Raw genomic sequence first — 141805 nt, 5'->3', positions numbered from 1 at the left:
CCAGTGTTTATCTGTGCCTCATCATCCATATACCCCCTGTGGTGTGTATTCCATGCGGATTCTCCAGACAGGGAAAAGAGCAGCTGAATGATGGAAACGGACAGCCATTCACAGGCTGCCTGTACAGCCACCCCGCAGAACAGTGTCACTCATCAGTGATGGGAGAGGGGTGGGGAGTGATGGGTGTGGAGAGAGGAGTGACGGGAGAGGGGTGACGGGAGAGGGGTGACGGGAGAGGGGTGACGGGAGAGGGGTGACGGGAGAGGGGTGACGGGAGAGGAGTGACGGAGAGAGAAGTGACGGAGAGAGAAGTGGTGGAGAGAGAAGTGGTGGAGAGAGAAGTGGTGGAGAGAGAAGTGGTGGAGAGAGAAGTGGTGGAGAGAGAAGTGGTGGAGAGAGAAGTGGTGGGGAGAGAAGTGGTGGGGAGAGAGGGGTGGGGAGGGAGGAGTGACGGGAGAGAGGAGTGACGGGAGAGGGGTGGGGCCTCCTGCTTTCAAGGATCCACATTTTTCTTCTCTCCTTTATCTCTGCTCTCCCATCAGTTGGAACCTCGGTATGAACCATCTGCATCCTCCCACCTTCTCTTCTCCTTTTCTTCCCTCCATCCATCCATCCTCCCCCTCACATCTTCACCCTGGGAGTGAAGGAGAGCGAGAGAGAGATATTATTCTCAGGTCCCGCCCACTTGCCGCTCTGCGCACACTCCTCCCCCTCCCACTCCTCCCCCTCCCTCCCTCCCTCCATCCCTAGCAGCATCTCTCTGTGTGTTTTCTTCACAGTACTATCGAAAGAACCAGTGTGAGATACACAGAGATGCCGAGGCTGAGCTTTGTCTAACCGTGTGTGTGAGAGTGAACCTCTAACGCCTATTGGTCCCAAATGCTGCAGTGTGTGTTTGTTGCAGTGTGTGTGTCTGTGTCCGCGGCAGTGTGTGTGTGTGAGGCATCACTAGGGGAAGAAGAGATCATCATCGGTGTTTCTGCCTACATTTCGTCCTTTCTCTCTGAGGATTCTACTACAGACTAGACCTGGACTATCTCTCCATACTGTTACAGCTTCTACTGCAGGTGGCAGAAAAACAATGCTATTTTTGGCGCCATTTTCTCTCGTTTTCTATTGGCTGGGGGTACAGCTCGAGTGTATTATTCCCCCCTACGCTATCTGAGAGTGGTGTAGCTCTCTCGCTATCTGAGAGTGGTGTAGCTCTCTCGCTATCTGAGAGTGGTGTACCTCTCTCGCTATCTGAGAGTGGTGTACCTCTCTCGCTATCTGAGAGTGGTGTAGCTCTCTCGCTATTTGAGAGTGGTGTAGCTCTCTCTCGCTATCTGAGAGTGGTGTAGCTCTCTCTCGCTATCTGAGAGTGGTGTAGCTCTCTCTCGCTATCTGAGAGTGGTGTAGCTCTCTCTCGCTATCTGAGAGTGGTGTAGCTCTCTCTCGCTATCTGAGAGTGGTGTAGCTCTCTCTCGCTATCTGAGAGTGGTGTAGCTCTCTCTCGCTATCTGAGAGTGGTGTAGCTCTCTCTCGCTATCTGAGAGTGGTGTAGCTCTCTCTCGCTATCTGAGAGTGGTGTAGCTCTCTCTCGCTATCTGAGAGTGGTGTAGCTCTCTCTCGCTATCTGAGAGTGGTGTAGCTCTCTCTCGCTATCTGAGAGTGGTGTAGCTCTCTCTCGCTATCTGAGAGTGGTGTAGCTCTCTCTCGCTATCTGAGAGTGGTGTAGCTCTCTCTCGCTATCTGAGAGTGGTGTAGCTCTCTCTCGCTATCTGAGAGTGGTGTGGCTCTCTCTCGCTATCTGAGAGTGGTGTGGCTCTCTCTCGCTATCTGAGAGTGGTGTGGCTCTCTCTCTCGCTATCTGAGAGTGGTGTGGCTCTCTCTCTCGCTATCTGAGAGTGGTGTGGCTCTCTCTCTCTCGCCCTCTATCTGAGAGTGGTGTGGCTCTCTCTCTCTCGCCCTCTATCTGAGAGTGGTGTGGCTCTCTCTCTCGCCCTCTATCTGGGAGTGGTGTGGCTCTCTCTCTCGCCCTCTATCTGGGAGTGGTGTGGCGCTCTCTCTCGCCCTCTATCTGGGAGTGGTGTGGCGCTCTCTCTCGCCCTCTATCTGGGAGTGGTGTGGCGCTCTCTCTCGCCCTCTATCTGGGAGTGGTGTGGCGCTCTCTCTCGCCCTCTATCTGGGAGTGGTGTGGCGCTCTCTCTCGCCCTCTATCTGGGAGTGGTGTGGCGCTCTCTCTCGCCCTCTATCTGGGAGTGGTGTGGCGCTCTCTCTCGCCCTCTATCTGGGAGTGGTGTGGCGCTCTCTCTCGCCCTCTATCTGGGAGTGGTGTGGCGCTCTCTCTCGCCCTCTATCTGGGAGTGGTGTGGCGCTCTCTCTCGCCCTCTATCTGGGAGTGGTATGGCTCTCTCTCTCTCTCTCGCCCTCTATCTGGGAGTGGTGTGGCTCTCTCTCTCTCTCTCGCCCTCTATCTGGGAGTGGTGTGGCTCTCTCTCTCTCTCTCGCCCTCTATCTGGGAGTGGTGTGGCTCTCTCTCTCTCTCTCGCCCTCTATCTGGGAGTGGTGTGGCTCTCTCTCTCTCTCTCGCCCTCTATCTGGGAGTGGTGTAGATGCGCTTTTGGACTTGTTTTTGTTGGGAGTCTTTTTCTCTTGTTCCCTCCTTTTCCTCACCTGTACTGGAAGAGTATCTACCTAGAGACTAACCTAGTCTGGAAGAGTATCTACCCGAAAGACTAACCTAGTCTGGAGGAGTATCTACCTAGAGACTAACCTAGTCTGGAAGAGTATCTACCTAGAGACTAACCTAGTCTGGAAGAGTATCTACCCGAAAGACTAACCTAGTCTGGAGGAGTATCTACCTAGAGACAAACCTAGTCTGGAGGAGTATCTACCTAGAGACTAACCTAGTCTGGAAGAGTATCTACCCGAAAGACTAACCTAGTCTGGAGGAGTATCTACCCTAGAGACTAACCTAGTCTGGAAGAGTATCTACCTGGAGACTAACCTAGTACGGAGGAGTATCTACCTGGAGACTAACCTAGTCTGGAGGAGTATCTACCTAGAGACTAACCTAGTCTGGAGGAGTATCTACCTGGAGACTAACCTAGTCTGGAGGAGTATCTACCTGGAGACTAACCTAGTCTGGAGGAGTATCTACCCTAGAGACTAACCTAGTCTGGAGGAGTATCTACCTGGAGACTAACCTAGTCTGGAGGAGTATCTACCTGGAGACTAACCTAGTCTGGAGGAGTATCTACCTGGAGACTAACCTAGTCTGGAGGAGTATCTACCTAGAGACTAACCTAGTCTGGAGGAGTATCTACCTGGAGACTAACCTAGTCTGGAGGAGTATCTACCTGGAGACTAACCTAGTCTGGAGGAGTATCTACCCTAGAGACTAACCTAGTCTGGAGGAGTATCTACCTGGAGACTAACCTAGTCTGGAGGAGTATCTACCTGGAGACTAACCTAGTCTGGAGGAGTATCTACCTGGAGACTAACCTAGTCTGGAGGAGTATCTACCCTAGAGACTAACCTAGTCTGGAGGAGTATCTACCCTAGAGACAAACCTAGTCTGGAGGAGTATCTACCCTAGAGACAAACCTAGTCTGGAGGAGTATCTACCTGGAGACTAACCTAGTCTGGAGGAGTATTTACCCTAGAGACTAACCTAGTCTGGAGGAGTATCTACCCTAGAGACTAACCTAGTCTGGAGGAGTATCTACCCTAGAGACTAACCTAGTCTGGAGGAGTATCTACCCTAGAGACTAACCTAGTCTGGAGGAGAGTCTACCTAGAGACTAACCTAGTCTGGAGGAGAGTCTACCTAGAGACTAACCTAGTCTGGAGGAGTATCTACCTAGAGACTAACCTAGTCTGGAAGAGTATCTACCTAGAGACTAACCTAGTCTGGAAGAGTATCTACCTGGAGACTAACCTAGTCTGGAGGAGTATCTACCTAGAGACTAACCTAGTCTGGAAGAGTTTCTACCTGGAGACTAACCTAGTCTGGAGGAGTATCTACCCTAGAGACTAAAGACTAGAGACAGTGGATTTCTCTTTTTCACTTTCCCTCTCATTGTTCCCTCCTTTTTTCTTTGCGTCTATACTAGAGGAATCTCTCACCAGAGACATGTTATGGTCTCCTAGACTCTCTCTGTCTAACTTCCATGTGAAGTTGACAGCCAAAGGATTGTTCCGGAATCTCCAACTTCTCTCGGGATGCAAGAAGACCACTGTGGTGTTCCATGCAGGTCTGAGACACACACACACACACACACACACACACACACACACACCTCATCACTCCATCCATCGTACCCCTCCTCCGTTGTCTTATCTCCCCCGTTCCCTATTTCTTCCCCCGTTCCCTATTTCTTCCCCCGTGCCGCGGCAGCCATTGTTGCCTTGCAGTCCTTCTTTACCAGGGGGTTTTCTCACTGTTGTGTATAGCTGCCATGTATACAAAAGAGATGCCACTCTCTCTGTGTCTGTGTGTGTGTTTTCTACGCTAGTGGCTCCACCATAGCGTGTTGGTGAATAGCCGGCAAGGCAGAGGGCTCCTTCTAACCGTGAAGCCCAGAGGGGCTTGACTCCCATGGTACCCAGACACACAGCCGCATGGTACCCAGACACACAGCCTCATGGTACCCAGACACACAGCCTCATGGTACCCAGACACACAGCCTCATGGTACCCAGACACACAGCCTCATGGTACCCAGACACACAGCCTCATGGTACCCAGACACACAGCCTCATGGTACCCAGACACACAGCCTCATGGTACCCAGACACACAGCCTCATGGTACCCAGACACACAGCCTCAGGGTACCCAGACACACAGCCTCATGGTACCCAGACACACAGCCTCATGGTACCCAGACACTCAGCCTCATGGTACCCAGACACTCAGCCTCATGGTACCCAGACACTCAGCCTCATGGTACCCAGACACTCAGCCTCATGGTACCCAGACACTCAGCCTCATGGTACCCAGACACTCAGCCTCATGGTACCCAGACACACAGCCTCATGGTACCCAGACACTCAGCCTCATGGTACCCAGACACACAGCCTCATGGTACCCAGACACACAGCCTCATGGTACCCAGACACACAGCCTCATGGTACCCAGACACTCAGCCTCATGGTACCCAGACACTCAGCCTCATGGTACCCAGACACTCAGCCTCGTGGTACCCAGACACTCAGCCTCGTGGTACCCAGACACTCAGCCTCGTGGTACCCAGACACACAGCCTCGTGGTACCCAGACACACAGCCTCGTGGTACCCAGACACACAGCCTCGTGGTACCCAGACACACAGCCTCGTGGTACCCAGACACACAGCCTCGTGGTACCCAGACACACAGCCTCGTGGTACCCAGACACACAGCCTCGTGGTACCCAGACACACAGCCTCGTGGTACCCAGACACACAGCCTCGTGGTACCCAGACACACAGCCTCGTGGTACCCAGACACACAGCCTCGTGGTACCCAGACACACAGCCTCGTGGTACCCAGACACACAGCCTCGTGGTACCCAGACACACAGCCTCGTGGTACCCAGACACACAGCCTCGTGGTACCCAGACACACAGCCTCGTGGTACCCAGACACACAGCCTCGTGGTACCCAGACACACAGCCTCGTGGTACCCAGACACTCAGCCTCGTGGTACCCAGACACTCAGCCTCGTGGTACCCAGACACTCAGCCTCGTGGTACCCAGACACTCAGCCTCGTGGTACCCAGACACTCAGCCTCGTGGTACCCAGACACTCAGCCTCGTGGTACCCAGACACTCAGCCTCGTGGTACCCAGACACTCAGCCTCGTGGTACCCAGACACTCAGCCTCGTGGTACCCAGACACTCAGCCTCGTGGTACCCAGACACTCAGCCTCGTGGTACCCAGACACTCAGCCTCGTGGTACCCAGACACTCAGCCTCGTGGTACCCAGACACTCAGCCTCGTGGTACCCAGACACTCAGCCTCGTGGTACCCAGACACTCAGCCTCGTGGTACCCAGACACTCAGCCTCGTGGTACCCAGACACTCAGCCTCGTGGTACCCAGACACTCAGCCTCGTGGTACCCAGACACTCAGCCTCGTGGTACCCAGACACTCAGCCTCGTGGTACCCAGACACTCAGCCTCGTGGTACCCAGACACTCAGCCTCGTGGTACCCAGACACTCAGCCTCGTGGTACCCAGACACTCAGCCTCGTGGTACCCAGACACTCAGCCTCGTGGTACCCAGACACTCAGCCTCGTGGTACCCAGACACTCAGCCTCGTGGTACCCAGACACTCAGCCTCGTGGTACCCAGACACTCAGCCTCGTGGTACCCAGACACTCAGCCTCGTGGTACCCAGACACTCAGCCTCGTGGTACCCAGACACTCAGCCTCGTGGTACCCAGACACTCAGCCTCGTGGTACCCAGACACTCAGCCTCGTGGTACCCAGACACTCAGCCTCGTGGTACCCAGACACTCAGCCTCATCTGGCTCCTAGTAGCCTGACCATCTTTCTGTTATTAAACCACTATGTTAAGGCTGTCTGGAACAGGCCTTTTCTTTGTGTTCTGTGTCATTGTACCTATTGAAAAGCAGTACTATGGGCTGGCATGCTGGTTTTGTGTCAATCACGAGCTTGACTCCTCCCTCTGTTTCAAATGGTTATACATCTATTTACTGAGTTGTTTTTTTTCTTGCTATTTAGTCTTTGGCATTTTGTCTGTTGAAACCTGTACTTTAGCCTGGCCTGCTGTTGTTGTATTCAAACTAGACTGCACATATCTGGCTGCGTACTATCTCTGTTATTAAATGGTTTTATCTACACCGGCTAGAATAGTAATATTTGCCAAGCAGTGAAACGGAGTGTGTAATAGTAAAACCGTAATATGACGTGTTGTTTTGTATCCAAGCTCAGGCTGCACGTGTCTGCCTGAGGGCGGCCTCCATCTTAGTGGTTTAGAGACCCACTGCTCTGCTGTGAGAGAAATGTAGGTTACAGCAGGCTTTAGTCACTGCCTGCTCTGCGGCAAGGATGCCCATTCGTGCAAGAGCTAACCTCAATGTTTTTTCAACGTTCGCTTGATGAGGGAATTATCTGGTGAAATGAGGACAGAATATTCCAAAGGAGGGAGGGAGAGATGTTCCCTTTCTGAAATCTGTCTGGTGGACTGGAGAGTTTTTAGTGGTATTTTGGGAGCGATAAGATTAAACATTCTCTAAAGGAATGTATATATTCTCTAATGAATTCAGCCAGCCATGCCTTCTGGTTCTCATATTTATGTGGCATATTTTGTGATGAACAGATATCAAATCTATTTTATTTTTATACCAGGCAGCCTGTTTTTAGGTATGTAGGCTAATTTAAAACAGGTCAGTAAAAATGTCTGTACAGGCATACTGCTGGGTGGACCCAATCAGTGAAGCACTATAAGGACCCCAGTTCAGTGTTGCTAGGCACACATGTGCTAATGACACCCCATGTTCTCTCACTCACTCCACACACCGACCACAGGAGGTTGGTGGCACCTTAATTGGGGAGGACGGGCTTGTGGTAATGACTGGTGCCGAATAGGTGGAATGGCATCAAACACGTGGTTTGATACCATTCCATTGGCTCCGTTCCAGACATTATAATGAGACATTCTCCCCTCAGTAGCCTCCTCTGACATCGATATTTCTCCATGTGTTGCCATGGATACAGCAGGGCTGGGAGTTCAGTCACCTCGTTAGGCGAGCGACACGGTCTACGAGGCCCCAGTTATTGCAGTTAATGAACTTTGACTGGACTGCAGGTGGGCCAGGGGTCCTTCTAGATTTTCTAGGAGTCTGTAGCCGTGTCACCTGGGATGTGTTCACTTGCATCTGCATCTCAACTGACACCCTGTTCCCAATCAAATCAAATGTATTTATATAGCCCTTCTTACATCAGCTGATATATCAAAGTGCTGTACAGAAACCCAGCCTAAAACCCCAAACAGCAAGCAATGCAGGTGTAGAAGCACGGTGGCTAGGAAAAACTCCCTAGAAAGGCCCAAACCTAGGAAGAGAACTAGAGAGGAACCAGGCTATGAGGGGTGGCCAGTCCTCTTCTGGCTGTGTGGGGTGGAGATTATAACAGAACCTGGCCAAGATGTTCAAATGTTCATAAATGACCAGCATGGTCAAATAATAATAATCACAGTAGTTGTCGAGGGTGCAACAAGTCAGCACCTCAGGAGTAAATGTCAGTTGGCTTTTCATAGCCGATCATTGAGAGTATCTCTACCGCTCCTGCGGTCTCTAGAGAGCTGAAAACAGCAGGTCTGGGACAGGTAGCACGTCTGGTGAACAGGTTAGGGTTCCATAGCCGCAGGCAGAACAGTTGAAACTGGAGCAGCAGCACGGCCAGGTGGACTGGGGACAGCAAGGAGTCATCATGCCAGGTAGTCCTGAGGCATGGTCCTAGGGCTCAGGTCCTCCAAAAGAGAGAAAGAAAGAAAGAAGAGAGCATACTTAAATTCACACAGGACACCGGATAAGACAGGAGAAATACTCCAGATATAACAGACTGACCCTAGCCTCCCGACACATAAACTACTGCAGCATAAATACTGGAGGCTGAGACAGGAGGGGTCAGGAGACACTGTGGCCCAATCAGATGATACCCCCGGACAGGGCCAAACAGGCAGGATATAACCCCACCCACTTTGCCAAAGCACAGCCCCCACACCACTAGAGGGATATCTTCAACCACCAACTTACCATCCTGAGACAAGGCCGAGTATAGGCCTTGGTCAATATAGGGCCCTGGTCAGAAACAGTACACTATATGGGGTACAGGGTGGTATATGAGAAGTTCTCAGCCTTATTGTGGGCTTGGTTTATTTACAATGTGTCTTACACTTCAGTTCTAATCATACTTATATTCCATAGTCACCTCAAGGTTGTCAAAGAGATAACGTCTAATACTGAGATAACAGCCGTTTAAGATGTTCTGTGAAGCCCATTATAGGCCAGGCTAGCCCATAGACTCTCGCCCTCCTGCCTATGGCCCAGCAGGCTTTTACATGGGTGCATCCAATGCTGCTAACATCACATCTTTTAAATACTGTACATCAAAATCCTCATTTGACAAATCTGCTGCAGATGCAGTTTGCGGATTAATGCCGTCAGATTCACACTTTTCATTTTTCTAGATTTAATGTTTCATCTGAGCACGGCAGGGGGCATCTTTAATCCCACCCAGATTAAGACTACGGGCTACCTTGTGGGTGTGTGTGTGTGTGTGTGTGTGTGTGTGTGTGTGTGTGTGTGTGTGTGTGTGTGCGCACAAGTGATGGGCACTGTTTACTGGCACTGGCTGGCACATCAAACCCTTTTGAAACGTATTCCCAACCGAAATGAAACCATGTTGGTGTTTGAATGTACTGTAGTTTGCCAGAACGTAGAGTGAGAGTTGGACAGAGAGCCAATCCCTCATCAACTGTACAGTATTAATTATACTCTCCTGACTGCTGCTCCAATGGGCTGGCAAATTTAAAATACAACCCACTTCATAGGATGGATTAAGATTGGATTACTGTGTGTGTGTGTGTGTTGGGGGCAGTAGCTTTTCCACCCAGATCAGCCTTTCACAGTGCTGTGGGGTGTGTGTGTGTGTGTGTGTGTAGGGGTGGGGGTCATAATTTTGGCAATAGCTTTTGCACACCCCTCAGCGCTGTGAAAGGCTGATCTGGGTGGAAAAGCTACTGCCCCCAACACACACACACACACACACAGTAATCCATCCTATGAAGTGGGTTGTATTTTTGCCACCCAGCCCATTGGAGCAGCAGTCAGGAGAGTGTAATTAATACTGTGCAGTTGATGAGGGATTGGCTCTCTGTCCAACTCTCACTCTACGTTCTGGCAAACTACAGTACATTCAAACACCAACATGGCTTCAGTTCAGTTGGGAATACGTTTCAAAAGGGTTTGATCTACTCAGATGACAGATCTAACACACACACACACACACACACACACACACACACACACAGCCACACACGCCATCCTCAACTAAAAGACACCCTCTCCGCTCGTCCTCTTCCTCCTCTCATCCAGCCTCTCATCTCTCCTCGATATCCCTTTTAGTAGCACCTCTTAAAGTCTCCTCTAGACACTGATCCAAGATCAGTTTAGTGTTTCTCCCCATGATAGTTACGGTCATGACTTGTGGAGGAAAAGCTGATCCTAGATCTGTGCCCAAGCCCAACTTCCATCCAGAGATGTTTTTTTCTAACTTGTAAAATATGTTCCAAATGGCACCACCTTCCCTATATAGCGCACTGGTTAAAAGTAGTGCACTAAATAGGGAGTAGGGTGCCATTTGGGATGCACATAATATCCCACTGCATGCTAAGTGGCTAACTGACTGACATCTCTCTCACAGACTGGGCCCTGAACCTCTATCAGCCTGCATGGCAGATCCCAGGTACACACTCTGCAAAATGTCCGCTTGACTCTTTTTCCCTCCAGAAAGGAGAACGGAGAAAAAATAAGCAAGATACATTTTGTAAAAGGTGACGATATGTTGCTGAATATGATGAAAATAGCCATATCTGAAGATCCTCCCAGTAAACAGAAATACTACTGGCAAACATGTTATATAATAGTGGTGTATATATTGGTCCAGTGACATCAGCCTCTTAGGCAGATCAGATAAACCTCCATGGCCTTTGTTTTGATTCTCTTCAGAAGTTTCCGCCCTCATTGAAGTAAACCGAGATGATTGTCATAAATTACAGTTTATGCTTCTGAATGAAGACTATTCATGTGGGTGGTGTGTGTGTCTGCCTGCCTGCCTCCTGGGAGGATGTTTTGGTTTCCCCTCCCTGGTGTGTTAAAAGAGATTTGTGATTAGCAGTCACCCACAGGATGCCCCTGTGGGTGTGGTGTTGTCTTTTGGGTGCTGTTGTAGGCTGTGGAACAGGATGAAAGTAGGCACCACTCCCCCTGTTAGCTCCAGCCATGCATGGGGACATCCAGACTGGCAGTGGTGCGACATGCTCCAGGAAGCGTTGAAACTCTGTTTGTGTTACGGAAAGTCTCTAGTGTGTCTGTGTGGGGAAGTCAACCACAATGCCATTAGAAGAGGCAGACACACTGACAGAGCGCAAATTACCCACTAACACACACACACACACACACACACACACACACACACACACACACACACACACACACACACACACACACACACACTCAAGCATGTCCCACCACTGTCTGTCCGGGTGTCCCTATGCACACACACACTGATGCATTGAATTTAGAAACAGAAAATAGCATGACAAGAAAATATATATATAACCCAAAATGGCAGATTAGTGTCAAACTGTTAATAAATGATATGGCTGTTGACTAATAGTATAATGCAATGTAATTGGAGATTGGATTAGTAAATTGTTTGATATGAGTGTGTCTGTTGAGCCCATGCTGGTTATTGTAGAGCTAGACAGATGGAGTTTGAGCTCCATGCTGGTTATTGTAGAGCTAGACAGATGGAGTTTGAGCTCCATGCTGGTTATTGTAGAGCTAGACAGATGGAGTTTGAGCTCCATGCTGGTTATTGTAGAGCTAGACAGATGGTGTTTGAGCTCCATTCTGGTTATTGTAGAGCTAGACAGATGGAGTTTGAGCTCCATGCTGGTTATTGTAGAGCTAGACAGATGGAGTTTGAGCTCCATGCTGGTTATTGTAGAGCTAGACAGATGGAGTTTGAGCTCCATGCTGGTTATTGTAGAGCTAGACAGATGGAGTTTGAGCTCCATGCTGGTTATTGTAGAGCTAGACAGATGGAGTTTGAGCTCCATGCTGGTTATTGTAGAGCTAGACAGATGGAGTTTGAGCTCCACGCTGGTTATTGTAGAGCTAGACAGATGGAGTTTGAGCTCCATGCTGGTTATTGTAGAGCTAGACAGATGGAGTTTGAGCTCCATGCTGGTTATTGTAGAGCTAGACAGATGGAGTTTGAGCACCATGCTGGTTATTGTAGAGCTAGACAGATGGAGTTTGAGCTCCACGCTGGTTATTGTAGAGCTAGACAGATGGAGTTTGAGCTCCATGCTGGTTATTGTAGAGCTAGACAGATGGAGTTTGAGCTCCATGCTGGTTATTGTAGAGCTAGACAGATGGAGTTTGAGCACCATGCTGGTTATTGTAGAGCTAGACAGATGGAGTTTGAGCTCCATGCTGGTTATTGTAGAGCTAGACAGATGGAGTTTGAGCTCCATTCTGGTTATTGTAGAGCTAGACAGATGGTGTATGCATAGGCTGATACAGTAGATCAAAACCTCATACAGTACAGTGTGTGTGTGCATGTTTTTGTTCCAGCCCTGTCTAAACTGAGATCTAAGATTTAAAGACCATGATTAGTTGATTATTAGAATCCGATGTGTTAGTGGTGAGCTGAAAAGCCTGCTGACACTGTGTCCCTCTAGCACCAGGACTGCCCCTCAAGGTGACACATGAAGCCTGTTTCTATGACTGTGAGGGGTTATTGACAGCGTGGTGGCCATAAGGGGGCAGTATTACAGTGTTTAACCCTCTTAGGGAGAAGGTCATAGCTCAGCTGGTGTGGTGATGGGACTCACATAGTGTTATAGCACTCTGCCTCTCATTGAGTTGACTGTGTCAGGTGGACGTCTTTATATGCAAACACTATTAAAGAGAGCTTTACTAACACAATTTATATTTGATTGCTTTCGGGAAAGATGGAGATGGTTGGTATGGCATTATTGATACAATTATTAATGATGATCAACGTGAAGTATCAATATCAGGGTTAACTCTATTGACAGTCTGCTGTAGGGTCAAGAGCTGGGGCCAGTTTGCCCTCTTAATAAAACACGGCATGCAGCTTCAGTCAGGCATGACATCTCCATGGTCCACTTTGCTCTGAAACAGCAAAATATATGAGAGAGGGATGGAGGGAGAGAAGAAGAGACAGCAAAATGAGGGAGGGAGAGAGGGATGAAAGAAAGGGAGGGGGAGAGAGATGGACGGAGAAAGGGAGGGGGAGAGAGATGGACGGAGAAAGGGAGGGGGGGGGATGGACGGAGAAAGAGGGGGGGAGAGAGAGATGGACGGAGAAAGGGAGGGGGAGAGAGAGATGGACGTAGAAAGGGAGGGGGGGAGAGAGAGATGGACGGAGAAAGGGAGGGGAGAGATGGACGGAGAAAGGGAGGGGGGGAGAGATGGACGGAGAAAGGGAGGGAGTGGATGGTTCTGTCTCCTAACTGCACTGTGGCTTGATGCTAATGCACTCGTAATGGATCCTTGGAATCTACCTCGGGGCCCATCATTACAGAGCTATCCCAGCATGCACTGCTGCACTGTTTCTTAGCTCCACTGGGGTTTCAGTCGGTGTCTGCTCAGAGACCTTAAGGCGTATCCTCCTGCATGCTAGTGTGTCTGTGTTGTATTTCTAGGTTTTATGTGTGTGAGTGGGTTGTGGAGAGTGGAATGCGAGAGACCATGCTAAACATCGTGGCCAGCACACTCAACCGACCTTGCTCTCTTTCAGTGGACAAGAACAAGGCGCGGGGGACGCCGTTGGCGAGGACCCTCTCCCAGACGAGCACCACTACTCAGGTAGGAGGACCCAGCCAACCCCAGCCGTCCCAACCAGACCTGGTCCCAGTCTCTGCCGTCCTTCTCCCAGTCCAGGGACCAGTGGTCTCGGCATCCCGCCCGGCCCGGGCTCTAGTGGAGGCTAAGCCGGCCACGGTGGCCCACTACCGTGCCCAGTGTGAGAAGAAGAACCAGAGCCTTCAGCATTTCCGACGGCTCCTGGAGCAGGGCAACCGCAGGATAGAGGCCTTGGCTACCGTGGTGCAGCACCTCTTCACCGAGGTAACACTGGAATATGTCTGGGTTTTACTGCACCTTGGTCTGCTGTTCTGTCACTTTACCCTTACCTACATGTACAAATGACCTCGACTAAACTGTACCCGTGCACATTTATTTGTTACCGGTACCCCCTGTATACAGCCTCGTAATTATAATTATTTGTTTTGTTTATTTAGTAAATATTTTCTTTACTCTATTTTCTTAACTGCGTTGTTGGTTAAGGGCTTGTAAGTAAGCCTCTCACTGTAAGGTCTACACCTGTTGTATTCGGCGTATGTGACATAACATTTTATTTGCTTTGTTTGTTGTAGTTAGGTGCTTGGTGACCTAAAGGAATGTCCTCTGTCTGTTTTTACTATGGTCTCGTTATAGAGGTCAGGGAACCATATCTGTCCTCTGTGTGTGTTTGAGTAGTGCCATGGATATTATTCATGTAGCAATATAGATATAGTGGGTGTTGGTTGGTTGACTTGCAGAGCTTCTGTTTACATGACGGAGGAGGAGGAGGCAGGAAGGACAGTAATCTCACCACACCCACTCACCATTTAGGGTCCCTTGCTGTCATCAAATACATAACGCCTTTCCATCCAGAACTATGTATGACTATTGATGAGTGGGTGTCAACGGTATGCTGTGGTTGGCTGCATGCCTGAAGTATCTGTTGTCTCTGCTTTTTGTTGTCCACTGCTAAAACAAGCAGTTAAGTGTGTGTGTGTGTGTGTGTGTGTGTGTGTGTGACTGCCTCCAGTCAAAAGTAGCCTCTCAATCATAACACTGCTATCCCCTATCAATATCCTACAAAATCCAATCCATATCTTATATAGTGTGGCTTTGTAAGACGAGGATCCTGTTGAACCAAACTGAGTTCCTGGTTCATGTCTTTGAGAGTGTGTTCTATCAGTGTTTTAAGCCAGCGAATGGTCCAGCCAGGCGAGTGGGTGTGGCTTGTGTGGATAATACCGCCTGTCACTCACAGAATCCCAGACTTGGATAGGCTACTGTGTAAATATTTGCAGAGATCTTTACCCTCCTCTGTCTGTTTGAAAACGCTCATTGTGATCAAGTGACATCTCTTGACAACACATGTTAAACTCTGCAGGAGATTTTTTATTATACGCTTTGTGTATTTAGGATTGAGAGGAATCATCCCCAAATTAAAACATTCATTATAGACCAGAATCTACTAACACAGAGAGAGAATGAGGTTTCACTACTCTGTAAATCCTTTCATGACAGGCATTTCCACATCTATCTTTGTCATACTTTTAATTATTCTGGTACGGCAGGAACATGTTTGGAATAGCAGTGATGATCTGCTCCAGGCGCCGAAATCCCTGGGCGTTTATAAAGTATACTGGCTCACCTTGCTTTAACAGTTTTATGAGGGCAAAGTGAACTTTTGGAATTCTTCATATGTATGACAACTGGCTAGGGAATGTGCAGCTCACAACCTCTTTCTCCAGATTCTCCCTCTCTCTCTTTCATTCTCTCTCTCTCCGTCTCTCTTTCATTCTCTCTCCCTATGTCTCTTTCATTCATTCTCTCTCCCTATGTCTCTCTCTCCCTCTTTCATTCTCTCTCTCTCTCTCATTCTCTCTACCATGTCCTAAAGCTGATTTAGTCCTTAGTTTCTCCTCACAAATGGGACTTGCTGTCATGTTGTAAGTGTATCTGATATGTTACCCCACATCTGGTACCAATGAAGAACCGTAACAGCACGGTTATGTGTTTAAAGGAGGGAATAAGGGAGGGAAAGATGGATACATGGAGGGAGGGAGGGTTGGTCTACATCCAGTCTTGTGATGTTGACCACGCCTACCGTCTGCTGACCCTACCTGACCAGAGGTGTTACACACACTGAGCTTCACACTAACACACACCGTCTATCTGTCTGTCTGAGTGGTGTGATAGACTGTATTCTCTCCCATCACTGTCTCTCTGCTGAGTGGTGTGATAGACTGTGTTCTCTCCCATCACTATCACACCATTCAGACAGAGAGATAGTGATGGGAGAGAACCAAGTCTCTCTCTCTGTCCATCACTATCACACCACTCAGACAGAGAGACAGACTGTGTTCTCTCCCATCACTATCTCTATGTCTGAGTGGTGTGATAGTCTGTGTTCTCTCCCATCACTATCTCCTATAAACCTGGTTTCATCTCCTAGACAAAAAAACAACCATGTGGTTTCACTCCTCCACAACATTCACTCCTCCACAACATTCACTCCTCCACAACATTCACTCCTCCACTACATTCACTCCTCCACAACATTCACTCCTCCACAACATTCACTCCTCCACAACATTCACTCCTCCACAACATTCACTCCTCCACAACATTCACTCTTCCACTACATTCACTCCTCCACAACATTCACTCCTCCACAACATTCACTCCTCCACAGGTGTTGTTGTGTAACAGACTGTGAACTGAGCGGACATTTAGATAGTAGAAAATCTTCTCCAATATGCTGTTCTGAATCAGACAACGTTGGTGTCTTTATCAAATTGATTATCCGTTGTCAAGTACTGTATCAAGTCAAGGGATTCCTGCTTCAGCCCGGTTGGTTTCCTTTTCTACTTTCTAACCGAACACCCCTCTGTGGAGAAGACAGACAGACAGCTCTGGAATGCTTTTCTGGCTTTCTATTGATTAGAGAGATGGATTGAAGGGGAGATGGGGGAGGGAGAGAAATGGAGGAGGGACTGGGGGACTAATGCACCAGCTGCAGTTTCAAGCCTCCCTGCAGGCGGGGAGAGAAGGCAGGGACAAGGGTAAAGGGGTGGGGCTGTTGGGTTCCACCACATCACCTGTGAGCATCAATAACCCCGCCCCCTAGCCTCGGGCCCTACCGTAATCCTCCTGATAGAGGGAGAAGAGAGGTTCCTATCTGAGGAACAGCAATGAGCTCTCTGAATGTAGTAGAGGTTGTCAAGCCAACTAAACACAAGAGCAAACTTAAAACTCTCTAACAGAGTAGTAATACTAATGAGTGATTAGTACAATTATATTTAAAATGTCCCCCTAGATTAACCCAGGTCGCATTCATAAGGGCACACAGTAGTGAAACGTTTGGGGGAAAAACCTAAAGCGTTGTTATAGTCCCTACCTGTTTCAGTATGTTTTCTCCCATTTGGTGCCTAATGAACACACCCATGATCCGGTGCCATCAGTTATTTTAGATTAGACTACGTGGATATCTCCTGGTGTACATACAGTGTTGACTTGTAGTGTAATAGTGTGGAGGAGGGATGAATCCTCTTCTTTCTCCTGCTCGGGCTGTAAACGAGTGGAGAATAGCCCTCCTGTCTCATCCCTCCATCCGAGTACATTTCCCTGGTAGGGAACATTTCCTGGGTAGCGTCTGGCTAGCTAGGAGGCTATTTAGAGAGTCTTGGCAGTGAAATATCTCTTCAGTGATAGCATTATAAGCTTTCTATTGACTCTACAGTGCCAGACTCTCTATTAGTGTGAGTCTTATCTAAGGGAGAATGCCAGTGATATCTTGGCCCGCCGAGAGCACTTGAAAGCGCCACGTAGAAGATTCTACAGCGCAAACCAAGCCAGAAATGGAATGGATTAGCCAGCTTTGACGTGAAGGACACGAGTCAAAGATGGCATAAAAAAACAGTTTATTAGGCCTAATAGGACTCCGCTATCTTTTTTAATTTATCTGTTATTTTACCAGGTAAGTTGACTGAGAACACGTTCTTATTTACAGCAACGACCTGGGGAATAGTTACAGGGGAGAGGAGGGGGATGAATGAGCCAATTGTAAACTGGGGATTATTAGGTGACCGCTATACCACACCAGTTTGAGCATCTCCACTGTAACTATGTAGCAGGCTAGCTAATAGGCAATGGCCAATCTCGCTTTGATTCCCTATAGGTCATGTCTTTGAAAAGTAGAACCTAGTGAGTGTTGTTAGTGCTGCTAATGTTTATGAATGAAATAGCCCCACAGACACATGTACTGTACAACCACTGGCTCTTTTAAAGGAACCAGAGAACCAGAGAGGCTTGACCATGCAGCACCCGAGGCCCAGAGCAGAGGGCCTTAGCCCAGCCTGACCTCACTCTCATCTAGCCCCTCCACCTCCCCCAGACCCCCAGCTCCAGGCCCTGTCTCTAGGGGAAATACACGTGTGCTGGAGCTTGGCCAAGGGCGGCTGGGTTGGAGGTGGGGAGGTACTGCTAGGCAGGGCTTGAGTACTCCTTGGAGAGGGAGTTTATTTGATGTAGACAGACCAGCTCCCTGAGCGAGAGAGTGGAGTGGTGGAGGTGGTTGGTGTTGGAGAGGGGGAGGAGAGGAGGAGGTTCCGACCAGGCACATTGTAGTGGAGCTCCTAGCTATAGCACTTGGCCCTTCGGCAGCCCAGGCGGAATAACATGGGCTCCTCTAGCAGCAACGCCTGCCTGAAGTCTCCTCCACATACCACAAAGAAAGGAAAGGTGTGTTTGTTTTCTCTCTCTCTTTCTCGCTCCGTTTGCTTTATTTTTTTTGTTTTTTTTGTTTTGCGCATCTGTTGGCGGGCTGTTTGGCCTCTCTCTCTATCTCTCTCTATCTCTCTATCTCTCTCTATCTCTCTATCTCTCTCTATCTCTCTCTATATATATCTATCTATCACTCTCTCTCTATCTCTCTATCTCTCTATCTCTCTCTATCTCTCTATATATATATCTATCTATCACTCTCTCTCTCTCTCTCTATCACTCTCTATCTCTCTATCTCTCTCTATCTCTCTATATATATATCTATCTATCACTCTCTCTCTCTCTCTCTATCACTCTCTATCTCTCTATCTCTCTCTATCTCTCTCTATATATATCTATCTATCACTCTCTCTCTATCTATCTATCACTCTCTCTCTATCTCTCTCTATCTCTCTCTATATATATCTATCTATCACTCTCTCTCTATCTATCTATCACTCTCTCTCTATCTCTCTCTATATATATCTATCTATCACTCTCTCTCTATCTATCTATCACTCTCTCTCTCTATCTATCTATCACTCTATCTCTCTCTCTATCGGTTCACTTACAGCTGACAGATTGGATTCCTGACTATAAAGTATGTCATCATGCCATGTGTCAAATAGAGACGGTTATGAAGTGATCGTTGTGTCTCTGTTTTAAAGAGTGTGGACATTTATTACAGCACCGTCTCTTTGACCATTCAGAGAATCGTGTGTGTGTGTGTGTGTGTGTGTGTGTGTGTGTGTGTGTGTGTGTGTGTGTGTGTGTGTGTGTGTGTGTGTGTGTGTGTGTGTGTGTGTGTGAGAGCTCTGGGTTGGATTAGTACAGGGTGTAGCCTTCCATCCTTTCAGGATGTTGAGACCATGTTGATATGTAGGAGAGTGTGAGTCCCTAAGAATGAACAGGTTCATGAGAGAATTTGTGTACGTGACGTCTGAGAGGAAGCGTGTGTGTGTTTTAGACTCAAACTATCTACTTATTAATGCGTAGGCCTGTGTCAGATGAGTTTTCATAGCACGTGTTCCCTGTTTCTAAGATGCCCTATGTCACTTCTAAGTCACCCTGAAAGTCGTCTCTCCACAGTATGATAACGGAGTGAAATGGATACAGTGTCAGAAGGAAAACAGTGTCTGTTGAGACGGCTGCTGAAAACGCTAGCCTGGTTCCCAAATCCGTTTGTGCTGTCTCGCCAACTCCTACGGCACCATAGAAGATGGCAAGACGGCACTAATAGATCTGGGACCAGGCTAGGAAAATGCTGCTCTCAGAACTGTACTGACTCAGTCTCTGTAGCCTACCCAGCAGGCTAATGTAGGTTATTGTAGGTTGTTGTTAGAAGTTACAGCATTCCTCGACACGCCTATAGGAATGTGTTGTACTGTTATTAGGTCACCATACTGAAGCCTTTAATTGTTCCAAGTCTAAGAAGCTATTGGTGCCAAGGAATGATGTTGTGGAAAGATGACTGTCAGTCGAGTCATAATGTCTGACGTAAAACGATTGTCTGGTTCCACTTGAAACGAAAGTCTCACATAGTTTAGGAATAGTTTTTCCATTGACTTAATAACTAATCGTATCTCTCTCTCTCTCTGACAGCGTGAAGAGACATTGAAGCTGAAGAAAGGACTGTCCCTGGAGCTCTCTAACCTGCGCGATGAACTCAGTAAGAAAAAACCACCTCAAGCATGTCTTCACTTCACCCCGCTGCTCGTCCACCCCTCTACCTCTTACATACGCACGTTTATCAACGCGTCTGTTGCTCAAGGAAGAGCAAGTGTTTGCACGAAGCAGAAAATCTGTAAATAAGAAAATGATCAAGGAAAACATTTAATCTGCCAATTGTGTCTTGTTATGAGTGAAGCCAACAAGTATTTTTTTTCTCACAACACTCAATGTGAATGAACCTTCCCTCTGTTTCACTCTCATTCCCCTAACCTGTTTGCTTATCATTAAGGCCTTATCAGGTCGTCAACTGCCATCCAAAGCACTGTGTGCTTCTCTGCCTCTGTGTAGACATTGTTATTAGCCCCCACCCCCTAGGCATGCTGTATTTGGGAAGCGTGAATGCAAGCCTCGGCATGTTTTGCAAAACTGTGTGTGCCTGTGTGTACACCTGTTTGCGTGCAAGTACGTGTGAAATGCATTGAACTGATGTTATTGGTAACCCGTGCAGCGGTCATAAAGCCTTAATAATTACAGATACAGGCAGACAGTCTCCTTTGTCCACGGTCTTCCTCCAAGCATGACTTAACGTTTTCCCGCCAAGCATTCACCACCAGTAGTTAGTGGTAGTCTCTCTGCAGCATCATCTTTGTTTCCCCGTATGGAGACATGCTACATCACTGTCGTGACAGGACAATAGTCTTAACATAATGGGTTTGAGTGCTGTGGAGCTGCTTGTCAGGGAAGGGGGCTGTTCTCTTTAGGAGGAAGTGTTCAGACTAATTCTGGAGAAACGTCTGGTGGTTGTAGAGCAGGGATCAGTAACTAGGTTACACCGCGGGATGATTTCTTTCTTGAGGAGATGGTCAGGGGGCCAGAACACAATTACAAATACTTTGTAGACTGCAAATTGGCCGCATGAAGCCCAAACAGATATAATATTTGACTAAAACACAATCATTTCAAACCTTGCTTACATTTGGATACAATCACATACATATATTATGCGTGGGGTAGACTTATGAACAAAATAAAAATCACTTGGAGCTGATTTGCTGGTGTTTTTAGTCACTCTTTAATTTGTTACATGGGGGACCAAATAAACTCATCTGCGCGCCAGTTGGGGAACCCTGTTGTAGTACACTCTGACATGTTGACAACATTTCCATCCATGTTTCCCCAGAATTTAGATGTTTTTAGAATGTTCAAATACTTCCAATTGTAAAAACGTGCATCATTCCTCCCTTCAAGATGATCCCTGATCTGACACGACTGGATAGGTCAATAATATGTGATAGAATCCCTGCTCACAGCTATCCATTTTTCTTAGTGGTGATCATTTCAAACAAGGCGGGAAGGCGTTTGTGAACATGTTGAAACACTCAATGTTATGGATGCGTTTCATACATTACAAGGCATTCCGTTCTGTTCCGCCAATGATGTCAGAGTGGCGTTCCAGAGGAGTGGGCTTGTTCAGTTCTGTTCCTTCGACTTGGCCCAGACCCCAGATGTTGTAATGTGTTACGAAATGGAGAGGAAACGTGCGCCGTTTCACTTTACCCACGTGCCCCATGACCGTCTCAGACGTCCTGCCAGACCTCTTCAAACCTCGCCAACTGTGCAAGATGCCTTAGAGGCATCTGGTTGGAACGCCTGTACAATGTGGTTCTGATGAACAATACCAACGGTAGTGGTTCTGATGAACAATACCAACGGTAGTGGTTCTGATGAACAATACCAACGGTAGTGGTTCTGATGAACAATACCAACGGTAGTGGTTCTGATGAACAATACCAACGGTAGTGGTTCTGATGAACAATACCAACGGTAGTGGTTCTGATGAACAATACCAACGGCCGTCTGCTGTCAGGGATATAGAGAGCTAGAAAGCCCCCTTCTCTTTAAACAGACAGGCACACACACTCGCATGCATGATAGACACACACGCAACACTACAATTCTGTGGTTTTATTCCTTCATACACTTCTCTCTCTCACACACATTTTATACAAACATACTTTTACTACACAGTTCTAGTGAAAACCATTCGGTCTCAACACACACACTCGTGCAAGCCCGGACACACCCTTTAACTGCCGTACCAAGCCCTCTCCCCCTAAATGCAAACACGTGCATAGATGCACTTTTTTTTCCCACCGAACCTCAGCAGAAAATGCATCGACTACCATCTGTTTGATGAGTGAGGGCTTTGGTGTGCTTGTTGAACCTTGACCCCTGTTTTTACACATGACTGTGGAATGTATGAATCTCACTCTCACCACCTCCTTCAAAACTCTGCCTGTTAACGTCAGACTTTGAGAAGTGCTAACAAGTCTCTTTGCTATGTCTACTGTATGTTTGACCAGCAGAACCTGTGTCAATACGTTTCTCTTCAAGCTAGTGAAAGAACATTGTCAGTCTGACTTCCAGGGATTTTATTTGTCTTTCCGACAGTTTTACAGTTAACAGTTCTAGGCTCTTTATAAATGAGTGGATAATGGTCACAGTTCAAATTTGCGGATTGAGTTAAAGGGATATTTCAGGTTTGGCATTGAAGCCCGTTATCTCCTTCCCCGAAGTCTGATGAACTAATGGATACCATTTTGTATGTCTCTGCTGGTTAGCACTGGCTTGCGATACGACCTCCAACTTCCTTCATACTGGACACATACATAGAAATGGTATCCACAAGTTCACGTTCATCTGGGGAAGTAGATTAACGGGATTCATTGCCAAAATCCCAAACTATCCCTTTAAATCTGACCCTAGATCAATTTTATCTTGAGCTGATAATGGCTACAGTAACAGGCTTGAGTAAATCCTGATCCTAGATCTGCCCTTAGATACACATTCTTTCCAGCTCCCGTCCTTGTTCCTTCTTGACCCATGATGTCGTGTTATGAAACAACTTGTGGGGGGGGGCAGCGCTGATGTCATAATACGGGGGCCACATGCCAGTCACACCTGCCCACAATACATACATACACGCACATCCCCTTTCTGTTAGTTACCCCATAATAAAGACAGGACCTGTCTGTTAACGGGCTTACAGCTGCCGGCCTTTATGACAACATCGCCGTGGCAACAGGCCTCAGAGTTAATCCCACAGGGGAGGATATGAGGAAATGTCAACTGTCCAGGCTGCTCTGTGCTGCGCTGTGGGAATCTGCTATTATCATTACATATATGGGTCTATCATTACATATGTATTCAAATATAGTCCTATCATTAGATGTTGGTTATAGTCTACTAGACCCACACTAATTCTACTCTTGGTTGGGCAAAACAATTACGTTCAATGGAGATCTGCTGTTGAAGGGGCTTTTTAGTTCAGAGCCTGGTTGAATGGGTCCTGGAATCTTAGCCTTAGTTTTCAGCGGACATGTAAAGTGTTGTGTGAAAGGGTGCATATGATTCTCATCAAGATAGAGGTTAGGGTTGGATTGCGCAATGTTGGAACAGTCATGCATTTTTCCAGTGCGTCGTCAGATGTTCATATCCAAATGGTGTTTGTGCAAAGCTGTTACAAAAACACCAATTGGCCGTTTGGAGATGTTATTCCAACACGGTCCCCCTCTTATTACAGTGAAGTCATTATTTATCATAGAGCCTCATTCTGGTTAATTGTGTTTTGAAAGTGAATTCTAAAATACAAAGTGACGATGACAGAGTCTCTTTCTCCATCTCTCCCTTTCCTTCTCCCCCCCCCCCCTCCCTCTCCAGTCTCCTCGTCCCAGTGCTGTGAGCGGCTTCAGAAGGAGAAGGAGGAGGTGCGGGTGTCTCTGGAGGAGGCAGTGCGGAGAGTCCAGAGGGATCACCAGGCTGAGCTGAGCGGCCTGGAGGAGAGGCTCAAGGCCTTCTACCAGGCAGAGTGGGACAAGGTGCACCAGGCCTATCAGGAGGAGGCGGACAAATGCCGCGCCCTCATGGAGCAACAGGTCAGTGGCGCGGCGGTGACTGAGCTTGTGTACCTGAACAAGTGTGTTAGCCCGCCGAGCTGAAGTCAGGGGGTTTTACCTCGGGGGGGGGGAAGAGCCAACGCAAGTCTTGCTCACTGATCAAATTGTATTGGTCACATACACATTTTTAGCAGATGTTATTGCAAGTGTAGCGAAATGCTTGTGTTCCTAGCTCCAACAGTGCAGTAGTATCTAGCAATTCAGAACAATACACACATCTAAAAGTAAAAGAATGGAATTAAAAAATATATAAATATTTATATAAATATTACGACGAGCAATGTCAGTGCGGCATTGACTAAAATACAGTAAAATAGAAGACAGTATATACATATGACATGAGTAAAGCAGTATGTAAACATTATTAAAGTGACTAGTGTTCCACTACTAAAGTGGCCAGTGATTCCATGTCTATGTGTATAGGGCGGCAGCCTCTACGGTGCAGGGTTGAGTAGCCGGGTGGTAGCCGTCTAGTGATGGCTATTTAACAGTCTGATGGCCTTGACATAGATGATGATGATGAGTAACCTTGCCTTAAGACATAAAGACTCGTGTTGGCTCTCTGAGTTAAGGCCTAGGCTTTAGCTCAGAGGGCTAACACAAGTCTTACAGCGGGGAGAAGTCCGGGTTTTGAACCCAGTAAGTCACACGTGTGTAACACAGGCAGTCCAAGCAGAACATGAACAAAGGCATAGAGCCAGCGTTGATCAACATCAGCGCACTATAAACACATTATTGAGTTTTTAGCTATTAGCGATTGATACGCCGCCTCTAAGGCTGCTGGGGGCCGAGGGGATAGGGTTGGTGTGATGTCATCGTTATGACTCGCATCCTGTGGTTCATGCCGCGTTCACGTGCCAGTTGGAACTCTGAAATGTTCAACTTGCTAACGTGTTTAACTACAACCTGTTAGCAAGTCGGAGTTTCCTAGTTCCGACTAGCATGTGAACACAGCATTAGTGCACTTCTGAAATACTCCATTGGCTGTTACCCGCACCACACACAGCGCCCAACTCGTAAACGCTTCCCGAGATTTACGACCGTTGCCATGGTTATTACTCCCTGATGTCATCAGCGGTAGAACGGGACGGCGTGGATGAATATGAATTGGCACGTAGTATTACTTCCTGAGTCCTCTATGTCCTACATCTAACTGGTAATTCAATCAGCGATAAATCATCCACATGAGCTTTTTCCAAATCAGATACTTTTTTTGCACAAGTACTCCCATACACAAAACACACACCTCATACACACGCAGACTACTGCACCAACACACACAGCCAATGCTGCTGTCCCATGTATATAGAGACATAAAACACACACCTCATACACACGCAGACTACTGCACATACACACACAGCCAATGCTGCTGTCCCATGTATATAGAGACATAAAACACTTCCCGTTTCTTTTATGCTGCTTTCACACTGTGTATTTAAATACTGGATTCTCCACATAGTTCATTGTATTATTTCTCATTTGAACTGCCCTGTTAGGAGCTGGTGACACAAGCATTTCCCTGCACCCGCTATAACATCTGATAAACTATGTACGCAACCAATAACCTTTTGATTTGATTTGAAATGTGTCATAATAATGGAGGGAATCTTTAGTAGTATGAATTGGAAATATACAGAGGAAACCTTAGACTATTGAGATTCACCCCGTAACTGATGCTAAACATGTAATGGCGTACTTGTATTACTGACTGGTGAGAGCAGCCCATGGGAATTAGAATGATCAATCAAATCCGTTTTCTTCTTCTTCTCTCTGTCAGCTGGAGGAGATGAGGAGCAGACAGGAGACTCTGAGGAGAAACTCTGAGGCCAGCCACGCTCAGCAGATGGACGTGCTCAGACTGACCTACGACACCGCCGCCCAAGGTGAGGACACACGACCACACACCTTCACAGAACTCATTGAAATTCATCCCGCTGTTCTTCTGTCCTACAACCCACCCATCAATCCACCCACCAATCCACCCATCAATCCACCCATCAATCCATCCATCTCAGGCATCCACACACTTGGTTGGTTTTCACATGAGAAATTACTAATCCAAAGTTTTTTAATTTGTGAATAAGTGACTACTTTTCCTCCATCATTGACTCAGTGTGTTGTTTTGCAGAGCTCAGGAAAACCCTGGAACAGGACTTGGAGAACCTGGACAAAACACTAAAGGAAACGGAGGCCACTCTCACTGTGAGATCCATGTTCCCTCTACCTCCCTGATCACAGCCTTACCACACGTTTACCCAATAAAGATACTACTACTATCTTCTGTTTGTCTTATATACACTCAGTATCAGGGAGTAACACTGTTGTAGCGTTGACTTAACAGTCTCTCTCTCTCAACCATTTTCTCTCTCTCACACACCCACAACAGGAGAAAATCCAGGACCTCACGTTGGAGAACGAGGCGCTGAGCGAGAAGCTGCGAGCGGAGGAGGAGAGGAGGAGGATTCTGGCAGAGAAGAACCAGGTGAAAGGAATATGATGGTACCCTATGTTGTGGCATAATTATGCCCAGAGCCCCATGGACACAGGAAGGTGCTGAAGAATGCTATTGTTCTGTTACACTGTGTACCTCAGTCAACAATACTACTGCTGTGAGACAGATGTCCAAGTTTACTGCTTCTTTTTTGTTGTTTTTGGGCCTTATGGTCTTTATACTGGTGGAATACTGCCCCCTGCTGGTTGCTAATGGACATGCAGCTCTGGTCATTGTGTCCGTTTCTGAGATGGCTGTGTTTGGGGATTTATCCACAGTGACTCATGCATATTTGGTTTCATTTGGGAATCAAACCCTCAACTCTGGTACTGCAATCATCCATCTTAAAGTGGGTTATTGAATGACTGTTGTTTGTCTGGAACAACAGTTTGTAGGGGATAGAAGAGGTTAGGAATAGGACTGGTTTGTGAATGAAAATCTCTCTCTCTCTTCCTCCCCCCCCCCTTTCTCTTCCCCCTCTCTATCTCTCCCTCTATCTCCCTCTCTCCCTATAGAAGGACTCCCATGTGTTGTATCTGGGACAGGAGCTGGACAGTCTTAAGGTGGTTCTGGAGATCAAGACCAAGCAGCTTCACCAACAAGACAAGAAGCTCATGCAGATGGACAAGCTGGTGAGTACGCACACGCACGTCGATGACAACGCGCCCACACACTCGCACATGCCCTGAGCTGTGTATGTTCGCTGTTGCTAGCTCTCTCTGTACATCACTGAAAGGGTGCGCCATCTTATGTCATCCCTTATAAGATGTGCACACACACACACATTCCTGTGAAGGCGGAGTGTTTTGGTAACGGTTTGTTTTTCCCGTTCAACCTCATGATAGATTGTCTTCAGTCTTGGGAGTCACCACATAAAGAGTAATTTCGCTGCAAAACAAAACTGCATAAATACACCACGAATATTGATTTATGATTGGAAAGATTGTGTCTGCCTCGCCGGAGGCTTCAGAACACGCAACCTAGTAAAACAAAAACCTTTGTCTCAAAGTGCTGATCAGAATCCTGGGCCTAAACTGTCTAGGAGCGGTGGAGACCTGCACACTGTCTAAAAAGAGGAGATCATCCACAGCTATTGGGACATTATGGTGCCCAGAAGTTTATTGTGCATAAATATAAGCTGAAAACAAAACACAAACGTTTCTGCATCAAGCCATCATCAGTGTTAATGGTGAGCACAGACACCAGGCTTCTATTACAGAGTCATTGCATATGTCACATGATCTAGTGAGCAAATCGCTGTATTGCATTAGAGGAAACCAAGACGATTCTCCTGAGAATTAACGTGGCAGGTTAGGATAATTAATGTGGCAGGTTAGGATAATTAATGTGGCAGGTTAGGATAATTAACGTGGCAGGTTAGGAGAATTAACGTGGCAGGTTAGGAGAATTAACGTGGCAGGTTAGGAGAATTAACGTGGCAGGTTAGGAGAATTAACGTGGCAGGTTAGGAGAATTAACGTGGCAGGTTAGGAGAATTAACGTGGCAGGTTAGGAGAATTAACGTGGCAGGTTAGGAGAATTAGGTTAAGGTTAGGAAAGGGGTTAGCTAAAATGCTAAAATTGTCCCTGACGCGACTCAAACATAGGCCTGCCCTGAGAACAATCTTGGTTTCCATTAATGCGATGCTGCAGAGCAAATCTATACATGCAAACAAGTACATAGTATCATGGCATGATTCAAGTACAGGAGCGGAGAGAAATATCTCATTTGAACTTTTACATTTGTGTTGTCTGTCTGGCACCAGATGGAGAGCAACGTGAAGCTGGAGGAGCGCCTGAACAAAGTCCAGCAGGAGAACGAAGACTACAGGGCCCGCATGGACAAACACACCGCACTCTCCAAGTACGTACTGCAGAGAGGAGTGACTCATCTCTCTCCAGAATCCTCATCTTCACCATCTGTCCTTCCAGCAGGGTTTCTATCATATAGAATGTTGTTCTAAGAATGTGTGTGTTCCTCTGTGTCTGTTTATCTGTGTTGGTGTAATAGATGATGTTCAGTGAACCACCATCACTTTGTGTGTCTTCCCCTCTCTGACCTCTCTCTTCTGTGTGTCTTCCCCTCTCTGACCTCTCTCTCCTCTCTGTGTGTCTTCCCCTCTCTGACCTCTCTCCTCTCTGTGTGTCTTCCCCTCTCTGACCTCTCTCTTCTGTGTATCTTCCCCTCTCTGACCTCTCTCTCCTCTCTGTGTGTCTTCACCTCTCTCTCCTCTCTGTGTGTCTTCACCTCTCTCTCCTCTCTGTGTGTCTTCACCTCTCTCTCCTCTCTGTGTGTCTTCACCTCTCTCTCCTCTCTGTGTGTCTTCCCCTCTCTGACCTCTCTCTCCTCTCTGTGTGTCTTCCCCTCTCTGACCTCTCTCTCCTCTCTGTGTGTCTTCCCCTCTCTGACCTCTCTCTCCTCTCTGTGTGTCTTCCCCTCTCTGACCCCTCTCTCCTCTCTGTGTGTCTTCCCCTCTCTGACCTCTCTCTCCTCTGTGTGTCTTCCCCTCTCTGACCCCTCTCTCCTCTCTGTGTGTCTTCCCCTCTCTGACCCCTCTCTCCTCTCTGTGTGTCTTCCCCTCTCTAACCCCTCTCTCCTCTCTGTGTGTCTTCCCCTCTGACCTCTCTCTCCTCTCTGTGTGTCTTCCCCTCTGACCCCTCTCTCCTCTCTGTGTGTCTTCCCCTCTCTGACCTCTCTCTCCTCTCTGTGTGTCTTCCCCTCTCTGACCTCTCTCTCCTCTCTGTGTGTCTTCCCCTCTCTGACCTCTCTCTCTCCTCTCTGTGTCTTCCCCTCTCTGACCTCTCTCTCCTCTCTGTGTGTCTTCCCCTCTCTGACCTCTCTCTCCTCTCTGTGTGTCTTCCCCTCTCTGACCTCTCTCTCCTCTCTGTGTGTCTTCCCCTCTCTGACCTCTCTCTCCTCTCTGTGTGTCTTCCCCTCTCTGACCTCTCTCTCCTCTCTGTGTGTCTTCCCCTATCTGACCTCTCTCTCCTCTCTGTGTGTCTTCCCCTCTCTGACCTCTCTCTCCTCTCTGTGTGTCTTCCCCTCTCTGACCTCTCTCTCCTCTCTGTGTGTTTTCCCCTCTCTGACCTCTCTCTCCTCTCTGTGTCTTCCCCTCTCTGACCTCTCTCTCCTCTCTGTGTGTCTTCCCCTCTCTGACCTCTCTCTCCTCTCTGTGTGTCTTCCCCTCTCTGACCTCTCTCTCCTCTCTGTGTGTTTCTTCCCCTCTCTGTGTCTCCTGCAGGCAGTTGTCCAGTGAGCAGGCCATGCTGCAGCAGACCCTGCAGAAGGAGTCCAAGGTCAACAAGCGTCTCTCCATGGAGAATGAGGAGCTGCTGTGGAAGCTGCACAATGGAGACCTGGCCAGCCCCCGCCGCCTCTCGCCCTCCTCGCCCTTCCACTCGCCCGGCAACTCGGCCTCCTTCCCCACCGCCGCAGCCCCACTCTCGCCCACCAGATAACCCAAACTGGACACCAAGGGGAGAGAGAGAAAGAGAGAGTGTGTGTGTGGGGGGAGAGAAAGTGTTTGTGTGGATATCCCCTCCAACACACCCTAAAGACAACCCCCCTCTACAGTCCCTTACCTCCTACCCCCCAGATCACCAACCCCAGCCTCTCAAGGAGACAAAGCTATTCCAAATACGGATGGGACTACTTCATATGATGACGCTGCAGTTTTGGCTTCTGCCCACAATGACTTGTACAGATGTTTTCTTTGCTCCCAGAAAGAGAAGACAATGTTGCACAGATGCACTTACTTAAAGCGTAGGACAATTCTGCCTTTTTTTCTGCCTGATTTCTCTCACTTTTTTCCCCTCAGCAGAGAGAAAGAACAGGCAACTTAAACCTCAGGGTTTGTACATAGCTTCTCAGCTCGTTTTGATTCTCCTTTTATTTGTGCATCGTGTTCCCCGCTCCCCTAATAAAGTTTGTGCTAAAAACTTTGGATGTAGTTTTGAAAATGGTATAGGCCAGAGACGGAAGTGGAAGTGAGACATCGCATTCCCTTTTTTCTGGTTCATATAGTCAATTAAAAAAAATATCTGGTAAACGGCCTGAGTAGGGCATCTTCATTTTTCCACCATCTTTGGTATAGAGCGTTTTTGAGGACTTTTAGGGTGACTTATTGAAGAGCAGAGCTTTATCCAACGAGCACTTGCTTTTGACCCCTTGTATAAACAGTCCATATCTGGGCGCGGATATTCAGAGTTAAAGTGAACTTTAATCCCAACCCTTCATCTCTCTACCTTAATAAAACTGTGGAATGTATTTACCCATCTGTGCTTTATCGCTCAATGTTCCCAATCCAAAACTTTGTGTTGAGCCAATGTTATCTCAAACCTCTCCACTTCTCCGAGAATGCCTCAAACTGACCATCATTTTGTTTAATTTTAAAAGGTAAATAAACAAATCAAGGTCAAAGTTATCTTTATTATCCCTCTATAAATACATAATTAAATAGTGGATATGGTTAATAAGGTATTTGGATGATGTAATACATTGGAATAGATTGGTTACACACAAGTCTTTTACCTGTCAAAATGATTGACCGCTATGTCGAAGCAGTGTGTGTGTGTGTGCACACGCTCAATCTTGTTGTTGTGCAGTAGTCCCTAGAGAAGGGAATCCGCCCTGGAGGGCACAGATCACCCATTTAACACCTACCTCAGTGGCCTCAAATCTCCTCTACTTTAACATGGAAATAATACACTCTCTCAGATCTCTTCACTGGTGAGGTTTTGGTGCTCTGTCTGTATCTCGGTAATGTAATACTGGTTTGTTTGCACACTCAGTCATTTCTAGTGTCTTATTTCTGCCTGCAGTATTAACAGGTAGAAACTAGTGAATGTTTTAAGGGTTGGCTTAAAACACAAAATAAATGGGTGTGTTCCAGGTTGTCTTTAGTGCAGTAGATTAGATCTCACAATGTCTGGAGAACTGTTTGTCTGAGGAAGCCCATTTATATGATTAGAGCAGTCTCTTTTGAGATTGGAATGTGCCCAGCGAGAACGACCTGGAGCGTGCCCAGTCTGGGTGCCAGAGAGAACGACCTGGAATGTGCCCATTCTGGGTGCAAGATAACTCTGGGGGGGAAATATAGGCAATATTTCTGTTAAAGTAAATGTTGAACATAGTATCATAACATTTTATTCAAATTGTCACAATCAGAAAATATTTGAGTGGAAAGTACACAATTGTACCATTATTTATAAAAGAAAAACATGTAAAAATCGCCCAACAGTCACATTCACGTTGTTATTTTTAACAGTTAGACATGCTACATTGGCGACTAAGAAAGTATGTTTTAAACCTCCTGCTTTGGGCTGGATGTGTAGTTCATATGCATATTGGCTAGCAGCAGGTGGCCGAGCAAGTTAAAACGTTGGGCTAATAACCAAAAGGTTGCCAGTTGGAATCCCTGAGCCAACAAGATAAAACATCTGTTCTGCCCTTGAGCAAGGCAGTGGACCCCCCCACAACAACAGCTCCCCTGGAACCCAATGTGGTAGCCCCCCACACCTCTCTGATTCAAAGGGGTTGGGTTAAAAGCTGAAATACATTTTTGGTGTGCAATTGATGATGAAAATAAATGTAATCCTTTAATAATCTATGAGCAGAATTACTGTTTTACCTCAATTAGCATCAAAATTGTTATGATTGGATGTTCTCTATGACGTAACGCCACCTTTAGCCTATCCTAATTGAGGAAAAACTCAACAGGATCGATGTCGTCTGGCGTTCTGGTCAGTTGGATCCAGCCGGATGGACGTCGGAGGCCCGGATCATCATGACTACGGATTTGATTGAATACCACCAGCCGTGCCAGGTGTACCAGACCACCCCGTCATCCATCACCGCTTGGTACGACCCGTTGTAGTAGTGACCGTTCAAGTTGCCAGACTCACACCTGGTGGAGAGACGCAGAATGACACCAACATCTGAGATTCATAGTAATAGGTCGCGTTCCATTGCTTGGACGTTGCCAGATCTTACAACTCCTGGATAAGTATTTTACCTGCTAACCATATCATATGTTATCGCAATCTATCAGTCAATAACACTGTCGATGGCACGCAACCATTGATTGATTTGGTTGTGTTTCAGATTATGTTCTGCCCAATAGAAAAGAAGGGAAAATAATGTATTGTGTCATTTTGTTGTTACTTTTAGTGTAAATAAGAATATAATATTTCTCAACAATTCTACATTAATGTGGATGCTACCATGATTACGGATAATCGTGAATAATGAGTGAGAAAGTTGGAGGCATAAATATCATACCCCTAAAAAAAAATGCTACCGTCCTCTGTTATTGGTAATGGTGAGAGGTTAGCATGTTTTGTTGTATCCTCTGTTATTGGTAATGGTGAGAGGTTAGCATGTTTTGTTGTATCCTCTGTTATTGGTAATGGTGAGAGGTTAGCATGTTTTGTTGTATCCTCTGTTATTGGTAATGGTGAGAGGTTAGCATGTTTTGTTGTATCCTCTGTTATTGGTAATGGTGAGAGGTTAGCATGTTTTGTTGTATCCTCTGTTATTGGTAATGGTGAGAGGTTAGCATGTTTTGTTGTATCCTCTGTTATTGGTAATGGTGAGAGGTTAGCATGTTTTGTTGTATCCTCTGTTATTGGTAATGGTGAGAGGTTAGCATGTTTTGTTGTATCCTCTGTTATTGGTAATGGTGAGAGGTTAGCATGTTTTGTTGTATCCTCTGTTATTGGTAATGGTGAGAGGTTAGCATGTTTTGTTGTAGCCTCTGTTATTGGTAATGGTGAGAGGTTAGCATGTTTTGTTGTATCCTCTGTTATTGGTAATGGTGAGAGGTTAGCATGTTTTGTTGTAGCCTCTGTTATTGGTAATGGTGAGAGGTTAGCAGGTTTTGTTGTATCCTCTGTTATTGGTAATGGTGAGAGGTTAGCAGGTTTTGTTGTATCCTCTGTTATTGGTAATGGTGAGAGGTTAGCATATTTTGGGGGCATGATCTTTGTGCATCTGTAACTTGTCATTATTCACGACTCATTCATGATTATCTGTAAACATAACGCGAAAAACATAACCAAATCAAACTGCAAATGTGTAGTCACGACGGGATAGGAATATGGGACCAAATACTAAACTTGACTAAATTGTATACACTATAAGTGAATTTGTCCAAGTACCTATGATACCTTCAAATGGGGTTGCATTCATTTCTAAATGGTAAAAAAAAAAGGTGTTACTTTATACTGTATCATACAAAACATTTTCTCTCAAAATGCTGGAGTATAGAGCCAAATTAAAAGTTTTAGCTTCTCTGTCCAAATAAATATGTAGGCGAGTCGATGTGGAAAATAAATGTTTTTGCCAAAACTCTGTTGAGAGGTTACTGAATCTCCACAGTAATTCAGGAGGCCAATATTCTGTTGTTCAGAGGTTACTGAATCTCCACAGTAATGCAGAAGGCCAATACTCTGTTGAGAGGTTACTGAATCTCCACAGTAATACAGGAGGCCAATACTCTGTGGTTCAGAGGTTACTGAATCTCCACAGTAATACAGGAGTCCAATACTCTGTGGTTCAGAGGTTACTGAATCTCCACAGTAATACAGGAGGCCAATACTCTGTGGTTGAGAGGTTACTGAATCTCCACAGTAATACAGGAGGCCAATACTCTGTTGAGAGGTTACTGAATCTCCACAGTAATGCAGAAGGCCAATACTCTGTTGAGAGGTTACTGAATCTCCACAGTAATACAGGAGGCCAATACTCTGTGGTTGAGAGGTTACTGAATCTCCACAGTAATACAGGAGGCCAATATTCTGTTGTTCAGAGGTTACGGAATCTCCACAGTAATACAGGAGGCCAATATTCTGTTGTTCAGAGGTTACTGAATCTCCACAGTAATGCAGAAGGCCAATACTATGTTGAGAGGTTACTGAATCTCCACAGTAATACAGGAGGCCAATACTCTGTGGTTCAGAGGTTACTGAATCTCCACAGTAATACAGGAGGCCAATACTCTGTGGTTGAGAGGTTACTGAATCTCCACAGTAATACAGGAGGCCAATATTCTGTTGTTCAGAGGTTACTGAATCTCCACAGTAATACAGGAGGCCAATATTCTGTTGTTCAGAGGTTACTGAATCTCCACAGTAATGCAGAAGGCCAATACTCTGTTGAGAGGTTACTGAATCTCCACAGTAATACAGGAGGCCAATACTCTGTGGTTCAGAGGTAACTAAATCTCCACAGTAATGCAGAAGGTCATACTTGCTGAACCACCACCCTGACATGTCATGGCGGATACACTTCTCATCGTCCTTGTTGGGATGGTCGTAGGTACTGAACTTGACTCCCTGTTGACCGGCTCCTAGACTGTTCCACTGCCCACTGGGAGAGGGGTGGGCTTCGGGGAGGGCGTCCCCCGCATTGCCAGTGTACTCACCCAGATGAAGCTTATACTGGTTCTGGAGGGGGAAGAAGAGTATTTTAGGGAGTAGTTTTTTAAAGTATTTTATGGGGAAATAATTCAGTGATTTTGAATATTTAACTATGTAAAATCACTTAACTATCCCCTTTAACCTAACACCTGATCTCAAATTTCAACTAATTGTGGTCTTCAATTTAGACCTCAAACAAATGCCTACATTGGTGTGCACACACTGCAGAAGTCCTGGGCCAGAATTCCCCCACGCCTAGTGTAAAAGGTACCACAACTTTAGGTAATAGGCTGAGGACCAGGAGTGATAGACCAACATGCTTATACTGTAACACAGTCAATGTTCTCCTAAACAGAGCACTGCTGAGGTGTATCTTTCTGAATACTGCTGTCTACAAATATTGATCTTGTTCCAGAATGGGCTAATATGAGTAGGTGAATGAAGAGGATTGCTGGTTTCCCCAGGACCTTTGCTCAAGGACATTCAAATCACATTCTATTTGTCCTGTGCTTCGTAAACAACAAGTGTAGACTAACAGTGAAATACTTACTCACGGGTCCTTCCCAACAATGCAGAGAAATAAAATAAGACGTAATAACACGTAATAATAAATGCACAATGAGTAGCGATACCTTGGTACTGGTACCCCGTGTACATAGCCAAGTCGATGTGCAGGTGTTCGAGGTAATTGAGGTAGATATGTACATATGGGTAGGGGTAAAGTGACTAGGGAACAGGATAGATAATAAACAGTAGCAGCAGTGTATGTGATGAGTCAAAAGAGTTAGTGCAAAGGGGAGAGTCAATGCAGATAATCTAGGTAGCTATTTGGTTAACTATTTAGGAGTCTTATGGCTTGGAGGTAGAAACTGTTTAGGGTCCTGTTGGTTCCAGACTGGATGCATCGGTACCGCTTGCTGTGTGGTAGCAGAGAGAACAGTCCATGACTTGGGTGGCTGGAGTGTTTTATCATTTTTAGGGCCTTCCTCTGACACCGCCTGGTATAGAGGTCCTGGATGGCAGGGAGCTCGGCCAATTATGTACTGGGCCATATGCACTACCCTCTCTAGCACCTTGTGGTCGAATGCAAAGCAGTTGCCATACCGAGCAGTGATGCAGCCGTATAACTTTTTGAGGATCTGAGGGCCCATGACAAATCTTTTCAGCCTCCTGAGGTGGAAGAGGCATTGTCATGCCTTCTTCAGGACTGTGTTGGTGTGTATGGACCATGTTAATTCCTTAGCGATGTGGACACCGAGGAACTAGAAGCTCTCAACCCGCTCCACTAAAGCTCCGTCAATGTGGATGGGGGCGTGCTCGGCCAACCATTTCCTGGAGACCACGATCAGCTCCTGGCACCACACTGCCATGTCACTGACCTCCCTATAGGCCAGAGCTCTCAAACCTTGTCCCTGGAGAGCTACCATCCTATAGGTTTTCACTCCAACCATAATCTAGCACACCTGATTCTAATAATCAGCTGGTTGATGAACTGAATCAGGTGAGTTACAAGTGGGGTTGGAATGAAAACCTACAGGAAGGTAGCTCTCCAGGGACAGGGTTGGAGAGCCCTGCTATAGGCTGTCTCATCGTGGTTGGTGATCGGGCCTACCGCCGTCAGCAAACTTAATGACGGTATTGGAGTTGTGCGCTACCGCGCACCCTGAGGGGCTCCCGTGTTGAGGATCAGTGTGGTGGATGTGATGTTGACAACCCTCACCACCTGAGGGCGGCCCATCAGGAAGTCCAGGATCCAGTTGCAGAGGGAGGTGTTCAGTCCCAGGGTCCTGAGATTAGTAATGACCTTGGAGGGCACTATGGTGTTGAACGCTGAGCTGTAGTCAATAAACAACATTCTCACACAGGAGTTCCTCTTATCCAGGTGGGAGAGGGCAGTGTGGAGTGCAATAGAGATTGTGTCATCTGTTGGGGTGGTATGCAAATTGGAGTGGGTCCAGGGTGTCTGGGATGATGGTGTTGATGTGAGCCATGACCAGCCTTTCAAAGCATTTCATTGCTACAGTTGTGAGTGCTACAGGGCGGTAGACATTTAGACAGGTTACCTTGGCGTCCTTGGGCACAGGAACTATGGTGGTCAACTTGACATGTTAAAGGTATTACAGACATAGTTAGGGAGAGGTTGCAAATGTCAGCTGATCAGCGCATGCTCTGTATACTAGTCCTGGTAATCCCCAGTTTATACAGTATGAACGGTAGATTGGTTTGGTTTTTTGCGAACAAGGACTTATGTCAACAAAGAAAGGGAAGGGGGGGTGTGTTGGGTTAAAAAAGAAGGCAAAATACTACACACGTCCTTGTTCTTAACGTTCTATCAAGATCTGAACTGCCTTTGGTACAGTTTGAACAAGAGTAGACAAAATAGTGACACCCAGTGTTATGGGAAAACCGTGTCTGTTCCATGTGAGGGATGTCTGCAGTAAAGACCGTGGTGTTGTGTTCACGTGTACCTTTTCATCATCCACTTTCATGTTTTTGTACTTGGCGAAGCGCTGGTTTCCGTCAAAGTCCTCCATGTTGATCTTTAGGTTGTAGTCGCCTAGAAAACAGAGTCAAATACGGGTCATAAAGAGCCAAAGTGGCCACCAATTGTCACCCAGGTGGGTGAGACAGTAGTGGTGGTGGATGAGTTGAGTTGCTGTGGCCTCGTACAATGTAAAGCACTCGGGGCCACGATCAGACTTGAGATAAGTAAACTTAACAAGGACTTAAGCCATTAAAAGATTGACTTATGTCAACATTTTTGGACTTGAGTCCATTTTAAGTCAACTTATCTCAAATTGGAAATAGGGCTCTTTGAGATCTACTGTAGTTAAAAGCTCTATGTAATATAAAAGCAATTCATTGTCATTATTAGGTACATTCCATGTGAATTTGGCCACATGCCTTTTAGATGTTTTTTCTAGCCAAGAGTTGTTACCTGACAAGGAAAACTCTGTGTCCTAGTTATAACCTGACTAAGGCCAGGAACAACTCTGGGTCATATTACTATTACAGCCTGTTCCTAGGGGCCGGGAGTTTTTCCTGGTCAGATCAAGTGGTGGGGAAAAGCTCTTGGCCCTAGTTGTAGGTTTTCCTCTTCACCTTGAGAGGTGAGGTAGTGTAGGGGGTCGTTCCCTAGCCAGAACTCTCCGTCTGACTCGCTGTCTCCAAAACCATGCTTATACTCCACCCACGCTCTGTAGAGGGAGGGAGACACACCCACATGCAAGTGACGCTAAACCTGAAACCAACGATAGTGGGAGTGGAAAATATTTTGGTATCTCAGATAGTTTTGGCAATTCTCACAAAAATGTAATTGGGAGGAAAGATGTTTGAGTTATATCATTAAAAGTACCAAAGTGCCCACTCTGGAAATATGATGTACTTGTAGAGTATATTGTTCCAAACAATGTCTTTTTTTTAATAAAAAAATGTAGTTTTGAGATATTCATATTCATATTTATAGTGTTGAATAAATGAATGTGAATGTCAGAGTCTGAACATATTCCATCAGTTAGATCACATTATAAAGAGTATGATGACACCATGATGTTGTCTGTATCTGGTACGGGATCACAGGTCATAAGGTCTTACAGGAGACATGTAAGTCTTACATGAAGCCACTTTAGGCCCTTTTATCACGATTTTCAAAAACATGTTTTGTGATACAAGTGTAAAAAGCATGTTAAACATCATTCCTCCCAATGAAGTTTCTATGTGAGAACAATCTGATACCAGAAATATTTTCTGCTCCCAATACTTGATCTGTGCTGGAGCTTTGAGAAAGCATACCATGACAATTTGTTGCAAACCGAAAGGTATTAGTTAGGATATCTAACGTAAAATACATCAAAACTTAAAATGATTTAATTTGATCAACCTGTCAGTCGATAGTGGTGTTTTCTTTCCACCTACTTGTCGAAGGACTCCGTTCCGTCCTTTCTTCTCTGGAAGACAGTCCAGCCTCCTCCATCACTCATGTCACAGAACACCATGAAAGAGGAGGGAGCCTGGTCCGGTCTGATCATATACAGGCCACTAACTGAGTTCCCATCCTTATATATCTCAGCACAGTCTAAACACACAGAGGACATTGTTACAGTGCATGCACACCAAATGGCACCCAATCCATTCCTTATACAGCACATTGTCTTTGACTATTTATGTCTGTTTTAAAAACTAAATTGAATAGCTAATCAAACATGAATCACACAAAAAAACTAAATTCAGTTCAGTAAAAAGACATTCCATTAATTCTATGTTCTACCCATAGAATTCCACATTAACAACAGGAGCTATGGGGTTCTACCCCCTGCCTGACCTTTGTACTGGCCCCCAGTCTGGAGGTGTGTCTGGGGGATCTGAGGCAGCTTCTGGGCCTGGCTGAGGTGAAGCCCCTGGATGTAGTGGTGCTGGTCGTTGATCACCCTCACCAGGTCCTCCATTTCAGCCTGCAGACGCCCCACCATCTCCCCACACTGCACTGGAGCCTAGTGGACAGGGGGGAGAGGGGGACTCTGTTCACTCTCTCAGGCTATACAACTCATTTAACGGATCAGAATGATCCGTTCTATCAGTTTTCAAGATAAGATAAAGGAACACGTTTGTTCATTTTATGTGTTAGCCTACAAATGCTAATCTCAGTACATTCAACAATAACATAAATAAAGAAACCTGTTATGATATAATCTGATATGAACTATATTTGGATGCAGAGACAGACGATGCATGCACACACAAACATACATGCAGGTGCATGCAGAATACACCAAATGGCACATTAAATGTCATCACAATGTATGTGGGTGTTAAGGAAGTAGAATTATGCACAATATGAACCAAAGCCAATCAAAATCTAAATAAATCTTACCGAGTGGCATTCCGTGAGGAACAAAAAACCCAAAACTGCTATGGTGGACGCTCCTGCCATGGCGTGTGATCTATGTTCAACCACCAGTGTTACTGACGCTCTGTTCACCCTACCCTCTGACAACCCACCATGGAAGACACTGGTTGCATCCCAAATGGCACCTGGTCAATAGTAGTACACTATATAGGAAATAGGGTTCCATTTGGGACGCAGAACACTAGTGTCTACACATCGGAGTCAGCACGAGTGTTCTGCTGTACTTTGAAAAATGGCTAGTGACTTCCCACCCTAGTCTGGCCATTGACCTTCTTATTGAACCTTGTTGTGTCTAGTGGTCTATTGCGTAGGAAGAGGGTTGCCTTTTGTAGTGTCTTCCCTCTATCTATCCTCCCTTCTCATAACCCAACTGGTGATACAATACCACTTTTTACTGGCGTAATCTTAAACATGGCCCTTCCGACTCTTATTTGAATTCAACGACTTGTAACTTTCCCTGCCTAAAGTCAACATTCCCCTTGTTTCATGTTTTAGCTCTAGTTTTGATTTACTTCTATTAATTCAATGGGTTTGATTCAGATCTTACCAATCCAGTTTATGATGGATAAATAAGGCATTTGGGCTATGTTTACACAGCCACCCTAAGAACCCAACTCAGATTTTCTTTCTATATCCAATTTTTGTTACTGCCCAAACTCAGTTTTACAGGTGACCCATATCACCTTTCCACATTCAAACTAATGTAGCCTCTGAAGTACCGCATAGATGCGGTAAAGAGATCAATGGAATTCAACCAAAACAATGGAAACGCCATGGAGCCACCATGCACATTAACTCCTCGTGGGGGGAAAGATTCAGAATCTCCTCATTGCCACCCACCAAATTTAGCCTACTTTTAGGCTATTGTTTATGTGTGTATTTTGCACAATGTTGGGGTAAAAATCTTGAGGTATAATGCTTGTATGGATGTCAACCCCAATACATGTTCATATCATCATCAACAATCAAGTGCATCACACTTAAAAACGGCTTAAACTACCACCACCGATTTCTATATGCCTAGCTATGCTACCAGCTTATACAAACAAAAGTTAGCATTTAGCAGAAAACATTTCTAAACCCCCAAAATAACTTCTCAATATTATGCAGTGAAAACAGCCAACCAAATATATCCAAATATGGTGTTAGTAACCACATTGTGGGCTTGTTAGAACTCATAAATCATGACGGATTTAACAAATGTCCACTTTGTTAGATCAGATTGTTTTTAATGGCCGACAATGATGGCGTCCTTGCACATTCCCCAATTAGAGTATATGTGAATGGACAAAACCATCGATCACGTGACACCATTCATTCCTATTGAGAAGACTTCATAGCGCATTGAAACCAATTGAAGTTGGTTAAAATGGAGTCTCATGGAGACATAACATGAGCAGTTTGAGCTACTCCAGGAAGTGGCATTGCAGGCAAGCTCAGTGCTACGCCCTCTCAATGAGTAACTTTAGTTAAAGGCTGGCCGGGGTTCCGCAGGCTTCCATTGGCAACTCAATTATCCTTAACTTTCTCTGTGTGCGATTTAAAAATAAAAAATAAATCGGTTCAAGGACATACATCCGGTGTATTAGAAGCAATTATTGGTACCATGTTGGTTTTCAAAACATTGTTTTATTTACATGAAGATTGACCACAAAATGGCAGTTTTTCTATTCACTATAATGGGGGATCCAGTTTTCTGCTAGCAATGCCTGCAGTATTGCGGTCAGCCTTGATTTTCCGTGGCTTCAACAAGAGTGGTCAGTTGTTCTTCCCCCACCTTTTGGGTCCCAGTGACCTCTTTACTGCATGTATGCTCATTTCCTGCCATGGTAACGGCAGGTGACCTGTAAAAATAACTAAAAAACATCAGATCTGATCGTCCAGGCAAGTCAGTTGTGGAGGATCTGGTTTGTATCAGGTTTGAGATCCACATATGGATGTGGTATAAATCGAAAGTTAAAAGATCATATTTTCCGTGTGGTTTTGTGCTGTTTAAACATCAGGAAAATGATCAGTTAGTTATCATATATGCAAATAATTGGCAAAAGATCTGAATTGGGCTGCCTGTGTAAACGTAGAAGCAGATTTACTAAATTAGCACCAGAAGATTTTTCAGAGGGAATTTAACATGGAAGATTGGATGAAAAGGTCAAACAAAAGTGATAGTAAGTAAATAAATAAAAAAAAAGTAAAGTGTAATGATGACCGTTTCATGTTTTAGCTTGGTTTTTGAGGATATATTCCCTATTGAAGAAAATGGTACAAACTTTAGTAAATGTGACTATTCAAATCAAGTGGAAGGCTGAGTTTACACAGGCAGCCCAATTCTGATATTTTGCCCAATTAATGGCAAAATAGCTGATGTGATTAGTCAAAAGTCCAATTAGTGGGGGGAATCAGAACAGGGTTTAAACGCAGCCAAAAATTGTGTCCTGCCGTTCCTCCACTAGAGAGCAGTCACTACTCAGCCAGTAGTAATCACACAATTGCAAACACAGTTTGTGGAAGTGTTTGTGGCTATCCTCTGCTAATTGAGTGATGTTACAACAACCCTATGATGTCATACAGATTAAAAAGTACACGTTCCTGATTGTCTGCCCTAAACTGTGACAAAACATTAGGTTGGAACCTCACATTTACAGGTGTTATTTCAGACTACAGTGATCTATCTTCACAAACAATTGAATGTGTTGTCGGTGAATGATGCTACTAACGTTACAGCATTGTTGCGTTAGGTTTGTTTAATTGAAATGTGTCTCTTTATAATGATGATCAGGACCTGTTAGTGGTTGTTTTGTGATAACTACGCTGTGATTAAAATGTTGTAAATAAAAAAAAGACCATTGTTTTTCAGTTAGGGATTTGTTCTTAAAATTAACGATCCAAATGTAATGTAAAGTTTTCACTTTAAACTAGTTTGTACACTAGGAACCCGTCTAGAATATTACCAAGTACAGGTGCTCTCCTGTGTTTTGGCCCAGGTCTGAGTTGTATGCAGGGAAGGGGTTGTTTGCATACAGCAGGACCAACTGTGGTTGTATCTATGAAGGGTGCTTTCCTATAGTTTCTGTCAGTGTTATTTCTCCTTATGGGAATCCTCCTGAATGTCTCTTTGATAAAGGACCAATACAGTAATGATTATATTGTTGAACCAACTGGAAGCCCATCCATCTATATATAGTGTTGTGGCTTTTTAGGGAAGCACAATGTTTAACTGAAACAGTTTTGTTTGTTGGCAGAATAAGGTAGATATATTTTTTAAACAATTATTGTGTGTTTCTTTGCCCTTGTCCAGCATCTAAATGGTCGCTACACCAGGATGCTGAGAGGTGAAAAGGGTCCTCTGGTTTCAATACCTGACCAACCAATAGCTGTAGGGAGGTCTACCCAAGATCAGTGAGAAGATCAGTGCCAGGAGGCTGATATTTGCTGGTCAGTGTGTCAAGACATCCTGAGCTGGCTGCCAGCAGTCTCATACTGTGGGTTCCCTCTCATGGACGAAGACCTCTGGGAAAACCACACAAAACATACGTGGACAACATTTGCCATGGTCTCAGAACAGAGGACCTTCCAGCTGTAATGAACCACAGAGAGCTATAAGTAACTCTATAGAAATAATGTTATGAGAGGGATTGTGTATGCACGATCACTGGTCGTTGGGGCCCTTGTTAAGGCCAACGGCATCATGAACGTTAACTAGCACCTGGAAATGTTAGATATAGGAGCCTGAAACTTGACAGCAAGTGGATCTTCCAGCAAGACAATAACCCCAAGCACTCTTAAAAATCCATGTTAATTGGCCACAAAATCATAATTTTGCAATGGCCATCTCAGTCTCTGGACTTGAAACCCATTGAAAACCTGTGGTTTGAATTGAAGAGGGCAGTTCATAAGCGCAGGCGAAGGATATCAAGGATCTGGAAGGATTCTGTTTGGAGGAACGGTCTAAGATCCCAATGTGTTCTTCAACTCATAAAACAATTTAGAAAAAGGCTCAGTGCTGTTATCCTCGCAAGGTGACGTATTGAAAACCGGGGTGTCAATAATTTGGACCTCTACCCTTTTTGAGAAAGCAAAATATTACTTGTTAAACTAAATCTTTCCCTGCGCAATTGTATTATTATAAAATAATATAATTTCCCCCCTTTTTTTGTATACAATATAGCTCAGTATTTAAATTATTTATTTCATACAGTAATTTTTGCTCATCTTTATCAAGTGTGTCAATCATTTTGGAATTCACTGTTCAGGATGGCAGGTAGCCTAGTGTTTAGAGCTTTGGGCCAGTAACCGAAAGGTTGCTAGATTGAATCCCCGAGCTGACAAGGTAAAAATCTGTCGTTCTGCCCCTGAACAGGGTCGTTAACCCACTGTTCCTAGGCCGTCATTGTAAATAAGAATTGGTTCTTAACTGACTTGCCTAGTTAAATAAAATACATGCATAAGGCTTTTCTTCCTCATATCAAAATATATATTAGTATATGGTGGAATGTGTTTTTAATAAATGTATCTGTCCATTCAGTCTGTTTCATTATGAATTAAAAGGCTAAACTGATCCTAGATCAGCACTCTGAGACACTTTGTGGATACGGACCCCCCAGATGTCGAAGCCAGTTCCACTGTTGTCTTTTTCATTCTTCCCCTTCAATCAGGGGCTGATTTAGACCTGGGACACCAGGTGGGCGCAATTAATTATCAGGTAAAACAGAAAACCAGCAGGCCATAGACCTTATAGGGTAAGATTTGAATACCGCTGGTTCACATGATAGTTACCGGTGAGCTGTAGTAAGGTGTGTTCAGAGGTGTGGCCTGAATGGTCTGATCGCTCCAGAAGTGAGGTGTGTTTACATGCTGATGTGATTCTGCCCCGAGGTATTTGATGTGACCAGGCCTCCAGGCAAGTGTCTGAGGGAGAGCTGGCTGGCGTAGAGATGCCATGTATCCAACTACAGCTACCTCCAATTGATGCTGGGTGACATATAGAAAGCCTGTTGATGCCGGCATTATTGACCAGCATTATTGACCCTGACTAGTAGAGGTCACAGGGAAACCCAATGTGGGTGCCACAGAGCTTTAGGTGCATGTTGCGATTTCCGACTTGCGAAAACCCCTGCCGCACGCGTCGCACATATACGTCTTCTCCACTGTGTACACGCTTTCATGTGCCTCTAGCACTGGGTATCGGCTTAAAGTCTTGCCGCAGTGTAGCGGTTCCTTGCCTGTCTTGGGGGAATCTGTATTGGAGCTATGCTGGCATCGATGCAGTGGCGGTGCTGCTCTCGCTGGGGTGTCTGAGAACTGCGTCGACTGTCTTCTGGTGTCTGTGGCGTAGGAACACGAGGAGTCTTCGAGGCCGAATTAAAAATACAAAAAAACAATTGGGTTCAGACTTAGGAAGACACCTTCACTGTGTTCAGCTCCTGACTGCTGTTTTGTCTGGATCATTCCCTCAGTGTCTGCCTCTGACTTGAGAGCAGTGTTGGTCCCACTGCTCATTGTGCCCATTTCATGAATACCGTCCCAACATGCTCTTGTTTGACTCCTGGGAATTTGGCGCTTGCCTCCTGTAGAAATAAACAGATAGTTTTTCATTCAGGAATATTATTCTGATATTTTCAAGTGGAATATTATGGATAGTCATATAAAGTGATGTAGTGGATAAAAAACAAGTGTTCACAACAACAAAAAGTGATGTAGTGGGCTCACCAGCACAGTGCATTCTAAAAGTGTTGTGGTCATCCTCAGTCAAATTGCAAGTTTGCATGCAGAGGATTCCCTCTCCTGGAGAAAGTGAGACATTGCCATTCTCTGTCAGAAGGATGACAAATGAGTGAGTGAATCTATGTCACAAACTACAACTTCAAACCACCTGACCAATGGTCAGATGTGGTTGTTTGGTTTATAAATGTATCATTAGATTAAGTTAGCATGCAAGTGATAGCCAACTCCACATTCTGTTACTCAGATCTACTAGGCTGGGACACTGGAGTTCATGGTTCTAGGCAAATTTAAATCTGGACCTCGAATCCTGTGCTGACCTAGAAATCCACTGCTGATTTTCATTCTTTCCATCTTATCAAGGACTAATTTAGACTTTGGTGGGTGCATTCAATGGGTCTGGCAAGTTAATTGGTAGCTAGCCAGATAGGGTACACGCACAGTAGACGACTAAACTCAACTCCAAGATGTACGATGGAGTTGAGCAGCGACTATTGTGGGCGGAATGGAGCTCCGACATCAAATAAAATAATTTTTTATCAAAAACTACAGATTTCAGCACCAAAGAATAGCTGGCATTGCAACGTGGTCTCAGAGCATTTCGTATTATTCTGTACGTAAATCCGAGACACTACCTTTCGTATGAAATCACCCCCCATCACACTACTAGATCTCGTCATGGTGACGTTTGCTAGCTAAACTCATGCGCAGAAACACGTCATCGGGTCTAACGGTCGTCTCGTGCCGAACTGCGCATATGCAGGCCGTGAACTCAAAGGCACTCCTTTGATATAAAGTTGTTTATGACAAATTTAAATGTGTCAGTTTGTCACTTTCACGATGTTGAAGTAATAACATGTTCAACTACTTAAGATGTTGGCTCAAATCTAGGTTGTGCCTTTAGATTTTGAGAAAATGAACAACTAAGGAAGAATTTTTCACTTCTTTCATTGACTTATCAAACATCAGCCTGGTCTGTTTCGTAATTCCTGGAAGTCTCGCAATGTTGCGCCTCTGGGGTTACAAACTCTGGAATTTCCATTAACAAGCTCTAAAATCATTGTAATCTCATTATTTCATAATGCATTTATTGTTGAAAAAACTATTTGAAATCGAAATGTGACAAAAAAAATTATAACCGAAACGACCTCAAAAAGCATTAATTGCTCAGCACAACGAAATGCAATTTGTACATTATGTTAACAAATTGCAATTCGTACAATATGTTACAAATGTGCAAAAACGTATGATATGTTATGAATTCCAATTTGTTGTGGCTAACGTTAGCTAGCTCTAGGGGTTAAGGAGTTAGGTTATAAAGTTAAGGTTAGGGGAAGGGTTAGCTAACATGCTAAGGAGTTGAAAAGCAGCTAAACAGTAATAAGCAGTTGCAAAGTTGCTAAAGTTGCCTGTGACGAGATTCGAACATGCAACCTTTTGGAAAGGCGATACCTAGCCAGTTGCACAACTGAATGCATTCAACCAAAATGTGTCTTCAGCATTTAACCCAACTCCTCTGAATCAGAGAGGTGCGGGGAGCTGCTTTAATTGACGTTTACTTCATCTGTGCCCGGGCAGCAGATGTTATGGGGGGAGCGAACTGCTTTGCTCAAGGGCTGAACGGCAGCTTTTTCCACCTTGCCGGTTCGGGGATTTGAACATTTACATTACATTTAAGTCATTTAGCAGACGCTCTTATCCAGAGCGACTTACAAGTTGGTGCATTCACCTTATGATATCCAGTGGAACAACCACTTTACAATAGTGCATCTAACTCTTTTAAAGGGGGGGGGGGGGGGGGGGGGGGGGGTTAGAAGGATTACTTTATCCTATCCTAGGTATTCCTTAAAGAGGTGGTGTTTCAGGTGTTTCCGGAAGGTGGTGATTGACTCCGCTGACCTGGCGTCGTGAGGGAGTTTGTTCCACCATTGGGGTGCCAGAGCAGCGAACAGTTTTGACTGGGCTGAGCGGGAACTGTACTTCCTCAGAGGTAGGGAGGCGAGCAGGCCAGAGGTGGATGAACGCAGTGCCCTTGTTTGGGTGTAGGGCCTGATCAGAGCCTGAAGGTACGGAGGTGCGGTTCCCCTCACAGCTCCGTTAGCTGTGAGGGGCTAAGATACCTTAGCTCAGCAGGCTAACAGTCTAGATACCTTAGCTCAGCAGGCTAACAGTGTCTAGATACCTTAGCGCAGCAGGCTAACAGTGTCTAGATACCTTAGCTCAGCAGGCTAACAGTGTCTAGATACCTTAGCTCAGCAGGCTAACAGTGTCTAGATACCTTAGCTCAGCAGGCTAACAGTGTCTAGATACCTTAGCTCAGCAGGCTAACAGTGTCTAGATACCTTAGCTCAGCAGGCTAACAGTGTCTAGATACCTTAGCTCAGCAGGCTAACAGTGTCTAGATACCTTAGCTCAGCAGGCTAACAGTGTCTAGATACTTTAGCTCAGCAGGCTAACCGTCTAGATACCTTAGCTCAGCAGGCTAACAGTCTAGATACCTTAGCTCAGCAGGCTAACAGTGTCTAGATACCTTAGCTCAGCAGGCTAACAGTGTCTAGATACCTTAGCTCAGCAGGCTAACAGTGTCTAGATACCTTAGCTCAGCAGGCTAACAGTGTCTAGATACCTTAGCTCAGCAGGCTAACAATCTAGATACTTTAGCTCAGCAGGCTAACAGTCTAGATACTTTAGCTCAGCAGGCTAACAGTCTAGATACTTTAGCTCAGCAGGCTAACAGTCTAGATACCTTAGCTCAGCAGGCTAACTGTGTCTAGATACCTTAGCTCAGCAGGCTAACTGTGTCTAGATACCTTAGCTCAGCAGGCTAACTGTGTCTAGATACCTTAGCTCAGCAGGCTAACTGTGTCTAGATACCTTAGCTCAGCAGGCTAACTGTGTCTAGATACCTTAGCTCAGCAGGCTAACTGTGTCTAGATACCTTAGCTCAGCAGGCTAACTGTGTCTAGATACCTTAGCTCAGCAGGCTAACTGTGTCTAGATACCTTAGCTCAGCAGGCTAACTGTGTCTAGATACCTTAGCTCAGCAGGCTAACTGTGTCTAGATACCTTAGCTCAGCAGGCTAACTGTGTCTAGATACCTTAGCTCAGCAGGCTAACTGTGTCTAGATACCTTAGCTCAGCAGGCTAACTGTGTCTAGATACCTTAGTTCAGCAGGCTAACTGTGTCTAGATACCTTAGCTCAGCAGGCTAACTGTGTCTAGATACCTTAGCTCAGCAGGCTAACTGTGTCTAGATACCTTAGCTCAGCAGGCTAACTGTGTCTAGATACCTTAGCCCAGCAGGCTAACTGTGTCTAGATACCTTAGCTCAGCAGGCTAACAGTGTCTAGATACCTTAGCTCAGCAGGCTAACAGTGTCTAGATACCTTAGCTCAGCAGGCTAACAGTGTCTAGATACCTTAGCTCAGCAGGCTAACAGTGTCTAGATACCTTAGCACAGCAGGCTAACTGTGTCTAGACACCTTAGCTCAGCAGGCTAACCGTCTAGATACCTTAGCTCAGCAGGCTAACAGTCTAGATACCTTAGCTCAGCAGGCTAACAGTCTAGATACCTTAGCTCAGCAGGCTAACAGTGTCTTGGTACTGTAGCTCAGCAGGCTAACAGTCTAGATACCTTAGCTCAGCAGGCTAACAGTCTAGATACTTTAGCTCAGCAGGCTAACAGTCTAGATACCTTAGCTCAGCAGGCTAACAGTCTAGATACCTTAGCTCAGCAGGCTAACAAGGTCTTACAGCAACCTTTGTTGTTTTTTCCTTAAGTAATCAATTTTATGTAACCATACCAAATGTAACATATCATACTAATTTGTGTATCCCAGATTTACATTTACTTCTTTACGTCTAGTCTATGAGACCAGTCTACGCATTTTAGCACCCAAGGAATAGCACGCATTTACTTTGTGTGCTGAAACCTTTTTTACATTTTTATCCAGTTGGTAGTTACAGTCTTGTCCCATCGCTGCAACTCCCGTACGGACCCGGAAATCGTTGATTTTTATTTTTTTTTAAACTTGTATTTTATGTGACGTTGGAACTTGTTCTCCAACAATAATCGCCACTCAACTCCATCATGAATCTAGGAATTTAGTGTAGTCGGCTAACCGAACGTAGGTTTTGTCACTCTGGCAACTAGTCCTTCCATTCTCGTTTCGATTACTTCAATTCATGTTTAATTCTTCTTTCATAGCATTGTATTTCTTGAGCCACGCTTTGCTTTATTTCCAAATATGAATTGGAGGAGCCATCCTCAAAGAGCTTGCAGATTTTTTCTGCGGCGGTTTCGCTCAACATCTCCATGATCGACGCTACCGGTGTTGCAAAAATGCAGTCTGAATCCGACACACCCAGAACGTGATTCCATCTGAACATCAAAATAATGTTACAAAACAATCAGTTTATGAATGAAACCTGTCTTGTTTGGCTGAAAAACCTAATAAAGTTAGACTGTTGATTGTTTACATCAGGGGTTCTTAAACTTTTTCAGCCTGGGACCCAAATTAGAAATGGTGTTTTCCTGGAACCCAAGTTTAGGAACAAATGCAACTATATGTAAATATTGGTACATTTCATTGCCCTTATGCCTAAAACAAATGCAATATAGACAAAAACTATGAAATTAAATTGCCATATAAATAACTATTCATGTTTATTTTCACCCATTAAAAACTCTTACATATCTGTCTAGGTTGGAACTGTTGCTGTTCAAATTCAATAAATCATTTTAATTCTAAACTGGAACAAACTGATTAATCACATCACACAGATACATAACAGAACAGACACGCAGGATTTTTGATAGTGCAACCCTAAGTAACAGTACAGATAAAATGTTCAGGCCTACTGTACATCTTACTGTAGAAATTATTGCCGAAAGACAGTCTAGGTTGGAGCTGTTGCTGTTAAAATAGAAGTCATCATTTTTATTCTGAACTGGAATAAACTGATTGATCCAGGCCGTATAACATCCGGCCGTGATTGGGAGTCCCATAGGGCGGCACACAGTTATCCCAGCATCGTCCAGGTTTGGCCGGGTAGGCCGTCATTGAAAATAAGAATGTGTTCTTAACTAACTTACCTATTTTAAATAAAGGTTCATTTTAAATAAAACATATTTCCAAAAACAATCACACGGATGTAGAGCAGAAAACACACACAGTCCTAATGAGAGGTGTGTGGCTGGTTGAAGTTTTCAACAAGCATGTCTATTCTGGGATCAGTTTTTGACAGAGCAACACTGAGGTCATGCGCAGCATTGAGACTTGTTTTTTAAGTACTTGTTTTAAGTAATTGTTTTTTAAGTAATCCTGAGTTGAGAACCCTGACTGACATAGGTATGTGGTGCCAAACTGGACCAGAACATATACTGCTTTCTCAGTTAGGCAGCAGACCGCTTCTTGCTGTAGATGAGAAACTCAGAACTGTGTGTGTTTGCCCCAAAAAGTATCTTGCTTCAATCAGTTCAGAATAAATAAATACTTGTATTTTAACAGTAACGGTTCCAACCTAGACTTGTTTCCAACAATATTTTCAACAGAAAGAAGTACAGTAGGCCTGATGATTTTTCATCTTCATCTGTACTGTTAGGGTTGCACTATCAGTAGCTAGCTTGCTTTGGCTAGCGTTAACTATTAGCTGTGTACAAGGCCAGGGGATTGTTTGAAAGAGAAACTCACATATACTACTATGAGATAGTACTCCCTTATTTCTGCTTATCATCACCTGTTATAAACTGACAACAATACCTTGCTAGCGGACTTACTTTTCCACCGTCGAAGCACTGTTTCCTGAAGCATTCTGCCCTCTTCTGAAATAATTCCCTTTGTATAACGTTACAGTCAGGACGTGTCGTTATATGAATTTGTTCGTTTTGAATGAGTCATTACTAAGCACTTTCCCGCACAAAACACATTGAGGGAACTCCTCGTTATTTCTCAAAGTTTGTATGAAAGAGCGAGAAACTCAACGGTGTATTGGCTTCTCATGACGATTGAGCTCAGTCAGAACTTGTTGCTAGCATGGGTCAATTTGATGGCGAGTGTGAATGACAAATCAATGGTTGACAGCGAATCATCATCTGCTGCTGAACCACAGCGCTGCAGCGTGTGTCGCGGAGTGATCTCCAAAAAAAAAGATCAGGTAAAACCGCGAAGCACACGGGCATCTTCCACACGCGCAGATGATAAACTGAGCAAAGACCGTTGCTAAGCAGAGAGCGCACGGAACAGAGACCGTAGTTGCACTGAACTAAATCAATTCCAGTAATTCATTACATAATTATACATTTACTCTGACACGTCGCGACCCAACATTAACAGGTCCGCGACCCATACTTTAAGAAAGGCTGGTTTACATGGGTTTTTCACTAAAGTTAGTTACAACAGCCACAAAGGCATAATTTATTATATTTATATTTTTGAAATAATCTCAAAGCGCACAAAAAAAGACAAATTCTGTAATTTATAAAAACAAGTCATTAGAAAGTTCATGGTTTAAGTGGTCATCTGAAGGAGGTGGTCAATCGGGGAGAGAAAGTCCGTTGGCAGGCAGGAAGCACGGTGTCTCGCTGTGTTTTCCGTAGTAGGACTCAGATTACGTTTGAGCTGAACCACTGCAGTCCATTGAATCCGTAGTAGGTAGCTAGCTAACGTTACTCCTTCACTGCTACCAAAATGAAGCACCCCACTTGGATGGCTAAACCCCGCCTATTTCTACAATTTATCTTCATAAAATCTGATTTTAAACCTAACACTAACCTTAACCCTAACATTACATTCAAACCAAAAAGCGAACTATGTTTTCATAAATTACAATAATAGCCATGGTCGGTGTCGCTTAATGATGACGTGTAACGTACATTTTAATTGACCGTAAACACATGGTATAATCCGCAGTACATGTCTTGGGCAGGGGCCTCTAAACTTTTCTAGCATGATAGATACTTTTAAAAAACGAAGCATTTCTCGAGCTACACAATTTATAGCACATTATTTTATTCTCCTCTACCCTGCAACTCTTCCCCAGGTCCTTGGTCTACAATATCCGTTTTCTGTCGATATACCAAGAATTAAAAAAATATATATATTTTTTTTTTTACTCAATATTACAATTATTCATAGAGAAACAACGAACAATCATCAAATCACATCAGAAGACCAATTGTGAGTTCTGGAAAAAAAATATTGCTGGAAATTAATTGGCAGATATTGTGTTACGTTTGTCTTTTTAAACCAAAAGTGGCTAACCAGGGGTTGGATAATGTCAATGTGGCTTTGATTGGATAGTAGCTTTGCAATGGAACACATTAATTGCTTGTCGAGCTACTCATAGGTGGGCTGCGAGTTACTGGTAGCTCGCCATATACGCTACCGTTCAAAAAGAAATAAAAAATTGTCCATTTAAATAACATCAAATTGATCAGAAATACAATGTGGACATTGTTAATGTTGTAAATGACTATTGTAGCTGGAAATGGCAGATTTTTTATGGAATATCTACATAGGCGTACAGAGGCCCATTATCAGCAACCATCACTCCTGTGTTCAAATGGCACATTGTGTTAACTAATCCAAGTTTATAATTTTAAAAGGCTAATTGATAATTAGAAAAACCTTTTACAATTATGTTAGCACAGCTGAAAACGGTTGTGCTTATTAAAGTAGCAATACAACTGGCCTTCTTTAGACTAGTTAAGTATATGGAGCATCAGCATTTCTGGGTTCGATTACAGGCTCAAAATGGCCAGAAACAAAGACCTTTCTTCTGAAACTCGTCAGTCTATTCTTGTTCTGAGAAATGAAGGCTATTCCATGTGAGAAATTGCCAAGAAACTGAAGATCTCGTAGAACGCTGTGTACTACTCCCTTCACAGAACAGCGCAAACTGTCTCTAACCAGAATAGAAAGCGGAGTGGGAGGCGCCGGTGCACAACTGAGCAAGAGGACAAGTACATTAGTGTCTAGTTTGAGAAACAGACGCCTCACAAGTCCTCAACTGGCAGCTTCATTAAATAGTACCCGCAAAACGCCAGTCTCAACGTGAAGAGACGACTCAAGGATGAGTGTCTGTGTTATTTTGCCCATTTTAAGCTTTTCTTTGTATTGGCCAGTCTGAGATATGGATTTTTCTTTGCAACTCTGCCTAGAAGACTTGGATTAGCTAACGCAACGTGCCATTGGAACACAGGAGCGATGGAACACAGGAGCGATGGTTGCTGATAATGGGCCTCTGTACGCCTATGTAGATATTCCATTTTAAAAAATCAGGCGTCTCCAGCTACAATAGTCATTTACAACATTAACAATGTCTACACTGTATTTCTGATCAATTTGATGTTATTTTAATGGACACATTTGCTCTTCTTTCAAAAACAAGGACATTTCTAAGTGACCCCAAACTTTTGAAGGTAGTGTACCTGTTGGATAACCGTGGTCTAGGGGCTCGATTCAATCTGGATTGCTGAAGCGTTACAGATAGCACGCTAGAAATGGGATTTCATATTGCGCCGACATCTGCAGCGTTTACAGTGCGTGCAGTCTCCATTAACGCGGGAACATCGCCTTTTAAATTTCCATCACGCTGTAATGCTGAATTTCCGCGATAGGGATTTGGTTAAGTAATGCATCCTTTCTTGTTTCCTTGAGGTTAGCACATACAGTGTGTGTATATATATAGACAATTGATTGGATATGTATAACCAATCCAACCAATTGGAGAGCTGTGATTACTTACAAGGAAGCAGATATAAGTGATTGGAGTGGTGTAAGCAATTAATAAAAATACTGCAGAAAAAAACAATCCAGGGGGCAATTTCCCATGAATTTAATTGACATTTATTTGATTTGACAGCATAAACCTGCACTTCCTCTGTCATGTATTAACCCTTCTCTTGCGATACCTGATTGTGTAAACTGTCTGCACACTGTGCATTTCAACGGTTGTGTTTACACAGGCAGCCCAATTCAGATCTTTTTCCCCCAACTAATTGGTCTTTTAACAAATCAGATCGTCTCTGAAAAAGATTGGATGTGAAAAGATCTCATGCGATTGGTCAAAAGACCAATTTGGAGAAAAATATCAGAATTGGGCTGCCTGTGTAAACTGCTTCTCACCTGTGTTATACCTCAGTATTGCCGCGTTCATGTGCTAGTCGGAACTTAAACATTTACGACTTGCTAACTTGTTCAGCGCAGCAAGTGTATAAACACCTACGATAACTAAAGCCAATTAGCAAAACGTAAATTTCAGCGTTTCCTAGTTCCGACTAGAACGTGAACGTGCATTGGTCTCAAATGACCCTGTCATGAAACCCCTTCAAAACATGCAGGAAAACCTTTGATTAGTTGCATCGTTCATCCCTGTGATTCAGTCACACAGTGAAGTCAGCCATGCCAGATGAGTGCTCAGTCCAATCCACTGGTCTCTGAAATGGCCTGCTTCGTCCTCCTGGACTTCTTCTAGTCGTAAAATTATTTGATGATGTTGCTGAGTGATAAAACCATTTCCCAAGTTGGGATCAATAAAGTACTACTCTAACAACAAGCCTTTCCCAGGGACAATCCCATCTTCCCTTATGACTAAGGTAAGACAGCATGTATTGTACTAAACAGTCACATAAAACTAATGACAGTGTCATCTTTAGGTAAATATTAATTTAGAGTTAACATACATTTCTCAATTTCTATCTGTGGACCTATCATCCAAGATCAGGAAACCTATAGCTAGTGTAAATCACTTCAGATACAGCTAACACACACGTACTGTACAACACCTTTTCTACAGTCAAGCAGAGAGTTCATTTTGAGCATGAGGTGGCTCTCCGCACCGCGACTGCTGTCTGTGTCTCCGGACGCTGCAGAGTTGAGTGAAGGACTGGCCGCACCGAGAGCAGATGTAGGGTTTCTCCTGGGTGTGAACGGTCCTGTGTCTTTTAAGGTGACTTGACGAAATGAAACTCTTCCCACAGATCGAGCACCGGTACCGCCTTTCGCCACTGTGGATTAGCAGGTGCACCCGGAGGTTGTTGGGCTGCGCGAATGACTTGCCGCAGTGTGGGCAGCTGAATGGCCGCTGTCCCGTGTGGACCCGCTGGTGCACCTCCAGGGACGCCTGGCTGTGGAAGATGCGGCCGCAGAAGTTACAGCCCATTGGCTCGTTCGCCGCCGTGGCTCCATGCGGCTGCCTCTGATTCGCTGGCGGTGCGAGAGGAGGAGGAGCTGTCATGTCAAAGGGGGCGAAGACGCCCATATCGCTGCCCGGGAACTGTCTGGACTGGCTCTCTACATCAGCCTGGGTTTGGTAGGAACAAGACGGATGCCCGGCGGCCTCTGCGTTTGCGGCTGCTGCCTGGGCCAAGGAAAGCCCCAGATGCCCCAGGACCCTCTCCTGCATCAGAGCCAGATCCAAACCGGGGCTATTCAGTATCTCTGTGCTGAGATCTGGTCCTGTTGGCTGCTGGGGTCTCTGGTTCACACCCTCTGTCCCCATCTCTGACTTGAGGTTAGCGTCGGATCCACTGGTCTTAGTGGGCTCAGTGGGGTCCTCTGTGGCTGCAGTGGGCGAGCTGTGAGTGTCAGCCACGTTATGTCTCTCGCTGTCATCGTCGTTGGGTTCTGGAACTACCATCAATGATGAAAAAGAAGTAATCAACACAATGATCAGACATTCCTAATCATATACAACAGGTTGCCTTTAAACACAGCACAAGTCCTAAGAGTTGATGTCTTCAGCTAAGGGCTAAGAGTTGATGTCTTCAGCTAAGGCCAGTAGTAGCACGTGTATTGGGTATTTCAACAGTAGCACGCATTGTCATTATTAGGATCATTGAAATCATTGTATGAAGATCTGGGCACATATCCACAAAGTGTCTCAGAGTACGAGTGCTGATCTAGCATCAGGTGGCCTGCCCATCAGGTGGTCTGGGGCGGCAGGGTAGCCTAGTGGTTAGAGCGTTGGGCTAGTAACCGAAAGGTTGCAAGTTCAAATCCCCGAGCTGACAAGGTACAAATCTGTAGTTCTGCCCCTGAACAAGGCAGTTAACCCACTGTTCCTAGGCCGTCATTGAAAAATAAGAGTTTGTTCTTAACTGACTTGCCTAGTTACATAAAAAAAGGTTAAAAATGTAAGTTGCTCTGGATAAGAGCGTCTGCTAAATGACTTAAATGTAAAATGTAAATGTAACAGTGAGTGGATTGTAAATAAAAGTGTTCTATGTAATCAATATCTGCACTGAAACTTACCAGTCGGTCTACTCTCTGAGCTGATGTTTTGTTCTACCTTCAGGTCCACGCCACAGCTGTCCACTCTTTCCTGCTTGATTAGGGACAATGCAGTTCTGTCTTCCTGTAAATAAAAAAATACAGATTACGTTTCAGCCTATTCCATGTCATTTACGTTCATCTTGACAGCAAAAACACACCTGAGGCATGTGGTGGTATTGTGAATGGTCCTCGATTGTAGCCAGGGGGCCTCGGGCCTGGTCATTACTCACTGGCATGGCAATTGAAGACACTGAAACTACGAAGCATTGTCATTATTAGGATCATTGAAATCATTGTATGAAGATCTGGGCACATATCCACAAAGTGTCTCAGAGTACGAGTGCTGATCTAGCATCAGGTGGCCTGCCCATCAGGTGGTCTGCCCATCAGGTGGTCTGCCCATCAGGTGGCCTGCCCATCAGGTGCCATGCTCTTATTCATTATGATTCAGGTTAAAAGGCTAAATTGATCCTAAATCATCACTCCTAATCTGATATGCTTAGTGAAACAGGTCCTGGCTGACAGGAAAACATGTATAACCAGGGTTGGGGAGTAACATGTAACTGATTACAAAGAAACAAACTAATCCGTTACCAGGAAAAATATTGTAATTAGATTACAGATACTTTTGAAAAACTAGGATTACTCCTAGGATGACTTTTAAATTCAGAAACGATGTTTGCGAGAATTTTTCAGTTTTCTCGATGATATTCAAATCCGCATTTAAAAAAGGCGCAAGTTAAGTTTGTTTAGCCTGAGCGAGTCTGACCACAAGTCAGAGACAACTATGATGACACACAAAATGCATTTGATGGATCGCGGGAAAAGAGCAGTAATAGGCTTTTGTAGGCTACAGTCCAAGCTGTGTCTTCCAATGGTGCGACTGCTGTCGGCATCCAAAGATCATCCAACTTGTATAAACACTTAGAGGTAAGGATGACAGCAGTGTTGTAGCCTACGAACGATACGGATATCACCTATTATTGATATTTACATAGCGCATTGATGTGAATCACACTGCTGTTCTCTCATTTAGCCATTTGCACCTTTGCCGGATTGTGGTTGATGGTTGTTCACAAATGTATACAATGCATTCAAAAAGTATTCACACCCCTTGACCTTTTCCACATACTGCAAAAAATGTGGCAAAGCAATTCACTTTTTGGGGCAAATCCAAAACAAAACATTACTGAGTACACCACTTCGTATTTTCAAGCATAGTGATGACTGAATTATGTTATGGGTATGCTTGTAATCATTAAGGATTGGGGAGTTTTTAAGGATAAAAAAGTATCTGAATGGAGCTAAGTATAGGCAAAATCCTAGCGGAAAACCTGGTTCAGTCTGCTTTCCACCAGACACTGGGAGATTAATTCACCTTTCAGCAGGACGTTAACCTAAAACATGGCCAAAACTACACTGGAGTTGCTTACCAAGACGACAGTGAATGTTGCTGAGTGGACGATTTGACAGAGCTTGAAGATTTTTTTTAATAATAAGTGGCAAATGTTGCATAATCCAGGTGTGGAAAGCTCTTAGAGACTAACCCAGAAAGACTCACCACTGTAAACGCTGCCAAAGTTGCTTCTACAAAGTATTGACTCAGGGGTGTGAATACTTATGTAAATGAAATATCTGTATTTAATTTTCAATAAACGGGCAAACATTTCTAAAAACATGTTTTCACTTTGTCATTATGGGGTGATGTGTGTAGATGGGTGAGAAAACAACATATTTCATCCATTCCGAATTCAGGCTGTAACACAACAAAGTCGAGGGGTACAAATACTTTCTGAACAGTGTATGTACTTTATCCCAATAATGGTTCAATTGAACAGCCAGTGAAATATGCACTCTCGCAACAGCTGCATAATGTTGATCCCACCCTATGGAATAACAGTTTGAGGGAGTTCCTCCCTTCTACACTCCATGGTATTGTGCTCCATACTGTCAAACACAAGTTTAATTTAAGAAGTCCACGAGTGGGGATTTTATTGCTCAATCTAATTTGTGCTGATTCCAAAAAATTGCCCTCACAAAAAAAGATTGCAGTTAGAGAGAAGTATAACTGCAGTATGTCGCAAATACTGCGTTCAAAATGACTATTTTTTTACTTCAGTAATTTTGCAGTATAACTGCAGTTACAGTGCTGTATACCTGCAGTTCAACTGCAATTACTGCGTCCAAAATACCACAGTCGACTGCACTTTTACTGCAGTTTCAAAACTGAAATATTGTTTTGTATGGGTGTCCATAGACCTAAGACACATGCTCAAACTCGCGCACTTTTGATAGATGTAAACAGATGCAAATTATGGAAATATCAAAGCGTCAGCAACAAAAACATAAACATTAGGCCTATAGCAAATGCAGCATATGTCATTCATTTTTCTTAAGCAAATGGCACTTTTCGGTAGTGCTCAATGCATGCCATTCCATGAGAGCAGCATTTATTTTTCAATTTGAAGCAATGAGGCCAATCAGTCCTCCATGACAACATAAACACCAGAGTAGGTTAATAAATCCTTCGTTTTGGGGTTATGCTCCGTTAAAAGAATTTGGCTAATATATATTTCAAGTCGTATTCTTGAAGATCATGGGGTATTCAATTAATTGGAATGACTGGAAATCGGACAGACTTTGTTAATGTAAAGATAACCCAATTGTATTATTTTCTGTAGTAGAAAGTAATGGGTTCGAAGAAGCCTACATAACCAACCCATACAGTAAAATGCAACATCGATTTATGGCAAACTATGTAAACGCTAACATTTATTTATCCCGCAATAGCTGTCGTTCAATTGGTAATATTCATTTTTACCTTCTAATGCCTCTTAAAGTGAAAGTAATCAGATTACGTTAGGGAGTTTGGGCAAGCCAAACATTACGTTGCTGATTACAATTTGACAGGTAACTAACGGATTGCATTTAGAAACCCAGCCCTGTTTATATATATATACACACAATATATATATATAAATAATAAGCTGTCGGTACCTTCATGTGGTCTAAAATTAACTGCATGCATTTCATTCCGTAGGTCGCGTCTTCTGAGTCTTCGCTCATAGCTCCGCATCTTCACGTCCATTTCGCGTAATTTTCGTCGGAGCACATATTTCTCTTTCTCGGTTTGCTCTCTCTCCCTCTCAATTTGCACTCTTTCCTGCTCCATTTGGGAACGCAGAGAGGAATAACCATCATCAACAATTTTGCAGATCTCGACCACAGCCGAATTGGCTAGCACCTCCATTATCGAAGCTATTTGCAATTGATAACCAACACAGTCCGCCATTGTTGCCATTTCTGCTCTTCATGCACCGTTTAATCTACAACCGAAATACTTAAGCCAAATTGCCTATCGTTGCTTAAAAATGTCGGATGATTATACTAGTTTGAATACTTATGTAAAGCCCTAGCTTGTTATTGTTGAATAACGATACTGCTTCGGGTCTAGAAGGATGCTATCGTGTCGCCTGTTGATGACGTACCGCTCTTCTTGTTTGACTGTGGAGTAGCACATTACCGCCACCTTCCGAGTTTGAAAGTGGAGACAGGACTAAAACAACTATTCTAAACAAAACATTACACTGCACGAGAGCTTACACACCAAACCAATATTTTACATAGAATTTTTAATTGTTAAACATAATAGCCTTACCCAAAAAATTTGAATAAATCTTGACAACCCACGTTTGCAGAGCAGCCTTTGATGAAGTAGTAGGTTTAATAGCAATAGGCTCATCATTTAGTGACTTGGAGCAGTTTTTCATTCAATGCACTGAACAAACATGATAACTCCACATTCATTTTCAGGGTAATGTTTTAATATGTTCACATCACACCAAGAGACAGTTTACGTCAGGATATTATCACAAAACAACAATGTTTACCGTGCACGATGTACAAAACTCATCATTATATCCATAATATTTTACCAACACAATATAAACAGAATGCAGTGTCCATTAATTATTCAAGACTTAATCCTGCTTTCTACTGTGGACACTCTGGTGCCTCATTAGGTTCCCGAGCACAGAGAAACTCTTCCCGCACTGAGTGCAGCTGAACGGTCTCTCTCCGGTGTGGACGCTCTGGTGCACTTTGAGGCTACAGGATTGTGAAAACTTCTTGCCGCATACGCTGCAGCCAAACCGTTTTTCTCCTGTGTGAACACTCATGTGTCTCTTGATGTGGCTGGACTGGGAGAAGCGCTTCCCGCATTGGGAGCAGCTAAATGGTTTCTCCCTGGTGTGTATTCTCTGGTGGGTCTTGAGCTGGTGCAGGTGGAGGAACTGCTTGTCACACTGGGCGCAGCTGAAGAGTTTCTCCCCCATGTGAATTCTTTGGTGCAGTGCGAGGTCTAGCGAGTTGGAGAACAGCCGTCCACATTCCTGGCAGTTGACCAGTCTGTTTGAGAAGAGGAGGCCCCCTTGTGTCGAGTTTGAAGGGCTGACGAAACCATCGTCGCCGGGATACGGACAAGAGGTCAGCTCCTCGCCTCCAGCGCCGTCACCTTGGTGGTGAGTCTGTATCCCGGCCATTTCTGACGGAGAGAAAAAATAGTCTAAGGAGGTATCGAATCCTTTTACATCTGGTTCACTGGACTTGCGCCCTTCCGATGACTCGCTCTCCCTTAAGTTAACGTTGCTCTGAGGACAGACGTTTGTGCCGTTCCCCAGCTGAACACCCTCCCTGTTTTTCCCAGGGATGTCAACTCCACACTGAGCAGCCAGGCCCATTCCAATATCCCTCCCTTTGGTCCAAGAGGGCATTCCTCCCTCCATTTTAAGAGTGTCAACTCCTCCGGCCTCCTGCTTCCAGCCCAGTGAGGCAGAGGAAGCCATACTGTCACACAAGGTTGTGACTCCACTCTGAGTCAAGGGCGGCTGGGCATCAAGTGACTTAGTAGAGTCAGTTTCCACCAAATAAGAACAAGACGGATCAAGCATGTCTCTGCCATCCTCTATGCGAGAGAGGCCAGCTGCTGTATGACTCTCTCTCTGATATGTCACACAGTCCGAGCTGTGTGTGTGCTGGCTTGCCGTGCTGTGTCCGTTCACGGTCTGTTGGAGCCTCTGGTTGTCGCAGTCTCGCTTCTCCTCAGCTACCTCCACAGGTGAAGTTTCTGCATTCAGGATTTGATCGTTCACAGCAACAAGAGACTGAGACACACTAACTGAGGACAAGAATGAGATAGAGAGAAAATAAAAACATGAATTTCATGATGCGATTGTGAACGTTTTGTAACTAGACCATTATGGCCCCATCCTATTGGTAAGTGTGGTACCTACTCAGTCTCCTGGGTTGCTGGTTGTGCTTTGAGCCACAGTCTCTCAGCTCCTCTTCCAATTTCTCCTCTTTTACAACCACTACCTCAGGATGCTCAGTTGTGTCCATTTTCTGCAAAACAAGAGGAGGAATTGGACTGAACTCTAACTGTCCTGCTGTATCCTCAAGTTCACTCCAGGAATAACCACACAGTCTATAACTACAGTTGTAGTGTGCTCTTAAATAATTCCCCATTTATTCTAAAATAAAATGAAATTATACTTTTTTTTTTATCTAACTTTTGGTCACCACACCTTATTGGATTTTCAACATTGCAGAATCAATGTCATTTTTGTAAACTTAAGTTTCATTGGCCACTCCAGAACAGTCCAGCGCTTCTTCTTGAAGCATTCCAGGGTGCTTTTTTATGTGTGTTTGGGGTCGTTGTCCTACTGGAAGACCAATGACCTTCAACAGAGACACTGGGTTGAACCAAAACACCTTCATAATATCTTGCAAACATTCAAGGCCCCCAGAAGCAGCAAATTAACCCCACAGTATTGTCAAACCTCCCCCATAATTGATTGTGGGGAGGGTGATATTTTCTTTGAATGCTTTGTTTGGTTGTTGGTAAACATAGGAAGATCACACTGCTGAAGGAGACACAAAATGCCTGATTTAACTTACCAAAAATCCACCCAAATGTTCTGTGGACCAATATAAAAAATGGAACTCTTTGGCAATACAGATCAGAGCTGTATTTACTGACGACCAAATTAAGCATTCAATGAAAAGAACACCTTCCCCACCTCTGGTAGTGTGCAAGCCATCATGACATCAGCAGATTCAGGTGTTTTGTAGTCCAATGTTAAACCCAGTGTCCAAAAACTGTGTCTCTGTTGGATTGTTATGGGTCTTCCAGCAGGACAACAACCCCAAACACACAAGCAACCAGGAATGGTTAAGAAGAGAGGCTGGAATGTTATGGAGTGGCCAGCAGAGTCCAGATCTGAATCACCTCAAAAACCTATGGCAAGATCTAAAAACAGCAGTTGATGGAGGGCATCCCTCCAATATTAAACAATTATAGCCGTTTACGGCTGAAAAGTGAGCCAAATTGTCAGTAGAAAGGTGCAGCAAGCTCATTGATGGCTACAAGAAGCGCTTGTCTACAGTTATCTTGGCCAAAGGCTTTGCAAGCAAGTACTAGCCCTGGGGTGCCAATAATTTTCTCCATGCCATCATCTTGATTTTTTTAAATTAAAATGTTCAACTTAAATGTACAAAAATAAGCAGTGTTGAAAATCTGGTGATCAACGTACTTTTTTAAGAAATGGGGAACAATTTAAGAAAAGTGCAAGAGTGCAGATAGATTTGTCTGCAAATCTATATATAAGATCTAATCTAATCTGATATATAGAATCTAATCTAATATATAAGATATGTAACTAAGAATCCATTAACCTCTTCACTGACAGTCCTAGTGCTCCTGTCCCACAACACCACGGATCCTCCATTTCTCCTTACACTGGGGGACTGCTTCTTCTTTTCGACTTGATCTATATCAGAGTGGAAAAACAATAGATTCATGACATGCACGGCATTGAGAACATGCAGTCCATAAATAATATTTCCTGCACCAAAACTCACAATGTCTATCATTGCATTGGTAAACTATAGAAACTCACCTGTTCCTTGCGCACCAAAACAGATCGACAATGGGGGTACGATGCTTCTTTTGACAGATCGTTCCCTAGAACGAACCTCCACCAGGTGTAGTTTGTTCTTCAAAGCCTGGTTTTCGCTCTGAGTTCTCGATATTTCAAGGCGCAACACGGCATAGCCATCGTCTACAAGTTGGCAGATTTCTGCCACTGCCGCGTTAGCCAATACCTCCATGATGGAGGCGAGCTGAGAGTGAAAAGGTACAGAATTCGACATTATCGCTTAACGTTATTTCACTCAAAGCTTACACATTAAGTGTATTTGATTAATGGTTTGTAGAGTAAAATTACCATGTCATCAAAAAGCACTACCTATATTTCTGTGAAAATCTTCGGCGATATTGTTTATCTTGTGTTCAGCTCGCTAGCCGTTAACATGTCATTGTTTACTTCCGGGTGGCAGAGGTCATTGCGTTAGTCTACCGTAAATACCAGTTTATCGACCCAATTGATTTAGGGTGCTGTTCTAATCTGATTCCGCCTCCCTCTATAGGAGAGCTCACCATGTCACAAAAGTAAACACATTCAGTTTCAGGTGGAGAAAGTTGCTCTGCATTTACAAAATCAGTAATCGCTCACTCTTTCCAAATATTTTGCCCTGTTTATAAAATGGAAACGTAAGTTTGGATATGTTTTTATTCAAATACGACAAGCTATTTAACAACCACGTAGCCTAAATCATGCTTTTCAAACAAAAGTAAATATCAAATTTTGCCAAAGACAAAAATACAGACGAAAAAATGAGACATTAAAACCAAATATTCTTACACTTAAAAATGTTCATTCAGTTGCAGCCATTTTAATTGGGTCATGTTCAGTGAAGAGCATAAATAGTAGCTGACATTCTCAGACAGAGCACACGTTAGACATCATCACCACGATCATTGTTCAACTCAGGTTGTGGGACCTGAACTTACCAACCAAGGGCACCGATATCAGCCTTCAGGTCGCTGTCAATAAAAGATCATGATCAGAACATGGCTGCTCCACCTTTAGAGGGTGTTTTTGAAGCTGGTGTTTTTTAAGGTGGTACTGACTTTTAAAGTCCTGGTTGCACTCTGAGCAGCTGAAGGGCAGGTCTCCTTTGTGTCTGAGCTGATGTTTGGTGAAAGGTGATTTGAGCCTAAATACCTTGCCACAGACGTCACAGGTATAGTGTTTCCTTCTTTGTATTTTTCTATGTATAAACATGTGAGAACGCATGCTATTTTGAGTCGCCCAAGTTGTTCCACATATTTCACAAGTGTATTGTATCGGTTCACTCCTTATGGGTGCCTCAGAACTCTCAGCTGACTCAAACTGTCTCTGTTGGTCCTCAAAGTGCTTGGACTCAGGTTCTGGTTCGACAGTCTGCTCCACCATTAGAGGGTGTTTTTCCAGCTGGTGTTGTTTGAGATGGTACTGCCTTTCAAAGTCCTTGTTGCACTCGGAGCAGCTGTAGGGCCGGTCTCCCTTGCAAACAATGCACTCGTGGGTGTCGCGATCCTGGCGCTCCTTGAACGTCTTACCACAGTCCGCGCACCAGTAGTCTTCTCCAACGTGTATGCGCTCATGGTAGTCACGTATTTTAGAATATAAAAACATCTTTCCGCACACAAAGCAACTGTAGGGTTTCACACTGTGTTTGAGTAGCTTGTGCTTATTCAAGCCGTTCTGATGCTTGAATTTCTCATCACAAATATCACAACTAGAAGGCCCTTCGTGTGTTATCAAGTGACTTGTCATTCTGCCTTTCTTGGTCCCAGTCTTTCCACATATTTTACAGGTGTATCTTATGTTATATTTCTTCTTCTTTGTGGGAGCTGCAGCATCCTCAATTGACACCAGCAACAGACTCTGTTCTTTCTTAAAGTCGTCGAGTCCAAGTTCTTTGGATCCCCTAGAGGCTTGACTTCTCTCGTACTCATCACTTTCTCCTGTGATATTCTGGTTGGTCTTGTGAGTTTCTGGCATCCACACACTGTAACCTGGAAAGGCATTCACCAACAATACATTTTACAGGTTTGTTTCACAGTGACTCGCCATATTGTCCATTAGAAGCTAAGAGCATACAGTGCCTTCAGGAAGTATTCATACCCCTTGACTTATTCCACATTTTGTTGCTGAATTCAAAATTGATGAAATTTTTGTTCTCACCCATCTACACAATACGCCATAATGACAAAGTGAAAATGTTTTTATACATTTTTGCACATTTATTGAAAATGAAATAACTTTCACACTCTTTGCTATGAAACTCAATTGAGCTCAGGTGCATACTGTTTCCATTGATCATCCTTGATGTTTCTACAACTTGATTGGAGTCCACCTGTGGTAAATTCAATTGCTTGGACATGATTTGGAAAGGCATACACCTGTCTATATAAAGGTCCCATAGTTGACAGTGCATGTAAGAGCAAAAACCAAGCCGTGAGGTCAAAGGAATTGTCCGTAGAGCTCAGAGACAGGGTTGTGTCTAAGCACAGATCTGGGGAAGGGTACCAAAACATTTCTGCAGCATTGAAGGCTCCCAAGAACACATGGCTTCCATCATTCTTAAATGTATGATGTTTGGAACCACCATGAGTCTTCCTAGAGCTGAGAAATCGGGGAGAAGGGCCTTGGTCAGGGAGGTGACCAAGAACCCGATGATCACTCAGACAGAGCTCTAAAGTTCCTTTGTGGAGATGGGAGAACCTTCCAGAAGGACAACCATCTCTGCAGCACTCCACCAATCAGGCCTTTATTGTACAGTGGACAGACGGAAGCCACTCCTCATTAAAAAGGCACATGACAGCCCACTTGGAGTTTGCCAAAAGCCAGAAACAAGATTCTCTGGTCTGATGAAATCAAGATTGAACTCTTTGGCGTCACGTCTGGAGGGAACCTGGCACCATCCATATGGCGAAGCATGGTAGTGGCAGCATCATGCTGTGAGGATGTTTTTCAGCGACAGGGACTGGGAGACTAGTCAGGATTGAGGGAAAGTTGAACGGAGCAAAGTACAGAGAAATTCATGATGAAAACCTGCTCTTGAGACCTCAGCGAAAGATCACCTTCCGGTAGGACAACGACCTAAAGCACACAGCCAAGACAATGTGGAGTGGCTTCGGGACAAGTCTCTGAATGTCCTTGAGTGGCCCAGCCAGAACCCAATCGAAAATCCCCATGAAAATAGCTGTGCAGCAAATCCACATCCAACCTGACCCAACTTGAGGATCTGCAGAGGAGAATGAGAGAAACTCCAAATACAGGTTTGCCAAGCTTGTAGCGTCATACCCAATAAGACTTGAGTCTGTAATCTTTGCCAAAGGTGCGTCAACAAAGTACTGAGTATAGGGTCTGAATACTTATGTAAATGTGATCTGTTTTTTGTTTAATACATTTGCTACAAAAAAATAAAACCCGATTTTGCATTCCCATTATGGGGTGTTGTGTGTAGATTGACGGGGAAAAAAACAACTAAATCCATTTTAGAATAAGGCTGTAACGTAACAAAATGTGGAAAAATTCGAGGGGCCTGAATACACTGTATGTGGTTGTGGGTTGGGGAACTTTGTCAGTAAGGCCACTGCCCTTTAAATACTGTATGCCACACTCATTGCTTCAAGCTCACCACACCCACCGAAACGGGAGCAAACATACCCCAAAAGTCTGTTCAATATTTTTTTGGGGGGGGGCACTGAACGCACCTCCGTCTATATAAAGTTACCACAATGGATAGTGTATGTGTCAGAGCAGAAACTATTCCATTATGTCCAAGGTACTGTATGTAGATCTGATAGAATTCTCTGGGTAAGGTTATAAAACAATTTCCAGTGTTGGAAACAGTCAAGAGCACAGTGGTCTCCATCATTGGGCAATGGAAAAAATACATAACTACCCAGACTCTGCCAAGAACTGGTTGTCCAACCAAACTGAGCAAACGGGCTAGAAGAACCTTGGTCAGGGAGGTGACCAATAACCATCAACATAAATACAGAGTTCCTTGCCTGAGATGGGAGAACCTGCTAGAAGGACAACAGTCTCTATAGCACTTCACCAATCTGGGCTTTACGTAAGAGTGGCCAGACGGACGCCACTTCTGAGAAAAAGGCAAATGACATCACGGCTGGAGTTTACAAAACTACATGTGAAAGAGAGCATAAGGAAAAGGATTCTTTGGTCCGATGAGACCAACATTTTACTCTTTGGGCTGATTGCAAAGCGCTATGTCTGGAGAACCAGGCACAGCTCATCACCCATCTAACACCATCCCTACCACGAAGCATGGTGGTGGCAGCATCATGCTATGGGGACACTTTTCAGCGGCAGGGACTGAGAGACTAGTAAGGATAGAGGGAACAATGAATGGAGCCAAATACAGACAAATCCTTGATAAGAACCTGCTTCAGAGTGCAAATGACCTTAGACTGGTGCGAATATTTACGATCCAACAGAACAAACCCAAGTATACAGCCAAAGCAATGCTGGAATGGCCTCAGAACAATTGTGTAAAAGTCATTGAGTGGCCCAGCTAAAGCCCAGACCAGAATCCCATTGAAAATCTATGGAAAGACTTGAAGATTGCTGTTCACCGCCGCTCCCCATCTAATTTAACAGAGATTGAAAAAAATCGACAATGAAAAAAAGAGAAAATACCCAAATCCAGATGGGAACATCTATCAGCTCTGCACAAGACAACACAAAGAGGTAATTGCCGCCAAAGGTGCTTCTTGAAAGTATTGACTCAGGGTCCGGTCGGCCAGGTCAGCAGGGCCAGCCGGCAATCCGGGGAAGCAGGGCCGGCCAGGTAGGTAGGGCCGGCAGGTCAGGTACACTATATATACAAAAAAGTATGTGGACACCCCTTCAAATTAGCAGATTCTGCAATTTCAGCCACACCCGTTGCCGACAGACGTAAAAAAAAATATATTTATATATTTTTAAAAATTATTACAAATTAAAACGAGCACACAGCCATGCAATCTCCATATTTGCAGTAAAATGGCCTTACTGAAGAGCTCAGTGACTTTCAACATGGCACAGTCATAGGATGCCACCATCAAGTCAGTTCGTAAAAATGTTTTTTTCCTGCTAGAACTGCCCCAGTCAACTGTAAGTCCTGCTATTGTGAAGTGGAAACGTCCTAGGAGCAACAATGCCACAAAGTGGTAGACCACACAAGTTCACAGAATGGGACCGCTGAAGTGTGTAGCGCACAAAAATCGCCTGTCCTTGGTTGCAACACTCACGAGTTCCAAACTGCCTCTGGAAGCAACGTCAGCACAGAAACTGTTTGCCCGGGAGATTCATGAAATTGGTTTCCATGGTCGATCAGCCACACACAAGCCTAAGATCACCATGCGCAATGCCAAGCGGCGGCTGGAGTTGCTCAAAATTGGAAACATTTCTTAAAACACGTTTTCACTTTGTCATTATTGGGTGAGAATGGGTGAGAATTTTTGTATTTTTGATTTAATCCATTTTGAATTCAGGGTGTAACAAAACGTGGAATAAGTCAAGGGGTTTGAATCGTTTCTGAAGGCACTTTTACTCATGCTGTAGAGCTTGAACACGTAATACAATAATAGCTTCAACTGACCTTGAGACTCCATGACATCATCATCCGTTTCCTCCTGTTTAATGACCAGTGGTGCTGAACATGTCTCCACTCCCTTCCAAAAGACAACCAATGGTGTTATTAACTCTTATCAGCCTTTAAGAGAGTAGATCATACAGCAACAGTTAGACAAGCATCTTGTTGTAGGGGTTTTCCATTACAAAACATAATACAGCAGGGGAATGACACCAAAATCATGGAATATATTTAATACAAACAAATATATTTGGAAGGGCATATTTTATGTTTAACTGAGAATCTTTGAAAACAGCCAATAAAAAGGTTTATCTGTAGCCTAGATGGTATTTTGAGTTTTTATATATATCACTTTTCCGTGATATCCAATTGGTAGTTAGTCTTGTCCTAACACTGCAAGTCCTGTACGGACTCGGGAGAGTCTAAGGTCGAGAGCCATGCATCCTCTGAAACACAACCCTGCCAAGCCGCACTGCTTCTTGACACACTGCTCGCTTAACCCGGAAGCCAGACGCACCAATGTGTCGGAGGAAACACCGCCCAACTTGCCACCGTGTCAGCGTGCCTGCACCCAGCCCGCCACAGGAGTCGCTAGAGCACAATGGGACAAGAACATCCCAGCAACCAAACCCTCCCCTAACCCAGACGACGCTGGGCCAATTGTGCGCCGCCTCATGGGTATCCCAGTTGCAGCCGGCTGCGACACAGACCGGGATCGATCCCGGATCTGTAGTGACGCCTCTAGCACTGCGATGCAATGCCTTAGACCGCTGCGCCACTCGGAAAGCCCTATTGAATTTATCTAAGGGTCATTCAAAGCCTTAATATACTATTTACAGTCAAAGGCCTGCTACACATTCACATTTTCGCTGGGCGTGCGCTTGCATGGTTTTCAATTAAATATGTCTGGGCCTAGTTTCTGTGAGACATATCTACCCTTACAAAAATCGTCAGCCAAAGCACAAGCTCCACTCACCTTGTCTGTCATCTGACCAAAAGCCTGTGATGGCTGTTCTTCCTCTGGTAAAAGTGACGGTGGACCTTCATCTTCCACAGTAGGATCACCTTCTAGCCAAAGACCATTGGCCTCTTGTTCATTGAGGATTTGCTCCACGACTGGGAAGTTTCTGAAACCTGATGAGCGGGCTAACATACAAATTGAGATTTTTTGAAAATGTTGGTCATACGAGGCTCAGATTAACGAGGCTCAGATTTCACAAAAACATGTAGTAGAAATATGCCATCAATCGTCATGATTGCATATATTTAGAATAGTATTTGCAAATCACCTTTTCACTACTGGGGGAGTAGGGTGCCCCCTACAGACTATAGCCCTAAGGTCCAACAGAGGGCGCTATTATCCAGTCAGTAATAACAGCACCCTCCGGGGCTGCACATTCAGGCGACTGCCAGCTAGTGTATTATTTGTCTCCTAGCTTCCTACAGACAAATAGTCAATAAGCATAACTATCTGTAAATATTTAATCTCACCGTCTTCTCGAACGCTCTCCATATTGTTCGCAGGCTTTTCCTTCCCCTCGCTATTCTCCATCGCATGCAATTTTGTCGTCGAACTTCGGTTTTGCTCTTGCAATATTTCCACTCGAAGAGCAGCATACGTTAATTCCATAAATTGACAAATGTCTTGCAAGGCTGTTGCTGTCAAGGTTTCCATAATGAAGGCAACACGAGAACGAAAGGCAAGTTCGAAAGACATAGTTACACAAATACAAAAGTTGATGCGTGTGGTTCAACACCTGACAGTAAGAGAAGGAAATTGGCTACTGGCGGAGATACCGATTCTTCTTCTTCGTGTGGTTTTTCGGCAGACTAGACGCTTTGTTGCGTATTGCTGCCTTTCACAGATCGGAGTATGAATTGCAATAAATACCAGAGGAAGAGGCGAAGCGAGACGTTTTACTCAGCCCGAAATCTGTTTACGAAAGTGAGGAATTTTTGTATGGAGGAAATAAGTGTCGAATTTGTTCAACGAAGCATTTTATTGCTAATTTGCTACGTGACTTATTTAGCCGAATATACGTTTTGTAATGATTAGGTTGTTACAAATGCACTGATAAGTGGATGCATAAGGCATCTCACAAACGTTGGGGTAAAAAAACAACTATATCAGAGTTGTGCCCGTTATCAGAGAGATAGATAGGACTCATCATGGATATAACCTGTTTTAGCATGGGCATTGCAATTGAGGGCTTCTCCCATTTCAAAGTAGTTATCTGAGTGGGGATTCCTATGAGTTGGGAACGTAGAAATAGAACAGTACAGATGACAGATAAAGTGAATGGAGCTTGTGCTTTGTCAGACGATTTTGTAAGGGTAGATATGCCTCACAGAGACTTTGCCCAGACATATTTAGTGGCGCAGCGGTCTAAGGCACTGCATCACAGTGCTAGAAGCGTCACTACAGATCTGGGTTCGATCCCAGTCAGCACATACTCTGAGGGCACGGCTAGGGATGCATCCTCTGTGGAGACCATAAGTATGGTGTCCTCTGGGGGTCAGAGTTGTCGTAGTGCTCTAACTGTAAGAAAAAGGTGTTTATGTCCATGATGTGGCTGGCTTTCATTTTGTAATCTGTCATCGTTAGGAGCCCCTGCCACATATGCCTCGTGGGTACAATTCATGCTTTTACTTCCTGCTTTGCTGCTATGTCTACACTTGCAATGGCTGCCAGTCCCCCCCCCCCCCCATCATTGACTTGAATGGGGACACTCGTTCTATTCATTCTATGGTTGGGAGCAATCAGCCAATGAAGAAAATGTACTAGTTTCAAATGGACTTAATGGCACAGATACAAAGACGAGTCCTCCATCTCAGGGGTGTCAAACTCATTCTACGGAGGGCCGAGCGTCTGCAGGTTTTTGGGTTTTCCTTTCAATGAAGACTTAGACAACCAGGTGAGGGGAGTTCCTTCCTAATTTGTGACCTAAATTCATCATTCAAGTACAGTGGAGGAATGAAAATGTGTATCTGCCCTATCATTGGCTAGAATGGTACCATCTCGAGCCATATTTAGGGTGCGTTCATAAATTCACTCTGGCTATCTACTCTGATTTCAGAGCACTCTCGTCTAAGTAAGCCAGAGTGCAGAATACCGGATGAATTTACGAACTCGCAAAACCCGCTGAATATGACTGGAGTCAGTAAACATCTGCAAAAAAAGTTATTAAATTGCAGTTAGTCACTAACGCTCTAGATAACATGAAAACACTGCTAGGGCGAGTAAAATGGTCAGAGAGAGGTGTTCTCTTATTTGTGTCTGGAAGGAGCAAGCAAGCCAACCTTAGCCAGTTAGCTTGGGTGCTTGACAGCCTTTGTGAGGTCAGAACGCCCAGATCAACCCTACTCCTCAGCCAGAGCGCACTCTGAATAGGCAATCTGACAATGCTCTGAATTTACAAATGACCCAGAGTGCACTCTGACACACTGGAAGCAATTTACAAATGCACCCTTAGGCCAACTTTTAGAATGTTTTAAATTCTAGATTTTCAGTTTATATATTCCCATGTAATGTTAATGGGGAGCTAACATGGCTGCCACAGAATTGTTTTTATATTTTTCTTAATTTGACTAGGCAAGTCAGTTAAGAACAAATTCTTATTTATAATGACAGCTTACCAGGGGTTGACTGCCTTGGTCAGGGGCAGAATGACAGATTTTCACCTTGTCAGCTCGGGGATTCGATCCAGCAACCTTTCAGTTACTGATTGGTCCCGTGTGGCTCAGTTGGTAGAGCATGGCGCTTGCAACGCCAGGGTTGTGGGTTCAATTCCCACAGGGGGACCAGGGTTCAATTCCCACGGGGGGACCAGGATGAATATGTATGAACTTTCCAATTTGTAAGTCGCTCTGGATAAGAGCGTCCGCTAAATGACTTAAATGTAAATGTAAATGTACTGGCCCAACGCTCTAACCACTAGGCTACCTTCCAGCCCATGTTGAATTGTTAAGTACTATATGCATCATAATGCAGAAACCAATGACCTAACTACATGGTTTTGGTCTGGTCTGATCTCACCTCCTCCAGCCTTCCTTCCATATTTGAGGACATTTATTTCCATTGTTAGAGAGGTCACTTGAATATCTTGTCAATATAATAGACAATCTTTATCTGCCTCCTTAAAATGTTCCTGCTGTTATCAATATTTGTTGTAAAATAATAAAATGTAAATATCACTGACTGATTTTTATTCCTCTCCAAATGTTTTTTTAAAGTTGACAAACCTAAAGGAAAGCTGTTACTGGAACAACTGATACGTCAGAAGAAAGATCTATCAATCCCATCACTGATTTACACTGAACAAAAATATACACCAAACATGCAACAATTTCAAAGATTTTACTGAGTTACAGTTCATAGGGAAATCAGTCAATGGAAAAAACATATTAGGCCCTAATCTATGGATTTCACATAACTGGGCAGGGGCGCAGCCATGGGTCGGCTTGGGAGGGCATAAAACTACCCCCTTGGTAGCCAGGCCCAGCCAACTAGATTGAGTTTTTCCCCTTAAATAGGCATTATTATTGCAGACAGAAATACTCCTCAGCACCCCCTCAGACGATCCCGGATGTCGCCTGGGGTGGCGTGGTTTGCGGTTGAACGTACTGCCAAATTCTCTGAAATGATGGTGGAGGTGACTTATGGTAGAGAACAACATTGAATGCCAGTTGCACATTCCCTCAACTTTAGACAACATATGTGGCACTGTGTTGTGATCTTTTATTGTCCCCAGCACAAGACTCACCTGTGTAATGATCACACAGTTTAATATGCCACACCTGTCAAGATAAACACTCACACTCATAAAGCATGAGAAATATGCTTTTTTTGCATATGGAACATTAGTGATATTTTATTTCATCTCTTGAAACATCAGACCAGCAATTTACATGTAAACTGAACAAAAAATATAAAAACACAACATTGCTTGTACAACCCTTCCTGTCCATATTCAATAGTCTGTGATTGCAGGCCAACAATTTGTGGTGTTCCTGCATTTGCAGGAATGATCGCCTCAAGCATCCAATTGGTTCCTTCTACCAGTGACCAAGCTAGCTACCAGTGTCGCCCCCGCCTCCGGACTGTTCACCAGAGTCCTAACTAGCAGACGCAAAAACACCCACATGCAGGAACACCATGATTTACAGGCCGCAATGACACCCCTCTCTCCAGATGCAAATACGTGTACTTGGCATGAAAGAGAAAATACTGTCAAACCGATACTGCACGGTAGCAAGTAACCTAAAATAAATTAACATGATTATAATAAAAACGTTTTTTTTTTTTTATCATCCAGGTACCTGAGGAAATATATGTAGTGAAAGCCACCTGCCTCTGCGCATAAGATATATTTAACTAGGCAAGTCAGTTAAGGACAAATTCTTATTTACAATGACTGCCTACTCTGGCCAATTTGTAAGTCGCTCTGGATAAGAGCGTCTGCTAAATGACTTAAATGTAAATGTAAACCCGGATGACGCTGGGCTAATTGTGCGCCGCCCATTTCCCAATCACGGCCGGATGTGATGCAGCCTGGATCCCTTGCCAGTCCCGTCGATGTTATACACAAACTATCTTACTACCATCTGTCGTCCCTTCATTCATGTCTCTCCTTGTTTTTAAATGTACAAAACAACTCAATTCAGTTGAAGCCAATTCACTTGTCATTGGTCCAAAGGGGAGCTGACATTTACAGGCCTAGTCTGACATTGAATAAGTAACAACTGAGGTTTTGCGACCTGAAGTTGTCCACCTAGGGTACTCATATCTGCCTTTAGGTTGCTGCCAATAGAAGGCTGTGCTCCCTGAACTACCATGGCAGTATCATGATCAGAACATGCCTGCTCGACCTTTAGAGAGTGCCTTTCAAACGGGTATTTTTTAATATAGTATTGATTTTTAAAGTCCTCTTTGCACTCAAGACAGCTGAAGGTCTCCCTTGTGTCTGAGCTGATGTATCGTGAACAGGGATTTGAGCCTAAATACCTTGCCACAGACATCACAGGTATAGCGCTTCTATCTGTGTATTACCATGTGTTTGGTCTCGCCACCTTTAGTCCCCTAAGTTGTTCCACATATTTCACAGGTGTAGTGTATTGGTTCACTCCTTATTGATTTTTCAGAACTGACTCAAACGGACTCTGTTGGTTCTCAATGTCCTTTGACTCAGGTTCTTTGTTAATGGTCAGTGCCACCATTAGAGGGTGCTTTTTAAGATGGTACAGCCTTTGAAAGTCATTATTGCACTCGGAGCAGCTGAAGGACCATTCTCCCTTGTAAACAATGCAATCATGCGTGTCACGATCCCTGCGTTCCTTGAACATCTCGCCACAGTCTCAGCTCCAATAGTTTTTTCCAGTGTGACCACTCTCATGTGTGTCGTGAAATGTGGCCTGCCGGAAGTTTTTTTTGCATAGAGCAACTGTACGTTTTCACTGTGTGTTTGGAGCGCTTGTGTCTGGTCATGAAGTTGCGAAGCTTGAATTTCTCACCACAGATATCGCAGCTAAAGGGCAGGCCTGTGTGCTTTATCATGTGACTTGTCATTGTGCCTTTCTTGGTCTCAATCTTACCACATATTTCACAGGTGTACATTTTTATATTTATATTATTACATTTCTTCTTTGTGGGTGCTGCAGCATCCTCAGCTGACACCAGCAACAGACTCTGTTCTCTCTTAACGTCGTCGAGTCCAAGTTCTCTGGATCACCCAGAGGCTGGACTTCTCGTCCTCATCACTTTTTCCTGTGATATTCTGATTGGCCTTGCGATTCTCTGTAATCCACACACTGTAAGCTGGAAAGAAAGTCACCAACAGTACATTTCTTAGTGATCCATCATATTGGCCAATACAGAAGCCCTAATTGTTTCAAAGAAGAGTAAAGCTCATGCTGCAGAGTTGTGCTTTTTGTATTGAACATAAATTACAATAATAGATTCAACTGACCTTGAGACTCCATGTCATCATCATCCTCCTGTTTTATGACAGGTCTACTGGAAATGTCTCCACCCTCTTCCAAAAGACAACCAATGATGTTATCAGCTTTTAAGCTAGTAGATCACAGAGCAACAGATACACAAGCATCTTGTGGTTAAAAAAATAGTATTCAATGAAAACTATGTTGAACATAAATCATGGAACACACGGGTATTTATACATTTCATGTTTAAAGGAGAATCCTTGGGAAACCAAACCTAAAACACTTTATCTGTATCCTAGATGGTATATAGAGTTTATTTAGGTGTTATTCAAAGCCTTACGGTACTATTTACGGTTACAGGCCTGCTCCACTGGATGTGTAACTTTGGCTGGGCGTGACATGCTCACATGGTTTCCCATTAAACCTGTGCGTAAACAGCGCGGCTCTGAGAGATATCTACCCTTACAAAATCAACAGCCAAACCACAAGCTCAACTCACCATGTCTGTTGTCTGACTAAGAGCCTGTGATTGCTCTTCTCCCTCTGGTACCAGTGATGGCGGACTTTTATCTTCCACAGTAGGCTCATGTTCTAGCCAAATACCATTGGCCTCTTGTTCATTGAGGATTTGATCAACGACTGGGAAGTTTCTCAAACCTGGTGGGGTAGCCAACAAACAAATACAGATGATTTCCTTCAAATCTGGTTCAAGAAAATACAGTGATAACGAGGCTCAGATTTCACAAAACATAGTGGAAATATTGGCCATCAGCACTCATGACATTTATATGTAAAATAGATTAGATTGTATTTGTAAAGCATCTTTTCACTGCTTGTCATGAATACTTTACTTAACAGAGCCAGGGCACCCCCCACAGACCACACATTCAGCCAGGGAGGCAGACTGCTAGCTCGCTATCTTACAAGTGGGGAAATAACACATCGCTAGCTATAGCCTATTTGTAATCAACCTGTACTCGTAACTGTCTGTATTTATTTAATCTCACCGAGGTTTTGCATTCTCTCCCTGCAGATCGCTGGCTTCTCCGTCCAGGTGCTATTCTCCATCGCCTGCAACTTTGTCTTTATCCTTGGACTTTGATTTTGTTCCTGCACCATTTCCACTCGAAGAGCAGCATAGGTTTCTCCCATAAGTTGACAGATGTCTTGCAAGGCTGTTGCTGTCAAAGTTGACCTAATGGAGGCAACACGACAACGAAAGGCGAGTTTGACAGACATGGCTACAAACATTAAGGAGATGATGCATGTGATGTGACTGAATCAGTGTGAGTCCTCTCTCAAAACCCATTGGAGGAAAAAGCCAGAGGTCTCGCCACACTGACATTCTCCTCCAATTGGTTTTGAGGAGAACGGACACGAGGAGGAAGCCCCTGAGATTCTCCCAGTGAGAACGAAATTACTGGAGTAGTTGAGTTGGGGTTGAAAGTTGCGCCAGTGGCAGCGTAAATAGTAGTTTATCTGCCACAAAAAAAATCTCAATTTGAAAAACCCTAAAAAGGAAAGCTGTAACTGGTTCAACTGATAAGTCAGAAGAAAGATCTATACATTTCATAATTTTGATTTACATTGCTTCTCCAACCAACCCTTGCTGTCCAGATTCAAGTGTGTGTGTGTGATCGCGGGCCGTTACTGCATGTGCGCATTCCAGCTTGTGTTTAAGTGACTTATAATATTCTGGATTTACCAGTATAGCTCCGCATTGACATGATTGGTTGATGTAGGAGGGGCGGGAAGTCCTGTATAAACAAACTCACTTCCTGCACAGGAACCCCGCCTCCAGCCTGTGTACCTGGAGTCCTAGCTTAAACATAGAAGTGTAAAGAGGGATTCCTGCTGATACAAACACCCACATGCAGGAAGACCCCGAATTCCAGGCCACAATTACACCCTTCTCTCCAGATTCAAATAAGTTTTATTGGCATGAAAGGAAAAATCCAAGCTGCATGTAACAAAATTCAGCCTAAAATAAATTTACATGAGGATTAGAACCAAATAATTGCTTAAAAAGATAATCCAGGTGCCTGAGGAACGATGTGCAGTGAAGCCCACCCCTCTCTGCGCATATGTAATCCCCTGCCACTCCCGTCTAATTCCAGTCCCGTAGCTGTTCTACACACTATTTCCCCACTCTCCATTGGCCCTTTATTCATGTGTAAATGTTTTGTACTTTACAAAACAACTTCATTCAGTTGAAGCCATTTAACTTGTCATCTTCAGTGGGGACAAAAAGGGAGCAGCCATTTTCAGGCAGGCGTAGGCTGTGCTTCCTCGACTTCTATAGGAACACGTCGTTTTTGACAGTTACTGTGATCGTTGCTCAACTTAGTCTGTGGGACCTGAACTTGAACCACCTAGGGCACTCATATCTGTCTTTAAGTCACTGTCAGTAGAAGGCTGTGCTCCCTGAACTACCATGGCAGTATCATGATCAGAACATGGCTGCTCCAACTTTAAAGGGTGTTTTTCAAGCTGGTACTGACTTTTAAATCCAGTGTGTCTGAGCTGATGCATTGTGAACAGAGATTTGAGCCTAAATACCTTGCCACAGACATCACAGGTATAGTGCTTCTTTTTGTGTATTACCAGGTGACTGCGCATGCCACTTTTAGTCGCCCAAGTTTTTCCACATATTTCACAGGTGTACCGTATCATTTCACTCCTTATGGGTGCCTCAGAACTCTCAACTGACCCAAACTGACCCTCTAGGTCCTTTGACTCAAGTTGTTTGTTGATAGGATCTTCAACAAAGGACTCGTGTGTGTCATTATCCCTGCGCTCATTTTTTCCCCTGTGAGTGCGCTCATGCCTGATTAACCATTTGATGTGCGTGAACACTTTTCCACACACAGAGCATCTGAGTTTATAGTGGACAGTCTGGTCCACCATTAGAGGGTGTTTTTCCAGCTGGTGTTGTTTGAGATGGTACTGCCTTTGAAAGTCCTCGTTGCACTCTGAGCAGCTGAAGGGCCGGTCTCCCTTGTAAACAATGCAATCATGTGTGTCGCGATCCTGGCGCTCCTTGAACGTCTCGCCACAGTCTGAACACCAATAGTTTTTTCCAGTGTGACCACGCTCATGCGTGTCGCGAGATGTGGCCTGCCGGAAGGTTTTTCCGCACACAGAGCAACTGTAGATGATCCCTGTGTAGTGATTGGAGCGCTTGTGTCTGGTCAAGAAGTCTCGACACTTGAATTTCTCACCACAGATATCACAGCTAAAGAGCAGCCCTGTGTGCTTTATCATGTGACTTGTCATTGTGCCTTTCTTGGTCTCAATCTTACCACATACTTCACACGTGTACATTTTTATATTATTACATTTCTTCTTTGTGGGTGCCGCTGCATCCTCAGCTGACACCAGCAACGGACTCTGTTCTCTCTTGAAGTCGTCGAGTCCAAGTTCTCTGGATCTCCCAGAGGCTGGACTTCTCTCTTCCTCATCACTTTCTCCCCCGATATTCTGGTTGGCCTTGTGAGTCTCTGGAATCCACTCGCCATAACCTGGAAAGGAAGTCACCAACAATACATTTCAGTGACCCATCATATTGGCCAATACAGAAGCTATAATTGTTTCAAAGAAGAGTATAGCTCATGCTGCAGAGCTTGTCTGAGCTTTCTGTATTTAACATAGATTACAATAACTTTAACTGACCTAGAAACTCCATGTCATCATCCTCCTGTTTTATGACCAGTGGTACTGGCAATGTCTCCACTCCCTTCCAAAAGGCAATGAACATCATTAACTGATCAGCCTTTACTAAACTTGTAGGTCATACATAAACAGTTACACCTTTCTGTGGGTTACATAACTTTTTTATTTATTTACAATGCAAGGGGAATTACATGATTTGGGTGTCATGTCATATGTTGAACACAAGTGCATTTCTTTGGAAGGGCATGTTTTATACTAGCTGTGCTGCGCTGACCACACCGAGAAGCAGCCCAGCTGGTAGGAGACACAGCTGGAGTCGCACAAAATGTAATATTTAACATTGCGGATACAGTTCGGAATTACACGTGTATAACATCTAAAGACATGCATCACTATACTGAGAGCGTTGTCATTTCTAAAATTCCATATTTCTGTCTTTTTTTTAAGCCTTTGTTCATTTTTTTCCTGTACCCCTACAACTGCTGAACGAGCACGAGCGGGGTAAGGTTCTCAAAAACAAGTGAGAATAAAGTGTCTGGGCACTTCTATAACATGCATCGAAAAGATTGATTTTGTTCAAATAAAGTGAACTTTCACCTTCACAGGAAAACCATTGTGGAACCAGAACTAAAACGTTTAATCTGTAGCCTAGATGATATATAGCGTTTATTTAGTTGTCATATTTAGTTACAGGCCTGCTATATTGGACGTGTAACTTTTGCTGGGCGTGAGACGCTCAGGTGGTTTTCAATTAAACCTGTGTGTAAACAGCGCGGCTCTGAGAGACATATTTACCCTTAAAAGAATCAACTGCCAAACCACAAGCGTAACTCACCATGTCTGTTGTCTGACTAAGGGCCTGTGATTGCCCTTCTCCCACTGGTACCAGTGATGGCGGACTTTTATCTTCCACAGTAGGATCACGTTCTTGCCAAATACCATTGGCCATTGGAAGTTTCTCAAACCTGGTGGGGGAGTAAACATACAAATATAGATTTATTTTTTCTGAAAATGTGTTAACACAAAATAGGGATAACGAGGCTCAGATTATAACAATAATGGAAATATGCCATCACTCATGGGATAGCTGTTTATCCAAAACATATATTGTGTTTGCTATATAGTACCTTTCACTAAGGAAATATGAGCTAAGCAATAGGCCCATTACTGGTTATCAGACTAAACTCCACTTCCTGGTGGAGGAAGTTAATCTTTCACCATGGAGTAGAGTTTAGTCCGCTAACTACAAGCCAGAATTGGAGCCAGGACGCCCGTCCGTCAGACACGCGACTGCTAGCTAGCCATCCTCTCCGCTCCGGAAGATAAGACGACAAAAGCTTCCTGCAGACAAATAACCTATACGCACAATAGCTAATTTAGCGAGTCATTACACACCGGGTGTTTTACGGCTGTCCGTGCAGTTCGCTGGTTTCTCCTTCCCGATGATATTCTCCATCACCTGCGACTTTGTCGATCTTTGGTTTTGTTCATGCAACATTTCTACTCGAAGAGCAGCAAAAGTTTCTCCCATAAATTGACAAATGTCTTGCAAGGCTTTTTCTGTCAACGTTTCTAAAATGGTGGCAACACGAGAACGAAAAGCGAGTTCGACAGACATGGCTAATTTAACCTGGTAAATGTTAGCTAGTGTGCTAGAATGAAATGACCGTGGAGCCAAATCTGTTATAAATTAAAATCAAACTCCTCTGTCTGTGGTGGAACCTCTGAATTGCGGGTGCCCGTTTGGTTCCGGGCAGCTGACGAGGTTGCCCCGGTGATATACCGTAAACACTCTTATCTGCCTCAATTTTCACCAACTGTTTGAATATTTGTGTTATACATGCAAAATAATAAAATTAAACGATATAACAGCTTGACACATCTTTATTCCTCTCAGAAAGCAAGAACATATTGGGTTGACAAACAAAACAAAAAATAATACTATTACTGTAACCCCCGATGAGTCAAGGAAAATCTAATTTCCTTCATTTTGATCAACTGTTCTTCCACAACCCAAGCTGTCCAGATAAAAATAAAAGATATACATGAAAAAGGGAAAATCCAATATTGCTAAAGCAATACTATTGCTTTAAGCAATAATATTCAAAACAATACACAATTGCAGGTAACACAATACACCCTAAAATCAAATAAGACCGGTGTTATACTGATGGTTTCACAGGTGATTGGTGGCACCTAAATTGTGGAGGAAGGGCTGGTGGTAATGGCTGGAGTGGAATGGTAGCAAATTACATGCAATTATGAGCCATCCTCCCCTCAGACTCCTCTGGATGGTTTGACAGGACTGATGGTTTGTTTGCAAAGCTGATGGTTGTGGCGAGATGGAGTAGGCCTATCGCTCCATCTAGTTGTTCCGGCAGGCTAAACCTAACTATCCCTTTTCCTAACCTTAACCTCATTCTCCTAACCTGCTACATTAGTCTTTCTAACCTGCTAATTAATTAGATCCTCCATTACAGCAACACTGGCGGCTTCAGAGCGAAGTGAAATCACATAAGGCACAGAGTTATTGAATGGGTGCAATTTCACACAAAATAATGGCGGGTGTCTGATTATAGACCATGTGCATTTATGGCAGATTTCGAGCCATGACACATGTAAAATATGTAATATTTCACAAAAGAAAGTGTCCAACTTGTTACAGAGGTTTATATCTTGTAAAACAGGGGGATTTGTTTAGAATTTCATGCTCGTTTTATTATTTAAGTGGAACATGAATTGCATGATTCAAGTCACAAGTGTGTTCTAAATTGATGGGTTTATCGATCCCTTTGCCTGGCTACCCCAACACCACACCCACAAAAGTTTATTCTCTATAATGAGTTTGGATTTGAGGCCTTGCAGATTATTTCTAGAACGGGAACACAACTGTTCTGATTGGTCCAAGAAACCAATTGGTGAGAATCTCCCCTTTCCACAGTGGAGTCACATTAGTTTGTAGCCAAAACAGTTCGGACGCTACAAACAGAAGTGGTACTGACTTCAGACGTGTCTCATGGGGCTTGTGGACGGTTATAGAGTAAAACGTAGACCACCATCGTGTTTGGGAGAGTCTCATCTTTCCATAGGCCAAACCTTTTGTACGCTACAGCCGTTTTCATGATAAACCCATTTTTGGGATGTCTCATGGTCTGACCTACACTGCTGTAGCTCGGCCACCTTCCACTGTAGACGTGGAAGGCCGCCATAGCCGGATGCGGTGTATTGAGACAGTCCATGAAAAAATTATTAATATATATATTTTTTTAAATGGACTGACCAATGTAGAGATTTTCAAATACATGCAACGTAAAAGTTTAATATCAAGAAATTTATATTTTAAATATTTTTGGACATCAGAACATCTTGAGGGAAGCCTATTGGAGTCAGAAAATTATATTCATATGATAGGTAAGCTATTCAAAACTTTGCAGAGAGCCTATCCAACTGACAAACTCTTAGAAAAAAAATATTAACTATTGGAACCAAGAACTGAGCGGTCAAACAGAAATGGATCCAATCGTTTTTTCCACCATTCATTTTTCCCATTGGGGATTTTAGAAACACTTAAAATAAGGACTGTGTTTTGTGTAGGCTTACCCTGTGATGTTTTGATAGGTGTAGATCTCTCTAGGACAAGGTGGCTTATCAATATATTCACCCCCCCAAATGAAATGCTAATTAGTTTCTAATGTGTATCAAACTACAAATACCATGATCTGGAATACCGAATCAAGGCAAAGGTAAGAATCTCTAGAATAACTATCTAATGTTAGCTAAACGTAGTAATGAATAATATTTTTGAAATTGACAATCCATACCTTCTGGGAATGCTATAAAGTCCAAAACTTTCTAATTCCGCCTGTAAGTTTGCTGTCAGAAGTATTACAATGTAAATAAATGTACCTTTAATCCATCTGTCTGCATATTTCAAGCCATGGAATACGAGAGTGCAGTGAGATGGACAATATTTTTCTCGTCAATCATCTTAAAAACGTAAATACATAAACTGTAAATCAACCAATCCTCCATCGTTAACAATGGAAAGGTCAAATGGTTTATTATCTAAATGTTGAACATGGAGAGAGACAAAATGGTACAGTTTGAGGCAGGCGCTGAGGGGGGTGTGAGCAGTTAGATCTGGGCATGGTGATGTTGTGGATGTTCGTGGTGTGTCTTTTGTATGGTAAAAAAATAAAACTATGTATCATGACCGGGATGTGGCTGGTCCACCATTAGAGAGTGTTTTTCGAGCTGGTGTTGTTTGAGATGGTACTGTCTTTCAAAGTCCTCATTGCACTCTGAGCATCTGAAGGGCCGGTCTCCCTTGTAAACAATGCACTCGTGCGTATCGCGATCCTGGCGTTCCTTGAACGTCTTGCCACATCCAGAGCACCAGTAGTCTTCTCCAATGTGTTTACGTTCATGGTTGTCGCGCGATTTAGGATATACGAACATCATTCCACACACACAGCAACTGCAGGGTTTTTCTCTTTTCTCCTCAACAGTCTGCTCCACCATAAGAGAGTGTTTTTCCAGCTTGTGTCTTTTGAGATGGTACTGCCTTTGAAAGGCTTCACTGCACTCGGAACAGCTGAAGGGACGTTCTCCTTTGTAATCAATGCACTCGTGCGTGTCACGATCCCCGCGCTCCCTGAACATCTCGCCACAGTCGGAGCACCAATAGTTTTTCCCAGCGTGACCACGCTCATGCGTGTCGCGAGATGTGGCCTGCAGGAAGGTTTTTTCGCACAAAGAGCAACTGTAGGTTTTCACTGTGTGTTTGGATCGCTGGTGCCTGGTCAAGAAATTCTGAAACTTGAATTTCTCACCACAGATATCGCAGCTAAAGGGCAGCCCTGTGTGTGTTATCATGTGACTTGTCATTCTGCGTTTTTTTCTCTCAGTCTTTCCACATATTTCACAGCTGTACCTTTTTTTACATTTCTTCTTCGTGGGTGCCGGCGCATCCTCAGCTGACACCAGCAACGGACTCTGTTCTCTCTTGAAGTCGTCGAGTCCAAGTTCTCTGGATCCCCCAGAGGCTGGACTTCTGTCTGGCTCATCACTTTCTCCTGTGATATTCTGGTTGGCCTTGTGAGTGTCTCGAATCTCCTTGCCATAACCTGGAAAGGAAGTCACCAACAATATATTTCACAGGGATATTTCTCAGTGGCAAATACAGAAGCTAAGAATAACTCATGCTGCAGAGTTGTGCTTTTTGTATTGAACATATATTAAAATAATAGCGTCAACTGACCTTGAGACTCCATGTCGCCATCATCCATTTCCTCCTGTTTTATGACAGGTGGTGCAGGCCATGTCTCCGCCCCCTTCCAAAAGACAACCAATGCTGTTACTAAACTGATCATACAGCAACAATTACACCAACACTAGCATTTGTTTTATTGTTTTTATTACAAAAACAGGGGGAATGACACCAAAATAATGGAATATGTTGAACACAAATTATGGAATATATTTTAGACAAATGTCTTCAGAAGGGCATTTATGTTTAAATGAGAATCCTTGGGAGCCCTAAACGTTTAATCATCTGTAGACTAGACAGTATAGAGCTTGCCTAGGTGTCATTCAAAGCATTATTACTTGCAGTTACAGGCCTGCTAGACAGGAATTGAAACGTTTGCATGGTTTTCAATGACATCTGGCTGGGCGTAGTCAGTGCAGCTCTGAGACATATCTAAATCGACAGCCAAACCACAAGCTAAACTCACCATGTCTGTCATCTGACCAAAAGGCTGCAATGGCTGTTCTTCCTCTGGTACCAGTGACGGTGGACCCTCGTCTTCCACAGTAGGATCACCTTCTAGCCAAAGACCATTGGCCTCTTGTTCATTGAGGATTTGCTCCACGACTGGGAAGTCTCTCAAACCTGTTGGGGAAGCTAACATACAAATATAGATGTAAAAAAATAATGTGTTCAACACAAAACTGGGATATTGAGGCTCAGATTTCCCAAACATAGTGGGCATATGCAATCATCACTCATGGCAGGATGGCGTAACTATGTTTGTCTGAGAACTAGGTTGCATTTGCTATAGCTACGTTTCACTAAGGAGGTGATAGCATAGTAATCCGCCTACTAACGTTACTGGCAACAGACTGTTACCAAGGTTACTCCATGGATATTAGTCAGAAATAAGTTCCTGTAAAAAAAAGATGCAAGTATTTTCCAGACAAAATTGTGAATACAATGTTAACTTAACATACTTTACCGGTTGTCCTGTCCGTTGGTCCTTTTAGCTGTAGGTATTGGAAAGTATTAACCCGACTTTTTGCTGCACCAGTAGGTTCTGTTGTTTGTATTTTCCATCTCCTGACGCATTTCACGTGATGCACAATATGTAAACAATAGCCGAACGTTGTCAACCAGAGTGCATTCCCTCTTATTCAACTGTGAAATTGACCAGGTGATTGCGTGGGACAATGTTTGGTCTGTGCTTCGGTTAATCTCGGCCATTGTTGAAATATAAGTGGCGTGCGAATTGCGTTTGCATTGAAAATACTAACCAGAAAGACAAAACGAGATACAGACCAGCGTATTGTCTCAGATTACCTCCAACATAGGACAAAAATCATCAGACAACTGGTAAAATAAAGTTTATTCAACAGTCTGACTTGTGATGGGACTGTTAACAAACAGTGAGCCTAACGTTACATGTTAGAGACGAGAGAGAAGCCTCCCGGAATCGTTGAGGTTAGTTACTGTCCAGACTTGGAGCTAGAGCGTCCCCCAGACAGGCGACTATTAGATATCCTCTTCGACCCAGAGATGTGTACCGTTAGTCACAGTAGGCTTCAAGTGAGTAAGTGACATGGCTAGCTAGCTAATTGTAGGCAAGCTTCCTACAGACACCGCCTATACGCATAACCAACGTAGTTAGCTATGACTCACCTGGTTTTTGAATTATCTCCATGCAGTTCGCTGGCTTCTCATTCTCGATGTTATTTTCAATCGCCTGTAACTTTATCGATCTTTGGTTTTGTTCATGCAACATTTCCACTCGAAGAGCAGCATAAGTTTCTCCCATAAGTTGACAGATGTCTTGCACGGCTTTTTCTGTCAAAGTTTCCATAATGGAGGCAACACGAAAACCAAAAGCGAGTTCGAAAGACATGGCTACAAAATTCACGAAGCACGCTAATTTTGCAGCGTTAAATTACTGTTGGAGCGTTTGAATTGCTGATTGCCGTCTGGTTCCGGACAACTGACGAGGTTGCACCGGTGATATACCGTAAACACTCGTTTATCTGCCTCCTCAATTTGACAAGCTAATCCAGTATTTATATTGTACATGCAAAATAAAGCGAAACGATATCACAGGTTTTTTTTTTTTTTTATTCCTCTCAATAAACAAGAACATATCGAGTAGACAAACCTTAAAAAAATAAATGCTGTTACTGAAACCACTGAGTCACAAGAAATATTTCTCAATTCCATTTTGCTTAACAACTCTAATACAACCCTTTCTGTGAAGACGTTTTTTAGCCCATAGATTGTTGTAATGTTTGAGTCTCTCAAATACCACATGAACACACAGATGGCTAAATGTATAGAATAAGAAAAATGAGCTTTAAAACTGCAAAATTCTCCCCACCATCAAGAGGAGTGTGAACAGAGAAATATACTTAGAAAATAGACGCTGGGCACAGGGTGGTCCCCAATGTTGGAAGGGGGGGGGGTCTGGGCAAAAAAGTTTGGGAACCCCTGCCATAGCTGATGGTTTAGATGGTTGTGGCTAGACGGAGTAGACCTACAGCTCCATCTAGTTGTGGACAACTGTAGCATTTTAGTTAAGCCTAACTCTAACTCTAACCCTTTCCCTAACCTACTACGCTAATTATCCTAACCGGCTGCGGTTAGTTCTCCTAACCTGCTATGTAAACAAACCATCAGTCCAGACAAATCATCAGTATACCCACAAGTGTGTCCCGAAGTGGACAGTTTATTGATCCCCTCGCCTCTCTTTGGAAGTCACCCTTGGGAGTTGACAGCAACACGTGACAACGGAGAGCCCTCCGAGTGAGTTGGTAGGGGTGAGGGGGTGGTTTGGGAATCACAGTCTATTCACGTTAAATGCTGCATATTTTGGCTCAATCGGAAACGTCATTTAAAACGTGAAGCGCGCTGTAACAGTCCAGATCGAATCTAGGCCCAACATGAGCATTAAAGATGGCTGTAAAACATTATCCAGGTGCCTGAAGTTAGTTGTGCAGTAAAGGCAGAGATGCGATCCCCTGCCTGTGTGGGATTGAATCCCAGCCCCATCGCTGTTCTACACACTATTTCCAACGCTATCCGTCACCCCTTCATTCAATTACATGTCTATCCTTTTTGTACTTAAAACAACTTAATTCAGTTGAAGCCATTTCACTTGTGTCAACTTAAACTCAGGTTATGTTACTGGAACTTTTCCACCTAACGTACTCATATCGGCCTTAGGGTCATTGTCATTTGAAGGCTGTGCTCCCTGTACTTCCATCGCAGTATCATGACCGGGACGTGGCTTGTTCATCATTATAGGGTGTTTTTCCAGCTGGTGTCTTTTGAGATGGTACTGTCTTTCAAAGTCCTCGTTGCACTCGGAGCATCTGAAGGGTCGGTCTCCCTTGTAAACAACGCACTTGTGCACATCGCGATCCCCTCGCTCCTTGAACGTCTTGTCACATCCTGAGCACCAGAAGTCTTCTCCAATGTGTTTGCTTTCATGGTTGTCACGCATTTTAGGATATACAAACATCATTCCACACATAGAGCAACTGTAGGGTTTTTCTAATTTCTCCTCAACACTCTCGTGTTTTCCTTGATGTTTGGCTAAACAGGTGTGGCGCTTAAAATTCTCACCACAGATATCACAACTAAAGGGCTTCTTTTTGTGTATTAACATGTGTCTGTTAATGTTGCCTTTATTCATAATAATCATACCACATGTGTCACAGGTGAAACGCGTGGGTGCCTCAGTCTCAGAACTCTCAGACAACTGACTCTGTTGGTTCTCAATGTCCTTGGACTCAGGTTCTGGTTCGACAGTCTGGTCCACCATTAGAGGGTGTTTTTCCAGCTGGTGTTGTTTGAGATGGTCCTGCCTTTCAAAGTCCTCGTTGCACTCTGAGCATCTGAAGGGCCGGTCTCCTTTGAAAACAATGCACTCGTGTGTGTCGCGCTCCTGACGCTCCTTGAATGTCTTGCCACAGTCTGAACAACAATAGTCTTCTCCAATATGTTTGCGCTCATGGTTGTTGCGCATTTTAGAATATACAAACGTCATGCCACACACAGTGCAACTGTAGGGTTTTTCTACTTTCTCCTCAACTCTCGCGTGTTTGCTCTGATGTCGGGTAAATTGGGCTTTGCGCTTAAAATTCTCACCACAGATATCACAACTAAAGGGCTTCTTTGTGTGTGTTAACATATGTCTGTTGATGTTGCCTTTATTCATAATAGTCATTCCACATATGTCACAGGTGAAACGCGTATGTGCCTCAGAACTCTCAGACAACTGACTCTGTTGGTTCTCAATGTCCTTGGACTCAGGTTCGACAGTCTGGTCCACCATTAGAGGGTGTTTTTCCAGCTGGTGTTTTTTGAGATGGTACTGCCTTTGAAAGTCCTCGTTGCATTCTGAGCAGCTGAAGGGCCGTTCTCCCTTGTAAACAATACACTCATGTGTGTCGCGATCCTGGCGTTCCTTGAACGTCTCGCCACAGTCGGAGCACCAATAGTTTTTTCCAGTGTGACCACGCTCATGCGTGTCGCGAGATGTGACCTGCATGAAAGTTTTTCCGCACACAGAGCAACTGTAGATGATCCCTGTGTAGTGATTGAAGCGCTTGTGTCTGGTCAATAATTTCTGACACTGGAATTTCTCGCCACAGATATCACAGTTGAAGGGCAACCCTGTGTGCTTTCGCATGTGACTTGTCATTCTGGCTTTCTTGTTCTCAGTCTTTCCACATATTTCACAGCTGTACCTTTTATCATATTTCTTCTTCGTGGGTGCCGGAGCATCCTCAGCTGACACCAGCAACGGACTCTGTTCCGTCTTGAAGTCGTCGAGTCCAAGTTCTCTGGATCCCCCAGATGATTGACTTCTCTCTTGCTCGTCACTTTCTCCTGTGATATTCTGATCGGCCCAGTGCGTCACTGCAATCCACTTGTCGTACGCTGGAGAGGAAGTCACCAACAACACACAGTAACTATAATTGTTACAAGTTAGTGTAGTTGAGCTAGTCTGTGCTTTTGTATTGAACACAGATTAGAGTAAAAGATGAAACTGACCTTGAGACTCCATGTCGTCATCATCCATTTCCTCCTGTTTGATGACCGGTGGTGCAGGCCATGTCTCCGCCCCCTTCCAAAAGACAGCCTTTAATTAAACTAGTAGATCATAAATACAATGGTTATACTAACATCTTTGTCGTTTTATTTATTTTTAAATAAATCAAATAGAAAACACTACAGGTGGAATGACACCAAAATAATGGAATATGTTGAACACATCATGGAATGCACTGAGTGTACAAGACAATAAGAACACCTTCCTAATATTGAGTTGTACCCCCTTTTGCCCTCAGAACAGCCTTGATTTGTCGGGTAATGGACTCTAGATTGTGTCGAAAGCGTTCCAAGGGGATGCTGGCCCATGTTGACTTCAATGCTTCCAATGTGTCAAGTTGGCTGGATGTCCTTTGGGTGGTAGACCATTCTTGATACACACGGGAAACTGAAAAACCCAGCAGTGTTGCAGTTCTTGACACATACCGGTGCGCCCAGCACCTACTACCATACCCCGTTCAAAAGCACTTAAATCTTTTGTCTTGCCCATTCACCCTCTGAATTGCACAAATACACAATCCATGTCTCAAGGCTTAAAAATCCTTCTTTAAAATCGGCATCCTCCCCTATAGCTATATCTCGTGCTAAATCCAGTCCGTGGCACATTGGGTTGTCAAGTCATTTTGGCACGCTTCCATACAGCCTGCGATGCGCTGCACTACAAGTCACAGCAGGGACTGCCAACGTGCTGCACGCCAAACGGCAGTGCTTTGCCTCATACACAGCCCTCATCCCAGACCCACAAACCAGCCAGCGCCTTGTCATATCATCACTAATGGCACTGACTGAATCATCTACCAGACCTTTCATTTAAAACGTCTTGTAAGCTAAATGTTCATGCCAAGTTTGGGTTCCAATGGGTCATCGCTGCAGCCTACAGAAAATGTCATCTGAGTTGTCAAAATGTCAAAGGATTCACATAGTTATAAATTACTAAAGGAAAATAGTTCATACAAGCAAGTATAAATGAGTCAACAGTTGAGTCATCTGCTTATTAAATTACAGCATGATGGGTTTACATCGGTGAATTGGGCTCCCGAGTGGCACAGCGGTCTAAGGCGGTCTAGTCCCTGGTTCAAATCCAGGCTATATCACATCCGGCCGTGATTGGGAGTCCCATTGGGCGGCACACAATTGGCCCAGCGTCGTCCAGGTTTGGCTGGGATAGGCCATCATTGTAAATAAGAATTGGTTCTTGCCCAGTTAATTAAAAGTAATATATATCAACGTCAATTGCGCGGCTTCGTGTGTCCCGTTTATCACGCAGAGGGGAAAGTGTATTATTGCTCTCTTATTTTAATGTGAAAAATGCTATAAAACAGCATCCTACGTACACTGAAAATGTTGCATTTATATTTTTGTACAAAGATTTTACCAAGTTACAATAAAAAAATGAAATAGGGCCTAATGATTTTTTTTCTTTTCTTCTAATCTATGGATTTCACATGACTGGGAATACAGACATGCATCTGTTGGTCACAGATACCTTAAAATAAAATATAAAAGTAGGGACGTGGATCAGAAAACCAGTCAGTATCTGGTGTGACCACGATTTACCTCATGCAGCGTGACATCTCCTTCAGATAGATTTGATCAGGCTGTTGATTGTGGCCTATGGAATGTGACGGTGCGAAGTTGCTGGATATTTGTGGGAACGGGAACATTGTCTTACACGTCGATCCAGAGCATCCCAAACATGCTCAATGAGTGCCATGAATGGTGAGTATGCACACCATGGAAGAATTGGGACATTTTCAGCTTCTTGGAATTGTGTACAGATAGTTGCAACATGGGGCAGTACATTATCATGCTGAAACATGAGATGATGGCGGCGGATTAATGGCATGACAATGGGCCTCAGAATCTCGTCACGGTACCTCTGCATTCAAATTGCCATCGATAAAATGCAATTGTGCATGTTGTCCATAGTTTAGGTCTGCCCATACCATAACCCTCACCGCCACAATAGGCCACTCTGTTATCAACATCAGCAAACCACTCGCCCAAATGACGCCATACACGCCATCTGCCCGGTACAGTTGAAACCGGGATTCATCCATGAAGAAGCATATTTCTCCAGTGTGCCAGTGGCCATCGAAGGTGAGCATTTGTCCACTGCAAGTGGGTTAGGACACCGAACTGCAGTCAGGTCAAGACCCTGGTGAGGACAACAAGCTGTCCGGGTGGGTGGTTTCAGACGATCCCGCAGGTGTAGAAGCCGGATATGGAGGTCCTGGGCTGGCGTGGTTACGTGATCTGCGGTTTTGAGGCTGGTAGGATGTAGTGCCAAATTCTAACACGACATTGTAGGCGGCTTATGGTAGAGAAAATAACATTAAATTCTCTGGCAATAGCTCTGGTGGACATTCCTGCAGTCAGCATGCAAATTGCATACTTGCTCAAAACTTGAGACATCTGCGGCATTGTGTTGTGACAAAATTGCACATTTGAGTGTCCTTTTGTCCCCAGCAAAAGGTGAACCTGTAATGATCATGCTGTTAATCAGCTTCTTGATATGCAACACCTGTCAGGTGGATGGATTATCTTGGCAAAGAAGAAATGCTCACTAACAGGGATGGAAACAGATTTGTGCACAACATTTGAGAGAAATAAGCTTTTTGTGTTACGTTCATCATTTTTGTTCATTGTACATAAATGGCGATTATAAAGGGACATATTTTTTCAAATAAAACAATGGCCAGTTTGGGTCGCTTTTGTATGACATTTTTCTTTTAAAAACAAACATAATAGGTCATGTCTGGCCCCGCAAATTCATTTTTTTCAATATGGGCCTTGCGCTGATTGCGTTTGACACTCCTGATCTACACTAATTGAAGTCAATTTAACAAGTTACATAAATAAGGGATCATAGCTTTCACCTGGATTCACACGTCATGGAAAGAACGGGAGTTCTTAATGTTTTGTATACTGTGTGTATATTTTACACAAATAAATATCTTCAGATATGTTAGGAATCCTTGTGAAACCAGCCCTAAAGGTTCTATCTGTAACATAGATTGTAGAGTGAATCTAAGTGTCATTTAAAGCCTTACTATTTGCAGTTACAGGCCTTCTACACTGGACTTGTAAGGTTTGCTGGGCTTGAGATGGTCACATGGTTTTCAATCAAACCTGGGCATAAGCCAGAGGCTCTTTGAGACATGTAACTGACAAAATAAAAGTCAACACTTGAGTAAATGAGGGATACAAAGTATATTGAAAGCAGGTGCTTACACACAGGTGTGGTTCGTAAGTTAATAAGTACTTAACATCCTGGGCCTAAAATGAACACCTGTCAACTGCGGGTAAATTTTGGCATTGGTGGGCAAGATATCTGTCACCATCCACATTGGCGGGTGGTCAAGGCTCTAAAGTGCGAGCATGTCAAAGTATAATCACATTTATAGTAAATTAAATGCTGCAGTAGCTGTTTTCATATTATTTATGCTGTTTTGTTTCATAGCTGGTGAATGAATTGCACAAAGTCAAGTAACTCCTAATCCTACAGCCTATCCCACGTCGCGCTGCAACACTGCCTGGCTGGGGGGTGTGTGCACAATGAAAGTAAGGCATACAAGTTGGTCTAATTTACTTTAAACTAAAGTCTACGTAAGTGAGACATTGTCCTTATGTTTCGTTGCTATTTTTTCCCCCACAAGGTAGTTTTTTCTTTCAATGTTTGCATTTCAACTGCTAGGGAAAAGACAAAGCTGCTACTAGTCAGACTCACTCACAGGCACAAACATAACTCAAGTAGTATTATCATGATAACCTCCCGCCCTTAAAGGGCAAGGTGAAAACATTTGTCTCATCTATGATATTTTGGTTAAAAGATTCAGGTCATATGAAATGAAATTAAAACAATACACCACTTCTTACTAGTAATACATTTGTTTTATAAACATTACAAAGCATGCTCATCCATTTTCTTGTTTTTTGTTGGTGTAATTTTAAAGAGAATATTTTGTCTGGTAAAAAAAAATCTGAGTAGCTGGTAGATTTTTAAATCTACCTTAGTGGCTGGTGGACCAAAAAATAAATTTTAGGCCCTGTTAACATCCCATCATGTTTAGGGAATGTATAAATATGCCCAGTTGCCCATTAGTTAGGCTACCATGGCTAGAAGAAATCTCAGGGACTTTGAAAGAGGGGTCTAAAAGGAGCATAGGGGGTTAAAGTATGTGTCTCTGTCACCAGATCTAGACCCAATTTAACACTTACGGGTGATTCTGGAGCGGCAGCTGATACAGCATTTTCCACCACTATCAACAAATACACCAAATTATGTAATTTCTCATGGATAAATGTTGCATCCCTCCAGTAGAGTTCCAGACACTTGTAGAATCTATTCCAAGGCCCATTGAATGTGTTCTGGTGGCCCAACACCCTATTAAGACACTATTTTCGCATTTCTTTTATTTTGGCAGTTACCTGCCTCTACCTTTATAAAATCAGCAAACTCAACTCACCATGTCTGTTGTCTGACTAAGAGGCTGTGCTGGCTCTTCTCCTTCTAGTACCAGTGACGGTGGACCTTCATCTTCCACAGTAGGATCATCTTCTAGCCAAAGACCATTGGCCTCTTGTTCATTGAGGATTTGTTCCACGACTGGGAAGTCTCTCAAACCTGGCGGGGAAACTAGCACAAATAAAGCTTGAGATTCTGAAAATGTTGGTTATACGAGACTGAAACTTCAAAAACATGTAGTGGAAATATGCAATCATCACTCATGATGGTAGATATTAATCGGATAAATAGATTGTATTTGTAAAGCACCTTCACTAAAGCTAAATAAATTACATTAGGAGCACAGTAATAGGCCTACTGTAGCGCTGAAGGATCAGGCGACGTCATGAATAATAGCGCTCTCGTACTTTCATAAATAGGCGACTGCTAGCTAACTAGGCGACATAGCTAGCTATTGTATATCTATCCCCACTTCCTATAGACAATTTACATATAGGCATAACTATCGTTAGATATTTAATCTCACTGAGTTTTTGAATGCGCTCCATGCAGTTCGCTGGATTCTCCACCCCTGTCCCATTCTCCATCGCCTGCAATTTTGTCCTCGAACTTTGATTTTGTTCATGCACCATTTCCACTCGAAGAGCAGCATAGGTTTCTCCCATAAGTTGACAGATGTCTTGCAAGGCTGTTGCTGTCAAAGTTTCCATAATGGAGGCAACACGACAACGAAAGGCGAGTTCGAAAGACATGGCTACAGGAGTGAACTAGGAAATTAACTACTTGCGGAACAATTGCGTTGGTGTTAACCGTTTCGTTCCGGACAGCTGACAAGGTGGCGCTGGTGACATACCGTAAGTACTCGTTTATGTGCGGTTGTCACTAGTAACCACAGCCACAAAGTCAAAATCGGTTATATTGTAAAAAATTATGAAAACGAAATTTGCTTTTTGGTCTTTATTTAAGGTTAGCAGTGTAGTTAATATTAGCATTACAATACAATTTTAAGAACAAACTGTAGAAATAGGCGGGATGTATGACTTTGCTGCTGTGGTAACTAGTGACGACCTTCATCGGCCTCCATTTTCCCGCAATATTTGTGTTGTATACAAAATAAGAAAAACACTTATTTAGATCAGAAGAATCTCAATTCCATAATTTATAATGAAAAATATAAACGTAGCATGTAATGTTTCATGAGCTGAAAAAGATCCCAGAAATTGTCCAGCTTTTCCAAAGAGCTTATTCCTCAAAAATTGTGCACACATTTGTTTACATTCCTGTTTGTGAGCATTTCTCCTTTGTCAAGATAATCCATCTACTTGACAGGTGTGGTATATCAAAAAGTTGATTGAACAGCGTGATCATTACACAGGTGCATCTTGTGCTGAGGACAATAAAAGGCCACTCTAAAATGTTCAGTTTTGTTACAACACAATGCTGCAGATGTCTCAAGTTCTGAGGGAGTGTGCAATTGGCAGGCTGACTAGGAATGTCCACCAGAGCTGTTGCCAGATAAATGAACATTAAATTCTCTACCATAAGCTGCCTTCCACGTTATTTTAGAGTATTTGGCAGTACATCCAACAAGCCTCACAACCACAGACCATGTGTAAGCACACCAGCCCAGGACCTCTACATCTAGTTTCTTCACCTGCGGGATTGTCTGTGACCAGTCACCCGGACAGCTGATGAAACTGTGGGTTTGAACAACTGAAGAGTTTCTGCAAAAACTGTCAGAAACCGTCTCAGGGAAGCTCATTTGCATTCTCATCATCCTCATCAGGGTCTTGACCTGACTGCAATTCTGCGAGGTAACCGACTTCAGTGGGCAAATGCTCAACTTCGATGGCCACTAGCAGGCTGTAGATATGTACTCTTCACAGATGAATTCCGGTTTCAACTTAACCAGGCAGATAGTGTGTATTGCGTCATGTGGGCGAATGGTTCGTTGATGTCAATGTTGTTAAGAGTGGCGGTGAGGGTTATGTTATGGGCAGGCATAAACTACGGACAACACACACACACAATTGCATTTTATCGATGGCAATTTGAATGCAGAGGTACCGTGACGAGATCCTGAGGCCCATTGTCATGCCATTAGTCTGCCACCATGTTTCAGCATGATAATGCACAGTCCCATGTTGCAAGGATCTAAACATAATTCCATACATGTCACCATTGAGCATGTTTGGGATGCTCTGGATCGAAGTGTAAGACGGCATGTTCCAATTTCCACCAATATCCAGCAAGTTCACACAGCCATTGAAGGGGAGTGGGAGAACATTCAACAGCTGGATCAACGCTCTGCGAAGGAGATGTGTCTCGCTGCATGAGGCAAATGGTGGTCACACCAGATACTGACTTGTCTTCTGATCCACACCCCTACCTTTGTTGTTGTTTTTACATATATACTGAAATGTACTAATTGTATGCTTATCTGCATTTCCTGTCATGTGACATCCATAGATTAGGGCCTAATGAATTTATTTCAATTGACATTTATTTTCATCTACAACAATTGCTGTCCATATTCAAGTACGTTTTATTGACAAACCATGATAAAACTTGTCAAAAAAAGCAATGCACAACTGCTGTAGTGTATTTTACAAATAAAACATGTAAACACATCACAATTCACATGTCTATGTAAGTGGTATAGTGCCATTTGGGGGTTTTTTTAGGTACGGGAGCCAATCCCCAAAAAGTGAAATACATAATTTTGCAATTAAAGTTTGTACTGACAGATGTAACCTAATGAATATTATAATACAATATGCACAAAATGCATCCTCTAACGGCAACATCTGCCCTATGTCCACACTCTCTCACTAAAATGTAATACACTCAAACACCAAGTTAGGCATATCTAATTTACAAATAGGCCATCAGTGTCATTGGTGAATGATAATTATTTGCGTTTTACCGGTGAAATGTCCAAACTGCATCTGCATGACAATCATTTGATCTCAATCAGCTTCATGGGGATATGCACTTAGATCTTCTTAAGTTACTGTTTCAGGAGCGAAATAGAGCAGATGGTGTTAAACTACTAATTTATATTCTCAATTTGAAAAAAGGGCAGGAGCGCCGCTCCCTTGTGCTCCGGCGGCACCACTCCCCTGGTCTTTGTTAAGCAGCCTTACTCTAATCTCCTTGACTCTTGAGGACTCCTTTGCCTTCCCCACGTCGATACCGTACACGGTGGTCTGGATGAATGTGTAGAAGTTACACAACGCTTCATGGTAGGACACACTGAAAACATAATGTGCCTTAAAGAGCTCATCAAAAGCTGCCACTGATGTTTGGGCCTTGCATGGGATGGCCTTCTGGTCAACGACGATGTAAAACTTCTGAAGGCTGTTCTTCCTTTCACCGACACAGAGGAGGAAGGGCTGCTGCTCATATCTAACCGTCTCAAGGAAGGTCACCATACTTGTCCCCACCTGAGGAAAAGAGAACAAGACAACAGTAAATAACGTGTTCCACAATCCCGAGGGCAGACCACATGACCACTAGGCCGGTAACGTAGCGCAGTGGTTCCCAACTCCAGTCCTCCAGGGCCTTCAACAGTACACATTTTATTGTAGCCCTGGACAAGCACACCTGAAACATGTCAACTAATCATCCAGCCGTTGAATCAAGTTAGTTTGTCAGGGGACGCAACATGTGCTGTTCAGGGTACTTGAGTTGGGAAACACTGGCCCAGTGGTTAGAGGTGAGCAAGCAGGCAGAGGGTTGCCAGTTCCATTCTAGATGCCATTGCCTTCCGTTGTGCCCATGAGCAAGGTACTTTACTTCCCACAACAGCAGCTCCCCAGGCACCCAGTCTGGCAGCCCCCCGCACCTCTCCAAAACCTGTATATGCATGTGCGTCTTTCGGCGGGTTTGGGTTAAAAGAGAAAGTCAAATTTCGGTTGGACCTTGTGTGCAATTGACCAATAACGTGATCGTAATCTTAAATCTAAGCAACCTAGCGATGAGGGTTTAACTTAACTATATTTTCACTCATATGCACTCAGAGTTTCATAAAATGGATGGTTATCATATTTACATGGGATGTAATTTTTTTTTCTACACCTCTGGAGACCATTATGTGGAACTGTCATAGTGGCAGGGGAGGGGCTAACAGGAGCTGTGTATTGTTAACAAGTACTGTCCTAAGGAAAGGAGAAGTGCACAAAGTGCACAAAGATCACAGAACATACAAACCTTCATAAATCTAACCAGATGGTCAGCAGCTTGAGAGGTACGGATCTTTGCGGTCTTCGGGCCCTTTGAGGTCGGGGGTAGGAGATGCAGAAGCAACAAAATGGCTGCCAAGTCACTCTCCCATCCTAATTTTTCAGTGGAAAACAAGAAATGCTCAGTAAAAGCTCACATGGCAGTTTCACTCAGACATTGTATGGTCAAGTTAGAAAAGTAATTGGAAACACCAAAGAACATATATTTGAATTCTGCACTAGTACCATAATCATTGGATTCATGCTGCGCAGATGAGAGGAGGTCTTCCACAGGTTCGCTGAAGGGAAGGGTTTTGCAATCTGCGATGACCCTGGGTTTGAAAAATGTTGGCCACTTCGTCATAAATGTCCCAGACACCACCTCTCCGAAAAGTCTGGTGAAATCTTGGTTGATCTGAAGTACATTCAACAAAAAGTCCCAAAATGAATTATCTTTCCACTTTCTTTTAAAATCACCAAAACATGATGAATTCTATTCATACAGTCTTACCAAGCCTGTAGTGTCAAGGAATCTGGGGAAGACATCTAGGACAGTTGAGGACTTCTCCGGATCATGAACCACCTCCTGTCTGTATTGGAACGTCGCCATCATCTTCTCTCGAACCAGTGACTCATTAGTTGTTGTATGCTGAAGCACAGATATCGCCTCTCTGCATTCATCCCCCGACAGTTGCTCAACAGCTGAAGGGCAACTTCGCTGAGCCTTGGGACCATTTTGATAGGTGGGCTTGGTTCTCTTCTTAGTCTTACATGATGTGTTGCGCCCTACTGTCTTTATTCTCCAGGTCAGGTAACCAGACCCACTAGCTGCATCGTAATATTTTTCCTGTCAATCAATAAGAAAACAGTTTTTTTTTAAAGATGAACGCCGTTTTAATGTCCTGGAACTTTTGGCCTGGTATCCCGAGAGAGAATTCAGTCCTACATTTATACTTACATAGCCATGCTCTGAATCTGGATCATTCAAGTAGGGGAATAAAGTCACAATCCCCAGGGCGTAGTTGGTGCGGACACTTGATGGGGGTATCCTACTTCGAGGTAGAAAACAAAAAATATTGAAATAAAATGTTTTAAATAAAATACTGTTTTATGTTTTAATGTGTATTGTATGCATCCACCCATCAGTACATAGGAAGTTCCCTCAGGAAATAAAAAGTTATTTGAAGTGACTTGCCTAGTTAAATAAAGGCTGAATAAAAAAAAAAAAAATGGAATAAAAATTCTGGTAAAAGCTACCATCAGTGATTCATTTCTCAGCAAAACGTCAGTCAGCCCCGCTACATGGTTTGATCTAAAGCTGATGGATGGTGCTGGGGAAACCCCCCCCCCCCAGTATGAACACACAGGTTCTCTAAGTTTGACTAAAATCATGCACTGTTAAACATAATACAGCTATGGTCATCACACATTTCTAACATTGAATTATTAACGTACCCATGACTTTCCATCATGTCGGCCACAATAATGTTCACCATCAGTCTCCGTGTGCTATCCGTAAGACCTTTGGTTTTCCCATACTCCTGGAATACCTTTTCTCCACCTGGCTTTGAGTGAAGGATGGCACTGATCATCTAGAAAAACACATCAACACAATAGACGCCTTTGTGATCAGTCGAGCATCTTCAAGGTAGTGGTAATGGGCAAGAAGACAAGGGTATGTAAATAGGCGGAACAGAAACAGCTACACGTGTTTTAAAGTAATATCACTAACGCGCTAGTTGTGGAGCTAACAGCAGCGTTTTACACAACTCACGTCTCTTGCTGCATTTCTGTCTGTAGGTTCATCAGTCAGACCTCTTTTTCTTGCCGTGTTTTTTTCCAGAGTTAAAGCTGATCCAGAGGAATCAGACCCAACTGAGCAGATCGAGACCTCAGACATGGACACTTGTTCATCTGAAAGATTACAAAGATGTAACTTTCAGGGAAAATTCAGCACAAAAAACTCCCTACCATTACCACTATTTGCTAAAGAGCTCTAACTAGAATCTGATGGACATTACAAAAACAATCCAACAATGACTTACCAAATGTCTCGATCAACTGATAACAGATGAGTGAAAATAAGATGTGGGTATTTTGATGGACTACACTTTAGCAAAGAATTGGGATAATATCGTGCAGGAGGAACTTAGCTGTGCCTTTGCATTCATCACCTAACAGTTCCTCAACAGCTGAAGGGGAACTTTGTTGAGCCTTTGGACCATTTTGATAGGTGGACTTGGTTCTCCTCTTGATCTTACATGATTTGTTGCGCCCCACTGTCTTTATTCTCCAGGTCAGATAACCAGACCCACTAGCTGCGTCGTAATATTGTTCCTGTCAGTCAAAAACAAAACAGATCAAAATTATCAACACCATTTAATTTAACATCCTGGAACTTTAGGCCTGGTATCCCCTGAGAGAGAATTCAGTCCTCCGTTCATACTTACATAACCATGCTCTGAATCGGGATCATTCAAATAGGGGAATAAAGTCACAATCCCCAGGGCGTAGTTGGTGCGGACACTTGATGGGGGGATCCTACTCTGAGGAAGATAAAATTAAAAGTAACAACAATTCTAGTAAAAGCGATAATCAGTGATTCATTTCTCAGCAAAACTGAAGCCTCACTACATGTTGTGATCTAAAGCTGATGGATGGTTCTGGGGAAACCCACTCAGTATTAAAAGACAGACTGGTACTCTACAGGGAATGCATGCATGACTGGTGTTTCAGGTCCATCTAAAATCACAATGCCACAGTAATGGAGCTTGTGTCAAAGGGCACCCTAAAATGAAAGCTTTTAAGATATTTTCATACGTCAAAAGTACACTACTGTAAAGCCATATTTCCATTTCCTAACCATTGGTTTGTAGATATAGTAACTATACCTCAAAATGAACGGAAAGAATTGGCAACAAAAATCTATCAAGCAATAGTGTGGGATGTGGACATGCAGTATATTGACAGTAGTCTGCTTTTAAGGTCTGAAATCATCTAGCAGACTTTCATTTTGGGGTGTCTAATACCTTTAAGTTTGACAAATCATACACTTAAATATTATACCATTTGTCATCATACGTACCCATGATTTTCCATCATGTCGGCCACAATAATGTTCACCATCAGTCTCCGTGTGCTATCCGTAAGACCTTTGGTTTTCCCATACTCCTGGAATACCTTTTCTCCACCCGGCTTTGAGTGAAGGATGGCACTGATCATCTAGAAAAACACAACAACAAAAAATGGAAGCCTTGTGATCAGCCGTGCATCTTCAAGGTACTGGTAATGGGCAACACTTTACACAACTCACATCTCTTGCTGCATTTCTGTCTGTGGGTTCATCAGTCAGACCTCTTTTCCTTGCCTTGGCTTCATCCAGAGTTATAGTTGAACTGATAGAGACCTCAGAGTGCGTGAGCTCATGCGTGTTGAGGGATTTGATGTAGGTGAACCCTTTCCCACACACAGCGCAACTGTAGGTTTTCACGGTGTTGTGTTTGTGCCGCTGGTGCCTGGTCAAGCCGCTCTGACGCTGGAATTTCTCGCCGCAGACATCGCAGCGAAAACGTGGCTTCCCAGTGTGTTCTAACATGCGTGTTTTATACTTTGTCTTTATGGGTGTCGCAGCATCCTCAGCTGACACCAGCAACGGAATCTGTTCTCTCTTGAAGTCGTCGAGTCCAAGTTCTCTGGATCCCCCAGAGGCTGGACTTCTCTCTTCCTCATCACTTTCTCCTGTGATATTCTGGTTGGCCTTGTGAGTCTCTGGAATCCACTCGCCGTAACCTGGAAATGAAGTCACCAACAATGAATGTCACAGAGTTAGCTTTACAATGACTCATTAAAAGGGATAGTTTACTTTGAGGGTCTTTACAAGTGCAAAATAAAATAAAGACCACATTGATTAGCGTAAATCAAACCGTTTGTCTTGCCTTCATGTTTGTTAGAAAGTAGAGAGCATATCCAACTGACAATCTCTTAGAATTTTTTTTAAAACTATTGGAACCAAGATTTTAAAAATAACTGATGCTGGCACAAGATGGAGGGAAAGATGGAGCATAACTAACAAAATTACAGTAAACAAAAATGTACGCTTAATCCAGTATAATGTATAGAATTGATTATACAAGAGACAAAATAAATTCAGCACAATGGCAGAGTCATGTCTTAAGTGTAAGACTATTAATGACTTAATAATCCATGTTTTCTGGGAATGCTATAATGCCCCGAAATTGTGGGTGGAGCTAGAAAGTTGGCTGTCAGAAGTATTACAATGTAAATGTATTTTTAATCCGTCTGTCTGCATATTTTAAGACATGACATATTGGGGTGTAGCGAGTTACCCAATGGGCTGGACGATTCTGTTATCAGCACTCATCTTGAAAAAACATATACTAAAAACTTGGAAGTCAATCAATCCACTGACACAATGGAAAAATGTAATGATTTATTATTGAATTAGTAAGGGCGACCAAGAAAAACAAATCGGTTCAATTTAAGGCCAAGTGGCAAACAATAATGCAGGCACGAGGGATGGGGTGTGAGCATGCTGGTCTGGGCAGATGAGATGTAGTCTGTGTGTCTAAGTTGTTGTTCGTATATACACGCACACACCCACATTTGTTTTTGGAATTGATTTTTTTAATGTATATATTACAAAAATAAATAATTTATATAATTATGACAAATACACAATGTAATACAAGGGAAATAAAATACTTTACATCGTGATTGAAAATAGTTGCTTCAACTAACCTTCCGATTCCAGATCATCATCAGCCATTTCCTCCTGTTTGATGAGCCATACTGGCCATGGTACCTTCCAAAAGACAATGTCATTATTGATGAATAACGTTCTAAACTACAGCCAGTTATGTTGGGGATGCATCAACATCACAAGCATCGCGTGTGGTGGTCCTCACTTACAAAGTAGGTGGGACAAACCAAACGGAATTTACCGTGTCTGTAATCTGACCAGGGGGCTGTGATGGCTCTTGTCTCTCCGTCTCTGGCACCGGTGATGCTAGGCCTTCAAAAACAGCACCGTCTTCTAGCCAATGATAGTTGGCCTCTTGTTTATTGAGGATTTGCCCCACAATTGGAAAGTTTCCAAAACTTGGTGGGGTAACTAACATACAAATAATGAAAAAAGACGCATTAATGATTTTATATATCTTTTTTTTGCGTGTTATAAACTGGGTCGTTCAAGCCCTGAATGTTGATTTGCTGACAGCCATGGTATTTCAGACCGTACACTGAACCTTTATATTTAGTGCTCTAATTACGTTGGTAACCAGTTTATAAAAGCAATAAGACACCTCAGGTGTTTGTGGTATATGGCCAATATACCACGGCTAAGGGCTGTGTCAAGGCACTGTGCGATGCGTTGTGCATGAGCACAGCCCTTAGCCGTGGTATATTGGCCATATACCACACCCCCTCGTACATTATTGCTTAATTAAACCATGGATGTACACCAGACGCTAAAATGTGCGTTGTACACTAAATAGTTAACTGTCAACATCTCACCAGGTTTTGAAACGTTCTTAAGGCAGTTCGCTGGCTTCTCCATCCTTGTCTCTTTTTTATTTTGTTCATGCAACATTTCCACTCGAAGAGCAGCATAGCTTTCTCCCATAAATTGACAGATTTCTTGCACGACTGTTGCTGTCAAAGCTTCCATAATGGAGGTGACACGACAACGAAAAGCGAGTTCGTGAGACATGGTTACCAAGTAGACTACAACAAACAATCTAATTTGTTCCTACTGTGATGTGAGAAGGCTACAGTGAACATCTTCTTTGTTACCAGATGGTGACTTCACCTTTTCGCACCTCTTCACATCCCCCGGAAGTTTTCTTCTGATTAGTTCCGGACAGCTGACGGGGTTGGGCGGGCCGGAGAAATACCGTAGATACAAGTTTAGATACGCCCTTGATTCTAGCAGCTTCTTACATCTTTTGTTGAGAATTTATTTGATACTCAAAAATATTAATAGGAAATATCCCAACAGCATAAGTGGTGTTTTCTTTTCTCCCACTAAACAAAATCAACAAGACAAACTGCCTGAACAAACTTTCAAACATTATCATCCTCTTGATCTTATAAGCTGCTATGTACCTTTCTACAGTTATAAAATACTACGCTATTTAACTTGATTATAATAGCCTAGATTTGAACAACCATTGCTTGGTGTGAGTGAGTGGAGCATGATTCCCCATCTTTTCAACATACTTTGTACAATAGTCAACTTTAACAAGTTATAGAGACTGCAAGAAATGTTCAAAATAACAAAATGTCTATAGTTTTCCTCCCCAATTGTTTGTTGTGCTTGTTTGCAAGACCAGCACTCAGGCCTTGGAAATGGAACTGTCAGCCAGGTCATAACCGTAACCCAATGAAACTGAGGGGTCAGATTAACAAATGCAATTTTCTCCATTTGTATGGTAAAAAAATATACAACATGAATGTACAAGATTTGTTATAAAAAATATTATAATAGAATTCAGCCATCAATGAAGTAGTTGATGCGTGAAGCCTATAGCCTGAAATCCAGAACCTGTTTTGCTAACATTCCACTCATTGTACTCTTTTTCTTGGCCAAATTGTTTTGCTTCTCAATGACAAAAAGCAAAAGCAGAAACAGATCTGGGATCAGGCTATAATGCCTCTGTTTGCAAAGCAGGCATCTACCAGGAATCAGGTTGTTTTCTGTTCATGTGTGCTCGCATGTTCTTCATGGTCACCATACGCCCACATATGGTGCAGGTGGCGGTCAGTCTCCGTCTCCGCCTGGTCGCTTCATTATGTTTCATGGTGCCGTGTTGTGCCACAGACACAGGATCTGATTCTGCTCCCTCCAATGGAGTGGCTATCTCCGGGTGTTTCCTCAGCAGGTGCTGCTTCAAGTTCTTTCTCAGGAGCACAACACCACAGTGATCACACATAGTCGTCAGAGTCCTATAGGCTGGACTATGAGGCAGTTGGATATGGGTGGTGATTTTAATACGCTGGTTTACAGCAGGCGTGGGCAGTACCAAAGGTGTGGACGGTACAGCATGCGTAGAGGGCAGTGCAGCTGATGAAACAGGAGCTGAAGCCCCTTGACACAACAGCAGATGACTTGCCATGGCATCCCTCCTGATGATAGTTCTCTCACACTGGGGACAGTGATAATGGCCATCTGTCCTACAGTCCAAATTGCATTTACAAATCTTTTTATCTAGAAAAATTAGACGGAAATGAGTAAAGCACATCTTTACAAGAATGATAATACAATCTAGCAGACTACATGGTTAAAACATCAGCATACCTTTGAAAGACACTGCATTTTTCAGGTGCACATCAACATGGCGCTGTAATCTTGAGCGTTTGGTTGGTTTAAAGCTGAGACAAAGTGGACAGTGGAACAATTTGCAGCAGGTTGTGCATCTTGTGAGTGACAGTAGAGAATTGACAGGAACAATCGAATGGTGCACCTGAAACAAATAACTTAAGTTTAAAAAATAATAATGAGATTGGCTAATTGTTGGGCTTAACAGAGTTCTATGGTGCCATATTTATTGGAGTATCAATTAAAGTGGATGCAGAAAGGATAGGATTATATTAAGGATTATGGGTAGGCGTATTAATATACAAAAAATATATATCTGACATCACACACAAACAGCCACTGACAATAACACATTACTGGCTCCAACACAACACACTGTGGATAGCAAATATCATGGAATGTTCACATATATTCAATGTCCCAAACATATGTAAGCAACTCACGTTAGCCAGCCAGCCAACTCACGTTAGCCAGCCAGCCAACTCACGTTAGCCAGCCAGCCAACTCTTAGTACACGTCAGCTAGCTAGATATGAAACGTTAAATTATGCTTATTTGTTTTAACATTAAGAAGTTGCATTGTTTACCTTGGTATTGTCCGTACATGTCGTTGAAACGTATAATTTGCTACGAAACGTGAGTCTAATTTATATAGTCTCATTTATGAATTAGGCCCCCAGTATATGATCACAAGCTTCACTGACCTCATCTTCCATAAGCTTAACCAGAGAGGATGTGGTCTTTGGTCTAACAGGCTGTGATGGTCCTTGCGATGACATCGGTAACAGTGGAGCGTAATCATCATGACCTGTGGGATCATCGTGGTCCATGGGATCATCTTCCATATCAGCACCGCTGGCCTCTTCTTCATCCTGCTGTTCCTCAACAGGGGTCTTTCTCAAACCTGGTGGGGTAACATACCAGTTAAGATTTGGGTACTGTGAATCACAGTACCTTTAGTTCCCTAGCTATGAAGGGCCATATTCCATAATATCTAACTTACTAGAAAAAAAAGAGTTGCCATAACATTGACTGCATAGTGTTACTGCTAATGACTGTACTTAAAGGGATTTACATTGGATCCCACATTTATTGGGGACAACTGACCCCTTCATTCACCCCCAATGTGTAGTGTTCACCTGGGTGATAGCTTGCTCTCATTTACACAAGCCATATTGGAGTCAAACGGGCTAGGTGATAGTTAAACCTAACCCAAGATTGAGTGTGGGCCAAGCAACCACCCATACAGGGTTATAGGTAGCTAGCTAGCTATCTTCTAGCTCTGGTCCAGGGCAGAGCTAACCTCTAGATCAGTGGTAACCAACCTTTTCTGAGTCAAGATCACTTTGAGTCAAAATGCCAGCCGAGCTCTTCCGCTCAGATAAAAACATGACTAAGCGGTTAGTTGAAAAATCTTTGGCACATTTATGAGTTGAAATTTTCCGGATTGTCTGACTTTCGTGTCTTAAAGTAAAGATGGACTGTCGTTTCACATTGCTTATTTGAGCTGTTCTTACCATAATATGGACTTTGTGTTTTATCAAATAGTGCTATCTTCTGTATACCACCCCTACCTTGTCACAACAGACCTGATTAGCTCAAACACATTTAAGAAGTAAAGAAATTCCACAAATTAACATTTAACAAAGCACACCTGTTAATGAAATGCATTCCAGGTGACTACTTCATGAAGCTGGTTGAGTGATCAAAGCTGTCATCAAGGCAAAGGGTGGCTACTTTGAAGAACCTCAAATATAAAATACATTTTGATTTGTTTAACACTTTTTTGGTTACTACATGATTCCATGTGTTATTTCCTAGTTTTGATGTCTTCACTATTATTCGACAATGCAGAAAATCAAGAAATACCCTTGAATGAGTAGGTGTGTCCAAACTTGACTGGTACAGTACATATTACCACGACTAACCTGTACCACAGCACATTGACTCGGTACACCTGGTATATTGCCCATAGGCGGAAATCCCAGGGGGGACGGGGGGGACACGACCCCCCCATCTTGGGAAAAATATGATTTGTCCCCCCCAATATATCACTGTAAACATAACTATGCAATTTCAATAATATTAATAATACGCAATGAAAGCACTTGTGCTGATTATAGACACTTAATAGCGCATTTAAATTTCAAAAGATTGCGACCCCCCCCGCCCTTTGCCTCACAATGGTTTGATCCACTGCCAGTTCTTTAGCTGGCAAGGTAATAAAGGGTTCGTATCTACTGTCCGAAAGGGACATGTACGTAACTGACGTGAGGTTAATCCAGTCAATCCATACCAGGTCCATAGCAATGTTATTTATTTATTTTTATGTTGGCAGGGTTCACACACTAGCTGAATTTGCAGAGCTAGCGCGCAAACTAAAGCAAACATTAACTATCAAGCTAGCTAGTACCTATTCCATTTATGTGGCGTCGTCAAAGATGGAATCTTTGCTATCGTCAGTTTATTCCAAGATCAGCATGCAGCTGTAGTGCTTCGACGTCCCTGTGATAAGGTTAGCAATAAACTGAAGTCCAAACTGAACAGAACAGAACTACACTCTCTTCTACCATTGTCTTAAATATATATAATGGTCTCGTTGCAAAAGATAAATTGTCGCTAGTGAACTTTTTTTATTTTATTTTATTTCACCTTTATTTAACCAGGTAGCAAAGATTATAGCAAACACACAGAAACGGAATTGGTGCTCGCTAGCTTTACAAATTCAGCTATTTTTGGAAGCCAGCCAATATGAAACAAACTATTTAAATTACAAAAGGTTGCAGCATGTGTTGTGTAAATGTGTGTGTGTGCAGCTAGGCCAGCCAGCCAGCCAGGTAGAAAAATGGCAGAAAAAAGTAAGAAGACGGACATCAGAGTATTTGTCAGTACACCAAAACGCATAGTAAGAACTCTAGTATCCTAATATCTCAAAGACTAGTTGATAAAATGTTCATAAGAAAGAAGTAAAATGCTAATGGAAATGTTTCACAATGATGTCATTAGGCAGAGCAGGCAACAGATGGCACACAGACAGCAGAGCTGGGGACAGGTATATATTTTTTATTTTTTTATTTTACCGTTATTTTACCAGATAAGTTGACTGAGAACACGTTCTCATTTGCAGCAACGACCTGGGGAATAGTTACAGGGGAGAGGAGGGGGATGAATTAGCCAATTGGATTGGGAATTTAGCCAGGACACCGGGGTTAACACCCCTACTCTTACGATAAGTGCCATGGGATCTTTAGTGACCACAGAGAGTCAGGACACCCGTTTAACGTCCCATCCGAAAGACAGCACCCTACACAGGGCAGTGTCCCCAATCACTGCCCTGGGGCATTGGGATATTTCTTTTAGACCAGAGGAAAGAGTGCCTCCTACTGGCCCTCCAACACCACTTCCAGCAGCATCTGGTCTCCCATCCAGCGACTGACCAGGACCAACCCTGCTTAGCTTCAGAAGCAAGCCAGCAGTGGTATGCAGGGTGGTGTGCTGCTGACAGGGACAGATTGGCAGACAGGGAGTCTCAGGTAAGTTTGTTGAGTCTTTGTTTGGCAACATTATGAAAGGTTCTCAATTTTTTTGACTTGTAAAATAGGGACATAATTGGAAAATGCCATGGATACCCCCACTCTCAACTTAAACTGGTGACTAAACTAAGATTTGTTTACGGCAATGGTATTGCTGTTGTGATTAATTGTGTAGTTTTGGGTACCGGTAGTTAGGAGTACGGCAAACACCTTATTTATTTTCTAGGAGACAGACTGAGTCAGTTAGGGTGGTGAAAGGGAAAGAGCCAGGGAGAGAGACTTCAGAGGACAGTGTCACAGCCACGGCAGGACCAAGTGTCACCCTTGTTGCCAGCAGCACCAGTATAGGGGACAGTGGCACAGCATTGTCCAGTTACCACAGTGATGGCACAAAACCATATCAGCCACACCCACAATTTATAGAACCGCAAACTCTTGCCAACAGAGTGTTGACGTTTCAAGAGAGATGGTTTCGCGATTTCCCCTGGCTACATTATAATCCATCAATAAAAGGAGTATTGTGTTTTCACTGTAGCCAAGGGTTTTCAAGCCAGCCATATTTTGGCCAAAGAGCTGATGCTGCCTTCGTTAGTGCAGGATTTAGGAACTGGAGAAAAGGCATTGAAAAATTCACAGCACATCAAAATTGCCAAACCCACCGCCACTTTGTAATTGTAACAGCACACCAGCTAAATCCAATCAGTGTCCAGTTATGTCCAGCGCGTGGGGTAAACAGCAGGATGACGCAAGGCATTGCTTGATGAAAATTGTTAGTACGGTGCGGCATGTAGTAAGACAGGGACAAGCCGTTAGAGGCCACACGGATGACAGTGGGAATTTATACCAGATTTTGAAACTTAGGGCAGAAGAGGATGATCCCATTTTACTGAAGTGGTTAACAGAGCGTACCACAATGTACACAGGCCCCAAAGCACAGAATGAAATTCTGAACATCATGGCCAATAGTCATTCGAGGCATTGCAGCTGAGATTAGGTCTCTTCCGATTGTACAATTTTCATTAATTGTTGATGGTACTCAAGATGTCTCTGGTGCTGAACAGGAGAGTGTCTGTCTGCGTTATGTTGACCATGACCTTGTCCCTCACAAGGAGTTTATTGGGCTATACAGGGTGTTGAAGACAACAGGCGAGGGCATTGCGCAAGTGCCAACTGATGTGTTGTTGAGGAAACCCGCAAACATATGCTCGGTTCTTTTGTTCAGTAGTGTGTATAGCAGTGGTTCTCAACCTTTTTGGGGTACTGGAACCCCTGCATATTTTGAGGCAAGGCAGGCAAGGTTTTGAGCGGTCCTCAGGGACCTCCACCCCCTTTATATTATATGTAAACTTACTGGAAACCTTGTGGTACTGACTACATTCATTACACTTTTTTATTTCACGGACCCCTTGCAATTAGTCCATGGACCCCTGTTTGAGAACCCATGGTGTAATTGATAGTTGTTCTTTTGTTTAGTAGTTTTTAGTACACTTACAAATGATTTATTTCATGTTATTTTATTTAAAATTGCATACTTTGTGCGACATACTTGTCCATAGCTGCTGTTTGAAGAGTTGAGACACTGACTGAAGGATATTTTGGTTGATTTATTTGGGTTTTTCATTGAAGTAGTTATTTTGCTTTTAGAACTGTACTTATTTTAAGCTTTTTGTTCTTGCAAAGATATTGTAGACTCAGGCCAGGTGGACATATTTAATGACTATATAAATGTATCAGAAAAAGTCAAATTAAAAGGTCAATTCAATACGGAGACCAACTTTGTGATGGTTCTCAATGGAGATTATTTTAGATGTGATCACACCATGTTCATTGTATTTATGAAAACTACACCCATACAGTGTACAGTACCATTGTCACCTACTGACCTTTCTTGATATTGCTGGTTGTAAGTACGAATACCTGCATACATACTGGACTGGTAAGGAGCACTGCTATAACTATTATTAGTAGTAGAATTATAATGATTTAAACATTTGAACAAGTTGGGAAAACCCTTCAGTTAACTACTGTACCTATCAATTATCCAGTTGTAGGAATTATGGTTCCTCAATATACATTTAACAACGTATGCTGTGTTACAGCACTACTTTTGGTGTGCCCTCAGGAATTGCTCTTGAGAAAATTTTATGTAATTGTCCCCTCCAAGGTGGATCTCAGATTTTCGCCCCTGATATTGCCTCGTTATTGCTTTTCCCCCAAATGTTTTAATACTTTAGTTTACTCACTTTTCAAATATTTGTTTACTTAAAAAAAACAGCAGCATTGTTGGTCAAGGGCTTGTAATGTTAAGTAAGCATTTCACGGTAAGGTCCACACATGTTGTATTCGGCGCATGTGACATCTCACCTGCCATTTGTATACGATCAGAAGAACCGCAAGGGCTAAATGCTTGCACAGGCTCATTCTCCCTCCCTGTGCCAATCTCCTTCGCCAGGGGCTTCCTGTTCGGTTCATGGCTACACTCCATTTCCACACGAAGAGCAGCGTAGTTTTCTTCCATTATTTGACACACTGCTAGTACGGCTGTTGCTGTTAAAGTTTCCATAACGGACGCTACACGCGCACGAAAAACGATTTCGTTAAACATCTTTTGTTATTATTCGACAACAAGCACAAGCCAGCTAGCTTCTTCTCTGCATTGCTTGCTGTTTGGTGTTTTAGGCTGGGTTTCTATACAGCACTGTGAGATATCAGCTGATGTAAGAAGGGCTTTATAAATACATTTGATTTGATTCTCCTTCTTCGGGATTGGCGGATCGCATCCAATTTAAATGTACGTACACCGCCACCTACTATACTAAATTTGGGCCAGTCATTTCCTACCTACATTGAATTCTCATTATTCCTGTAACTAAAATAAATACATCCACCAATTAACCCTACACCTACAGTATATACCACTATTTTATTAAAATCACCACCCCATTACCTCTTCTGCAGTAAAATCTCGTACACCCAGGTACTTCTCTGCAGCTGCCACCTACACTCATTAAAAACCCACTAACGTTACATCCTTTATCTATTGTCAAATACCGTACCTCCAAGTACTTCTATGCAGCTGTCACCACTTTATTTTCTGTGATTTACGTTCCATTTCAGCGGTTCAATTGATAACCATGGCAATGAATGCTATGAAGCCAATCTTAACAAACTTACCCGCGCAATACCCTTTTCCGGGGTTAAACCATCTACTTCCGGAGACAATTCAGCGTAAACATTGAAATCACAGTTTACTGTCTGATGAGATAAAGCTTCATGCATTATTCTCAAAGACAAAATACGTTCTTCTCATTTCCCATGAGTTGGTTTATTTCTCAAAACATCCCAAAAAACGTTTAAACTTTAACACAAGCATGTTCCTTGTGACAATCTTATTTTGACCTGATTATTTTCAACACTACACAAATACTGTAGGAATTTGAATAATAAAAAGTTGAACTTTATGTTGAACAAATATAACAATATGCAGCAAACATTGAGTCATTCTTTTCATTACAATTTGCTCCAGAATACAAAATAATAGTTAGAGGAGAAAAAAGAGAACGCAAAGTATGAATACAAAGAACAGGTAACGCGACTTTTAATGCCGCGTGTACATGCTAGTCGGAACTGGGAAACTCGGAAATCTCCAACTTGCTAACTGGTTGAAATCGTGTATAACTAACAAGTCGAACATTTCAGAGTTGAGGCATTTAGCCAGAGCAATCACACACCTCATTCAATTTCCAATCAATTCAGAAAAAAACATTCCTAAATCAACACAGCAAATCAATACAACATATCATTTCCTTGCGTGAACTGCCTGGTGTCTTATCAGATTGCTCAGAAAGGAGAAGTTTTTTCCACACTGGGTGCAGTGGAACCGTTTCTCCCCTGTATGGACACTCTGATGCACTTTCAGGTTGCTGGAATGAGAGAATTGTTTCCCGCATTGAGCGCATCTGAAAGGTTTCTCCCCTGTGTGTACTCTCTGGTGCCGCTTCAGGCCGCACAGCTGGCTGAACTGCTTCCCACACAGGGCACACTCGTACGGTTTCTCCCCCGTGTGGACCCTCTGGTGCATCTTGAGTTGGCACAGGTGAGGGTACTCCCTCCCGCAGAAGGTGCACCTGTAGGACCTCGCCCCCTCCTCCCTAGACCCTCTGTCCTGATGAGTCCCAGTCATGTCGCCCAGGTGGGTGTCGGGGGCGCTCCCCTCGAAATCCACCCAGGTGGGGTACTGCAGCTCCCCGGTACCCTCGGCCAATGGAGCGGTGGCTGCGGGGTTCTGAAAGGTGCCGAGGCGGTTGTTGAAAGCGCCGTCCATGCCAATGGTGTAGAAGTGATTGTCAGGTGAGTTCTGTCTTGCTGCTGGCTGGACACCTGGGTGAGGATGATGATAAGTGTTACTCGAATGTCCTCCAAGAAGCATGGCATCTGCTTCACTATGTCCTCCTTGATGATGCCGGTGTTCCATGATGTCACCTTGTCTCCACGAGGAGGGCGTGCCATCCCCATCTTCCCCCTCGTCAACATGGAGGGGGTCAATAACTATGACCTCAGACTTGACCCCTGAACCGCCCTGGGAATACTCGTGTTCACCCCTCACCATCTGAGGAAGTGGGGGAATGGGGTTCAACTTTTTGAGAGGCGAGGGGCTTCCTGAGACTGTCTCGGCAGCATAACTAGAACAAGATGGCCGATCATTCGCTGTATCACTGACTCTTTGCTTACGGGAGTTTACAGGCAGATCGGTTGTTCTCTCGGGGTTTAGGCTGCGCTGCTGTTTAGCAACAGGTCCTGGACCTGTGAGTTGGAACACCTGGCTCAGGCTCTCAGGCTCCGGGTCTGACTTGAAAACAGTGTCTGATCTGTTGACAGTCACTATGCTGTGTTTGGTTCTGAGCTGCTCAGTGAGCTCTGTTTGGTCCGTGTCTAGAGAGGTCTGTGTGTTTGGGTCTGTCATTCTGTGGCCACTATCAGTGCCTGAAGAGACAACAGAAGCATGATGGTCATATGTAGTCAAATAAAACAATGAGGTTGTCAATCAGTATGTCATTTTTCATTACAACAATCCATTCATCATTACCTGGCATCTCCCTCAGACCCTCTTCTTTCTTCCATGGCTGGAGGTCTCTCTCCCCTTCCACAGTAGATTTGGCCTGAAAAGAGGAGGGAGGACAGAGTAGACAGACATGAGCTCTACAAAGCTCTCATACAAATGCAGGTCTATTATAACTTAGATATTACTAGGCTATAATATTGATCAACTGGCTTGAATTAAGATGTTAATTTACTGACTCAACTCATGGACACAGAACATCTGAAGATTCTCTGTCCTCAAAACATTTGAAACTAAAATTGGACTGCAATAATTTCCTGTACTTTTGAAAGGAAAACATAGTTTCCTGCCAACTGACTGATTTCATTCGTAAGCAATGTGAGAATACACTATGTAGGTTCTATTTGAGAATATATATGTAGGGTCAATGTGAGAATATATATTTAGGGTCAATGTGAGAATATATATGTAGGGTCAATGTGAGAATATATATGTAGGGCCAATGTGAGAATATATATGTAGGGCCAATGTGAGAATATTTATGTAGGGTCAATGTGAGAATATATATTTTAGGGTCAATGTGAGTTTATTAGGTACACCACCCCCTTCACGAAAATGGTTCGCTCTTACAGACAATGAGTCTGGTGGCCCTGGCTTGCTATATAAATCAGGCAGACAGGCATCGAGGCATTCAGTTACTGTTCGATTGAACGTTAGAATGGGTAAAACAAGCGACCTAAGAGACTTTGAGCATGGTATGATTGTCAGTGCCGGGTGCGCGGTTCCAGTATCTCAGAAACGTCCAGCCTCCTGGGATTTTCACGCACAACCGTGTCTCTAGGATTTACCGTGAATGGTGCGACAAACAAAACATCCGGTCAGCGGCAGTCCAGTGGACGAAAACAACTTGTTGATGAGAGGTCGAAAAAGAATGGCTAGAATAATGCAAGCTAACAGGCGGACCACAGACAGACAAATAACAGCGTAGTACAACAGTGGTGTGCAGAACGGCATCTCGGAACGCACAACTCAGCGGTCCTTGTCATGGATGGGCTATTGCAGCAGACGACCACACCAGGTTCCACTCCTATCAACTAAAAACAAGCAGAAGCAGCTCAAGTGGGCACGCGATCACCAACACTGGACAACTGAGGAGTGGTACTACCGCATAGCCATTTTGCACAAGAAGCATGAGTCAATAGACCCATCTTGCCTGGTGTCAACGGTACAGGCTGGTGGAGGTGGTGTAATGTTTTCCTGGCACAGGAATGTACCAATTGAGCAACGTTTGAACACCACAGCGTATCTGAACATTTTTGCTGACCAGGTGCATCCCTTCGTGGCTACAGGGGGGTCCGACCCAGTACTAGATGGGTGTACCTAATAAACTGGCCAGTGAGTGTATATTTACGGTCAAGAAGCACCATGAGGGGCCTCCCGAGTGACATATCGGTCTAAGGCACTGCTTCGCAGTGCTTGAGGCGTCACTTCAGACCCGGGTTCGATCCCAGGCTGTGTCCGGGAGTTCCATAGGGCGGTGCACAATTGGCCTAGTGTCTCCCGGGTTAGGGGAGGGTTAGGCTGGGGGGCTTTACTTGGCTCATCGCGCTCTAGCGACTCCTTGTGGCGGGCCCGGCGCCTGCAGGCTGACTTCGGTGTTTCCTTAGACACATTAGTTTCGGAGGACGCGTGACTCGACTTTGGCCTCTCCCGAGCCCGTTGGGGAGTTGCAGCGATGACACAAGCTCGCAATTGGATATCACAAAATTGGGAAGAAAAAGGGGGTAAAATACCAAAAAATAAAAAGCACCATAATTCTTTGAAAAATAGTATTTATTGAGGGAATTATAGGATTTAATGAACATATTGGTACAAAAGGACAGTTTTTCACTCTCACGGTACAATTGCAGGATCTGCTATAACTTGTTGAGGCACGCAGTATTCTTATGAGAAAACAACAACTATCAACCTTAAAAGTGAATGTGAATGATGCTGTTGGCCTTGAAGGAGCCAAGGAACTAAGAAAACGTAAAAGTTTATGCCGATAATGTAAATATGAACCACATTGTATTGTAAACCAGCCTTGTCTCATAGACTAGATGTAACATAGTACATCTATATCTGTGACCCTCAAATGAATATGATATGGTACTTTTGGTATAGTTACATAAGAAAGGAGGTTACTTAAGGCAACAATGAAAGGAGTGTGGTTGGTCGGCGTGGATGGGTGGGCGTACAACACAAAAGTCTAGCAACCCAAAGGTTGAGTGTTCAAATCTCATTATGGACAACTTTAACTACTTACTACTTTTTAGCTACTTTGCAACTACTTGGCATTTTAGCTAACCCTTCCCCTAACCATAACCCTTTAACCTAACTCATAACCTTAACCCTAACCCCTAGCCTAGCTATCTAATCACATAGCTAACGTTAGCCAACACAAATTGCAATATGTCATATGTTTTGCAAATTTGTAGCGCTCTGCAAGAGCCGACTAGGTGAAATCTGTTGACGTGCCCTTGAACAACACACTCAAGCATAATTGCTCCTGTAAGTCGCTCTGGATAAGAGCATCTGCTAAATTACTAAAATGTAACAAATGTTTTTTTGTTTTTTTTTAACATGCATGAGACCAAAGCAAACATATGACAACGTTTGAACTCATGATATTGCTATAACATATTTTCAATAGGAATCTCTTGCTTCTGTGTCAGTTCTCAATGATGAAGCTTCTGATGTCTTTTCAGATTGCTGGAGTGGGAGAACCTGCGGCCGCACTGTGCACAACTGAAGGGCTTCTCTCCAGTGTGGACGTTGTGGTGAACTTGGAGCTGACTGGCGCACACAAAGCTCTTCTCACACAAAGGTGCAGGCGAACACACGCTTTCTGGTGTGGCCAACAGCGTACTGCCGCAAGTCACTCTCATGGACAAACTTCTTATGGCAGTTTGTTACGGTTGTTCTACGGTGCATAGTCTACCGTGTGTGGTGAGATTACTCAAGTGAGAGGAAATTGTGGTGCTTGGTCTAAAATGGCCAACAGGAAGTGAGGTATGAGTTGGTTGTTGAGCTCCTCTTCCTGGTATTTCAGAGTGTCTATGGAGGCTTGCCAACGAACACCAACTATCTTTGTTGGCCTCAACTGCATTTCCCGTGCCAAGATGCATGCTTGTATTTATCTCTGAGGGCCGGAAGCCAGGTGAAACCAATTGCGTGGTGTTGTCTCGCATCGATTCGGTGTGAATCATTGGTGCGTTTCTGTTAAACACTCCCACTACCTGCTTATTTCCAGTCCCATTGACATGTGGTGTAGTAGCTGTACCCACCTGACCCCACTCAAAACCTCTATCTACCTGCTGCCCACTGGACACAGAGTCAATCACTATCACATGTTCTGATGAAGAATGGAACGACTTGGGGGAAAACCTGAGGTTTTCTAACCCTACACTTCTCATTTCCATGGCCGAGCTAGTCTGTGTTTCTGGGCCCACTGGGCCACTCCCTAGGTCCATAACTGAAGTGTGAGCAGCAGAGGCACCATCATCAGTCGCTACTACCTCTCTGCACACCTGGTTTAAAGAATCTCTTAGGAGATTGAGGTCCCTGTTCATGTCACACTTTGTGTCCAGACTCTGTCTCTCTGCTCTGGGTTCAAGTCCTGTAAACTGCTGTGGTCCCTGGTTCACATTCCCTGTTTCTGACTGGAGGAAGACGACGTCAGATCCACTGACCTCCATAGCAGTGTTGTTGTAGTTGTTGCCTCTGGGGCCACTAGACTGGAAGGCGGGGTCCTCTGTGGTGGCTGCAGCCGGTTGGGTGGTTAGCTCTCTGCTGCCCTCCACTGTTCTGGCTGGGTGTCTGGACCTAGATTCCTGGTCATCTGTTTCTCCCTCCACCTTGATGATCAACAGGTCTGGTTCCCCTTCCTCTGTCTCTGCTGACTGCTGATGGGGTTAAGTGGGAGAGATGAGTGAGACAGAGCATACACTATCTACTGAATGGAGATATGGGCATGACATGGGATTTAGTGAAATTCATAGTAGTTGCCTTGGTGTTATTGTGTTATAACCAGTGGTGGAGGGTAAACTCCACCTTTTGTATTTTGCGTGAGCGTTTACAAACCGTTTGTGCAAAAATGCCTTGAAAGTATAGAGAGTATTACTTTATTCACAGCAAACATCTATGGTTATAATGTGCTGGGATATATTCGTCTATACAGACATGACCTCATCCCCAGGCGGAAGGAAGTGTCTCGTGTCCGAGACAAAAACAGATATAAGTCTGTGAAAGTATGAAAAATCGGCTTTTAAAATTGGAACTTACCTCATCACTTGTAATATCCATATGCCTTGATGGAGAGACATCTTCTTGGTCCACGTCTATGGGCTGTCTGTCTCTTGGTATGCTGCTGTTCCCAAAACTCCTGTTGGAAAGTCTGTTTCTGCTTTGCCAAGTAGGTCCTGGAAATAATAGGGGAGGTAAAAAAATAATAATAATTATAACTACACTACATGGCCAAAATAATGTGGACACCTGCTTGTCAAAAATTTTCATTCAAAAATAATGTGCATTAATATGGAGTTGGTACCCCCTTTGCTGCTATAACAGCCTCCACTCTTCTGGGAAAGCTTTTCACTGGATGTTGGAACATTGCTGCGGGGACTTGCTTCCATTCAGTCACAAGAGCATTTGTGAAGTCGGGAACTGAAGTTGGGCGATTAGGCCTGGCTCGCAGTCGGCGTTCCAATTCATCCTAAAGGTGTTCGATGGGGTTGAGGTCAGGGATCTGTGCAGGCCAGTCAAGTTCTTCCACACCGATCTCGACAAACCATTTCTGTATGGACTTTGCTTTGTGCATGGGGGCATTGTCATGCTGAAACAGGAAAGGGCCTTCCCAAAACTGTTGCCAGAAAGTTGGAAGCACAGAATTGTCTGGAACGTAATTGTATGCTGTAGTGTTAAGATCTCCCTTCACTGTAACTAAGAGGCCTCGCCAAAACCAGCCCCAGACCATTATTCCTCCTCCACCAAACTTTACAGTTGACACTATGCATTGGGGCAGGTAGCGTTCTTCTGACATCCGCCAAACCCAGATTCGTCCGTCGGACTGCCAGATGGTGAAGAGTGTTTCATCACTCCAGAGAACGCATTTCCTCTGCTTCAGAGTCTAATGGCGGTGAGCTTAACACCACTCCAGCCGATGCTTGGTATTGCGCATGGTGATCTTAGGCTTGTGTGCGGCTGCTCGGGCCATGTAAACCCATTTCATGAAGCTCCCGACGAACAGTTTTGTGCTGATGTATTGTCCAGAGGCAGTTTGGAACTCTGTAGCGAATGTTGCAACCGAGGACAGAAATGTTTTTTTGGGCTATGCGACTTCAGCACTCGGCGGCCCCGTTCTTTGAGCTTGTGGCCTACCACTTCGCGGCTGAGCCGTTGTTACTCCTACACGTTTCCACTTCACAATAACAGCACCTACAGTTGACCGGTGCAGCTCTAGCAGTGCAGCAATTTGACAAACTGACTTGTTGCCAAGGTGGTATCCTATGGAGGTGCCAAATTGAAAGTCATCGAGCTCTTCAGTACGTGCCATTCTACTACCAATGTTTGACTATGGAGATTGCATGGTTGTGTGCTCGATTTTATACACCTGTCAGCAACGGTGTGGCTGAAATTGCCGAATCCAATAATTTGAAGGAGTGTCCACATACTTTTGTATATATATATAGTGTATGACAGTTTAATAAATTATGATTACTTTCCATATGCCCCCATCCATCAATGGTGTTTTTACAGAGAACATGGCAAGCATAATACGTTCATGACGTGTGTAATGTGTCTTTAGAGCTAGAAGGATCCTAGCTGTGTTGACAGTACAAATTAAGCATGATACGTCATATATGGAATGTCAATAATACTGCTGGGCCCTAACTGTATTGACAGTACATAAATCATGGCTGTATTATGCTTGCTTTGAACTTTGTAAAACACAATTGATGGACGGGGTCAAATTGAAGATTCATGTAATTTAGCCTATGTGCACTGTCAAATTCATCATCACCACCACCAACCTGTCGTTGCCGTCTCTCGATGGTTGTGTCTGTTTAGGAGGCGTATTCCATGGAAGCGATTGTGGACGGACCCATTTGAAAACTTTGTTCTCTCAGCCCGAAACCTCGCGATCTGAAGTTCCATCAATTTCATATTCCTCCGTAGAAATTCGTTCTCCTTTTGGCTTTGGGAAATCTCCAGGTGTACAACTGCATAGCCATCGTCAACAACTTTGCAGATTTCGGCTACAGCCGCGTTGGCTAGCACCTCCATGATTGAGGCTATCTGCGCCTGGAAATCGACCACGGAACCCGACATTGTCCCCCGACGCTTTTGGTCCCTTTTCAATATGAAAACAGTCTTTGTGTTTTCTATATTATGATTCTCTACAGTTATCTAGCAATCTAGTAAAACAAATACAATCATATCAGAAGCTAAACATCGATAGATAGATAGCTTTTGATTGTAGCTAGCTTTATTTTCCTCGTCACAGTAATGTAATCATATGCTGGGCTGTAGAACATATGCTGGGCTGTAGAATTTAAAGTTTAACACTGCCACCTACTGTATAGGAGTGCTGCACAAGAATGTTGTACCTATGAAAGAAATATGTAATTTCGTGTAAACATTAGATTTTTTTACTGTACTTTGGATCATCACTGCACCAATACAAATTCATAAGGATGTTTAAAATCTTCACCTGTAATAACTTCTACATTATCAATCCACTCTGGACCAAGCATCAAGCCAGCTGAACTGAAAACACTACCCCCTACACAGAGGGTAGCGTTCCATGTGGAAACCTTCCAAACTGTTAACACATGGACCCAGTTTTAATATGAAAACCCCAGACGTGTGGAGCTTTTTCCCTTACAACCAGGGCCAGGAGTTTTTCCACACAACGTGCCTATCATTACTCCAAGTGGAGATGTGTGAATTAGCCCCTAGATGCTGATCTTGGGTCAGTTTTTATTTTATTTTCCACAACCAGTTAAGGTTAGGATTGGATAAGAGGAAGCTGATCCTGGACCTGTAGCCTGTTGAAATTCGGGAAGGGGGCTTGCTTCCCTCTTTGGGGAACCTGGTGGAGAGTAACCCTTGGGGATGAAAAGCGGTTTCGGGTGGACAGTCCATTGAAATCTAGCAATTTGGACCTCGATCCTACAATTCTCCCTTGCTCTGTGTTTTGAGTGTCAGGGGGACACTTCTCTGTCTGTCCAGACTCTATTGCCCCTCCGCATCCTCCTCTTTGACAGTAGATTTGGCCTGAAAAGAGGAGGGAGGAGTTAAGTCGACGGGCATGAGCTCTACAAAACTCTCCAAACAAATACAGGTGTATTATTACCAAATCAAATTGTATTGGTTACATGCTCCAAATACAACAGGTGTAGACCTTACAGTGAAATGCTTACTTAAGAGCCCATTCCCAACAGTGCAGTTAAAAAGACAAATATTTGCTAAATAAAAAAGTAAATAGTAACACAATTAAAACAATAACGAGGCTATATACAAGGAGCACCATTACCGATTCAATGTTCCTGGGTTCGAGGTTGTTGAGGTAATACATTATAGTATGTACTTGTGGGTAGGGGTAAAAGTAACTAGGCTGTATTATTGATCAAATGAAGTTGTTCCTTTACTGACTCAACTCATGGACACAGAAAATCTGAAGCTTCTCTGTCCACAAAACATTTAAAACTAATATTGGTCTGCAGTAATTCCCTGTACTTTCAATAGAAAAATGTCCATTCCTTCCAACTCCCTGATTTAATTTGGAAGCAATGTGAGAATATACAGGTAACTGCCAAAATAAAGGAAACATCAACAACGTTTCTTAATATGGTGTTGGGCCTCCACAAGTCAGAACAGCTTCAATGCACCTCGACATAGATTCTACAAGTGTCTGGAACTCTACTGGAGGGATGCGACATTTCTTCCTCGAGAAATTCTATCATTTGGTGTTGTTGATGGTCGTGGAAAACACTCCAGAATCTCCCATAATTGTCTTTCGTGAACTAACACTCGCTCTTCACTTTTTCCCTCCTACTAGCGCCGACTTTGCTGATAGCTAAAACATTTTTTAAATGGACTTACTTTGTCTGTGATACGTGGTTGTCCGACCTAGCTATCTTAAGATGACTGCACTAACTGTAAATACAATCTCATTTTATTGGTCACATACACATATTTAGCAGATGTTTTTGCAGGTGTAATGGAATGCTTGTGTTCCTTGCTCCAACAGTCCAGTAGTATCTAACAATACACACAAATCTAAAAGTTAAATAATGGAATTAAGAAATATTAGGACGAGCAATGTCGGAGTGGCATTGACTAAAATACAGTAGAATACAGTATAGACATATGCAGTATGTAAACATTAATAATGGAACACTAGTCACTTTAATAAAGTGACCAGTGATTCCATGTCTATGTACATAGGGCAGTAGCCTCTAAGGTACAGGGTTGAGTAACCGGGTGGTAGCCGGCTAGTGATGGCTATTTAACAGCCTGATGGACTTGAGATAGAAGCTGTTTTTCGGTCTCTCGGTCGCAGCTTTGATGCACCTCTACTGACCTCGCCTTCTGAATAATAGCGGGGTAAACAGGCCGTGCCTCGGGTGGTTGATGCCCTTGATGATCTTTTTGGCCTTCCTGTGACATCAGGTGCTGTAGGCGTCCTGGAGGGCAGGCAGTGTGCCCCTAGTGATGCATTGGGCAGTCCGCACCACTATCTGCAGAGCCCTGCAGTTGCGGGCGATGCAGTACCAGGCGGTGATACAGCCTGAGAGGATGCTTTCTATTGTGCATCTGTAAAAGTTTGAGGGTTTTAGGTGCCAATCCAAATTTCGGCAGCCTCCTGAGGTTTTAGAGGCGCTGTTGTGCCTTCTTCACTACACTGTCTGTGTAAGTGGACCATTTCAGATCGTCAGTGATGTGTACTCCGAGGAACCTGAAGCTTTGAACTTGAAACTTGAAGTGATGTGTACTCCGAGGTACCGTTGATGTGGATAAGGGCGTGCTCCCTCTGCTGTCTCCTGAAGTCCATGTTTTGATGATGTTGAGGTTATTTTCCTGGCACCACTCCGCTAGGGCCCTCACCTCCTTCCTGTAGGGTGTCTCATCATTGTTGGTAATCAGGCCTACTACTGTTGTTTCGTCTGCAAATTTGAAGATTGACCTTCGATGTGTGCGTGGCCACGCAGTCATGGGTGAACAGGGAGTACAGGAGGGGGCTGTGCACACACCCTTGTGGGGCCTCTGTGTTGAGGATCAGCGTAGTGGAGGTGTTGTTTCCTACCTCAGGAAGTCCAGGTCCCAGTTGCACAGGGAAGGGTGTTCAACCGAAGGGTGTTCAACCCTTCCCTGTGCAACTGGGACCTGGACTTCCTGAGGTAGGAAACAACACCACTGGGACCTGGACTTCCTGAATGTAAATGTTCAATTGGGTTGAGATCTGGTAACTGACAGGGCCATGGCATATGGGTTACATCGTTTTCAAGCTCATCAAACCATTCAGTGACCAATGGTAGCCAAAACAATGGCATTACCAGCATTTTTATGCATGACCCTAAGCATGATGGGATTTTAATTGCTTCATTGACTCAGGAATCATACCTGTGTAGAAGCACCTGCTTTCAATACACTTTGTATCCCTCATTTTGTATCCCTCACTCCCTCATTTATCCCTCAGTTGTTCTATTATTTTGGCAGTTACCTGTATATATAGGGTCAATATACACTCAGTGGCCAACTAGTACCAGGTCGGACCCCCTTTGCCACCACAACATCCTAAATTCTTCGGGACATGAAAACATTGCTCAATTGGTATTGAGGGACGTAACACGTGCCTGGAAAATATTCCCCACACCCTTCCACGACCAGTCTGTGCCGTTGACACCAGGCATGATGTGGCCATGGCCTCATGCTGTTTACACCAAATCCTGACTCTTCCATTAGCATGAAGCAGCAGGAACCAGGATTGCGTGACCATTGGAGCCGCTTCTTCTTGTTTTTAGTTGATAGGAGTGGAATCTGGTGTGGCCGTCTGCTGCAATAGCCCATTTGTTACAAGGACCGCTGAGTTGTGCGTTTCGAGATGCCGTTCTGCGTCATTATTTGCCTGTTTGTGGCCCACCCGTTAGCTTGCACGATTCTTGACATTTTTCTTCGACCTCTCAGCAACACACTATCACACATACTGTACACTGCTGCTACTCAGTTTATTACCCATCCTGATTGCCTCGTCGCTTTTATCCCTACCTCAACTACCTCGTACCCCCGCACATTGACTTGGTGCCGGTACTACTTGTATATAACCTCGTTATTGTCATTTTATTGAGTTACAATTGACAATTTTTATTTGGTAAACTTTTCTTACTTTTTAACTGTATTGTTGGGAAAGGGATCATATATCACGGTGAAGTCTACAACTGTTGTATTCGGCGCATGTGAAAAATACAATTTGATTTGAATATACAGTATACACTGAACAACAATAAACACAACATGCAACAATTTCAACGATTTCACTGAGTTACAGTTCATAAGGAAATCAGTCAATTTAAAAACAATTCATTAGGCCCTAATCTATGGATATGCATCTGTTGGTTACAGATACTGTACCTTAAAAAAATTGTAGAGGCATGGATCAGAAAACCAGTCAGTATCTGGTGTGACATCTCCTTCACATAGAGTTGATCAGGCTGTTGATTGTGGCCTGTGGAATGTTGTCCCACTCCACTTCAATGGCTGGGCTTAGTTGCTGGATATTGGAGGGAACAGGGGCACGCTGTCGTACATGTCGATCCATCCCAAACATGCTTGTGAGTATGCAGGCTACGGAAGAACAGACATTTTCAGCTTTCAGGAATTGTATACAGATCCTTGTGACATGGGGCCGTGCATTATCATGCTGAAAGACGAGGTGATGGAGGTGGGTCTCAGGATCTCGTCACGGTATCTCTGTGCATTCAAATTGCCATCGACAAAAAAAATCAATTGTGTAATGATCATGCTGTTTAATCAGCTTCTTGATATGCCACACCTGTCAGGTAGATGGATTCTCTTGGCAAAAGAGAAATGCTCATTAACAGGGATGTAAACATTTGTGCACAACAGTTGAGAGAGAAGCTTTTTGTGCGTATGGAACATTTCTGGGATCTTTTATTTCAGTTCATGAAACATGGGACCAACAATTTACACGTTGCCTTTTTTTTGGTTCGGTATATTTAGGGTCAATGTGAGAATATTATTTACTGATTGAATTATACAAATTGATAAACAAAAACTGCAGGGGGTCTGCAAAAAAATAAATATATAATTATATATACACGTAAAAAGTGGAGAAAAGTGTATTTACAATGTTTATGAATATCATTAGCAAAAACAGAATAGACACATTTTGAATTAGAAAATATATTTTATTTCTAAAGATGTCAACACATTTCCTAATATTGGGCAAATTACACTCACTGGAGCCAATTACACTGGCGTGTCTGACATAGGCTTTGAAAAAGCACCTACGAATAGGCTACCAGTGTGGCAAGTGCCACTGACTGCTAGTGAGTTCTTTACTTGAACATACATTTTTGCCAACACATGGCTAACCTTTGTTTAAATCAGCTAAATAGCTGCACTTAGCGAAAATGTGTTTGGCGTTAACTTTCTAGCCAGTAGGCCATGTTAGAGTTTAAACTTCTTCCAATTATAAAATGTGAGTATGTCAAAATACTGAATCTACTAAATCTATTCATAAAAAAAAAAAAAGATTACTACTTCTCCTTGCCATTATCATTCACCTGAAGATACAGTATGACAAGATGTGATTTTTTGGCTAAGATATGATTGGTGGCCTGGGAGGGGGTCCCTGGGCAAGAAGAAAAGGTTGAAGTGTATGCAGCTAATGTAAATATGAACCACGTTGTGTATTATAAAACATAAGAGACCTGGGCTAACATCCTGAAGACATACAATGGATTGGGAAAGTATTCAGACCCCTTCACTTTTTCCACATTTTGTTACGTTACAGCCTTACTCTAAAACGGATGACAATCTTTTTTTCTCGTCAATCTACTCACAAAACTCCATAATGACAGAGACATTTTCACAAATATATACAAATAAAACGTAAATACCTTATTTACATACAGTACCAGTCAAAAGTTTGGACACTCCTACTCATTCCCGATGGGGAATCCTGAGTGGCGCAGGGGTCTAAGGCACTGCATCTCAGTGCTATACGCGTCATTACAGACCCTGATTTGATTCCAGGCTGAATCACAACCGGACGTGATTGGGGGTCCCATAGGGTGGCGCACAACTAGCCCAGCGTCGTCCGGGTTAGGGTTTGGGGTAGGCCGTCAATGTAAATAAGAATTTGTTCTTAGCTGACTTGCCTAGTTAAATAAATAAAAACTACAGGGTTTTTCTTTATTTGTTCTATTTTCTACATTGTAAAATAATAGTGAAGACATCAAAACTATGAAATAACACATATGGAATTATGTAGTAACCAAAAAAAGTGTTAAACTAATCAAAATATATTTTATATTTCAGATTGTTCAAAGTTGCCACCCTTTGCCTTGATGACAGCTTTGCACATGCTTGACATTCTTTCAACCAGCTTCATGAGGTAGTCACCTGGAATGCATTTCAATTAACAGGTGTGTTTTGTTAAATTCTTTTGTGGAATTTCTTTCCTTCTTAATGCGTTTGAGCCAATCACTTGTGTAGTGACAAGGTAGGGGTGGTATACAGGAGATAGCCCTATTTGGTAAAATACCAAGTCCATATTATGGCAAGAACAGCTCAAATAAGCAAAGGGAAACAACAGTCCATTACAGATGAAGGTCAGTGAATTCGGAAAATTTCAAGAACTTTTAAAGTTTCTTCAAGTGCAGTGGAAAAACCATCAAGCGCTATGATGAAACTGGCTCTCAAGAGGAACGCCACAGGAAAGGAAGACCCGGAGTTACCTCTGCTGAAGAGGATAAGTTCATTAGAGTTACCAGCCTCAGAAATTGCAGCCCAAATAAATGCTTCACAGAATTCAAGTAACAGACACATCAACATCAACTGTTCACAGGAGACTGCGTGAATCAGTCCTTCATGGTCGAATTGCTGCAAAGAAACCACTACTAAAGGACACCAATAAGAAGAAGAGACTTGCTTGGACTGAGAAACATGAGCAATGGACATTAGACCGGTGGAAATCTGTCCTTTGGTCTGATGAGTCCAAATTTGATGATCTCTGCATGTGTGGTTCCCACCGTGAAGCATGGAGGAGGGGGTGTGATGGTGTTATGCTGGTGACACTGTCTGATTTATTTAGAATTCAAGGAACACTTAATGAGCATGGCTACCACAGCATTCTGCAGCGATACGTCATCCCATCTGGCTTGCACTTAGTGGGACTATCATTTGTTTTTGAACAGGACAATGACCCAACACACCTCCAGGCTGTGTAAGGGCCATTTGACCAAGAAGGAGAGTGATGGAGTGCTGCATCAGATGACCTGGCCCCAACAATCACCCGACCTCAAACCAATAAAGATGGTTTGGGATGAGTTGGACTACAGAGTGAAGGGAAAGCAGCCAACAAGTGCTCAGCATATGTGGGAACTCCTTCAAAACTGTTGAAAAAGCATTTCAGGTGAAGCTGTTAGAGAATGCCAAGTGGTGGCTACTTTGAAGAATCTCAAATATAAAATATATTTTGATTTGTTTAACACTTTTTTTTGGTTACTACATGATTCCATATGTGTTATTTCATAGTTTTGATGTTTGCACTGTTATTCTACAATGTAGAAAATAGTAAAAATTAAGAAAAACCATTGAATGAGTAGGTGTGTCCAAACTTTTGACTGGTACTGTAAGTATTCAGACCCTTTGCTATGAGACTCAAAATTGAGCTCAGGTGCATCCTGTTTCCATTGATCATCATTGAGATGTTTCTACAACTTGATTGGAGTCCACCTGTGGTGAATTAAATTGCTTGGACATGATTTGGAAAGGCATACACCTGTCTATATAAAAGGTCACACAGTTCACAGTGAATGTCAGAGCAAAAACCAAGCCGTAACGTTGAAGGAATTGTCCGTAGACCGCCGAGAAAGGTTTGTGTTGAGGCACAAATCTGGGGAAGGCTAGCAAAACAAGAAGTTTGGAAGCACCAAGATTCTTCCTAGAGCTGGCCGCCCAATGCCAAATTGAGCAATCGTGGGAAAAGGGCCTTGGTCAGGGAGGGGACCAAGAACCCGATGGTCACTCTGAAAGAGCTCCAGAGTTCCTCGGTGGAGATAGAACTTTCCAGAAGGACAACCATCTTTTCAGCACTCCACAAAATCAGGCCCTTTATGGTAGAGTGGCCAGATGGAAGCTACTCCTCAGTAAAACGCACATGACAGCCCGTTTGGAGTTTGCCAAAAGGCAACTAATGAACTCTCAGACCATGAGAAACAAGATTCTCTGGTCTGATGAAACCAAAATTGAACTCTTTGGACTGAATGCCAAGCGTCCCATCTGGAGGAAACCAGACACCGCTCATCACTATGGTGAAGCATGGTGGTGGCAGCATCATGCTGTGGGGATGTTTTTCAGTGGCAGTGACTGGGAGACTAGTCAGGGTTGAGGGAAAGATGAACGGAGCGAAGTACAGAGAGACCCTTGATGAAAACCTGCTCCAGAGCACTTAGGACATGACTGGGGCGAAGGTTCACCTTCCAACAGGACAATGACACTAAGCACACAGCCAAGACAACGCAGGAGTGGCTTCGGGACAAGTCTCAATGTCCTTGAGTAGTCCAGCTAGAGCCCGGACTTGAACCCGATCTAACATCTCTGGAGAAACTTGAAAATAGCTGTGAAGCGACACTCCCCATTCAACTTGACAGAGCTTGAGAGGATCTGCAGAGAAGAAAGGGAGAAACTCCCCAAGTTTGTAGCGTCATACCCAAGAATACTTAGACTGTAATCGCTGCCAAAGATACATCAAGAAAGTACAGAGTAAAGGGTCTGAATACTTATGTCAATGTAATATTTCCCGTTTTTATTTATTTAATGTATATACACTGCTCAAAAAAATAAAGGGAACACTTAAACAACACAATGTAACTCCAAGTCAATCACACTTCTGTGAAATCAAACTGTCCACTTAGGAAAAAACACTGATTGACAATAAATTTCACATGCTGTTGTGCAAATGGAATAGACAACAGGTGGAAATTATAGGCAATTAGCAAGACATCCCCAATAAAGGAGTGGTTCTGCAGGTGGTGACCACAGACCAATTCTCAGTTCCTATGCTTCCTGGCTGATGTTTTGGTCACTTTTGAATGCTGGCGGTGCTTTCACTCTAGTGGTAGAATGAGACGGAGTCTACAACCCACACAAGTGGCTCAGGTAGTGCAGCTCATCCAGGATGGCACATCAACGCGAGCTGTGGCAAGAAGGTTTGCTGTGTCTGTCAGCGTAGTGTCCAGAGCATGTAGGCGCTACCAGGAGACAGGCCAGTACATCAGGAGACGTGGAGGAGGCCGTAGGAGGGCAACAACCCAGCAGCAGGACCGCTACCTCCGCCTTTGTGCAAGGAGGAGCACTGCCAGAGCCCTGCAAAATGACCTCCAGCAGGCCACAAATGTGCATGTGTCTGCTCAAACAGTCAGAAAACGACTCCATGAGGGTGGTATGAGGGCCCGACGTCCACAGGTGGGGGTTGTGCTTACAGCCCAACACTGTGCAGGACGTTTGGCATTTGCCAGAGAACACCAAGATTGGCAAATTCGCCACTGGCGCCCTGTGCTCTTCACAGATGAAAGCAGGTTCACACGCACATGTGACAGACGTGACAGAGTCTGGAGACGCCGTGGAGAACGTTCTGCTGCCTGCAACATCCTCCAGCATGACCGGTTTGGCGGTGGGTCAGTCATGGTTTAGGGTGGCATTTCTTTGGGGGGCCGCACAGCCCTCCATGTGCTCGCCAGAGGTAGCCTGACTGCCATTAGGTACCGAGTTGAGATCCTCAGACCCCTGACCCCTTGTGAGACCATATGCTGGTGCGGTTGGCCCTGGGTTCCTCCTAATGCAAGACAATGCTAGACCTCATGTGGCTGGAGTGTGTCAGCAGTTCCTGCAAGAGGAAGGCATTGATGCTATGGACTGGCCCGCCCGTTCCCCAGACCTGAATCCAATTGAGCACATCTGGGACATCATGTCTCGCTCCATCCACCAACGCCACGCTGCACCACAGACTGTCCAGGAGTTGGCGGATGCTTTAGTCCAGGTCTGGGAGGAGATCCCTCAGGAGCCCACCTCATCAGGAGCATGCCCAGGCGTTGTAGGGAGGTCATACAGGCACGTGGAGGCCACACACACTACTGAGCCTCATTTTGACTTGTTTTAAGGACATTACATCAAAGTTGGATCAGCCTGTAGTGTGGTTTTCCACTTTAATTTTGAGTGACTCCAAATCCAGACCTCCATGGGTTGATAAATTTGATTTCCATTGATCATTTTTGTGTGATTTTGTTGTCAGCACATTCAACTATGTAAAGAAAAAAGTATTTAATAAGAATATTTAATTCATTCAGATCTAGGATGTGTTATTTTAGTGTTCCCTTTATTTTTTTGAGCAGTGTATATATACACACATTTGCAAAAATGTATAACCTGTTTTTGCATTGTCATTATGGGGTAGTGTGTATAGATAGAATACTTCACGAATGCACTGTAGAACAAATCAAGTTTGAACTCATGATATTGCTATAACAGCTTTTCTCAATAGGAATCTCATGCTTCTGTCCAATTTCTCAATGATGAAGCTTCTGATGTCTTTTCAGATTGCTGGAGTGGGAGAACCTGCGTCCGCAATGTGCACAACTGAAGGGCTTCTCTCCAGTGTGAACATTCAGGTGCATTTGGAGATCGGTGCGGGACATAAAGCTCTTCTCACACAAGTTGCAGGCGAACGCCCGCTTTCTGGTGTGGATGACCGCGTGCTGACGCAAGTCACTCTCGTGGACAAACTTCTGATGGCAGCTCAGGCAACCGTACAATCGCTCTATGGTGTCAGGTCTAACGTGTGTGGCAATATTACTTGAGTGAGACGAAGTTGTGGCGCTTTGTCTAAAATGGCCGACAGGAAGTGAGGTATGAGCTGGTTGTTGAACTCCTCTTCCTGGTATTTCAGAGTGTCTATGGAGGCTTGCCATCGTAGGTGCGTTCCTCTCAAACACTCCCTCTCCCTGCGTATTTCCAGTCCCATTGACCTGTGTAGTAGTAGCTGTACCCACCTGACCCCACTCAAAATCTCTATCTACCTGCTGCCCACTGGATACAGAGTCAATCACTATCACGTGTTCTGATGAGGAATGGAATGACTTGGGGGGAAACCTGAGGTTTTCTAACCCTACACCTCTCATTTCTATGTCTGAGCTAGTTTGTGTTTCTGGGCCACTCCCTAGGTCCATAACTTTAGTGTGAGCAGCAGAGGCGCCATCATCAGTCGCTACTACCTCTCTGCACACCTGGGTTAAAGAATCTCTTAGGAGATTGAGGCCCCCGTACATGTCACACTTTGTGTCCAGACTCGGTCTCTCTGCTCTGGGTTCAAGTCCTGTGTGGTGCTGGAGTCCCTGGTTCACATTCCCTGTTTCTGACTGGAAGACGACGTCAGATCCACTGACCTCCATAGCAGTGTTGTTGTAGTTGTTGCCTCTGGGGCCACTGGACTGGAAGGCGGGGTCCTCTGTGGTGGCTGCAGCCAGTTGGGTGGTTAGCTCTCTGCTGCCCTCCACTGTTCTGGCTGGGTGTCTGGACCTAGAGTCCTGGTCATCTGCTTCTCCCTCCACCTTGATGATCAGCAGGTCTGGTTGCCCTTCCTCTGTCTCTGCTGACTGCTGATGGGGTTAAGTGGGAGAGATGAGTGAGACAGAGTATACACTATCTACTGAATGGAGATATGGGCATGACATGGGATTTAGTGAAATTCTTAGTAGTCTCGTTGTTATTGTGTTATAATCAGTGCTGTAGTGGAGGGTAAACTCCACCTTTTGTATTTTGCACAAAAACCTTCATAAAGACATTGGATAGAAGTAAATTATTCCACTAATACAAATATAACTTCACATATATCTTAAGACTGTTTTCATGAATTTTATTATATACTCTTTAATCCAATTCAAAAACAGCAAGGGACGTGATCCAGGAAGTAGACAGGATTTTCATAGCGTATTGCTATAAAACGAACTGACATAATGCTAATCCATAGCTTTTTTCCATAGGAATCTCTTGCTTCTGTGTCAGTTCTCAATGATGAAGCTTCTGATGTCTTTTCAGATTGCTGGAGTGGGAGAACCTGCGGCCGCACTGTGCACAACTGAAGGGCTTCTCGCCAGTGTGGACGTTCTGGTGAACTTGGAGATGGCTGGCGCACACAAAGCTCTTCTCACACAAGGTGCAGGAGTACGTCCGCATTCTGGTGTGGATGACCGCGTGCCGCCGTAAGTCACTCTCGTGGAGAAACTTCTTATGGCAGCTTGGGCAACCATACGGTCGTTCTACGGTGCCAGGTGTAACATCTGTGGCGAGAATACTGGAGTGAGAGGAAGTTGCGGCGCTTAGTCTAAAATGGCAATCAGGAAGTGAGGTATGAGTTGGTTGTTGAGCTCCTCTTCCTGGTATTTCAGAGTGTCTATGGATGCTTGCCAACGAACACCAACTATCTTTGTTGGCCTCAACTGCATTTCCTGTGCCAAGACGCATGCCTGTATTTATCTCTGAGGGCCGGAAGACGGGTGAAACCAATTGCGGGGTGTTGTCTCTCATCGATTCGGGGTGATTCATTGGTGCGTTTCTGTTAAACACTCCCACTCCCTGCTTATTTCCAGTCCCATTGACCTGTGGTGCAGTAGCTGTACCCACCTGACCCCACTCGAAACCTCTATCTACCTGCTGCCCACTGGACACAGAGTCAATCACTATCACATGTTCTGATGAAGAATGGAACGACTTGGGGGAAAACCTGTGGTTTTCTAACCCTACACTTCTCATTTCCATGGCCGAGCTACTCTGTGTTTCTGGGCCCACTGGGCCACTCCCTAGGTCCATAACTTTAGTGTGAGCAGCAGAGGCGCCATCATCCGTCGCTACTGCCTCTCTCCACACCTGGTTTAAAGAATCTCTTAGGAGATTGAGGCCCCCGTACATGTCACACTTAGTGTCCAGATTCGGTCTCTCTGCTTTGGGTTCAAGTCCTGTGTACTGCTGTGGTCCCTGGTATACATTCCCTGTTTCTGATTGAAGGAGGACGGCGTCAGATCCACTGACCTCCATAGCGGTGTTGTTGTAGCTGTTGTTGCCTCTGGGGCCACTGGACTGGAAGGCGGGGTCCTCTGTGGTGGCTGCAGCCAGTTGGGTGGTTAGCTCTCTGCTGCCCTCCACTGTTCTGGCTGGTTGTCTGGACCTAGAGTCCTGGTCATCTGCTTCCCCCTCATCCTTGATGATGAGCAGGTCTGGTTCCCCTTCCTCTGTCTCTGCTGACTGCTGATGGGGTTAAGTGGGAGAGATGAGTGAGTGAGACAGAGCATACACTATCTACTGAATGGAGATATGGGCATGACATGGGATTTAGTGAAATTCATAGTAGTTGTTATTGTGTTATAATATGCTGGCATACACATCTATACAGACATGACCTCATTCCCAGGCAAAACGTTCTGGTGTGCGAGACTAAAATAGGCATAAGTCTGTGACAGTCTAAAATCGGCTGTTAAAATTGGAACTTACCTCATCACTTGTAGCATCCATATGCTTTGATGGAGAGACATCCTCTTGGTCCACGTCTATGGGCTGTCTGTCTCTTGGTATGCTGCTGTTCCCAAAACTCCTGTTGGAAAGTCTGGCTCTGCTTTGCCAAGTAGGTCCTGGAAATAAAGAGGTAAAAAAATAAAAAATCATAACTATGATGTTACCTAAATTATGATCATCTTCCATATGTCCCCATCCATCAATGGTATTTTTACAAAGAACAAAGGAAGCATAATATGTTCATGACGTGTTATAATGTGTCTATAGAGCTAGAAGGATCCTAGCTGTGTTGACCGTACAAAGTAAGAATGACATACACTGAGTGTACAAAACATTTACAACACCTGTTCTAATCTATTTCTGTGTTCATATTTCAGAACAGAGATTATTTAGACTTTAAGGATAGTGGAAAAAAATCACGCTGAGGAAAAATAGAGCCACTCTACAAATTAGTATCACTCTCTATTTGTCTCACACCCTCTCTCTCTCTAACTCTCTCTCTCTCCTTCCTTCACCCGGAGCAAAGCAGAAAATCCCAAACAGTCCTGGTGATGAGGGGTGTGCTCCGTGCTCTGGCCCCTGCCTGTGTTCCCCTATCCTCCCTTACGGCATGGCAGCAGGCCGGAAGTTCCCCCTCTGCCCCTGTTGCCTCCCGAGCGCACACACACACTCACACACGCAGCACACACTCACACACACACACGCAGTGTGAGAGAGGGAGCCATGCATGCAGCACTCGTAACGTGTGTTATGCAAGGGTTAGGGAGACACACACACATACTGGGCTCCTCCCATGCCTCGCTCCACCAACTTCATCAGGTATTCATTCAAAAAACACACATGCCAGCTGGCAGGCTGCCCAGACTACACTCACGAAGAGAGGGAGGGAGAGGGGGAGACGGGGAGGGAGAGAGGGAGACGGGGAAGGAGAGAGGGAGACGGGAAGGGAGAGAGGGAGACGGGGAGACGGGGAGAGAAGGAGGGAGAGAGGGAGACGGGAGGGAGAGAGGGAGACAGGAAGGGAGAGAGGGAGACGGGGAGAGAAGGAGACTGAGAGAGAGAGGGAGACGGGGAGGGAGAGAGGGAGACGGGGAGAGAAGGAGACTGAGAGAGAGAGGGAGACAGGAAGGGAGAGAGGGAGTCCGGGAGGGAGAGAGGGAAACTGGGAGGGAGAGAGGCAGACGGGGAGGGAGATGGGGAGAGGGGGAGAGAAGGAGACGGGGGGGGGGGGGGGGGGGGGGGGGGGGGGGGGGGGGGGGGGGGGGGGGGGGGGGGGGGGGGGGGGGGGGGGGGGGGGGGGGGCGGGGGGGGGGGGGGGGGGGGGGGGGGGGGGGGGGAGGGGGGGGGAGGGGGGGGGGGGGGGGGGGGGGGGGGGGGGGGGGGGGGGGGGGGGGGGGAGGGGGGGGGGGGGGGGGGGGGGGGGGGGGGGGGGGGGGGGGGGGGGGGGGGGGGGGGGGGGGGGGGGGGGGGGGGGGGGGGGGGGGGGGGGGGGGGGGGGGGGGGGGGGGGGGGGGGGGGGGGGGGGGGGGGGGGGGGGGGGGGGGGGGGGGGGGGGGGGGGGGGGGGAGGAGGGGGGAGGAGACGCATAGGGAGAGAGGGAGACGGGGAGAAAGAGAGGGAGAGAGGGAGACGGGAAGGGAGAGAGGGAGAGAGGGAGAGAAGGAGAAGGTGAGGGAGGGAGAAGGGGAGAAAGGGAGGGAGAGAGGGAGACGGGGAGGGAGAGAGGGAGATGGGGAGGGTGAGAAGGAGAAGGGGAGGGAGGGAAGGAAGTTTAGGAAAAAGAGAGCAATAGAGATTAAAGAGAGAGAGTATGAGAAAGAGAGGGATACACACAACAACACTCACACAGTGAAATAGTATTACACACACACCTCCCTCCCATACACACCTACACACACACACACCTCCCTCCCATACACACCTACACACACACCTCCCTCCCATACACACCTACACACACACCTCCCTCCCATACACACCTACACACACACCTCCCTCCCATACACACCTACACACACACCTCCCTCCCATACACACCTACACACACACACACCTCCCTCCCATACACACCTACACACACACACACCTCCCTCCCATACACACCTACACACAAACCTCCCTCCCATACACACCTACACCTCCATATCCAAAATACCAACACTCACACAAACTCACAGGTATTGTTTTGTAATTGTATCTATTATGGGGTCCCCATTAGTTCCTGCCAGGCAGTGAAATACAATTAAAAACATGACATTACATTTCACAACATTTTTCACAACACATTATGTGTGTTCCCCCCAGGCCACAACCACATATCTACAATACTAAATCCATGTGTACGTGTGTGTATAGTGTGTATGTTATCGTGTGTGTGTGTGTGTGTGTTTATGTGTGTGTGTGTGTGTGTGTGTGTGTGTGTGTGTGTGTGTGTGTGTGTGTGTGTGTGTGTGTGTGTGTGTGTGTGTGTGTGTGTGTATGTGTGTGTGTGTGTGTGTATGTGTGTGTGTGTGTGTGTGTGTGTGTGTGTGTGTGTGTGTGTGTGTGTGTGTGTCTGTGTGTGTGTGTGTGTGTGTGTGTGTGTGTGTGTGTGTGTGTGTGTGTGTGTGTGTGTGTGTGTGTGTCTGTGTGTGTGTGTGTGTGTGTGTGTGTCTTCACAGTCCCCTCTGTTCCATAAGGTGTATTTGTATCTGTTTTTTAAATCTGAATTTACTGCTTGCATGATTCAAATCAAATCAAATGTTTTTTGGTCACATACACATATTTAGCAGATGTTATTGGTCACATACACATGTTTAGCAGATGTTATTGGTCACATACACATGTTTAGCAGATGTTATTGGTCACATACACATGTTTAGCAGATGTTATTGGTCACATACACATGGTTAGCAGATGTTATTGGTCACATACACGTGGTTAACAGATGTTATTGGTCACATACACATGGTTAGCAGATGTTATTGGTCACATACACGTGGTTAGCAGATGTTATTGGTCACATACACGTGGTTAGCAGATGTTATTGGTCACATACACGTGGTTAGCAGATGTTATTGGTCACATACACGTGGTTAGCAGATGTTATTGGTCACATACACATGTTTAGCAGATGTTATTGGTCACATACACATGTTTAGCAGATGTTATTGGTCACATACACATGTTTAGCGGGTGTAGCGAAATGCTTGTGTTCCTAGTTCCAACAGCGCAGTAGTATCTAACTATTCACTACAATAAACACAAAATATAACAGTAAAATAATGGAATTAGGAAATATATAAATATTAGGATGAGCAATGTTGGAGTGGCATTGACTAGAATACAGTAGAATAGAATACAGTATATAGAGATGAGTAAAGCAGTATGTAAACATTATTTAAGTGACTAGTGTTCCATTATTAAAGTGACCAGTGATTCCACGTCTATGTACATAGGGCAGCAGCCTCTAAGGTGCAGGGTTGATTAATCGGTTGGTAGTCGGCTAGTGACAGTGACTGGCCAGATAGTGATGGCTATTCAACAGTCTGATGGCCTTGAGAGAGAACCTGTTTTTTCCGTCTCTCGGTCCCAGCTTTGATGCACCTGTACTGACCTCGCCTTCTGGGTGATAACGGGGTGAACAGGCCATGGCTCGGGTTGTTGTTGTCTTTGATGATCTTTTTGGCTGTGACATCGGGTGCTGTAGTTTGCCCCCGGTGATACATTGGGCAGACCGCACCACCTTCTGGAGAGCCCTGCGGTTGCGGGCGGTGCAGTTGCCGTACCAGGCGGTGATACAGCCCGACAGGATGCTCTCAATGGTGCATCTGTAAAAGTTTGTGAGGGTCTTAGGTGCCAAAACAAATTTCTTCAGCCTCCTCCGGTTGACGAGGCGCTGGTTCATCTCCTTCACCACACTCTCTTTATGGGTGGACCATTTCAGACTGTCAGTGATGTGTACGCCGAGGAACTAGAATTTTTTTCACCTTCTCCACTACTGTCCCATTGATGTGGATGGGGGCGTGCTCCCTCTGCTGTCTCCTGAAGTCCACAATCAACTCCTTTGTTTTGTTGACGTTGAGGGAGAGGTTATTTTCCTGGCACCACTCCGCCAGGGCTCTATGTAGTACTGTGCGCCTCCCATAGTCTGCTCTGGACTTGGGGACTGTGAAGAGACCTCTGGTGGCATGTCTTGTGGGGTATGCTGGGTGTCTGAGCTCTGTGCCAGTAGTTTAGACAGACCTCTGGTGGCATGTCTTGTGGGGTATGCTGGGTGTCTGAGCTGTGTGCCAGTAGTTTAGACAGACCTCTGGTGGCATGTCTTGTGGGGTATGCACGGGTGTCTGAGCTCTGTGCCAGTAGTTTAGACAGACCACTGGTGGCATGTCTTGTGGGGTATGCTGGGTGTCTGAGCTGTGTGCCAGTAGTTTAGACAGACCTCTGGTGCATTCAACATGTCAACACTTCTTTAAATAAACAAGTAGTGATGAAGTCAGTCTGTCCTCTACTTTGAGCAGGAGAGATTGACATGCATATTACTATCCATGTACATTTAAGGGCCAGGCGTGCTGCCCTGTTCTGGGTCAATTGTAATTTTCCTAAGTCCCTCTCTGGTAAAATGTTATGAAACCATATCAATTACTACAGCTATTAGTACTGCAGAGATAAACCACTGTGACCAGATCAGTGCACCGTCCCTCCTTCACTACTATATGTCAGAGGGCCATCTCTCTCCTCCCTACACTAGAGGTCAGAGGGCCATCTCTCTCCTCCCTACACTAGAGGTCAGAGGGCCATCTCTCTCCTCCCTACACTAGAGGTCAGAGGGCCATCTCTCTCCTCCCTACACTAGAGGTCAGAGGGCCATCTCTCTCCTCCCTACACTAGAGGTCAGAGGGCCATCTCTCTCCTCCCTACACTAGAGGTCAGAGGGCCATCTCTCTCCTCCCTACACTAGAGGTCAGAGGGCCATCTCTCTCCTCCCTACACTAGAGGTCAGAGAGCCATCTCTCTCCTCCCTACACTAGAGGTCAGAGGGCCATCTCTCTCCTCCCTACACTAGAGGTCAGAGGGCCATCTCTCTCCTCCCTACACTAGAGGTCAGAGGGCCATCTCTCTCCTCCCTACACTAGAGGTCAGAGGGCCACCTCTCTCCTCCCTACACTAGATGTCAGAGGGCCATCTCTCTCCTCCCTACACTAGATGTCAGAGGGCCATCTCTCTCCTCCCTACACTAGAGGTCAGAGGGCCATCTCTCTCCTCCCTACACTAGAGGTCAGAGGGCCATCTCTCTCCTCCCTACACTAGAGGTCAGAGGGCCATCTCTCTCCTCCCTACATTAGAGGTCAGAGGGCCATCTCTCTCCTCCCTACACTAGAGGTCAGAGGGCCATCTCTCTCCTCCCTACACTAGAGGTCAGAGGGCCATCTCTCTCCTCCCTACACTAGAGGTCAGAGGGCCATCTCTCTCCTCCCCACAGAAAGCAGCACTACACTACAAGCAGCCAGCCGTGTCACTGTTTTGTTAGCTGACCTAGATAAAGTCGATTTATAAATAAATATGAAATGATCCTTTCTGCAGTGAGGAGAGGAGTATTACAGACACACAGACACTGCTGACGTAGAAAGGCTAACCCACAGAGAACTAAACACAACAACGCTTCCTGTTTGTGTTGGGGTTGACTTCCTGTTACCCTTAACCGCTGATTTAGGGTCAGCTTTGAGTTTAAACCCACTAATGATGCAGTGTAGTATTGGGGTCGGGCAAACTGATCTTAGAACGGTGCCTAAGGGTTATCTTCTGCCTCAAGCCTTTCCAGTGGCTGACACAGGCCTACCTCACATGCTCCCAGATCAGAGCCCATGTTATCGGTGTGCCCTTACTGTAATGCTGTTCATTCTGACGGCTCTATTTGCAGTAGAGGAAAAGGTGTCAGAGCATAGTACAGTCGTGGCCAAAAGTTTTGAGAATGACAAATATTCATTTCCACAAAGTTTGTCTTTAGATATTTTTGGCAGATGTTACTATGGAATACTGAAGTATAATTACAAGCATTTCATACGTGTCAAAGGCTTTTATTGACAATTACATGATGTTGATGCAAAGAGTCAATATTTGCAGTGTTGACCCTTCTTTTTCAAGACCTCTGCAATCTGCCCTGGCACGCTGTCAATTAACTTCTGGGCCACATCCTGACTGATGGCAGCCCATTCTTGAATAATCAATGCTTGGAGTTTGTCAGAATTTGTGGGTTTTTGTTTGTCCACCCACCTCTTAAGGATTGACCACAAGTTCTCAATGGGATTAAGGTCTGGGGATTTTCCTGGCCATGGACCCAAAATATCAATATTTTGTTCACCGAGCCACTTAATTATCACTTTTGCCTTATGGCAAGGTGCTCCATCATGCTGGAAAAGGCATTGTTCGTCACCAAACTGTTCCTGTATGGTTGGGAGAAGTTGCTCTCGGAGGATGTGTTGGTACCATTCTTTATTCATGGCTGTGTTCTTAGGCAAAATTGTGAGTGAGCCCACTCCCTTGGCTGAGAAGCAACCCCACACATGAATGGTCTCAGGATGCTTTACTGTTGGCATGACACAGGACTGATGGTAGCACTCACCTTGTCTTCTCCGGACAAGCTTTTTTCCGGATGCCCCAAACAATCGGAAAGGGGATTCATCAGAGAAAATGACTTTACCCCAGTCCTCAGCAGTCCAATCACTGTACATTTTGCAGAATATCAGTCTGTCCCTGATGTTTTTCCTGGAGAGAAGTGGCTTCTTTGCTGCCCTTCTTGACACCAGGCCATTCTCCAAAAGTCTTCGCCTCACTGTGTGTGCAGATGCACTCACACCTGCCTGCTGCCATTCCTGAGCAAGCTCTGTACTGGTGGTGCCCCGATCCCGCAGTTGAATCAACTTTAGGAGATGGTCCTGGCGCTTGCTGGACTTTCTTGGGCGCCCTGAAGCCTTCTTCACAACAATTGAACCGCTCTCCTTGAAGTTCTTGATGATCCGATAAATGGTTGATTTAGGATCAATCTTAC

The 141805-nt window shown here is 44.2% G+C and overlaps 9 protein-coding genes and 1 pseudogene across 27 annotated transcripts in view; 1 reads left to right on the top strand and 9 right to left on the bottom strand.

The window, feature by feature from the left end:
* mtus1b (microtubule associated tumor suppressor 1b) overlaps positions 1-32080 on the top strand; it is an 83305-nt gene extending 51225 nt beyond the window's left edge. For 5 of the 9 annotated variants that reach the window (XM_055893490.1, XM_055893491.1, XM_055893493.1 and 2 more), the window contains 9 exons: positions 13549-13877; positions 19953-20019; positions 23742-23956; positions 25758-25863; positions 26109-26182; positions 26367-26462; positions 26987-27103; positions 28238-28335; positions 29714-32080. In XM_055893490.1, coding sequence (XP_055749465.1) covers positions 13549-13877; positions 19953-20019; positions 23742-23956; positions 25758-25863; positions 26109-26182; positions 26367-26462; positions 26987-27103; positions 28238-28335; positions 29714-29930 — 1319 coding nt within the window. In that variant the 3' untranslated portion in view covers positions 29931-32080. Of the gene's footprint in view, positions 1-3727; positions 4239-10416; positions 10459-13548; positions 13878-19952; positions 20020-23741; positions 23957-25757; positions 25864-26108; positions 26183-26366; positions 26463-26986; positions 27104-28237; positions 28336-29713 lie in introns of those variants that run through there. The other 4 variants (XM_055893495.1, XM_055893498.1, XM_055893497.1 and 1 more) reach the window with 4 other exon arrangements.
* LOC129830780 (fibrinogen-like protein 1) lies at positions 31595-52355 on the bottom strand. Its single transcript, XM_055893499.1, has 9 exons — positions 51293-52355; positions 45502-45603; positions 44569-45359; positions 39211-39379; positions 38805-38964; positions 37992-38086; positions 37358-37446; positions 34720-34916; positions 31595-32377 (listed from the first exon to the last, which is right to left on the bottom strand). Exons 3-9 carry the CDS (start codon positions 44797-44799, stop codon positions 32215-32217), a joined length of 1104 nt encoding a protein of 367 aa, XP_055749474.1. The 5' UTR covers positions 44800-45359; positions 45502-45603; positions 51293-52355; the 3' UTR covers positions 31595-32214.
* A 1984-nt stretch (positions 52356-54339) lies between these two features.
* Positions 54340-60408, bottom strand: LOC129830778 (zinc finger protein 792-like). The gene is made up of 4 exons (XM_055893488.1): positions 59787-60408; positions 56948-57045; positions 56769-56871; positions 54340-56147 (listed from the first exon to the last, which is right to left on the bottom strand). The coding sequence occupies exons 1-4, from the start codon at positions 60088-60090 to the stop codon at positions 55312-55314; spliced, it is 1341 nt and encodes a 446-aa protein (XP_055749463.1). The 5' UTR covers positions 60091-60408; the 3' UTR covers positions 54340-55311.
* A 183-nt stretch (positions 60409-60591) lies between these two features.
* On the bottom strand, positions 60592-64309 carry LOC129830776 (protein sister of odd and bowel-like). The gene is made up of 4 exons (XM_055893484.1): positions 63746-64309; positions 63522-63616; positions 62081-62189; positions 60592-61965 (listed from the first exon to the last, which is right to left on the bottom strand). The coding sequence occupies exons 1-4, from the start codon at positions 63996-63998 to the stop codon at positions 60770-60772; spliced, it is 1653 nt and encodes a 550-aa protein (XP_055749459.1). The 5' UTR covers positions 63999-64309; the 3' UTR covers positions 60592-60769.
* Positions 64310-64399: 90 nt separating this feature from the next.
* Positions 64400-71185, bottom strand: LOC129830777 (zinc finger protein 287-like). 2 transcript variants are annotated; one of them, XM_055893487.1, is made up of 4 exons: positions 70830-71185; positions 70315-70472; positions 69345-69417; positions 64400-65748 (listed from the first exon to the last, which is right to left on the bottom strand). In XM_055893487.1, exons 1-4 carry the CDS (start codon positions 71053-71055, stop codon positions 64724-64726), a joined length of 1482 nt encoding a protein of 493 aa, XP_055749462.1. In that variant the 5' UTR covers positions 71056-71185; the 3' UTR covers positions 64400-64723. The 2 variants fall into 2 exon arrangements, with proteins under 2 accessions (XP_055749462.1, XP_055749460.1); XM_055893485.1 differs by having other exon boundaries at positions 70315-70484; positions 70830-71184.
* A 2568-nt stretch (positions 71186-73753) lies between these two features.
* On the bottom strand, positions 73754-77857 carry LOC129830775 (zinc finger protein 626-like; annotated as a pseudogene).
* A 330-nt stretch (positions 77858-78187) lies between these two features.
* On the bottom strand, positions 78188-87211 carry LOC129830774 (zinc finger protein 892-like). The gene is made up of 7 exons (XM_055893483.1): positions 86866-87211; positions 85685-85854; positions 85210-85282; positions 84883-85075; positions 80785-80914; positions 79950-80013; positions 78188-79798 (listed from the first exon to the last, which is right to left on the bottom strand). The coding sequence occupies exons 1-7, from the start codon at positions 87086-87088 to the stop codon at positions 78621-78623; spliced, it is 2031 nt and encodes a 676-aa protein (XP_055749458.1). The 5' UTR covers positions 87089-87211; the 3' UTR covers positions 78188-78620.
* An 87-nt stretch (positions 87212-87298) lies between these two features.
* Positions 87299-95580, bottom strand: LOC129830772 (zinc finger protein 84-like). 3 transcript variants are annotated; one of them, XM_055893474.1, is made up of 4 exons: positions 95301-95580; positions 94776-94945; positions 90250-90322; positions 87299-90135 (listed from the first exon to the last, which is right to left on the bottom strand). In XM_055893474.1, the coding sequence occupies exons 1-4, from the start codon at positions 95524-95526 to the stop codon at positions 88367-88369; spliced, it is 2238 nt and encodes a 745-aa protein (XP_055749449.1). In that variant the 5' UTR covers positions 95527-95580; the 3' UTR covers positions 87299-88366. The 3 variants fall into 3 exon arrangements, with proteins under 3 accessions (XP_055749449.1, XP_055749450.1, XP_055749451.1); XM_055893475.1 differs by having other exon boundaries at positions 94776-94933; XM_055893476.1 differs by lacking the exon at positions 95301-95580 and having other exon boundaries at positions 90250-90348; positions 94776-94865.
* A 1679-nt stretch (positions 95581-97259) lies between these two features.
* On the bottom strand, positions 97260-104818 carry LOC129830770 (uncharacterized). Of its 4 annotated transcripts, none has more exons than XM_055893470.1 (14): positions 104530-104818; positions 103959-104128; positions 103756-103819; positions 102311-102786; positions 102083-102219; positions 101448-101541; positions 101172-101334; positions 100772-100911; positions 100453-100589; positions 99956-100049; positions 99509-99844; positions 99244-99412; positions 98987-99111; positions 97260-98220 (listed from the first exon to the last, which is right to left on the bottom strand). In XM_055893470.1, the coding sequence occupies exons 1-14, from the start codon at positions 104723-104725 to the stop codon at positions 97840-97842; spliced, it is 2682 nt and encodes an 893-aa protein (XP_055749445.1). In that variant the 5' UTR covers positions 104726-104818; the 3' UTR covers positions 97260-97839. The 4 variants fall into 4 exon arrangements, with proteins under 4 accessions (XP_055749445.1, XP_055749447.1, XP_055749448.1 ...); XM_055893472.1 differs by having other exon boundaries at positions 99956-100046; XM_055893473.1 differs by having other exon boundaries at positions 101259-101334.
* Positions 104819-113165: 8347 nt separating this feature from the next.
* Positions 113166-135193, bottom strand: LOC129830773 (zinc finger and BTB domain-containing protein 34-like). 5 transcript variants are annotated; one of them, XM_055893477.1, is made up of 6 exons: positions 134758-135192; positions 134299-134514; positions 132657-132869; positions 118656-118868; positions 114952-115024; positions 113166-114848 (listed from the first exon to the last, which is right to left on the bottom strand). In XM_055893477.1, the coding sequence occupies exons 1-6, from the start codon at positions 134962-134964 to the stop codon at positions 113665-113667; spliced, it is 2106 nt and encodes a 701-aa protein (XP_055749452.1). In that variant the 5' UTR covers positions 134965-135192; the 3' UTR covers positions 113166-113664. The 5 variants fall into 5 exon arrangements, with proteins under 5 accessions (XP_055749452.1, XP_055749454.1, XP_055749456.1 ...); XM_055893479.1 differs by lacking the exons at positions 132657-132869; positions 134299-134514; positions 134758-135192 and adding exons at positions 119248-119384; positions 120996-122241; positions 125599-125721; XM_055893481.1 differs by lacking the exon at positions 134299-134514 and having other exon boundaries at positions 134758-135193.
* Between the last annotated feature and the right edge of the window lie 6612 nt (positions 135194-141805).

This window comes from Salvelinus fontinalis, chromosome 32 (genome assembly GCF_029448725.1).
Source record: "Salvelinus fontinalis isolate EN_2023a chromosome 32, ASM2944872v1, whole genome shotgun sequence".
NCBI lineage: Eukaryota > Metazoa > Chordata > Actinopteri > Salmoniformes > Salmonidae > Salvelinus > Salvelinus fontinalis.
This window is presented reverse-complemented; position numbering and strand designations above follow the sequence as displayed.

Bases quoted from the DNA above. Each gene is read 5' to 3' on its own strand.
- LOC129830780 (XM_055893499.1), bottom strand. From the start codon at position 44,799: ATGCCGGCATCAACAGGCTTTCTATATGTCACCCAGCATCAATTGGAG. The intron at 34,917-37,357 runs GTACACGTGAAC...TTCCCCCTCCAG, and splicing joins TGAAAGTGGATGATGAAAAG to AACCAGTATAAGCTTCATCT. The intron at 32,378-34,719 runs GTATGACCTTCT...TCTCTCCACCAG, and splicing joins TCAGGGTGGTGGTTCAGCAA to GTGTGAGTCTGGCAACTTGA.
- LOC129830778 (XM_055893488.1), bottom strand. From the start codon at position 60,090: ATGGCAACAATGGCGGACTGTGTTGGTTATCAATTGCAAATAGCTTCG. The intron at 57,046-59,786 runs GTACCGACAGCT...AATGCTTCGTAG, and splicing joins TAATTTTAGACCACATGAAG to TTTCAGTGTCTTCAATTGCC. The intron at 56,148-56,768 runs GTAAGTTTCAGT...CATTGATGGTAG, and splicing joins CTCAGAGAGTAGACCGACTG to TTCCAGAACCCAACGACGAT.
- LOC129830776 (XM_055893484.1), bottom strand. From the start codon at position 63,998: ATGTCGAATTCTGTACCTTTTCACTCTCAGCTCGCCTCCATCATGGAG. The intron at 63,617-63,745 runs GTGAGTTTCTAT...ACTCTGATATAG, and splicing joins TTTTGGTGCGCAAGGAACAG to ATCAAGTCGAAAAGAAGAAG. The intron at 62,190-63,521 runs GTTAATGGATTC...CTTGTTTTGCAG, and splicing joins CTAGGACTGTCAGTGAAGAG to AAAATGGACACAACTGAGCA.
- LOC129830777 (XM_055893485.1), bottom strand. From the start codon at position 71,055: ATGTCTTTCGAACTTGCCTTTCGTTCTCGTGTTGCCTTCATTATGGAA. The intron at 70,485-70,829 runs GTGAGATTAAAT...TTTGTATGTTAG, and splicing joins GGAGAGCGTTCGAGAAGACG to CCCGCTCATCAGGTTTCAGA. The intron at 65,749-69,344 runs GTCAGTTGAAGC...ATGCCTTTCCAG, and splicing joins TGATGTCATGGAGTCTCAAG to GTTACAGTGTGTGGATGCCA.
- LOC129830774 (XM_055893483.1), bottom strand. From the start codon at position 87,088: ATGTCTTTCGAACTCGCTTTTGGTTTTCGTGTTGCCTCCATTATGGAA. The intron at 80,915-84,882 runs GTACAGCTGTGA...CTCCCCCACCAG, and splicing joins AAGAAGAAATGTAAAAAAAG to GTTTGAGAAACTTCCAATGG. The intron at 79,799-79,949 runs GTCAGTTAAAGT...CTTCCTTTCCAG, and splicing joins TGATGACATGGAGTTTCTAG to GTTATGGCGAGTGGATTCCA.
- LOC129830772 (XM_055893474.1), bottom strand. From the start codon at position 95,526: ATGTCTTTCGAACTCGCCTTTCGTTGTCGTGTTGCCTCCATTATGGAA. The intron at 94,946-95,300 runs GTGAGATTAAAT...TATTTGTGCTAG, and splicing joins GGAGCGCATTCAAAAACTCA to TTTCCCCGCCAGGTTTGAGA. The intron at 90,323-94,775 runs GTGAGTTGAGTT...GTCTTTTGGAAG, and splicing joins TTAGTCAGACAACAGACATG to GGGGCGGAGACATGGCCTGC.
- LOC129830770 (XM_055893470.1), bottom strand. From the start codon at position 104,725: ATGTCTCACGAACTCGCTTTTCGTTGTCGTGTCACCTCCATTATGGAA. The intron at 102,787-103,755 runs GTTAGTTGAAGC...CTTCATTTCCAG, and splicing joins TGATGATCTGGAATCGGAAG to GTTACGGCGAGTGGATTCCA. The intron at 101,542-102,082 runs GTACGTATGATG...TCTTCCTCAGAG, and splicing joins GACATGATGGAAAATCATGG to TAGGATCCCCCCATCAAGTG.
- LOC129830773 (XM_055893477.1), bottom strand. From the start codon at position 134,964: ATGGAAGATGATCATAATTTAGGTAACATCATAGTTATGATTTTTTAT. The intron at 118,869-132,656 runs GTCAGTGGATCT...TAACCCCATCAG, and splicing joins ACAACAACACTGCTATGGAG to CAGTCAGCAGAGACAGAGGA. The intron at 115,025-118,655 runs GTCAGTGGATCT...TCCTCTTTTCAG, and splicing joins ACAACAACACTGCTATGGAG to GCCAAATCTACTGTGGAAGG.